At 42.2% G+C, this 144179-nt stretch overlaps 1 protein-coding gene across 2 annotated transcripts; it reads left to right on the top strand.

Annotated features, from left to right (window-relative positions):
- Window positions 1–60963: 60963 nt before the first annotated feature.
- Window positions 60964–137386, top strand: grik3 (glutamate ionotropic receptor kainate type subunit 3; the record flags this gene model as incomplete). 2 transcript variants are annotated; one of them, XM_083679717.1, is made up of 16 exons in its annotated part: window positions 60964–61078; window positions 102177–102350; window positions 102839–103096; window positions 103312–103493; window positions 105502–105555; window positions 109744–109914; window positions 110824–110967; window positions 112601–112708; window positions 115357–115470; window positions 118542–118745; window positions 124545–124768; window positions 128180–128298; window positions 133006–133223; window positions 135583–135808; window positions 136040–136290; window positions 136910–137386. In XM_083679717.1, the coding sequence occupies 16 exons, from the start codon at window positions 60964–60966 to the stop codon at window positions 137384–137386; spliced, it is 3039 nt and encodes a 1012-aa protein (XP_083535843.1). The 2 variants fall into 2 exon arrangements, with proteins under 2 accessions (XP_083535843.1, XP_083535844.1); XM_083679718.1 differs by having other exon boundaries at window positions 137019–137213.
- Window positions 137387–144179: the final 6793 nt, after the last annotated feature.

The following is a 144179-nucleotide window of genomic DNA, read 5'->3' as shown; positions in this document are numbered from 1 at the left end:
CTGGTGGAACTACAAATGATAAATATTTTTTAAGTTGAGAGTAGGTATTTAGAGCAGAGGAAGATTCAGCACAGGCCCTTATGGTCATGCTAATGTGCAGCACTGTGTTGACTGCTTAGTAATTCTTAGTGAAAAGGACTGTGAATAGATTCCATTTTATCCGGTTATTTATTATCTCTGGTGTGAAGACACTGGGCCTCATTCAGCAACATTCTCTTAAATGTCTCTTTTCTCTTCATTTTTCTGTTAAGACAAAAAATAAGAGAAGACAACTCCAGGTGCACTGTTCTTTACCATCCAAATCTCCTCGTACCCAGGTGTGCTGAATGATGAATCCCACTTGTTCATACATTGGAGGCGCGTGGCATGATTGTTTGTAATTAGCATAGGTAACGCCCCCTAAACACTATATAAGGGCAGGTGTGGAGGCACGGGATCGGTGTGTGTTTTGCCTAAGTTGTATCCAGAGTATTGCACAAATCTAAAAGCAGTGCTCTTGGCAATCTGAAACGGCTCAGCAGCCATTCATCCGTCTCAGCAAATAGATCTGTGCGATCTCTAAAAACGCGTTCTCTGCGTAAGGCCTGGATGGCCAAAGCATCTAAGAGCAGTATGTAAGCTATTCAGAAGCTGAACGCACACAATATCATCCAAGGGTTTTTATAGTCTTAATTGGGATCAATGGACCAATAGTATTTCTTTAGCCCACACATTTAATAATCCAATCATTATAATTACTCTAAAACATATGATAATCTAAATTTGATTATATGATATTCATGCGTTTTTTTATGTTGAACAAAAATAAGAGGAAATTTGTTCATACAGTTAGGTCCATATATATTTGGACTCTATTTGGATTTTTGTTATTTTGGCTGTTTATCAAAACATATTCAAATTACAGTTATATAATGAATATGGGCTTAAAGTGCAGACTCTCAGCTTCAATTTGAGGGTATTCACATCCAAATTGGTGGAAGGGTTTAGGAATTACAGCTCTTTAATATGTAGCCCCCTCTTTTTCAAGGGACCAAAAGCTGTTTCATGGACAGGTGTGGGCTATTCCTTTGTTATTTATTTATCAATTAAGCAGGTAAAAGGTCTGAGTTGATTCCAAGTGTGGCATTTGCATTTGGAAGCTGTTGCTGTGAACGCACAACATGCGGTCAAAGGAGCTCTCAGTGCAAGTGAAACAGGCCATCCTTAGCCTGAAAAAACAAAAAAATCCATCAGAGAGATAGTGGCAACATTAGGAGTGGCCAAATCAACAGCTTGGTACATTCTGAGAAAAAAAATAACACACTGGTGAGCTCGGCAACACAAAAAGGCCTGAAAGTCCACGGAAGACAACAGTGGTGGATGATCTCAGGATCCTTCACATGGTAAAGAAAAACCCCTTCACAACATTCAGCCAAGTGAAGAACACTCTCCAGGAGGTAGGCATATCATTATCCAAGTCTACCATAAATAGAAGACAGTAAAGGCCTGGCAAAGCATCACAAAGGAGGAAACCCAGCATTTGGTGATGTCCATGGAATCCTTTGCAGGCAGTCATTGCCTGCAAAGGATTCTCAACGAAGTATTAAAAATTAACACATTATTTATGATTATGTTAATTTGTCCAATTACATTTGAGCCCCTGAAAATAGGGGACTCTGTATAAAAATGGTTGCAATTCCTAAACGTTTCATACAATACTTTTGTTCAACCCCTTCAATTAAAGCTGAATGTCTGCACTTCAATTGAATCTCGATTGTTTAATTTCAAATCTATTGTGGTGGCGTACAGAGCCAAAATTATGAAAATTGTGTCACTGTCCAAATATTTACGGACCTAACTGTATATCGCTTCCTGCATTAGGCCCATTGTGTGATAAAGTTGTTTCAGGCCACTAACACATTGACAAAAAAAGTCCCTACACTGTTGACTGGTTCGAGAAAAAGGTTTTGGTGAACATTCAGAATATTCCAAAATCAAATGGATGTAATATAATTAAATCATATACTTTATACACACATGATCAGTTCACTCTGTCCTTTAGAAAGAGAGCATACTTTAAATCCCTGTTCATCCTATGATAGGTCTTCTTGGCATATCAAACATGTTATCAATCTTGGCTAATGGTTAGGGAAATGGACTGTCACCAAAGAGTGTTAAGTTTCAAGTCCCATAACGGGATGTACTGTACAGTGTTGCTGTCATCGCCTGCAGCTAGACACTTAACCTGAATATCTGAATAAAATAAAGAACAGGCCCTGAATAATTCCTTCACACTAGGTGAAGAATAGTCCTCTGTGCTTTTTTTCCCGGAAGTTCGTACTGCAAAAGGACTGTGAATAGATTCCATCTTTATCCAGTTATTTATAATCTCTGTTGTGAAGACATTGTGTGATAAAGTTGTTTCAGGTCACAGATAAATTGACAGAAAAGAAGGGCTTCCATATCCGTTCCCTGTGTGGCAGTTTGAACATAAAAGATGGCTGCTTCAGCTGTCACACCAGGTAATTCAATGTGAGACTAAGGAGTCCTTGGAAGGATGCTGATACGATAGAGGAACTAAAGTGGGGACTCAGACAGAGTAAATGACCCAGTGAAAGTTTATGAGCCGTCGCTGCATCCATAGCCATGGTAAACCAAAGAATCCCCCTGAAGAGAAATCACTCCTTAGGATACAGGAAGAGGAGTACATGGACTGGAAGCTATGATGGCCGCTTTAAGGCATGCTCAAACGATAATGGATGGATAAACCAGTGAGCAGCAAAGTGGAGGGGGGAAAGAATGAGACATCAGGCATTAGTGATAGAGATGTTGGTGACATGCTGCGATATGACTCCATTGTCCTCTAGTGAAATGTGCCATGGTTCGACGGAGATGTTGAAATGTATTTATATCTGCAATGTGATTGACTGTGACAGCAGATTCTTTGTCAAAACAATGCCAAGGAAATGTAGCCTATGGGTATGGGCTCATATACAGTTCATTTTTGGGATAGTTATGCAATTATTAACTTTTAGAGTTGGTTAAGTTTGCTTTGGCTGTGTCTTTCCAAGTTCTCGATTGGTATGTGTCTCAGTCTGCTCACCTATGCCACTGGGTTTGCTAGGAAATGCTGTGCAGGTGTGGTGATTGGAAATGCTGGACATCTGTACTAAGTAAGCTGGGCTGTGGTGCTGTCCCTGGCCAGCATAATGCTGCAGTGCACAGAGCTGTCCATGGTGCTGAATTGGGAGAGGAATCTGAGAAGACTCCATCACCTCTGTCCATGCCTGTGAACCTTCATCTCAGGGAACATACTATGCCTCACAAAATCAACCTGACTGAAATGGGCTGGATAGGAGATTGACAGAAGAAATTCTGTCTACAGTAACAGCAAAGTCAGAATTTGAGATGACCTTGCATAACTCTAGTTTCAAAAGTTACGTGAATAACAGAGCACACTTATTAAAAGGCTCTCCTGTTTAAAGCCTTGTATGCCTCTGGAATAAAGAGGAAGAACTGGAACAGGGGTAAACAGAATGGAATATACAGTACATTATCCTGGGAATTAGGATAGCTTTGCTCGTCGCTAAACTTTCATGTTGCGTTTCCCGCTCGTAGACTCTTCAAGTGGTGGGCGCCAGGCGGCACCTTTTTAAGTATTTATGAACTAGGCCCTTTGTCGCAAGCATAGGAAACCCCCTGGTGACTTTACTTTCTTGTTGTTCATTATGGACAGAGAGTAACACTTCCCCGGCAAACGCTAAACATCATATATTATTGTATTTTCACTTCGGTATATAATTGTCTACAACTGTGGAGGAAACAATGCTTTTGGCTGGCTAAGAGATTTTCACCTTTTTCAGGTGCAGGTAGAAATAAGCAATGAGCGAATGCGCGTTAAGTGCACACTTAAGAAGCTGTCAAATGCTTGAAGAGTTTTAAAGCAGTAAAAATGCAGCCATTTGGGGGAAATTGCTCTCATAATTGCTGGTGACATCAGTGATTTCACATTCAGCCTCTAATTGAGGCCTTGTGGGTTGCCGGAACTCTGTCAGCGAAATTTGGGGAGATCCTATTAACTGGATAATTGCAGCCTTACCTTAATATAATTGGTGCTTTATTTGGGTACTGTAATTTTATTGGTTAAGAGCAATGGTATAGAGTAAAAGAAAAGGCCTATATGTTGTTCTAAAGCTGAGCCAGCAAAATGCAACTTGTTTTGAAACGGTAGATATTTATAGATGTCTTAGATTTCCAGAATTAATACAATATGATAAGAGTTTTTTGATAACAGCAATATGATAACAGCTTTTCCATTGTTTCAGTTAGTATTTTTCTCCATTCTACCAAACTGTAGACATGTCTCTGTCCCATAGCAATGCATAACTGGACAGCAGTAGTCCAATAGTAGTCCCATGTGTAATCTCATGAATAACTTCAATATGAGAAAAAGGAGTGATACTGTTCTCAATTACAGCAGGCCTTCGCTAGCTTGGTCAGAGGCAGCAGGGAATGTGTTCTAGGCTTCCAGACAGCCGCGTTGCATGGCCCCCATTTCACAGGTGGTTTCTGCAACCGAGAGGGTCTGTTTGTTTTATTTGAACTCACCGTCAACCCGGTTCACCACAAATCATAGTGAAAGAGGGGGGGGGGGAGTGTAAAATGAACCTCCATCACGAGAGAGGAAAGTACCTTTTAAGATCCGTCAAAGCCTCTGCTAATAGGGGTTATCCATCCTGGGCTTTCAAAATGTCACTTTCTAGCCTCATTCATTTGCATAACCTCTAAAGCTCCCCGGCAAGCGGGAGTGCATTGATTTAGCCGATGTCTCGGGAGACGCTCCCCGTGTTGACACAGCCAACTCCGCGAGCGCCACGGCAGTCCTTAATCCACTAAACTGGGCCGACTAGCAGGTACTCCACGGCTGTTTTACAGCCCCATCATGAGCTCCACTCCACTCCTATACACTCAGCTATCTTAATCTGTTGCACTGCTCCAGAGAAAATATCATCAGGTGATCTTTGACAAGTTGTGCCTTCCCAAGGCCCCGGGAACATTCCGCCATTTTGGACATGCTGTGTATATTCCGAGGGTGATTCTTGTGTGAATGCCCTCTAGCTGGAGTTAATTTATACAGAATCAGACAGAAGACCATTAAGGCAAGATTCATCAGCACCTCCATCTCTCCAAGTTGTTAATCCCTTAGAGGTCAATGCTGCACTGCATTGTCTCACCAGATAGTGATCATTGTGTAACATCACTGACACAGGGGTCCGTCTAGAGGAAATTGCATGGGGTGTGATGGTGGTTAGTGACTATCACCCACTGCTGCTATTGAATGTACTGCAGTGTTATGGTTTACAGTTGGAATAATACAACTAGTTTGTCCTGAGACGTTCTGTACTGGCCGTGAGCTGACATGTCAGTATAGACTGTGGAGAGGAGAGAGTGAAGCTGTTTATAGACGTTGAGGCTGAGATTCCCCATGTTGGAGTTATATGCTTCTTCTAACTGTAACCTGGTGTAATGTCAATGTCACAAACTGATCTGTTAGCCAATCAAAATCTATCTTTTTTGTTGTCTTAGTTTCAGTGTTGAATATCAGGATCCCTGAGAACTTACTTTAAGAGTGTGCACATGAACATAGCTGAGAGTGTACACAACCTAAAACAATGCATTCTGTGAATCCAACTATGCAACACAACACAATATCTTAGCATGCATGCAGGCACTGTACTGTATTGAATAGTAAAAGTGCCCTGTTCTTCTTGTGCTCAGGGCATTGAATCGATTCAGTGCTGTAACATCACCCAGAGTGTGTGAGCGGAGCGGCACAGGGTGATTCATGGGGGGGTTTATGAACGATGATGAAAATCGATGTGGAATAATAAATGAGAAACAACTGAGCAGATTATGGAGGTTATTAAGGCATTTCAGTTAAGAAAAAAAAAAGACTGGCCTACTATATGGGTTTGCTGTGCTCAGGGGACAGAGAAGGAACCAGAGAAAAACATAGTTAGAATCCTGTCTAAGTAGAATATTGAAAAATGCAATACCTTTCTTGTGGGGAAAATGGAGCTAGAGGGGTTGTAAAGGAAGTTGAATACAGTGCTGGATAGTGGGAAATGCAATCACACATCCAAACAATGAGAGCAAATTAAACCCAAAACTTCATTTGCCTCTTTATCTGTAAGAAAACATACAGGAGCCAACTGACACTTTCTGCAGATTAATTAAAATGTAGCTATATTGGTTAGGCTGTGCCTGTGGTGAGACTTGCACAAATAAATAGAGACTTGGTGCCTTTCGAACGAGATCCTCCTGCTCAGACAAAAACACTGAGTTGTTCAACCGACAGGTGAAAACAGAGATAGGAGAAAGACTACTAATCTGCATTAGACAGACCATTTTAAAATGATGGAGTTGGACAGAGCCAACCAATATTCAGTGGATGAATTGTGAGAAGAATTATAATCTTCCAGTATCTGAAACTTTACTGTGATTTCCTTATTCCATCATGCCTTGTTTTCCTTGTAAGTGGCCCATTACAAACTCAAGATAGCTGCATGGCCACTAGAATTTATATAATTTCTCTATTTAATAGAGATTAAAAGTGTTGAAAGGTGTTGTTCAAACATTGACTTACTCAGTATTTTTTTGTTTGTATTGTGCACTCTTTTTGTTGCCTTGTTTTTATCGTCAAAGGAAGTAAGTCTCCCTAATATGAATATAACCCCCCGAAATTGCAGTTGTGTCGCACATTAGCTGTAGTTTTGCTGCATGTGTGAAGAGGAAGCCACCAGAGACAGAAAGGCAAAAATCGGTGAGTACACTCCCTTAGAACACCCCTGGCCAGTAACATGTTTGTATACAAACTGAGTGTCGGGTAGGACACTCCATTTTAGAAAGTGCTTTTCGGGACCAAAACAGCATTTCAACAGCAGTAAATTAAATATTACTTCCAAGGAATGTCATTCCGTGATAGCTACAGATTAAACATAGTCATTACAACCATTAGGAGGCTTTTAGAAAGCTTGAATGTTACATATTGCACCTTTAAGTGTGCCATTAGGTACATTACAACCACAAGATAGCTGCATCACGACTAAAATTGATAGTTCAGATGGATTTGACACATTGTGCACTTTTTTTTTATTTTATTTTTTTAAAGAAATCACTTTGCATGTCTCCAAAGTAAAATGTGTGCATCGTGCTGTATTTGAGAAATAAGTGACCAAATAAATGGATACCAACTGCCAATAATTTAGCATATGCACAGCACATTAGCTCAGTGAGTTCACTGAAAAGGGAACTTATGGATACTTTTGGACAAGTAAACTCTTGAACTAACAACCTTTTGTAGGTGAAGTAGGTGAAGTAAACTAGGGTTTAATATTTTCCTGTAATTTTACACATTTTCCATTCCGAGAATAAAACACTTTTGTCCTGGATAACGCGGTATTCCTGCCAAAACGGGAAGTGTCATCCTAAAGCATATGGAATTTGGAATTTCTGAGGAGTTTTGCCTGAGAGAGAGAGAGAGAGAGAGAGAGAGAGAGAGAGAGAGAGAGAGAGAGAGGGAGAGAGGGAGGGGGTAGTTTTTTTCTCCATCAGCTAATGAGAAGTGATGTTTTTTTACAAAGATTACACCATGTCACCTAGGTTGAAAATCACCAGCTTTCCAGCTAACTTTGTCCTATTGTTGCTCGCGAAAATGGGAAGTTTCTCTAGCGTAACTTCCTAACTGTCTAAACTTAATACAGAATCAGATATAGTGATACACTCATATAGTACTCATATACCACAATGCTCTCTGCTGAAGCCCTCTGCATTTGCCTCGCTGTTATTTTTCCTAATGTATTAACTGCATTTCACGGTCTTGCAGCTTTAGCATAAACAATGCGTGAATTCATGGCGACATTGCGTAAATAAATACAGTAGGCTATATGAACGCGCACAATCACACACACACTGAGCGTTGGTGATTGATCATGCAGATAGCATAGCAGAGAAGGCCATAGAGAAGCCATATTTACATTGCATATTTACCACATTGCATATAATTTAAAACGTTACATTTCATGTCAGGCTGTTCATAGAAATAATTTATTATAATTTACTGGTTTGCCGCAATTATTTATCTCAGGGGAATGGGCTTGGGCGGGAAATCTTGGGAAGTAGGTTTCTGCTATTCAACCCAAAAGTAAACCCCAGTTAAACAAATGGCGGCATCAATTAATTGCAGTGGGTTTTAGCTTTCACATACTGTACACATTTTGTTTGGTTTTTACAAAATGGAATGGAAATCTATCAAAAGCCCCCATGTAACTGAAGCTACAGGACTTGAGCCTTGTTGAATAAATCATTGGGTGGAGAAAACCGGTTGCCAATCAATCCCATGGAGAGGGCACTTCATCCAGAGGGTAGCAGAACTCATAACATTTAACGACATTCATTTCATTTAGTCCAATTACAGCCGCCGTATCCATGGGGACTGCCACCCAAGTGAACAAGCCACCATTTCTGCCTATCACTCAAATGTCCTCCCTTTTCATGGTGGCTATTGTACCACCCGAAAGTGGGTAACATGAATTCATGAAGCCCGGGTTGTCACAGGGATTATGGATTACGGCTGGACAATAAAACAACGGCCAATTGCTTTGATGGAATTGCCGGTGCCATGCACAGCTGGCTGTGTGGAGTTGAGGGAGGCTGCCGTTGCGGGGCCAGCACGGGGGGGGGACTCGGAGTGGACGGGAGACCTCCCCATTCGGAGTGCTCCATCTGTTCCCTCTGTCAAGTCTGATAGGCAGGAAGCCCCGTGCCAGGAGCCTGCTGGCTGCCTCTTCCTCAGGAGGCACCCCATGCCCCCCCCCCCACATGCGCACACATGCACGCACGCACACACACACACACACACACACACACAAAATCACACAAATCGAAGAGCAGACAGACAGTAGAACATACTGGTACAGAACCTTTACTTACAGTTACTTACTCATTCTTCTTCGGGACCCTGGGACCCTCCTCCCCTTCGTCAACTCAGCATCAATGTCTGGATTTTCAACAGGCCCGTCAGCATTTCAGTCATTAAACCTTGCATTGTTATGACACTGTACAGTCATTCAACGTCCTGCTTTATTTATCTAACTTGAAAGCAAGATATTTTATATACAAACCTGAGTTGAGCTCATTTGGAATAGCATTAAGAGCAACTAAAAAGTCTATTTGTTATGGCTTATCGAGAAAGCATCGGTTTAGCCTCTTTAGTGAATAAATGGATTCCAACCTGCAAGGTGCCTCTCTGTGTTAAATCACTGTCGACAACAGGGTTTCTCTCAGGATTACCTCTCGAGTTTCATTACGTTTGCTCCGATACCATCTCCCGTGGAGTTGAGAGAGTTCCTTATTATTTTACACACAAAATATTTCCCATACCTTCCATTTCCCACACCTTCCATTTCCGAGACTTAAAAGTTAAAAGGGACTCAGACTCTGCCAACTACCCCACGTTTCTTTTGAAGCTAAATGATAAAAAGTCTCCTTTGAACTTTTTGTCAATCGATAGCACTTCTCTGTACATTTGAGTTCTTGTTTTTCAAAGGCAGATGTCGTACGAGTTGATGTCTTTGTACGCATATTTGTGGGTATAAAATTCAAAGATATCCCATATCTAACCCCATTGCAGCTACAGAAGAATCAATTCTGCAGCTGCACGAGGACAGTACTGTCGCCATCTAGTTTGTGTGGGCTCTCACTTCTAATCAGTGAAAATATGGTTCTGTGCACAAGCGCTTTGAATGACAGAGGGAGAGAGATAAGATCTGTATTTGTGTGTGCGTGCGTGTGTGCGTGCGTTTCTCATGCACACACATGACAAAGTGTGATAGGAGTATCTGAGGGAAACAGAGTGAGAGTTAGAGGCAGGAACACACCGGACAGACAGACACAGACTGCTGGAGGAGGAGAGCTCTCTGCTGCACAGGCTGCATCCTCACAGTACAATACCTACAGTACTGTTTAATTGGCTCATACACTGTGTAATACAGGACAGAAGGTCCGGAGTGCAACAATCTCAGGGAATTGGGGATGTAAAAGAATGTTAATAAGTCGAGTGGACCGGACCCTTTTATCCACTTTGTGATTCGCAGACACAAATCTCATCCAGTGTGTGGGTCTTAATAGTGGGTTTATCCTCTCATAGCAGCTGTGTGTCTGGGAAATTGCCCGGCTCCCTCCAAACAACTGAACTTATGGTTGATGGTGCATTATCATCAGTGGGGAGATTAATAATTCATTAGGAGTGTGTAGCTTTGGCACGGCCCTTACAGGGTTTGGGGGGGGGGGGGGGGGTGGTATGTTATTTTCTGCCTTAGACCGATCAGTCTCTCCCAGGCAGACAGAGATGGATACAGGGCCTCTTATTATGATGGACAGGCCAGTGGCGCGAGGTGTTGAAGATGTATTCATTCCTAATAGGTAATGGGGGGGGGGATCATCACTGTCCTGGAGGTGGAGGAGGTGTTGGGCTGTAGGTATTCAATTAGCCATTAGATTTGACATATTGTAAACAATGTGTTATAGTTTAGTTAGTGTATTGTATGTGCTGGTGTTTTCTGTTCCACTGATCATCTACGTATGTATGTCGTTTCAAGGATTGTGAGACTGATGTTTACACACACAACGTCAAAGAGATGTTACAGTAAGTTCCTCAAATGTTTGACTTTATGATACAGTAGCTAACAAGCCTAGGCAAAAATCATAATGTTAAAAAAGGGATAAAAGATAAGTATATTCCATCCCTTTAAAGCGACTGTCTGATTTCTGACATCCTGCATAAAATTTTCAAAGATGACATGTTTAAACCTGGCCCTGTTTGAAATATCAAAGGGGTCGTAAACCAACGTTCTAAATGTCACCACAGGGGTTCTTGCAGTCTTTTGATTCTCGCTTTACGAGTAGCAGAAATGACAGGTCTGAAGGTAATTTAACACCGCTATCAGCACGAAAGTGTTGCTCTTATTGCCGTTTTTTTTTTTTATTCTTTTGAATTGTCACTTTGTCGATATTAAATATGAATCGTTACTCCTCCTCTACCCTTGACAGCCGGGTGGTCTTTTGAGAGACATAAAGTATGGGCTTACAGAATGATTTTAGTTGTCGTTTTTCCTGGATTGTCTCCCTCAGAGGTAGACACTGTTCATGTGGAACTTGCATTCAGAGGCTTGAATCTATGGAGTTTCCACCACATGGAAACAACACTGACTCATTACTACATTTGCAATACTTCAACCATAAAACATCGTTGGGAAATGGGAGTTTCTACACAATATCTCTGCTTATACAGATACTTTATCATGCAAAAATCCTGCCAATGATCATTTCAGGTAATGGAAGGTTGTGTAATCTACTACAGCAGAGGATATTTGGCATCTTTGATTCGGTCATGGTAGTCAGCTCATCAACTCACGGTTGGGGGTCACCCCAGGGTCACCCAAAAGGAACATACTGTACTAGTAATGATCTACCAGAGGTGCACTCATGAGATGGGTTCTCCAATATAACCAGGTCTTTGATGGCTGCCTCTCTCAATCTCACCTATTTTTGTTTTGTGACCCCCCCACCCCCCCCCCCCCCCCCAATAAGATATCGTAATTGAGAAGTAAGACATTGGGAAGACAATCTTGCTCTGTTTGTTACTCCTCCTCTTCATCAAACTCTCCCTCAATACTTCCCCCTTGTCTCTCCCTCAGTAATCTGAGTCTCTCCTCGCTCGCCCATGTCTATTCCCCCTTGTCTCTCCCTCAGTAATCTGAGTCTCTCCTCGCTCGCCCATGTCTCTCCCTCAGTAATCTGAGTCTCTCCTCCCTCAGTAATCTGAGTCTCTCCTCCCTCAGTAATCTGAGTCTCTCCTCCCTCAGTAATCTGAGTCTCTCCTCGCCCGCCCATGTCTGTTCCCCCTTGTCTCTCCCTCAGTAATCTGAGTCTCTCCTCGCTCGCCCATGTCTATTCCATACAGTGCTGATTTCCTTTGTCACTGTGCACCCGTGAGACTGTCTAATGGAGTTTAATTAAGTTGATCAAGGCCCCCCCCTCCCATCCCCCCTACTCCCCCCCCCCTCCCACACACACACACACACACACACACACACACACACACACACACACACACACACACACACACACACACATCCCCTCATTGCGTGTGATCAGAATGTGGAGGGCTCAAGATAATAAAAAATAAAAAAACGAAGGGGGGGCTGATTGTCATGCGCACAATGAACACAATGACTTCACGACCGGCTAATCAGCCCATCAATGGCTCTAATGAGCAGTAGCCGTGGTAATTTCTGGAGAGAGGGGGAAAAAAAAGCCCTCCTGTACCAGCGCAGGAAGCACAGAAGTCCTCACATATTCACAATCAGTGGTATGAGTGGGTGATCAGGAGAGGAGGAGGAGAGCAGCAGAGCAGCTGTCATGACCAAGAGAGACTGGGTCTCCTTAGGGAGCCAGTAAGGAAAAAGGGTTTGTTAGAGCATAGAAACAGAGCAGACGGAGTGTGGGAGATAACAGGTCTAATTCTAATTCTACTCCCGGTAACCGCTAACTTTTGATGTGCTTTCTTCTCTCTCTGCTACCTAGATTCTCTAGATTCTAGATTCTCAACCGTCTGATCAGGGTCCATTTTAGCTCCTGCCTTTTTTTGTGTGGAGAAAATCGGTCTGTGTGGTTTGTGGTTCTGCAGGGGAAAAAAGCCTAATGCATTTAGGTTATTACTCTTCATTATGTAGCATTGGCCTTGCTGTGCAATGTTGTCGACTGCTGCTTACTGTAGCTACATATTTCAGCCTCGGGAAAACTGACACACACACACACACACACACACACACACACAAACACACACACACACACACACACACACACACACACACACACACACACACAAGCAGATACACAAATGGACACAAATACAGTAGTCCTCACACACACACACACACACACACACACACACACACACACACACACACACACACACAGCCAAACAAACTCTAGAACTCATTTGCATGCACTATTGAAGCGAACCCAAAGGCAACGTGTAGGGGGCGAAAGTGCAATGTCTCCCGAATGGTTTGTGAAGAAAAGCACCTTGGGCGATGCTAATAAGATGCACTATAGGTGAGGCAGAGGGATTCTCATACTGCGTCTCTATGTAAGTTCACATCCTCCTCAAGTCCTCCCCCATGCAACATTAACCTGATCATTAACAAACCTCTCACACCGCAGGCATCTTTAGTTAGCTTATTAATTAGAGATAGTCTTTGAGTTGAATGGCAGGTAATTGCGAAACCAAGTACTGCCGCTAAAGCTTCAAGACCCAAAAACCGTTCTGTCATTCTCCAGGAAGTTTGCAGAAGTCTCAAACTTTAGGAGGCCTTATAAGGATATATTTTTGGGTTGTGTGTCGAAGGTACAGTCGGAGGAGAAAAAGAAGAAACTCTCAAACTCTCTGGGCATCTTAGAGGATGTTATGTGGAGCTGTGCTGTTGCCGAGAGTGGCCTCCAGCGTTTTTCCCCTCAGCTTGACATTCTGTATGGTTCCCCTCTGCTCTGGAACCCTGTGACCTCTTCATATCCCTCTCCCACACCTCCAAAGACTCACTGCAGTGACTCCGACCTTGAGTTCTTGGCTCTGAGGACTTCTAGAAGGAGAGCCCTGCAAAAAAGAAATACCCTGCCATCAATATTTCACAACCCAGGTGGGTACCCTGCGATTGTATGTGTTAGGCTTCCTAAAGGTATTTTACTTGTTCATTGTTTTTGTTTTGTATTTCAAACCTGTATCAACATACTGTGCCCCAAGGAGATTTTTGTTTTGTTTGCCTTTTTCTGTTTCTTTTGGGGTTGTTTTGGTTGCTGGATTGAGATCTTTCGGAAGAACAAAATCATGTCCGACATTGATTGTATGGCATGTCTTTGGCCTGTTCTTAAATGTACCACCAGTCAGAGTTTCTAAAACGCCTTCAGGGCTTTAGATGTGATTACCCATGCATTCTTGTTTCCATCCCCATTGCTCAGTGGCAAAGTTTTTCCACAGTATCCTCAGATTAATAGCCCTCCCCTAAGGGGAGTCCCCCCAAAACGCAGGAGGATTGGCATGTGGTGGTTTTTCGAAGGCGACTTTTTTCCAAGACAACCCTGCTCTTTACACTTATTATCCAAAAAACAGACATATTCCCATGGCGACTTTATAATACTTTCTCTGCGACTCTCTGGTATGGTTGATGTTATGGCTTCAAGAGGACCCTGTGAAGTCCCTCTTCTCAGAGCTGACGCAGCGGAGGGTTGGAGCCATCAAGGAACAAGGGACTCGGGGAGAGCCACCAGCTCCCATGACGGAGCAAGTTAAAAGTGGCACAGCTCCTTTCTAATGCTCAGAGGCCTGTTTTAGATATACTGTACTGCTTATTTTTGTATGTCTAATGCACACTGCTGTGCTCACACAAACCTTCTATGGTAAAAGCGGCCTTTCAAAGAAAACAACAAACACAGAATGTTCCATACTCTTCTTGGGGTACGCTGCCTTGTGCAACTGATGTAATTTATGATGTAATTTCAATGAAAGCCTAGAAACAGAATAAATATCCAAAAGGCACAGTAAGTTATTGTCCTAAAAACATAAAAATCACCAACACATTGGCACGCCATAGGCCACGTTCATTGTCATTACGCTATGGAAATGTAGTGCTGCGTGACAGTGACAGAATATACTGTATATTCAAAGATGTTGCCGTACTGTATGTTGGCAACAGTGAGGGTGGACTTGTCCTCCATTTTCCACATCGATAAACCATTGGCAGTGAGAGATCATGGCACGCTAGACAATACACTTTCTCCCGGCCTAGCAATGAGCGTTTGCTTTCGCATCACAGCTTCTAAGTGGTGAGAGATCCATACGTTTGCAATCAGCCGTACAGATCTGTGATGACAGAGGCACGGACTAGCAGAGCGATCTGTAGAGAGAGAGGAGAGAGAGAGAGACAGGGAGACAGAGTGGCCAGAAGAGGGCTCTGCCTGTCAGGGAACAGACGGGGTTCTGGGAAGAGTAAAGACTGAACCCTTTTGTATCACCTCGCCCATCGTCCCCATTATCATCATCATCATCATCATCATCATTTTCATCATCATTATCTTCATCCAGACCTCTGCAGACCTGGAGAACCCAGCATTAAAGTGCTGTCTCCAATAGACAGGATTCCAACATCCCTTAGTTAGCATAATTTAAATTACATGCCAAAATATCCTCAGAGAAACTTCAAACAATGGTCAAATTATTACATGTAGAAAACGTTCGTTTACAGCCCACATGAAACCTTGCCACAATGTTGTGTGATGACCATCACATGCTGATTTTCAGAAAACCTGTATTTTCAACCCATGAAAAACAATTTAACAACATTGGATGATGACCATCAAATGACAATCGTAAACCAACATGGTATGATAGTGTTACCGTGCAATGTTTGGTTTTAACGTTCTCACAGTTATTTCCCATCATCTCTCTCTGGTTGGCACAATGACAGTGAATCAACATCCTTTTACATAAGTTTATCCAATGTTTGGATTTGCTGCACCATACCATTTTCCATCATGACCGATATACAACCAAAAACCAATGTTAATACAACGTTTTTCTAAAATGCCCACAGGGATTCCTTTAATAAGGCAAGGCATGGGCTGCTTTTAAATATTTCAATATAGCCCTGCTTATCAGGCCACCCCTGTGACCTGTCAGAGAGCGAGAGAGAGAGAGAGAGAGAGAGAGAGAGAGAGAGAGAGGAGGATGAGGTATGGAATGGATACTGTGAGCTGATATATAAGTTAGGAACTGCCCGGAGGAGGGGAAGCACATGAATACCAGATCTCACTGCACTCTCATTTGTGTGGACCCCTAACTGATACTGAATTCACATTATATATTAATATAATCATTTTTTTTCTGTCTATTAGTCTATTATTTTTTAATTCCAGTCAAATAGTCAGGGGAATTAAATGCTGGGCAGTGTGCGTTTTTTTTTCATTATCTGGAAAGAGATGTTCTTGTATCCTCTTTTGGGTCTTCCGCAGATGTTTGATGTCCAGCTCCTAAAGCAGTTATTTGGTACTGTAGGTGTTAAGGGAGGGGAGTGACAGGTTCACTGGACAGATCAGTGCGCTTAGATCAGTTGAGGTTCACCTGCCCTCCAGATCTATCAGTTCAACACTTACATTCCCAGAACTGACACCTGAAAGGGTGAACTATTCGACTTAATGTGAATACCTTGGTCTGATGTCTGCTGCAGCGGACAAACCATTGAAAATGTCTTTAAATTATTCATTTTTTCCATGGCATAATTCACTTGTCAGTGGAACAACAAAACCGTTCTCTATTACAGCTTGGTCCTACAACACTGCCTTTCGTTTAGGCAGGGTTTCAGAATATACAATCACATCATAGAGCATGTTGTGGATGCTATGGAATCACCAGTGAATTACTGTTGAAACTGTATTGAACTGTACATGTCATCAAACAAGCCTGCCTACATGTCAATATGTATTACCATCAGAGAGGGGATTTCTTATATGTGGCCTGGCTTCATAAGCACAGGTAGACCCCGGTCTGTCCTTGACTTATGACTGGCATGCTTTCCCTTTCTGAATGCACAATGAGATGGGGGAATACACTGACCAGGTAATCCCATTTAAAGCCACCCCAACAGCCACAAGCTAGCTCATTGCTAACACATTTGACTGGATTCAGATGGTTAGCGATCTAGCAGCTATTCTGCTGTTGTCAGTCTATATAAAGTAACAAACAGCATGGATTAACACAGAGTACCAGGTTGTCAATCGGCGGATCAGAACCCACCCGTGGTGGTCTGAGAAGTGGGGTAGGAGGGCAGGGAGGCAGAGAGCCTCAACCAGGAGTCAGAGTGGAGGATAGCCACAGTCAGCTCACAGCGGAATGGGGGGGGTTACTGCTTGGGGTGGGATTTGACACCAGCCTGCAGAGAGAAGTTAAAGGATCATGGGGTGGCGAAGTGGGGGCGGAGTAGGGGGTATCAACCCTTGCCAGCCTCTAATTGGTTTCTCTTTCTGAAGCTTCCATTGCTCCCCCCCGCTCCGAGAAGAAGCCGTGCTCAGAAAGCCACGACTGAGAGCAGAGCAAAGCCTTTTGGATTTAAAGGGAGTATTTATCTTAAAGGAGCGCTAGTGTGCAGAGGAGGGGGGGTGGGGGGGTTACTACTACGTGGGAATCAATAATTGATAAGGCCTCTCCTGATTAGGGGTCTCCTGATGGCGCCGTGGGTGCTTACGCGGGGCTCGGTGTCGTATGAGAGGCTTCTTAGAGGGATACGCTGCGGAGGAATCCGCCGGCGCTCGATCGACACTACTGCACCACGCACTTTCACCCCTTTTCATACACATGCCTTTGTCTTTCATGATCACTTGCACATCTGAAACATTGGAACTCAAATCTGGTCCTCTTAGCATAACAATGAGAATGCCACATGGGGTTCTTGGCAGTACTTGCGTAGTCAAACCATGTTGTTTTGAAATCATACTATGTAGAAAAGTAAGAATAGCAATTTGAGTGTGTGAGTGTGTGTGTGTGTGTGTGTGTGTGTGTGTGTGCGTGTGTGTGGTGACTGATAACTACAGAGTGTGGACAGAGAAGCCAGCCCTCATCCCTGGACCTTGCTCATTAGAGCGCAGCTGCAGCACATTAAGAGGAGATGAATTACTCATTGGCCATGTGATGAGATCTAATCACGTCAAACCAGCTCCTCAAGTCTCTTTCTTTATCATCATCTCCCCCCTGGTTCCTTCTCACTTCTTGATTGGGTCTTAATCAAACAGTATAGCCAATCAACTGTGAAGTTCCTTTCCTGAGTAGAATTTGGAAATAGCATCCAGCCGTAAGGGTGGATAAAATCCTTGATATCTGAAGTCACTGTGGATATGATATTTTCATCAATGTGAATATAATTCTGTGTAATTTAAAATACATAACGGTTAGCCTAAAATCCACAAGGGATGCTATTAGAGGCCAATATTGTAGGCAATAATAGTACAGTGAATTCCACAAGTCGACATAATTCAGTTGAAATTGACTGCTACTGTGCAGGTAAGAGGTACTGCAAGAGCCATGATCTGAAACAGATAAACAGTAATTACAGTTACCGTGACAAATGGTAGATTAGGGCACCCTGTGAGCACTTTTACTTCCCATAGATCACAATTTGGAAGAGCCGTTCCGTATGCCGTAGTGTGGAGGACCATCTTTCTGCTCTTCATTTCATTGAATCAATACACTTTAATGTAGTCATATACAGCACAACATTAAAAAAAGTGGATGCGTAGCAGAAAATCGTGGTAGGGTCAATCTTTGTAAGTATATGGATGCACTACCTGTGGTGTGTAAACATGTCTTCTCTTCTGCAGAAGATGTCGGTACAGGAGTAAGATGATACTGCAGCCAGGCTAAATGTATACCTTCTTGTTTTCCCTCTATGACACAATCCGCTGCATTTAGCACTGTGGTAAAGCTATCTCTTATCACAGTGGCTGTTTTACAACAGTGTGTGAGTGTTTAATGCTGTACAGCATGTGTTTGCTTGGCATACACGGATCCACAAAACTTCACACACAACTGTTTGCGCACACATAATCATGGGAGGTTTGTGATGAAGCCATTGATTTCCCTCCGTTATTGTAGGTTCAATCAATGATATATTTCTGAGTCTATACAGTACACACTCGTAATTATGCCTAGAGATCAATATTCACACTTCTGCTACACAAAGTAACCACTGCAGCTGAAAATACACAACCACCAATCTAATCATGATAAGAAACTGTAGCCCACAAGAGGTCAAAAGTCAAATCATTAAGACAAAGCCCAAAGGTTGCCATGAATTATAATCTTTTTCATTAAGCCTAATGCTGATTGGCTGAGTAGATATGGTGAAATTAGAGACACACATTAACTATGATGATTATATTACATCTGACAGGGCCATAGGAAATGACAGAGCTCTCAAAACAATGTTGACGACTGCAGTATGGAGCTGTAGCCAATTAAGTTAATTAGCGTATGCTTTTAATGTTCCTGCTTTCAGAGACAATTTGTATGCCTTTTTGCATAGGTAACATTGGTCCATTCACAAACCACTGTGGCTCTGTGTTTGAAGCCAGAGGACTAGCAATAGAGAATAACAAATGGGTTTGACAAACTTTATGTTACTAACAAACCATTTATAAAGCCCTTCTGTACAATAGGCCTTAAACAGGGTTTATGCAGGCTACATAAAGTTGTACTTTGTTTAAAGTTTAACACACACAATTAACACAACACCAATTACAGTCAGAGTTTTATGTTGATTGTATTATACTGTAAAGCATATTGGGACACAGGACATTGTTTTAAAGGGACTCCTCACTGATTTTAAACATTCAAATCGTAGTCAAGATCAGCTTACGACCGTATGGGCATGTGAACAGCTTCCAAACTACATTCTGTAGATCGAAAGCTAGGTATCGCTAGTTTGAGGATTTGACCATGAGTTACGTATTTGGCGGTAATCACATTATTTTAGAAAACTACAAGGTGCTTTAGGGGGGAGAGAGGTTATCGTTTCAGAATTAGCGAATGCCTGGTTTGTTTACAACCATAAGCACCAAGCTAGCGTATAGTGTACATCTATCTCTTGTGTTCACTAACGTGCATCTTAGCTTAGACACACCTTTGTGACACTAAAGAGAAGTTCGACGTGCTATTTAGGGAATAAAGCATGACACGTATGACCAAAATGCATAATGCTCTGCATGAGCATGGAATCTGAAGTTTACAGAGGTACTGTATAGCCACATTAATTTTAATTGAATTGTGAATTCATGAAAACTGTGGTATTTGGACAGCTTAATAGCTTAACATCTAAGTGAAACCAAGTACTTCACCAAAATTGTCAAGGCTTTATCTTTTTGTTTTCCTAATGCCTTGTTTATTTTCTACAAGAAGCACATCATTTGTTGTTTAATAATTATTTAGTTTCGGCTGAAAAAAAATAATCTCACAAAAGACAGAGCCATTAGACTTGTTTACCATGGAAATTCATCAGACTTTGTTTATCGAGGAAAGAATGTCTTAATGCCTTATTCTCTTTGAAATAATGAACTGCAACCAGATGAAAACAAGTGAATATCTTAATCCATTCCCCGTTTCGCATTGGCCTATTACCCTTGAGTATTGTAATGTTTTTTGTTCTTCACTTTTTCAAAACAAAAATATTTTTGTCAATATGAATTGTTCCTATGCTTATTTTGGGCTTGTTATTAAGTACTCACGTCAATCAAAGAGACGATTGTCTTTGTTGACATAGAAAAAAAACCAGATTCTTCAGGCCGTGGGAGGCTTTAGTTGAATGTGGGACGTTGTGAGACTGTAATCCCATTTCCTCTAGCTACCTTCTCTCAGTGCTCATGTTCATTTACGGTTAATTCAAGCTTCTCTCCTATGTCAGCACTTTGGCTGGACTCTTGCCAGTCGCTGGAGCGGGTGTGCTGGACAGCCACGTGAAAGATTGCGCTCATTGTTCTCCACCCGAACAGGACAAAGTCCCTTCATAAAAACCTCATTGGCATTATCCTCTAAATTGTGTTTGGAGCTCTATGCCTGGAAGTCAGCCTTACATTAACCTCTATATCACTACTTTATGACTGGGCTGCGGTTAGCAAGCCACTGTAGGAATGTACAGTACTATGTAAGCAAAAAAACCTTGACCATAAAAAGGTGTTCAGACAGTTTAAATTAAAACATATTGGTGTTATTCACTTGTTGTGTTGTCAAGGCCCTTTTATATTTTGATCTCACTCCTTCTGGTTGAAGCCTGCTGCCTCATCTTCTCTCTGTCACCTGGTTGAGGTTTTCGGGTGATATAAATAGATCCACTTTCTGCAGCAGTGTGTTGTTAGTCAGTGTAGCTGTCAGAGGCTGTTTATACCACAAACAGCCTCTCCTCAGGTCCGCGGCCCTCATACTGTCATATGCGATCGGGCGTCTTGGGCTCGTTCCGTCAGTGGGGAGATGCGTTATGATAGCCCCGGGGTGCTGAGTGGTCACAGTCGGCTCTGGGGCTGACTTAGAGGCCAGGGAATCAGCGAAGGTAGCGAGGATTTAAAGATGACATGAGAATAATGTGTGGTGTGTGTGTGTGTGTGTGTGTGTGTGTGCGTGAGTGTGTGTGTGTATGTGTGTTGGGGGTGGAGAGCGTAGGTTACTGACATAATATGCTGTGGAATGGACTGTACATCACCGGTTATGACGATATAACATAACATAAAGGGAATGTCTTCTGAAACCCCCTCTGAAAAAACTATGATATAATAGAATCAGTAATAGATGCTCCAACAATGTGACACATTATTAAAGCATACTCTTCTGAACTGCATAAGTGTTTATATCAGTCTGAGGTTTTCATTAGCAGATCAGTCTATGATAATCTGCTCCATCATACAGTATCACAGCCCTCTCAGCGCCTTTAGCAACATCAACACTTGTAACAGTCAACAAACGAGCCTCGTTCCATTGGCAGTGGTTAAGCCTACAGTATATCGTGCTGTAAACGGAGTAATCCCTGTTCAGCAACAGTATTAGTCACATTCTAATCTCTCCTCTATGTGAATCAAAAAGGTGCTTATGTGCGTATTACTTTCAATCACCCTGCTCGTTATTCAAGTTTGTTGGAAAAACAGATACTTTAGATGCAAACATTCAAGACACACAATGCTGTTATTAATAGCTTGTGTGTCAACACATACTGTACAGTATCGTACCAAGTTAGAACAAGGCTGTTAAGTATGTCAGAGAGGGCAGGAAAGTGGCAGCGCACTTGAGAACGTCTACAAATAAGCATGGCCATTTGTCCTCACCTTCTAGCTCCACATTGGCAGCTACATAACGGAAAGCAAAACTTATCAGATGAAACCATGATTGATCACTCATAACGCTATGGATTTTTCCCTTGTCCAATCTGTGGAGGTAGTGTATTTGTCATACTATGTCAGAGAGCCCTCAATGGCCGCCACACAGGGTCACTGTTGGTAGGCCAGGCAGCTGTTAGTAGCCTAAGGGCGAGGTAAAGGTTTAGCTCCTCATCAATGACAATCCAGGGACCATGTGTACAGGTCACCTTGGTTCAACAACCCTCTCGGGATAATGACTTGACACGTACGTCACTGCATAGGAAATAATCTTGGCCTGAATATTATCAGTAAAGTCTGACAGTGTCCCTGATAGAGTGATTTCCATCATGTAAAAAACGGAAACCCCCCCCCCTCCCCTCCCTCAATTTGCCTGCTCTGCACACTCCCGTACCATAAAACGACCCATGCAGTCCAAACACATAAAAAGCCAATTCCATTTGAAGCGTGTTTTCCCGATAAACATATCGGCGAGGGGCCAAGCCAGATTAACCTTTAGCCCTTCCACTGAGAGCAAAGGGGAACAGTCGAATTTCCCGCAATGGTCAATAGTGAAATCTTTACCATATTGATTCCCTTTTCACAGTGAGTCCAACAGGAACAATTGAAACTTTTTCTGGACTTGAAACACAAACCTCCCCATGATTATTTGTATTATTTCTCGCAGTATTTTCTTATCCAGATGGGCGCGTTTCACTGATCCGTGGTCATTGCAGTGTCACTCCATGAATAGGAGCCTGATCAAGCAGAGGCTGTTGCCGTGGTGACGGGCAGGGGAAAACACAGGTAAGGGCATGGATGATTGCCTGAACTGAAGTGCACTTGATGAAAGGGACGAGGCCCACTGTACAATCACGGCCCAGATGAGCGTGGTAAAAAAAAACACGGTAGCGTTGTGGATGGAGCAGTGATTTCTACACAGATACATTTTGACAGTTATATTTGAAATCTCACAGAGCACAGGTGAAAGGCTCTGTAAAAGGTATGCATAACATACATCAACATTTGAAAACTTTTATAAGAATACTACATATGCAATCCATACATTCAACCTCCAAGTACAGTACCCTCACAACTAGCTGTTTTAGTCTCAAACAAGCAATTTAATTTCCTCCTCAGAACAGTATGACATTGAGTCCATATTCGAAAACAACTTGTACAGTGTTCTTATAGATGATCTGTGAATCACCTCTGAGGAGAATGCCTGATGTAAGATTACAGCCCTAATAGTCCCCTATCCATTATCGATTCTCATACTGAGCCAATAGTAAGCTTAATCTACCAAGCCAGTGGAGCAAAACTGACATCATCCACCCATATCCTCCCACAGCAACATGGCTCATGGAGATAAATGTCGTCCTAAACAAAGCAGCTTATTTTTAGGCCTCACCCCCTCCTCACTGACAGATTAATTGTGGCTAATAAAAAATCTGTAGCTTCATCCGATTGGCTGAGGGTGTACAAGGGGGGAAATTTGGAGGGCAAAAAAATAAATAACAAAAAATGTCATAGCCAAGGATAGGCTGTTATCTTATCACGCAGGGGCTGCGAGGGTTCTTCTGGCCGTGCTGTTGTGTCAGGTGCTGTCTGGTGCGGTAGGCACTCAAAGCCACTGGCAGGCTTGTGAGGAAGCTTGTCAATGGGAGAAGAGACAGGAAGAGGGCTGCGTTTGACATGGCATGTGAAAAGTGTTCAGTGCTCATAAGAGGAAAAGGAAATTGCCTGCCTTTTCATATGTAAACCCACGACTCATTAAAAACAGCATGTTTCGTATGTATGTATGCAGAGCCTTGAGGGGAGGGGGGTTGTTTTCTATATATACTTTTCCTAGAACGTTCTGTTTGTCTGCAATACACTTGCTGCTGAGGTAGAGATGGTTTATTGAAGACTACTCACCTCAGGGCCTGGCCAATTGTAGCTCATGAAAAAGAAAAAAGAATACATTGAAAATCCTAGGCTTTTGAAATTCTCATCACTTGAACACAGAGTGCACAGATTGTGCCTATTTCCATGATTTACTTCCGCTATAATTATGACAAGTACATTTAAATCCCTCGTCTGTAATTTTTGTCTTATTCATGCCTCATTTGGCAATCTGCATTTCCCCCTGTCCTTCAGTCACCTCCTTGATGTTTATGCATGTTGTGTTGTTTTCTGCTCATTATCCACAATGTGTTAATGGCCAATCATTTGCTTGTGTCATACCTGAATCCAAACATTATGCGAACCATACTTGTACATTTACCCTCATGAGTTTACCTCACAGATTTTATGGTATCTATTTCAGGAAACTGTACACTGGGACTATTCTACTCCTTGTTAAAAGTTTCAAAATCGATTAACTTTCTTGTAACCACCTTGTGAGGACATTTTATGTTGAGGTGGTCAGGTGGTCTCTCCTTTACATTATTGGCAAAACAATCAGCCAATGGAGTGTTGCATAAATGTTGCAGATTCAGTGTATACAGCCCATTGTCTGAAGCAGAACCACTTAAATGCAAACAAATGGGAGATTTAATTTAATATGTAAAATCCAGCGAATAACCGGAAGCCATTTAAATGGTCTGAACATTAGCTGTGGTTTCTATTTTAAGGCCAACCAATTCAATTATTCAACAAGCAAGCACATGCCAAGTTCTACATACAATGACAAATACATACATCCTGAGGTGCACATGCATATTCATGTCAGCCCACTGGGCACGCATTACTACTGCATATACTGCTCCCCATGTGACTCACAGTTTATTTTATTTTTTATTTTTATTCTATTCTATTGTCACTTTATTTAGTTGTTGTTGTTTGTGATGTGAGCTGCTTTAACGCCTTTATTTCCCCTCGGGGATCAATAAAGTATCTACCTACCTATCTATCTATCTATCTATCTATCTATCTATCTATCTATCTATCTATCTATCTATCTATCTATCTATCTATTTATCTATCTATCTATCTATCTATCTATCTATCTATCTATCTATCTATCTATCTATCTATCTATCTATTTATCTACCTATCTATCTATCTATCTATCTATCTATCTATCTATCTATCTATCTATCTATCTATCTATCTATTCTGCTACACAGATCTAGTCGTGGTAGCAGGGGGAGGACACTGCTCTCGGAGGGCGCTGTGCTAGTGGTGTGTTTACAGGAGTGGCTGTGCTAGTGGTGTGTTTACAGGAGTGGCTGTGCTAGTGGTGTGTTTACAGGAGTGGCTGTGCTAGTGGTGTGTTTACAGGAGTGGCTGTGCTAGTGGTGTGTTTACAGGAGTGGCTGTGCTAGTGGTGTGTTTACAGGAGTGTCTGTGGATCTGGAAATTGACTCGCAGTCATTTATTATCTTCTGTGACTCACGTTTTATGGAAGGCGTCCAGTTCCGCCCGAGCAGGCAGTCCCCGTCGGCCTCTTCTCTCCAGGCAGTCCCCGTCGGCCTCTTCTCTCCAGGCAGTCCCCGTCGGCCTCTTCTCTCCAGGCAGTCCCCGTCGGCCTCTTCTCTCCAGGCAGTCCCCGTCGGCCTCTTCTCTCCAGGCAGTCCCCGTCGGCCTCTTCTCTCCAGGCAGTCCCCGTCGGCCTCTTCTCTCCAGGCAGTCCCCGTCGGCCTCTTCTCTCCAGGCAGTCCCCGTCGGCCTCTTCTCTCCAGGCAGTCCCCGTCGGCCTCTTCTCTCCAGGCAGTCCCCGTCGGCCTCTTCTCTCCAGGCAGTCCCCGTCGGCCTCTTCTCTCCAGGCAGTCCCCGTCGGCCTCTTCTCTCCAGGCAGTCCCCGTCGGCCTCTTCTCTCCAGGCAGTCCCCGTCGGCCTCTTCTCTCCAGGCAGTCCCCGTCGGCCTCTTCTCTCCAGGCAGTCCCCGTCGGCCTCTTCTCTCCAGGCAGTCCCCGTCGGCCTCTTCTCTCCAGGCAGTCCCCGTCGGCCTCTTCTCTCCAGGCGAACCCCGAGGTGTGAGGCTTCATCCAGCCCCTTCCTGCCAGGAGGGAACTATTTAAGAGCGATAAAGGAGGAATTCCTGAAGGATCGCCGTGAGGCAGTCAGCAGACGGAAAATAGCGCTGTGACAAAAAACACATGAAGAATGTCCTGCAGCACACACACTGTATCTGACACACTGTATCTGACCTCTTTGTGGTTGTTATGTTTTTTTGTTTTTTTTTACGTGTGTTTTTTTCACAACGCACTTATCCGTCAATAATGCTAACCATTACTGTCCCCTATCCTATGGTTACATATTAAAAGGACTGTTTAATTCCTTTAACATAGGCACGGATTGATCGTTAGCTTCGGAATCGTTAATTAAGGCATGGGACATTTCCTCTGCGAGCTTCACATTGATGGAGAGCGAATCATTAGAGGCCCTTTGGGTCCTTTTAATATACTCTCTCGACAGCAGGCGATTCAGCAGTCACTTGGGAAGGCCTAAACCTGCAAATCAACCTGCTTGACCTGCAATTTGCACCAGGGGAGATCAGTGGTAGTAAAAACAGGAGACGCCCCCCTGTGTTCCCCTGCTATTGCTTTTCTATTATTCAGCCTTTATTGTCAGGCAGGAAGAGAAAGCTTCAAATACAGAGACGTGGTATTAAAAGTTTAATGACATAAGAAGTCATTCGGAATGTTAGAGATATACAGTGGCCTGATCAGATTAGCCGTAGTCGTTTCTATGTGGAATGCATTTGTGTGGAGATCTATACTCACCGAACACTTTATTAGGAACACTACTAATACTGGGTAGGGCCTCCCTTTGCTCTCAAAACAGCCTCAATTCTTAGTGGCGTTGATTCCACAAGATGTTGGAAACATTCCTTTGAGATTCTGGTCCATGATGACATGATTGCATCACGCAATTCCTGCAGAGGAAGGTGCACTTTCAAGCTGTGAATCTCCCGTTCTACCACATCCCAAAGGTGTTGTATTGGATTCAGATCCGGTGACTGGGAGGGCCACTGAAAAACACTGAATTCATTGTCATGTTCATGAAACCAGTTTGAGACGAATTTTGCTTTGTGACATGGTGCATTATCAGGCTGGAAGTAGCCATTAGAAGATGGGTAAATTGTGGCCATGAAGGGATGCACATGGTCAGCAACAATATGCAAATAGGCTGTGGCATTCAAGCGATGATTGATTGCTATTAACGGGCCCAAGTGTGCCAAGAAAACATTCCCCACACCATTACACCACCTCCACCATGAGAAGGTGTACAGGTGTTCCTAATAAAGTGTTATGTGAGTGTATACTGCCTGCATTCACAGTTCTCAGGGAGTCTAGCTGGCAGAAGTCTTTGAGTTTATTTGACCATTGTGAAAGGAGCTACGGTGTATACAATTTACTGCCATGCAGTTTCAACTGAATTGAGCCTAGAGGCATTTATTTTGTGTGTGTATGAATCATGCCCATTTGTTGTCACTTCTGTATCTCTTCATCTGTGCATATAGCTCTATGATTAATGCTTATCTATTACATCAAAATTAAAACTTGCACTGGGGGCCATGCTAGTTCAATAGAAATGATCACCTCTCCTGAAATCAATTAGGCCCTTATTTTTCCACTTGTAGGTATTGGCAGGTTGATAGATCTCCCACCTGGAGGCCATCACATGTAATTAGAGGGGCTGAGGAGGACCCCTGTGGGGGCGAGGCCTTGCATTCCAAATGACCTCCATCTGAGTGCCCCGCATTTTTGCACAACGTGAGAGAGAATAGGCACGATCGCGTTGATCTAACCTTGAGTGCATAAGAAGACAGGGTCGTAAGATTTCACATTAAGCTTGAGTTGTCCCACACATAACGCATCATAAAAGGGTGCTGACCTTTTACGAGGAGGAAGTGCTCATTGACTACCAACTCCGGATGACGGAAAAAATGACATGCCTTCAGAGAGCTCCATCCCCCTTTGTAAAAAAAAAAAAAAAACGTAGAATAAGAGAGAATCAATTGGTCCCCTATTCTCAATGGGTTTGCTTGCTCCACAGGCCAAACTTCGGGGGTTGGCATTTCGTCCCTTGAGGGCCGGAGACCTGACGAGCAGTGGCACCTCGGGTCACAAATCAAATGAACCGCTTGATTGCATCTTCAACCCACATTGATTTCTTGGGTCTGATTTCCAGGGTCTGAGGATGACCACAAGTCAATGTCCAGCCCCCTGATTAAACATCACCGTCTTCTTTGACAAAGCGGTGGAGGTTATCTGGACCCCCATCACCGCTGGGAATCTATGGTTGATGTTTAAGTGGTTGAGTTACAAGGTTCTGTATGGTTGGACAGAGGAATCCTGTTACAAGGCCTGTAAGGTAGAGAAGGGAGTCACACATCATCTAATGGAAACCTTTCCTAGCTGGTTTAAATCAAGGTCTTATGCTTTGAAATGATAGACCGGAGTCATTTGTGTACGCATCTAGAGCATCTGTATGATGTGTTGTCAATATCATACTGTGAAACAAGCAAGTGAAATGAAGTTAGCCCCAGTTTCACAGCAGTATACAAGCTTGAATAAAACAGCAATTTGTTTGTAAATCTCCAAACATTGTCGAATGTAATACATCATGTGGGATTTTAGAGAAAGCCATGGAATCAGATCACTATGTCACTATAACAACTAAACAATACAACACATAATACTACTTTTATTCATCAAAGAAGTTGGTCAATGCTGAACTCTGAGGGGTACTGACACAATGCAGTGTCCCCTCAAATAATGATAGGGTTAGGGTTAGGGTTAGGGTTAGGGTTAGGATTAGGATTATGTACAGTAGCTGGTCCGTGGTCCTGAATGGTGCTGGTGGTGCCGAATCAACAGCAACACCCTTTATACCGTGGAACAAACCTTCTCAGTCATCATACCCTTTCTAAAATAAATCAATTGAGAACTATTTCAGTCCGTGGGATGATTTGTGCCCATAAGTGTCAACAGTTACTGACAGGTATACTTTTACTATCCCGTTGCCAGCTTCTACCCTCCAGCTGCAGGCATGGTTTGACACAACAAGCGTTGAAATGTTGAGGCACATATTTCACTAATTACTTCATGGCATCAATTTGAAGTCATTCACTTTAGACGTTTTCCAGGGATGAAAAACTCACGGATGTGTTCTGCCATGAACGGGGGGGGGGGGGGGGGGGGCTCACCACCATTATATATTGTATGCACGGGGCGGCAGTGTCCAGTTATTTTCCGCCAAACCCATCAGAGAAAACCAAGTGAAAGTGTTGGAGGAAAGTGTTTCTCTGACTGACTTCTAGCTTCCAGAAGGATGTAAAAGGTTGGGGGGCTCTGGGGGAGAGGATTTGGGGAGCCGGCGGAGGCTGACTAATCAGCGGCTGCTTGGGAGAGCATTAAGACAGACGTGTGGAGGGGAAATGTGACACCTGGAAATTACACAATGTAATGGAATCAGCCAAGTGGTAAATGTAGCTTTTAAATAGGTTTTGTGTTCTCCATTAACTTCCCCGACACTGATTGGTTCTGACAGCGAGGAAAGTGTCGGTCAGCATGTTGCCCCCTCTCCCCACCACCACCACCACCACCACCACCACTCTGACACACACCTCCAATTTCCCACCCACCCCAGACATAAAGTTCTCTGTAGTTAGTAAGGTTGCTGGGGCCACATGACAATCCGGTTAGTGTTGAATGGTAAAGTGTGAGTGATCACACCAGGGCACTGTGGCTTGCAGTGATTCCCAATAGCAACATTTTGTGAAATCACTGAAATATGCGTTACGTTTTTGCAGCTCTGGCATGCACACTCTCGCATTGAGTTGATGATCTTCCTGTTGTGTTGCTGCTCCTGCAGAAGCATGTCAGTATCATTCGCATATGACTAAAATCAGGACTTGAGGATTGAGGACTCATTTTTATTAGTTTGTTGATTTCTTGGCTAGAAGATGTAAAAATGTGATGACCTCAAATTGCCGCAAGGCAGCGATACCAGCATGGGGTCCAAGAGTAAACACAAGTATGCTCTCTGATTCCTGGTGAATATAGGTCTTGGAGAGACCCGGCACAAATACCACATCATTATCTGTTTCATCAAATGTTTACTTTGTACAAAAACTGGAATAATGTTTTCGATCCAGCTTTGAGAGTGAACATCAAAACATGTTTTTGGTCCAAAGCGCTGATACATTTCATGTTATCGCTATAGCGGTATACATCTGATAAATGTACTTACCAATTAAAATACATAATTGCACATTTGTAGCTGTGCAACAATAGTGCAGTAAGCTGTGTGACTACTGTACCGCTTTTTCGGAAATATATAATAACACTGTGTCAATCATTATGATGTCTATTAGCTAGACCTCTCAGTGATTAAAAACAAAGCAAAACAAAAAAAAAAAAACAGCACATATAGCCATATGCGTGTAGGCATGGTTCCAAACCAGTATCATTCTTGGCAACTTAGAAATATATTATGGATATGTGTGTTTGGCATATACTGTACTTTAACTGTACTGTAGGTCAAGGGGGGCTGTTAGTACCATGGAACAAGCAAACCTCAGCCTTCACACTAACGCTTGCAGGCCTTTCGATGCAAATTAGAGGGGAGCCCAGTTGGGTGTGCATCAGCCTCCCATTTTTACATTTCAAATCAATAAATGATAAAAGCCCACTTTCAGCCAGTTACTGACTGTCTCTCTCTCTCTCTCTCTCTCTCTCTCTCTCTCTCTCTCTCTCTCTCTCTGTCAGACTCTGTCTCTCTTTCTGACTCTCTCTCTCTGACTCTCTCTACTCGCCACCGTAATAGCTCTCTTCAGGTCTCCATGGGAAAGATGCAAGCGTATAACAAACATTACTTTTTAAATCACAAATGTTGATGTGCTTTGCATAAGATACGAATGCTGCAACTTTACTGTGACATTCCCATTGCCCCTATGGTTATTCTCCCACTTGTGAAGCCGAGTGGCTTTCGCACAATATCGAACAATATATAAAAAAAACATTAATATTAACACTAATTTGACTTGTTGGTAAGCTGTTATGCTAGCAATGAATAGCACTGACCGCAGTGCCTGTGGTTCATGATTACCATAATGAGGACTAGCCTCCATATTAGCATCCCACGTAAATCAGCAGGGTCTCTCCAACTGAGCAAATCTACTCTAACCAGGCAGCCCACATTGAATTCCCAGAGACAGACGGGGAATCAGACTCTGTAGCATTGACTCTCTGCTCTTTAGCGTTAGACATCTGTAAAGGCTACAGCTGTGTGCACAGCACACGGCTGAAATAATGGGTCATTACTAGATAGATAGATAGATAGATAGATAGATAGATAGATAGATAGGTACTTTATTTATCCCAGAGGGGAAATTAAGGCATTACAGCAGCTCACATAACAAACAACAACTAAATAAAGTGACAATAGAATAATAGAATAAAATAGACACCTGAAACATTATAAGAACAGTAAAGTATGATTTAACATCCCCCCATTTAACATCCCCCACCCCGATCGAGCCGGCCGGAGGAGGAGTCGTACAGTCTTATCACTGCCTCTGTTGTTGGAGAATGTCGAAGCCCACATGTGATTGCTCAGTGTTAGAATGGTGGGAGGGTACCAGTCAAACTGTGCTTTGCCTCACGGTATCCAAGGGTGTAGAGGAGTGTACGTTTTAGTCAAACAGCAATTACTGTAGCCACTGAATTCTGGATAGTCCATAGCAAGAGTTTAAACTGCACCGCAGGTCCACCAGGTCTGGGGGTGACAGCTAACTCCCACAATCTCTTACCTTCTAATTATTTAAATGACGAAATTCATACAGTATATTTATCCATAGAATTGTATGTAATGTGCATACTGTATGGAATGTTAGAATATTGTAGGTTGTATTATATATGAAAGTGTTTTTGGCAGTCCAACAACGCTCAAGCTTGATAATTAGTGTATGTCTACATGTGATTATGCATTCAGTATCCCAGAGTTTAACACAGAGTGATGCAATGAAAACTTTCCATGTTTCCAACTCAAGATGTTTAATTTGGCCAAAGTCTGGTTTGAAAGCACAACAAAAAATCTGGGACAAATTCATTAATTATGAATCTGGCTTTATTTTCACTGCTTTCTCATTTGATTATGTGCTTTTTGAAATGTCTGTGCTCAATGCAGTTGCATTTTAATAATGCAGAGAGTATGCTGGCTCACAGACATGGATATTTGGACATTTTTGCTGTTTTGTAATAGCAATGGTTTGTTTCAGTCACGACGACTGCCTACTGTATCTGAATAAAAAAGATTGAGCTAACAAGGTGAGCGTAATATCATGAGGACCACATAACTTATGTGCTCAACAGCACTTTCGGGAAGATACAGTGCTGCTTGAAAGTATGTGAACCCCTTTTATAGAGGAAGGTGGTTCATAAGAAGGTCTTCTTATGAACCCCAATTATAGATTTTTGTTTTTACCATGAAATCTTTATTTAATCAGAACCAGTCTTTTTTATCTGACATAACAGGTTTATATTTACCAATTCCATATGTTGGTTTAAGAGGAAATCATACATGTAGTAGAAAGACTAAATTATAAAGAAATTAGTGCAGGTGCAAAATAAGTGAACCCCAAGTTGCAGTGGTTAAATCAAGTAGGTAAGTAGAATCAGGTGGGTAAATAATTGAGTACCAAATGAACCAATCAAAGGAGAGATCTTGAGGAAAGAGTTTGGGCGGGACTCTGATAAATAGAGATAAGAAACCTGGTCAGTTTTATGTTACCCATACAGAAGAAGGCAAAACATACCATGCCAAGAGGAAGGGAGATCTCAGAGGACATCAGGAAGAGGGTAGTGAGAGTACATCAGTCTGGGGAAGGCTATAAAATCATCTCAACAAGATTTGAGCTCCATCAGTCCACTGTGAGGCAAATCATTTTCAAATGGAGAGCATTTAACATGACAGCAACTCGTCGTAGAAGTGGACGGCCTTCCAAAATATCCCCAAGAGCCACAAGAAAAATAATAAATCAGGTAAAAGCCAAACATAACATCTAGAGATTTGCAGACCTCCCTTGCTGCATCTCAGGTAACTGTGCATGCTTCAACAATAAGAAGAACACTGAATCGAAATGGCATGGGAGGGTTGCTAGGAAGAAGCTTCTGCTGTCAAAAAAGAACCAAACAGCCCATCTTAACTTTGCCAGAGACCACCTGGACAAGCCTGAAGGTTTCTGGAAGTCCGTTCTCTGGACAGATGAGTCCAAAATTGACCTTTTTGGTCACAATCAAAACCACTATGTTTGGTGATAATCCACCACTGCCTACCACCAAAAGAACCTTATCCCAACAGTCAAGCATGGTGGTGGGAATGTCAAGATCTGGGGCTGCCTTTCCTCCTCTGGACTTGGAGGACTCCACATCATTAAGGGAACCATGAATTCTGAGGTATACCAGGAGATTCTTGAACAGAATGTCAAGCCATCAGTCAAGGAGCTAAAGGTGGGCTGAAAATGGGTCTTCCAACAAGACAACAACCCAAAGCATTCAAGCAAATCTACCAAAGAATGGCTCAGGAGAAAGAAGGTTTGTGTTGGATTGGATTGGCCAGGTCAAAGTTCTGACCTACATCCAATCGAGATGCTGTGGCAGGACCTGAAGCGGGCAGTTCATGCCAGACACCCCTCAAACCTTACCCAATTGGCTGAGTTCTGTAAGGAGGAGTGGGCAAAAATCCCTCAAAACAGATGTCAGAGACTGATTAGTGGCTATGTGAGACATTTAATTTTTGTTAAATAAACAATGAAAATATATCATATTTTTTTGTTTCTGTCCTTTATTTGGAATGTCTTTATTACGAATTGGGTTCACAAATTTCCAAGCAGGACTGTATATTACTATTCCATTAATAAACATTACCCTCATTTTAAAAAGTGACCCAAATATCATATTGACTGGAAAATGAAATGAAACCCAAAAGATGTTCCACATAAATCAAAACCTTGCTTTGCTTCTTTTTTTATTTTATTTTTTTAAATATTGATAAAAAGCTTCTTGCAACTTATTTTCAGCATCTCTGTCTTACCTCCCAGGCAGGAGCAGTCCGAACGAACAAGAACATGAGAGGAAAATGGTAGAGCCTTTTAAAAGACAGTCTCTACCCATTCTCCAGGTTTTAAACATAGTGGCAGTTCTTGTATTCTACCCTCAGATTGCTATGTGACTTGACATTCTATTAGGCTAAACATTTAACCAAATGTAATCTTTAATGGGATTGTTTCTAATTTTATTGCATTTCCCTTTTGGGAGCATCAGTTTAAATCAGGCATGTCTTGTGAAAATACAGAGGCCGCAGCACGAGACCAGTCTTATCAGCAAAGACAGATGGGATTGTCGATAGTTGACAGACATGCTGATAGCAGATTCCGTTTTTTTTTTTTTATCTTGAATCGCTTCATACGATGGTAATCCAGACAGGCTGCATCTTCAAAGACACAAAAGACCAGCCACGCATGCAGGCCCTGGCAGACAGAGAGGCTGTGTTTTTAATAACCTCAGTGCCACTGAGGCCTCAGGATGACTCCAGATACAGGGACACCAGCCGGGACACAACACCACTGCGCCTCGGCCCTCACATAGCAGGGGAGCCAACATGACAGGAGACCAGTGGCCTGAAACAGGTGATAACGTCTTTGCGTGACTCCAGTTCCACATGAGTAAAAAAGTCAACATGGAGAGTGAAAAGTGTCGGGATCTCGTGGGCTGTGGCATTTTGCTCCCTCTTTTCTCTCAGGAGTGTTTTTGATGTAAGCTCAGAAGTCGATTATGTGTCCTTAATGCCGATATAAATAGAGTAAGACTACCATGTGTTAGTTCTAAGGTTCAAGGTCCTTGAGGCTTTGAGTATCAAAGTTTAGTATTTGGTAGCAGTCAGTGTTCCTAGCTGAGTGATCTTGCATGCCAAAGCCCGGTCGTAAACCAATTCACCAAGAGAATGATATTATGCAAGCAAGGATGGTGGTTAAACATTTTCCAAATACCATTTCCAAATGCATATTGGTTAAAATGCATGGTTGATATTTTGGCAAGGTTAGCATATCCCCCAAAACATTTTGTGGTTCTGCTCCTTCTCTGCCTCTGTGGCTCGTTGTTGTGGGTCTGTAGTGTAAATCAAAAGAGAATTGGTAAGTGATTACTTGATGATTACTTGAATACTTGTTGAAAAGCAGTGCCTCACAACTGCCAAGACATAGTTTTCCCATCATGTCTCAAAAATACAGTATATCTCATGGCAAGAAACGACTAGCCATTGATGAATTATCCATAAGTACAATGCAATGAGAATTGCAGATTAGCTGTTATATATAGACTTGTTTTAAGTTAGACTTTTGTTATGCATTTCTCAGAGCATAAAAATTATATAATCAGCACTGCTATCTCAGAGCAATGATAATGTACATATAGCACAAACACAAGTTTTGACGTCAACTTTATTAACTTTATTAAGTCAATTAAATCAGCTGATTTTCCTCAGCTCAGAAGCCTCACGGCTGACTGGGTGTGTATCATTGGTAGTTGACTGACAGCCAATCTAGTCAATCATTGTTACAGTTACTACCAGGTTGCTAGCTACCTGGCGTATATTTTACAGATCATTTACACTACACTAAAATCGTCAACTATTACCCTAACTACCTGATATTGACTGGTAAATAGGGTATTCATATTCAGAGAGAATGTGGATTAAGGATTAAGATCTAACGACATCTACAGTAGCAGATGTTTATGCTAACGTTCGCTAGCTTAGCTTATTAGTAAGCTAACATGGCTGCACTGTATCTTGTCATGCCACTACTGGGGCACGCCGAAGACCGTTTATAATTGACAAGATACACATGTGGGCTCATTCTCAATGTCCAACAACATGGAAGGGTAGGCTTATGAATATTGATTGTATTCATGAGCGGGAGCCAGTCAGTGAGCAACAGAAGAGAGCAATATGAATATTCATTATCGGTTGACACAGTGCACATGTGCAAACGAGCACAACTGTACTTGCTATCTCATACCAGTACCTTCTTAACAACCAAGACAGTGTTAATGTCCATCTACAGTCTAAGAAAAAAGGGTTCCAATGGATTCTTGGCGGAGGGGTAGGGTTCTACCTAGAACCATTTGTATGGAAAAGGGTTCTACCTCAAATCCTTTTCACATGAAGAACCTTTTTTTTGGAAGAGAGGCTTCTTCGTAAAGCAAACAGGTTCTACATACAACCCTTTTCATCTGAATAACCCTTTTGGGTGGTTGGACCGGCACCCATTGGTATGAAGTGTATGCAAGTCTATAGGTCAGGTCTATTTTTGCCCCTGTAGGTAACCCATGTCCCTGTGGGTTCCATTAAGAACCCTCTGTGGAACGGGTTTTACATGTCTGGGGAGAAGCTGAAGAACCCTTTTTTCTAAGAGTGTATCTTGGCTAAGCCCAATGTTAATGAGGAACAGTACATATTTATGTTGATAACCACTGTACCATTGCCTTGCAGTCAAAAATCACACCATTGTCTGCTTAGCGTCACATTTTCACAATGCTATAAAATATAAATTATGGTGGCACATACAAGCATCAAAATCTTTCAGTGTCATAATTTCGTAGTCAACTTACTCTTTGCCAAGAATTACAATGAAAAAAGAGTTGGGGTATAACTATTAGCGGCAATTAATGATTTCCATTTCAGTCCGACTTAATTGGGAACCTTTGCTGGAAATGAACAGACAACATGATCTGTTTACTGTAATCACAAATAACACCTGAAGCTCTGACCAGGACACCAAGAAGAAAGAAAAAATAATGAATCTGTGCTCTCCTTCTGTTTTATAGACCACAGTATTTAAATTAGGAGCTGTTTGTAAGGAGAACCAATGAGACATCTTATCAATGCTATACTGATGACACCACAGCATTGACACCTTCCTGAGGGCTTGCAAATATCTGGCCCATCGGGGGAAGGGTCATTTGAAGAAAGCCGCACAAAACCACACATTTGACACGTTTGGGTAACACTTTACATTAAGGTACCCTTTGTAAATGGTTTATAAACCATTTACTAGAGGTACATTAATTAAGAGCAATTACACCTACAAATCTGTTGTAAAAAACCTCCCAACTGTGCAACCATTGAAAATAATGTTGCATGATTTCACATATTGGGTTTAGTTTTCGAAGCATTTATAAGTGCATTTATAAAGCATTAATAATGGGCTCCAGATTGCAAGCACTCTATTTGGCAAGCACCAAGTGAATATCGAACAATCTAAACTAATGAGTTATAAACAAAGTAAACAAATGTTTCAGTCAAAACAAATGCACAGCTGCTGCGGTGGGGTCCATCCCTAAAAATACGAGCAGACTGTTGAGTTACGGAGTACCCTTAGGCTCAATCTATGCACATCTGGCAGGTAAGCTTAGCAAAAGCACAGTACATTATTAATGATGCTCCCCTAGGAGAAAAGCTGTGGGCTAGTCCTAGAGATGACATCTGTCAAACAGAGGCACTTTTTTCTCTTGGTCGGAAAGTCATCCTGGACCTAAAGGGAAAAAAACCCTCAACAGCCCAGGAGCATCCCAGGTAAAAGGAAGCTGGAAGGGCTTTCGAAGGTAACACCCTGGTCACTGGTCCAGATATTTCCAATAATTGGTACTGTACTTTCTTATACTAGTTCCCCTTGCAATGCATCCAGTTTTATCAGGCAGAGCACTTGAGGGTATTTTGGAACTCATTAGTTTAATTGGCAATCAACTGCAATTATTTCTGCAGCTGGAAACTGCTTTACAGTACTACAAACATTGTTGGGAAAACGAATGAAAGAAAAGCAGACGCCAGCTTCAGTGGGTTTTTACTCCATCCTCCATGACTTTTAGGAGAGTTATAATTACTTACTGAGGGGCAGGCGAGTTCATCTTAAAAGTTACTTGGCACCACAAAGAGTCAATCTCTCTTTCCTGGTTTAATAGTCATACATTTGTGGGCCTGTTTATGACTCCTCATGACTCAATAAAAAATAGATGAATAAATAATATGCTCAATTTAAGGCACTTGCGATGTGTTCATGCACTCTGTCTTCCTCCCTTGCACACACAGCTCCCTATTCCCTGCCCCTATCCATAATTAATGCATTTATGGAATGCTAGTGTTGGTGTGGACACCTCACAGAGGAAGTGCATTATACCTAGAAATAACCTGGGAATATATAAAGTACTATAGAGTAAAAATACAATACACAGGATGTGTAAAAATAGCATTGTGACTGCCAATGGCACCTGGTCCTAGCATAAATGTTTGCTTATGATGACTGATGTACAGAAGATTCACTTACTTTAGACAAATGTACTTAGTCATGTAAGTCGCTTTGGATAAAGCGTCTGCTAAAGGACCTGTCAGCTTATGCACAAATAAGCCCTGGCGCTGTAGGAAGCCATTAGCCCAAACAATAGGTTCACAACTGTTAACCTCAAAGATGCGTATCTATCAAGATTTGTCAGACACACGGGAGGTTTCTAAGATTCCCCCACTTAGGCTTAACTTACCAATATATTTCTCTGCCATTGCCCCCCTACTGCCCCCCCCCATCCGATCATTTGGATTCTCACGTACTGTATATTTAGAGTCGCAGGCAGCGGATCACACAGCAGTCCTGCTGACATAGGTTTCCAGATGAATCGTGCCAAAAGCTTGCTCATTCCCAGCCAAATGGTGGCCACGGTGTTTTGCCCAACCACGTGGGTTTCGTTCCACATGTGTCTCAGGCTCTTGGGTCTAATGCCTTCATCGATTGTGGCAGTTCAGCTTGGCCTCCCCCACAATGGAGACTCGGTGTCATCACTCCATCTGGTCTCGTCACAGGCAAGAGCTTTGGAGACGCTACGGTGGAGCGGTTGTAGATCCGTTCACTTTGCAGGAAAATGTCCAATGCTTGTTATTTTTCACAATTACAGATCACTACGCCCTGTATCGGCCTGAGAGGCCTTGGAGGTCATAGATGGCCCAGCTACTCAGTGTCTTCCATTACGCAGGGTCAATTGTTCCACACTTGGTACGAACTGATGGACTTATGGGTTTGGCCCGTGAAAGGTCCAACCGAGTCTCGGAAGGCCTGCCCCTGAACACGGTTGCAATGATTCAGAGTGCTAGGATGCCATCCTCCAGAATTTAGTTTTTTTTTAGGTTTGGTGTGAGAGCCGCGAGGCAGTGGCTTTTCAGAGCTCTCTCTGTGATCCTCTCCTTCTGACAGGACCTGCTCAGTAAAGTCAAAGCTCTTCTAGGCAATCAGGTCCATTGTGCAAGAGTCCCATAGTGAGAGGTCGAACCAAGTCGACTGAAAGAGGTTACTTAGGTAACCTAGGTTTTCTGCAGGAGATGAGGGAAGCCCCTCACCTTGTTGGGCCTCTCGCACTGAGCTTGTGAAGGGTGGTTAGCAGAATAAATAGGTGCGCTATGCATGAGCCTTTATAGGCTGGGCACTAGGTGGGGCCAGGTGCCTGCAAGTGTCCTTAGCCTGTACCAGGCCTGATTTAACAGGGTTTCAGCGAACAGGTACCCAGAGTGCATGATGAACAGTGAGGGGTCGCCCTCGTCTCCTTCAGAAGACCTAGGTGACATACGTAACCCCTAGTTTTGCTGGGTTGGCATTGTCCTGCTGTGAGATTCCTATTCCCTTGAGCTCGATGTTATGGGTGTTGATGATAGAGGTCACAAGAGGTGGCAGGGACACCTATCCAACACCAGGGAGAGAGAGAGATGCATGTAGACTCAGACCCTTGTGTGACCTGCTCATGGACCCCTGTAGTTTAGTAAACACATTGAGCAGTAAGTGGTACAGTGAGGTTCAAGTGACGCAGCTGAGAGGCTGTCCAAACATATGTGTGTGAGAGAGCTCTGTGTATATAGGGTGAATGTCAGTATGTGTGTTTGTGTGTGTGTGTGTGTGTGTGCGTGTGCGTGTGCGTGTGCGTGTGCGTGTGCGTGTGCGTGCAAGCGTGCACACTTGTGTATTTGTATGTGTGAGTGTAGGTATGTATGTGTATGCCCTATGCATGTGTGAGTGTATCTCCCAGGCAATGAGACCTTGGACAGGAGAGTAATTGATTTAGAGAATCTTCAAATCAATTCCTGAACAGCTGGGGCCGGCGAGATTAGAAGTGAGGCGCAGACGGCCCGGAGTGCAGTCAGACAGGCCCTAGAGCAAACAGTAATCTCAGGATTATAGACCTGGGGGAGATGTACGTGTTTTCTCTCATTTCGTTCCCTCTCTCTCTCCCAGTGGTGACAGTCTATATTCACTAACCACTTTCCCCCCACCCCACCTCACCTCATTCCACCTGACCCCACTCTCTCTCCTCCGATGTCTTACAACAAGAGGAAATGCCCATGGCTGACGTCATCACAGTACTTAAGTATAGAGAGAAGGACTGTGGGAAAGTAGGAAAATAGGCGCATCAATTAGGCTGACCCTTAACCTTTGGAGTCTTCTTCTATAACGGAGAAAAAGGTCTCATTCAAAAGAAGCCAAGTCACAGGCGAGTGGGCATTCTCTTACTGTATAACTCAAAAGGGAACCACTTAACCTAATGAAGGAAATAAGGCAATGCGTTCAAAGGTCATTTGTATAATTGTTTTGCTCTTGACCGAGCATTCAAGAATGATGCAGACTGTTGTCCCATAGTTGGAATATATCTTGTGCCCTTTCCGATAGATTGGATTAAATCACAAAAGTAAATCTGTCAGCCTAATGGTGGAAAGATTGGCCTCAGAAGTAAGACTAAAGGGAAAGTGCATGAGAGAAGAGGTAAACGTGGAGTCATTTATGAAAGAGCTTCCGAACAGCCAGCACTAACAGGCTACAGTTGTCACAAAAATTTGCCACTTCGCCTCACGATTCCCCCACGTTTGCAGTTCCAGCTCTATCAGTTTTATTCTCCACAGCTCTGAGCTGACATGATAAAATACATTATAAAGGCCTAATTAAGTGGAGTTTGCCGGGTCTACTGCAAGCACTTATGTATACACACGCAGTGTGTCTTACAGAGAGAAGGAGGGGAGATTAAATGGTTTTACAAGTATTTTAGTTTTTAAAGTGTGTTGTTCAAAATAGGCTCTTTCAAATGAAAATGAAACGCCAAACTTGTTTTTCATTATCAAATGTAATACTTAATAAAACACAGGCTGTTAAAAATAAGAGGGTAACCTCTTGTTTTTGGGACCTACATTTCATTCCTCATCATCTTTAAACGAGGAGTTAACACATTTGACAGTAACTTATTGTACTGGCTAACTCAGGAGAATGCTGAATGCACACGCACAAGCTGATTTCCATTACATTACAACAACCCAAAAAATATAGAGATTACCGATTTGCAGGGAATGAGACACCATCACACGGCTCAAATTAAAACACAGTACCTTATGAGCACTCTCTGATTGTTTATTTTCCTCCGGGGACAAATGAGTCATGCAGTCTTGTCAGCCTGGCTGTTCAGCAAACTCCCAGCATTACAGTACCACTCCTCTCAGCACCATCTCCACATCAGAGACGCCCACAGCCAAACGTCAATGCCGCTTCTCTGCCTCCATCTCCAATTCACATCCTGGTCTCATAGACATTGGCAAAATCATGGCAAAGAATGAGATTTTTTTTCTTGGTGTAGCACAAAGCAGCTGACTCTGTGTATAGTGCTCTGGAGCACACAGCCTGGTACATCACAGCACATCGGTTGTGTTTGAATGTGATACAGAGCTAAAGAGACTGCATGGTCATGGATGATTATAGCTGGAGAATCTCATTGTTACCCATGCATACAGTATGTGTCTGAACTGATGATCATTTCAGCCCACTGGTTCAGAAGATTTGAACTCTTCTCCTCACGGGAGCTACATGAAGAGTCATGGGCATTTTTTTTTCATGAACATGTAGAGCATTAAAATATGTTGTGCGTAGGGCCGTTGGAATGATAAGTCCCACATACTGTGTCTCTACAGTACCTTTGCTTGAAATACTACATGAAGGAAGCCATAGCCCTGAGCCCTTTGAGAATTTTACTTGGCACATTCGGTGCTGTTCGCCACAGTCTCTCTGGAATACACAACGTCTAGAGTGGTCTGTGAGAGAGGAAGGACGAAAAGAAAGTCTCAGTCAGTGATGCTCTCAAAGCCTGTGCAGTGCAGCGTAGAAATGAGACGGGCCCCTCTAACTGGTCCCGACTCTTATCAGCTGTGGTGTCACATTAAAGAGAGCGGTGGCTCCCTGAACTTCTCGATCGGGTTCTACAGTAGCAGAGCCCTTCTTAGGATGAACCCTCTCTGATTAGCATTGTAGCAGTCAGCAGATTATTCATTATTTGAACGTAATGGGTGCGTCTCAGTTCATACTCGGGTTTCCCGTAATTTGACACATTTTCCATCCCAAGAATTAATCACTTTTGTCCCAGGTAACCCGGTATTCCCGCCAAAAAAGTGTCATGAAAGTGTCATTGTAAAGCATATAGAATTCAGAATATATGAGGAGTTTTGTCCCGGAGGCAGAATGCATGGAGAGAGAGAGAGAGAGCTTTTTTCTCCCTCAGCTGATGAGAGCAGAGGGGGAGGAGCTGGCCGTCTCACTCAAACCCACTCGCACCGGAGTAAAGGTTCACTATGGCTCACACACAGTTTCAGCTCAAACAATACGTGTGCTTTGAATTCATGGCAACTTTATGTTAGTAAATACAGTAGGCTACAACAGCAGGCGTGCCCACAGAGAGAGAAAGCATTGATTGATCATGCAGACAGCAAAGCAGAGAAGGCATAAGAGAAGACAGATTTAGACATGGAATATCATTTAACAGTTCCATTTCACATCACACTGTTCATAGAACAGAGGGCAGTAGCGACACAATACAGAGACTCAACACACAACACACTTACCACACAAAATACAGAGACTCAGGTCAAATCCAGGCTGTGCTTTATTTAACTTAAGGGCAGATCAAAAACTTCAACACAATCCATTCTCATCAGGTTAAGTACAATTTAACTGAAAAACATTTAGGACAATAATAAAAACACCTTTAGGATTTGAAAAGTGGAGAGAAAATGGGGGAGTGAAGAAAAAACTAATTACAAGAACACTTTGCTAAGCCAGCAACACAGTAATCTAAACAAATGCATAAGAAGCCTAGCCTTCGGCCTCCTGCCAAAGAACTCGCACCAAATTACACTGAGGCCATAGCTTACATAATGCCCTAATGAGTGAAGGGGCATCAGGTGTGTTGTGTCTTAATTGGCCATATCTGAGTCGAATTGGGTGTCCCCTATAAATGGTGGATGTGTCAATTGTTTTTGGAAGTCACCTGAGGCTGATGTGCTACCAGTTTGTTTGCTTTTCCAATTTGTTCAGAAATAAATATGTGTAGATGTTGTCAATTTGCTTTCGAACTGGGGAGGTCACACACAGAGTCTGACAACATCTGAGAATATAGATCACATATTCATAACTGAAAACTACATTTGGTCCGATTGTCAGTTTAATTCAGATTTGGTCTTTCTTTGGACCCATACAAACCAGACTAGATTTATTCAGATGGTCTGTATGTTTAATCTAATTTGGTTTTGATGAGTCTGTCAGTGTGCTACAGTCAGACTCTTGAAAACCAGATGAGTAGATTTCTCTGAATGGTCTGTGTATTTCTGAACACATTTATGGAAATCTACTCCTCTCATCTTGACTGGTTTTGATAAGTTTGACTGTGGCAAGCTGTAAAACTGCTAAAATCTGCATAAAATTGACAAACTGCAGCTTTCAGTTATGAATCTCAAAATGCTTCACTTCTGAGTGCCTGCACTAGTTTCTGTGGTTCCATAGTTCTTAGCCCAACTGACAAGATCGGAACTGTGTGTGGCCCAGGCATTAATGTTCACAAAATATGGCAAGCTTTATTTTTTGGGCATTTCTTAGCAAATCCCAAAAGTGACCAAGCAACTACAGTAATTTATTTGGGCGACATACCTCAAGCCAGAGTTGGCCAACTAGCAAACTGCCAATTCTCACCCAGTACTGGTCCCCTGTATTCAGACCAAAGAGGCCCAGTACCAACAGGAATGTATCAGGGCCACATTCCTCATACCAGAGCTGGCCCATGAGCAAAGTTCCAATTGTCACACAGTACTGGTCCCCCAGGTTTAGACCAAAACTGGACCAGTAATGACATAAAGGTATCAGGGCCAGATGTCATATCCCAGAGCTGGCCATTAGTAAAATACCAACTCTCATCCAGTGCTGGCCCCCTCCATTCAGATTGACGCCATATAATACATGCTGTTTCCGACACTCAGCCATATGTACCACCACAAGACCAGATCTGGCCCACAATGTTCTGCTGACTGGGTGACTTGGCATGGGTGGACATTTTTAAATCTGAACATTAAGCAACATGAAATAATTAAAATATCTACTCTAACACTGTTACTCATGTAATCATAGATTTGTCATTCCATTTATAATTTATAAAATGCTCAGAAAGATGCATGTCACAGTGAAGTGGTGGATTTCTTGGTATTGGCATTTTTCATGGGTGTTATGTTTGGAGAAGGGGAGGCTGGCACAATGGTAGTGGCTCAGGGAAGCATGGTCTTCTTCAGCAATCACATGGGGAAAAGGGGGTGAAGGAGGGTTGATAACAGGCAGGGGTGGGTGGGTGGTTGTGGAGGGGGCTATATGTGTGTACTGATCCGGAAGATGTGGGGATCAGATCACAGAGGGAGAGGGGAAGCTTCTCAGTGCCTCTACCAGCTCCCAGCCGGAAGCCTATGGTTCGGCAGGGCTGGGTAATTTATGCTTGTCAGAATGTGTACCAGATGCACAACATGTAAATTAGACTGACAAACAACCCAGCCATTGGGCAGTGATGAGGACTCTGATATAAGGCCACATTCCTAATGCATAGTATGCCTCTTGAAAAAAAAACAGATTTAATTAGGGTATTGTGGTTACAACCGGAGCACGCTATCTTTTTCTTTTTTTTTCTCCAAAATGATCAGGTGCTGAAATTCCTCCCCTTGCTTTTTTTTAGCATTGCCGATGGCAGTCAAGAAATCGATAACTCCAAAAAAAGGCTGCTGTACTGCTGAGTCCTCCATGTTTACTCCACCCCCACCGATAACTATTGTAAAGCCCTTCCTTATCCGAGCTGGCCTCAGACTGACCGATACACATCAAAATGACCCGCTCTCAATGTGCTCCCTCAGCACCTCAGGCCTACTATGTAGTATGTGCTTCATGACACTACAGGAATAACAGAATCAAAAAGGAGCGGCACGTACCGTTATCTACATGGCACCACACAGTACATACATTTCTCTTCCACCTTCATGATAACACGGTGTTACACAAATACAATGTACGTCGTCTTGGCCATTGTTAGCTGTGGCGGATTCTTTGGCTGACTTACAGTATTGCTTCCTTTATCGGGGGCCTAAAGCGATGCGATTGCCTGGTTTCGTCATAAGCCAGTTGAGTCGCGCAGGTTTTGAGGATTGGGCCGTGAGGGTGGGGTTTCTATCAGGCAGACAGACATATGCTGGCTGGCAATGCTGTCGCGCAGCAGGATTCTGGGGGGATTGTGCTGGCAAGGAGAGGTGGCAGGAGTTCAAAGGCTGTGGGCGAAAAATCCTCAGCACCTTTTTGATGATCAACACAACATCAAGTTATAGCACACAGCTTTAGCCTTCACAGAAAACAAGCTAGGTTGCAAGTACAACATGAAAGGTGTATAATGTATAGGGTTGCACAAAGCAAAAAAAAAGTGCATGTTTTTTTCGTGTGTTGGTCTTTGAAAGTTCCTCTCAGAAAGTTTACCCCCTTCACCTTTGCTCTACTCTGTGTAAAATCTGTGTGCTTCACAAACACATTTGATTTCATGAGCTCACACATCCATTCATGCAATCGACCAATTTAGGGAGAGGAATGCATTATAGTGATTAGCAGGTGGCCCAAAATGTTGATTAATGTGGTTTGATACAGGGAGATAACTCAGCCTGATGTCTATTTGGCTGATCCAAAAGACAATGGACATTAATTATCATCGTTACACATGCTCCTGGCATGAAATGTGCTCATTACCTATTCCCATCTAATTTACCACCAGGGAAGAGAGGAATGGGGGGATAAGAGAGAGGGGGGGGGGGGGGGGGGGCGGAGAGAGAGTTAGTCAATTTATTCAGTAAAATGTTCCAGGAATCATCTATGGAAATATGAAGCTAGACAAGAGTGAAAGAGCCCTTGTGCCTCAGTAACAGAGTGAGGACATCAGGAATCTTGATGGATTTAAGGTATCCACCATCTCAGATATCATGTACCCTGCCCCTTTGCCCTGCCCTACAAAGTACGGTCCTGGATGGTCTATTTCTATTTTTTATTTTTCATCAATACATATTTTTTCTATCGTCATCATTCACCATCACTAAAAAGAGGTCAGAGGTTCCTGAGTATACCCCTCCCCTAAAGGGTTGCGACCTCAACCAATCTCCAGAGAATATAACGTCACTCGCGCAGTTACCGTCTTTGATTGCGGTGTGAGATATGAGCGCACTTGGCTCCCGGACCGTTGGCGATGTCGGCCTGTTTTCGCCTTCTCGGAGGTATGCATAATGTATCACTCAATAAAACTCAACAGTAGCGAAATAGCAATCTCCACTCCACAAATGTAAATCCAGTTAAATCGAGTGCAATTGCCGACCTTGACATGCCCTCGACTCTAGGGCCTAGAGAGAATTGCATAGCGTAGTGTATACCCTAGGCCATCCAACGATCTATCAATTTAGTCGCCAAGTCACAAAGTGCACGCTGGAGCTAATATTCTGCTAAGACTCACCAATTTAAACACTTTTTTTTGGCAAAACCCCCCCCACAAAAAAACATAATGTAGAGAGCCAGCCACGCACACGCGCACTGATGGTGACAGTCATTGGCAAGGAAAATCGAGTCATTCCATCTATCTATCTATCTATCTATCTATCTATCTATCTATCTATCTATCTATCTATCTATCTATCTATCTATCTATCTATCTATGCACAGATAAGCACGATATACAGATAAGCACACTGCTTTAATCACTCAACCAACATAAGCTACCACCATCTCCTCTGGGTGGTTTATGCACATTTGTGTTTATGAAATTACAATCAATTGTTTCAATTACATGAGCGGTTGGACCATGGGATTGTCACCATTAGTCTGGTGCCTTGGACAAACCTTTTGATTCCATATACACTATGAAATGCACAGATTATGTGAGAAGCTGCAGTAGCCCCTTTTTCAAACATGGAGGTGTAGAATATGTGGCTTGATGATTTGATGAGTATGATTGCTTTCTAAAGTGCTATTGTTGCTATGTGATTGCTCACCAAAACACGTTTGATGCATTTTTGGGGCACTGTATTGTGTATATGCTGTATTGTGGTGCTAAAATAACATGGGAAATATGGCTTGAAGAGTTAGTTGTTACAAGTCGCTCTCCATGGTGCTGAAGATGTTGGTCGGTCAAACAGTAGAGTTGATTCCTAACACAACGATACGGCATGAGGAGAACAAGGACAGATAATGATCAATTCAATAGAATCATTCACAGTATAATACAAATCTATTTACAGAAGATAGAGAGCACGTTCTCTTTGTTTCTTCACCACACAAGGAATCTTCTCAGACTAATTACCAATGGTGCACCTGCATTTGATTATTGCATAGGTGACTGCTGGGATCATCAGCCAGTCAGTGGAGCCTGTCAAAGACAAAGACTTTCTGACAATTAATATAATTGGCCTGGCAATCAAGAGCAGTCCTCCTTAGTATTTGGTGGATGCTTCCAGAATGTGAAAGTAAATGTTGAAATAATTAAAAAACAACAAGCTTGATGTCTAAAAAGTTGTCATAGCGTGTCATGTATTAATGGTTGATATCAGACCTGGAGAAAAAACAATCCATTGCTTTGAAGACGTTATCTCCTGTAATTATCCCAAACAAGGACAGACAAATAGCCAGAAGACAGTGTAAATACAAATGGCTAACACTACATTACAGTAAGTTGCCCTAAAATGTATGTAACTACATAGTAATAATGTGTTATCAACATTGTACTTGTACTTGTAATTATGTAATTACAGCGGTATCAGTTGTTACACGAGGGGAATGCACTGGGATATTTGGCATCACCATTTTTAACATGTTAAATGGAGTTATACTGTTATCTATTGCCAGGGAGAGAGAGTTTTGACCTTGAGCAGACTCTGGCCAATCGTATAACCACTTTTATAAAACAGGTTCTGAGAAAATGTGATCTAATGCATTAATCTCTGACAGCCGGCTGGGCAGTTAACATATACAGTACATGCGCCAAAAAAAAGATCTTTATCAGAGTTGCCCTCTGCTTACAAAGATGAAACATCGTAAAAGGACATTCAGAATTTCAAACATACAATTAATTAATTACAAGTCAATTTACACAATATAATCAATTAAAACATGTACATTCCTGGGATGACAGATCCTTTATCAAGACAGGGATGGACATCCTACAGATTGATATAAGGTCCAGTGGTGAGTGTGAAACCCATCACCAGTTATAAAATGGATTGCACAATGGTACACTGAATCCAATATTTCAAATGTAGTGCCGCATGCATATAAGTGATATCTCTGTCGTCAAGAAGTGGTAAGAGCGTTTTTTTCTTCTTATCCTCAATACTAAAGCAAGCCAACATCTCTCGCCTCAAATTATGTTACCCCTGGTTACCACAAAACAACAATGTCAATATCTCAAATGTAAAGACAAATCATGACCACCTGTTCTGTAGCTACTTTTCATTCCCACAAAAGATTATTTCTATACTGTAAGTAAGAGAATGCAGCTGGATAACTAGTTATTGTAGGTAAATGGGAAATAGTAACAGTATCGCTATGCATATTAAACTTGTGATTTCAATTTTAGACACTTGAACGGGAGGGATCTGCACATCAAATGTGGCAAATGGATTCAAACAGCAAAGTTGCTCACAAAAAAACGATGGGATCTGTTTTTTATAAACAAATGAACGCACTCCAGGGTATGCATTAAGAGACGATATCTGCACGTTTTCCAGTTGTTAAAGGAATGTAACCTTCAGAAGTCCACTTACAGTATGTACACATAACGGCCCTATGTACATGTAATATATGCAATTTAACTGATGCTTTTATCCAAAGCGACTTACATTGCAGTGAGTGCATACATTTCCCAGTATATATGGTCCCAGGGGGAATCGAACCTACAACCTAAGTGTTGTTAGCGCCATGCTCCACCATACTGATACTCTCTACTTATGACTCCAAACGTTTGCTCCTCCTCCTCCTCCTCCTTCCACCCCCCTGTGCACCAAACCAGAAATGTTATTGTCTTTAATCCTTTGCAACAGAATGTTGCCCATGGTCTATCTGTCTGTAATAGTTGTGTTTGCCTCACTCTCTTTCCGTCAACATATCCCACAAAGCACCGCAGGGGTACTCGTGATGACAGCCTAATTTATTCAGTGTGGATAACACACGGATGATGTCCTGGGTTGAAAAGAGTTCATTGGATTGAGCGTGATTTAGAAACTTGGCAGTGGAGCCGTGTCATCGTAACTGGCATTTGTTTAGAGACACGCCAATGGGTTACATGTAGTGGATAACTCTCACTAACCAACATAGCCAAAGAGGAGGATGTGATAGTAGGCAAATATTGTCTTTCAAAATGGTGAAATGATATGCTTCTGTTTAAACAGATGCAAGTTAGCAGGGTGACAAAATGACTCTCCTACTGTTGTATTTTACCCTCTCTGTGTTGTAGAGGACTATTGTTGTATATCGATGGACAGTAATTCAATCTTATTTCAGCGAGGGTAAACAAAAACATTGAGAGAGATTGGCAAGATGCACTGTGCTTGTACAGTAGGTTGCACACATTAAGTTGTCTCCTCCCACTGTCTAGTTTCCCTTCTCCGGAGTGTCTGCAGATGACCCAGTAGGTCGTCTTGGAAAACGGTGATTGAAATTCCATTGACTTTACACAAATCCCTGCCCTCTAATCCTTATAAATCAAGCATATTGTATTGTCATTACCCACTCACTGGCTGGTAAATACAAATCCCCTCACCTTTCACATTGCAGTCCACGGATAATTGCTGTATTCTTTTCTCAGAGGGGGCCCATGGGGAAAACAAACGAGTGCTCGGAACACCAGCGCACTTGAGCTTGACACAGTAATGTGGAGTTCGTCTGCAAAGGCCCAGCACAAGTCTGCCATCCCTGACAGAGCAGACACAATGGCTAATTAGACCTTTGCAACCCCAAGGTGGTGAAACACTTAAATGCTTCTTTCTCAGCTCAAGCTCCAGTCTTTATAGCCAGTCCCTGGTAGGAGAGTGCGCTGCACTCCAGGCTTATTGATCAAACTGTGGGATGCTCACAAGCCGAGACCCTGACACTGGTGTCCTTACTGGTTGAGCAAGGATGTGGCGTATTTTGGTACATGGTGGCAAAAGTTTAAATTCACTGATTCAAATGGTCCAAACTGAGACCAGAAGTTTGAAACGGCATGGGGACTAATAGTAGGCCTTTTAAGACTATGGTTGTGAGAGACGTCAAGGTCTGGCTTTCCAAGGAAAACAAACTATTCAAGGAAGAACTGGAGAGGATGAACATGGATGGAGCTGTTTAATCACAGATTAAAAACGATAATTCATTGAAATGAAGAAGATTTTTAAGACACCGCCTCGGCCCATAAGGGAGGATGTTTAGTATATTTTGGGGATATGATCATATTGCTCACTGTTGTCTTCAAAAGAAGGTAACAAAACATTCTACATTTGCAAATACATGTATGCTTTCTTCAGCCCTTTTGGTGCCAAGTGTAACTCTTGGATGCTGGATGCCATGGTATACAATATAGGGTAATGCCTATGTGAGTTACAATGGTTCATAATGATCATCTTCAGAGACATTTACATAATAACAAACCCCAAACATATTAATGTGTGGCTGCTTTTACATCTTGAAATGAGACCAACTATCTTTCAAAAGTAAACTATGAAGTATTTTCCGAAGTCTTATGGGAAGGTTTCCACTTGATTTGAATTCTTCTTTTAGTCAGAGTCCTTTTGATGGCTATCACTGGAGGAAAACACAAACAGTGGGCCTGCAGCTACAAAAAAAATCAGACAAAACTGCATGTACTTGCAAGACTGTTACAAATGATGGTCTTGACTTTTCACAAAACAGTTGACACAACAGTTATGAGCAATTAAACCATTTGGAAATATCTGTCCTTCCAAATATTGTAGTTGATAATTTGATCAAATGTGTGCCCTCTTTGTCTATTTGTAACAAAAGAACCATGGATCCCCTCTATGACCCATCAGATCTTTACTATGAAACGCTAACACCCAGAGCAATTTGGATAAAACAGTTGCCGAAATTGTTTGCTGGTCCTTGACTGAAAAGAATCAAACATCAAACTCTGACCATTTTGAAGTGTGACAAATAGCTTGGCATTCATATCCCTTCTGATGTGTTCAGCCTCCTGCAGATAACATCAAAAACGGTGATCCGTCCGATAGTGTCTAAGTGAGACTGACTCCTGTAACTCAATATATGCAAATGTCACCCAGACAGGGTTCACTTGTAGTGATTATCCATGAACAAGATCTTTGATTAAGCCTGTGCAGTGCTGTGTGCATTGATTGAAAGAGCAAGTTTCTGAGTGACCCCTTTATCTTGCTCCATAATTTCGTTCTTTCTTTTTTAGATCTCAGACAGTGATAACTTCAATGAATGTGGTCCTCATTTTCCACTGTGTTTCAGATATAGAGGGAATCGGTCAAGCGCCAAATAGATGTTAAATACAGAAGCAAGAACAGACCATTTATCCTGAAACATATGCTAACAACTCAACAGTAGAATCTATGTTCAATGAATCTGAATCATATCTGCATGTTAAGTTTATATCTGCATTGATTAAAAACATGCATGACTTATATTGGATTGTCCCTCATACACTCACTGAACACTTTATTAGGAACACCTGTACACCTTCTCATGGTGGAGGTAAAGGAAAAGTTGTCTCAAACTGGTTTCATGAACATGACAATGAGTTCAGTGTTCTTCAGTGGCCTTCCTAGTCACCGGATCTGAATCCAATAGAACACCTTTGCGTGATGCAATCATGTCATCATGGACCAGAATCTCAAAGGAATGTTTCCAACATCTTGTGGAATCAATGGCATGAAGAATTGAGGCTGTTTTGAGAGCAAAGGGAGGCCCTACCCAGTATTAGTATAGTGTTCCTAAGAAAAGCGCTCGGCGAGTGTACTTTCTCTCCTAAAAGCATTAAAGTTATTTTTCACCCGCGTAAAATCTTTTTAAAATGAATATGAAATAATGTGTCTCCACTTTTAACGTTTTATTTGCAATTTCATCCCAGCCTGGTGTTCAGCATATGAGTTTCAGAATGAAATGGCTTTTTCAGACTGAGACAGTGCTGACTGCCGAGCTGGATCTGCCGTGTGAAATAGAATTGACTAAATGATTGTTGGTCTTGCTCATATGTAACATCAGAGACAAACACAAAGTCTAGAGCCTCCATCAAGAAAATGGTGCCTATCAGTAATCGGCGGGTTGCACATAATCACAGTTCAGTATGCTACTATTCAAAGCAGGGTGGTTGGCACAGTGCAATGTTTCAGGGGGAACACGTATATCTAACATCATGTCACACGGACAATGTACTGTGTCATCTCAACACTGAGGTGGAATCATAATAAAAAAGAGTTTATACTGTAAATGTACAATAAACTTGTCGAGTGAGAAGTACAAGAAAGTAGCAGCAACTACTATGAATCCACTCTATCATGATCAGTGACATACTGTAAAAGTAGCCCTCTCTGTGGGATTCCTATTTCCTGTGTATGATTCTGATCTTTTCATGTTTCTTCCATCTTTCTCATGACCTAAGCAGTTGTTTTCTGGCTGGGACACTGGTCTCGCAAAGTTTCATTTGGCTCATTCCATGTTTTCCACAAAAGCAATGCTTTGGACACATTTTTCAAATGGGTCAAGATGAGTGAGGAAGCAATTGCCCCTGCGGCTGCTCTTTGGAAGAAGTGTGACTAGCTACATCCAATGGGAAGCCTTGTCTGGCATAGGCTGTTTGTGACATGCTTGTTGTGTCCTTCACGGCACACTCATTCTGTTCCATGATGACAGACATGATATACACATTGATCTCCACAGGGACAGCAGTGTTAGTCATAACCTGTACAATAGTGGCAATAGCTATACATGTTCTACAGTGCCTGTTGAGCGGGAGTCCACTCTACCATGTTGTTTGACTACAGTGGCCATATTCCATCTTGAGAAAATGCACATTTAAATCTACAACTCATAGCTGCTGCATCTTATTGCACTGCTTACATTGCACTAATCCTACCCTTGGATCTGCAAATACCACAACCACAACATGTGCCCCAAGGTTCCAAGGAACCAACAAAAATACATATTTTCATAATTCAAAAGAGCAAGCAAGCCGTAGTACAATACACAAGTGAGTACAATAATGCAAGACTCTGGTATTAATGCAGACGAACAGTGCACTTTGTAACATAATTAAAAGGGGGTAGGGAATGCTGCAGGGTGCAATTACTCATAACTGCCAATGTGATAACATGAAAGTCAGGGGATCACTGTATTGTATAAATTCAAAAACATTTTAAATTACTGAGTTCTATTCAGAAGGGGACCTGATTTTCTTTTTTCATACAAGCATGCACACACACCCTCAAACACGTGGCATGTTGCCACACGTTTAGAGATGATTTTGAGCAGATATCTACTGAGATATGAGTAGCACCTTGAAAGGAAATCTTGTATAACCTCTCAACCATAGTGTCCATAGTGAGTGATACAATATTAACCCGTCTCCAAATGCCGGTCAGACCACGTGGCTACTGGTCTAATCGTTTTTGGGTCATCTCCAGTACCACACCATCAAACTCAGGATAACCTCATGCTGAAATCCACTCTTAAAAGATCAATGTTGTTTTACATGCATGCAGACCAATATAAGTCCTAAGTGACTTTTAAAGTCAGATGACTTCAACCCCAAAATGTTCCACTATGCTATCTTTTATGTGTGACTTAAATGGTAGGGTTAAGGGTAGGGGACCCATGTGAAAATAACTAAAGTATTTACACAAACATATCGTTAATATCTGTATTTCTGCTTAGACACAAAAGCAATCATTCCTGCTGGGACCATATACTGTACTAAAAAGCTATGCACTCACTGTAATATAATTCACTTTGGATAAAAGCGTCAACTAAATGGTAAACGTTATTGTATTATAAAACTCACAACCACCCGACCCTTCCTTCGGACACCTGCTGCCCATTTTTCATTGGGTGGATATTTTATTGGTCCAGTGATTTGGCAGGCACAAACGAAAACAAAGTGGAATTGCATTCTAAACCATTTATAAGGTACTTTTGAGCCCACTAAGCCTGTCTGGGATGGATGTTGCATATAATTAATTTCTCATTGTTTGTGTTAGACAGGGTCATTCAGGTTAATTGAGTCTTACTTTAAAATCCTGGCTTGGGGCCACACGTGCCGCCTTTACTGTATATCCATTTTAATGAATATAAGAAGAGTAGGCAGCACGTCTTGCCGAGCCTAATGATGGGCAAACACAGTGTAAACAACAACAAAGGCTGGCTTGTTCAACTCCACGAGTGATATTAGCAGACGCATTGGCCGATCGGAGAGTCGCTGTCATCGTCACTCCCTTTCGGTCACTGACAGATACTCGATTGAACTGAGTGGGGAATTAAGATAACCTCCAAAACAAAGCGGTTGTGTTTTTTTGACTGCCAGTGCATTAGCCAGGCATACCATGGTAGCTTCAGTTGGTGGTTACACTTTGAAATGTAGTTTACACCCCCTTGAGATAAAGTATTGCTCTGAAAATGTGTTTGACTGATGACATTTAAGTGAAGAGTAAAATGACGCCAAGCACTGTCAACGTCTACAGTATATGCTGATATTTAGCATTAGCTTAATAACACACTATCTCCCTGGGAAAGACAGTGGAGTAGGAAAATGAAATGGAACTTTCAGCCAAGTGAGATAAGCAAGAATAGTATACATCCATTCCCTGAGGTTTCACTTTCATTACAAGTGATTGGAGGGGGTTAGATTATGAGTGGTGGGGAGGCAGAAAGGTGCCACTTCACAGTCTGTTGCTGGGAGTGAGTGTGTCACAAGACAGTGCCGGTGACGACGGAATCTGCATGCTCGTTAAGTATGCAAATGAGATTCCATCAGCGCAGGTCAAACATAACATTCTATTAGTTCTGATTACATTCTGATGATGACCCGAGTGTAGGTCAGGACCATTGACCCCTCTGGGCATGTGCTCTCCCTGAAGTATACCAATGCTGGTGTCAGGGGTCAAGTATGTTTCTAGAGAGGGGAGTTCTGGGTGAAAATGAATCACTCCTTGATTAGTCTCTACAAGGTCGCTAACCAGCCCTCTCAAGTATCATTTTCAATGCTTCTCTTTGCACTTGCTGACCTCAAGGTCTCTTTGAAAGCACCAACCACTTGGCCATTGACCAAGCTTTAGATTGTTTGATTGAATGGAGGATTGGTTCTTATTTGAACTTGTGTCACTCCTTTACCATTGACCCTAAAGGTGACCCGAAACTACTGAATGATCTTGTAGGTCATTGATGTCACTGTTGAACAACATTATTTCCAGGAATTATTGGTAATGTTTCTGCTGCCAGTACACTTGAATTTGGAGAACTAAATTGTAGGCCAGGTTAAGAAAGGAGGTTATCATAAGTGAGACAAAAGGATTCTATTGTATAAACATATCATGTATTATGTTGGCACTAAATGATCTTTTATTACCTATTTACATTACAAACATACATAGAAAATGATTATTTGTCATTTCAAGTATAGAATGAGTAGATATCAGGTATGATTATAATGATATATATTTATTAAGAGAAATAACAGGAAACTATTATGTATGTGTCTCTTTCTCATCTATAAGCTCTATTGAACCCCCCCCCCCCCCCAGCAGTCATTTCCCATCTCCTAGACTGTCTGGATGACTGATCAGGCTTGTGATTGTCTGCCCTCTCCCGCACACACACACACGCACACACATGCATTTACACACACACACACACACACACACACACACACACACACACACACACACACACACACACACACACTAACACACTCTCAAACACACAGACACACAGACACAGACACAGACACACACACACACACACACACACACACACACACACACACACACACACACACTAACACACTCTCAAACACACAGACACACAGACACACACACACACACACACACAAGACATAGATCTTGAGCAGTCTCTAACTCCGAGCCATTGCCAGAATGGTCGGGAGCCATAGTAAACGTGGTGATCAGAGCCAGAATTGGGCCAATTCCTCATAACCTCGTCTGCACATGGCACTTTGCCTTGAATCATAGACTACGAGGCCAGGGCCAGCGTTCAATCTGTCAACAGTGGGCAAAGCAGCAATATTGCTCTAGAACAGTTGAAGTGAGTAAATCAGCATTTAATTATCTGTGTCTACCCGCTTAAAGGGGCAATCTGGGATTGGTAGAGTACATAATTTTTTTGAACTTTTAAATTAATGACATATAGCCATTGAAGAATATGACTTATGTATGCCATATGGGTAAAACAAAATGGAGACAGCTGTACTGTACTTCAGAAGACCTTCACATTGTAAAGATGTGTTGAATCGGTTTGGTGCCAGCTGAATCATCCCTACAAGTAAGGAATAACTATTTCCCACCTGTACAACCATTGCAATTAATGTTGTATGATTTCACATCAGGGTTATTTTTTATAAGCATGCAGGCATCCATAGCTCCATAGCTCCGTCTATGAATTTGAGGGTAACATTTCTCCAGCCCCATCCCTCATTCTTTTAAAAACAAAAAACTTTTTAGCTCCAAACTATTTCCTTGTTTGAAAAGTAGATTTTGTGGCCTTTGATGAAACCAATCACGAGATTGTGTTTTAAGAACCACTTCACAGGACCTCTTAAAAAAGATTTGTCATCAAATAAGTGGTTCCTTTCAAAAGAGAGGATTGAAAAACATGACACCCAATTCATAACCATATTAGTCTGAGCGCCAGGTTCCTATTCACCTTTTGTTGTTGGGAGACGTTCGATCTCCAACATTATTTTCAGCCTGGTTGTGAATTCTTTTATATTCTTCTTTAAAGAAAGGATGAACAGTGGGGAAAATGTTTTGAAGCTCAATAGCAGCACAGCAATTTCTCAAAAATAATTATGAACAATCTAACATCTCAGATTGCACATCTCCTCCTAGCCAATCACAGGGCTAGATTAGAAGTGGTGCCTGAATGGTGCCTTGTGAGCATTGATCGGCCTTTTCTGTTCTGTTACCATTGCTTGAAAACTAGACGAAATGTGCTGATCAATCCAGTCAATTTAGTGCAACACTTGTCAATGTTTCTAGTTTTACAATGGGGACTTTTCTGAACCATTGGCTATGACTGACTCGCCAGACAAGACATTGATCGCAAGGGTTTGTAAGCTTGTAAATGAAACAGCAATCATTTCACAGGGAAAAACCAGCGGCAACCCATGCATACATACGTCGTTGTATCTGAGAGTCTGCCTGCCTGAACAAGCGTAAGCTTGAATAACCTTTTGATTTACCCTGTGTAATGATTCTCCAGCACAGCCAATGCCCAGTCATGTAGAGGTGGTAGAGGTGCATCTCATAGCAATGCTTCTATTTTAGCCATCATTTTACCCTCAGTAATCAGGATCTGTCTCATAAGACCAAGTCCTAGGCCTATTTATAGTGTTACCAACAAATACAGGATTGAGAGAGGATTTCTTCACAAAGAGAGGCAATGTTGAAAGGATTTAGGATAAAGGATATTCAGCAGTGTGGTAACCTCTTGCAAACAGACGTCAGGATGCATTGAGTTGGCAAGCAAACCATTCATTGGTAAGGATTTATTAATACAGCTTTCTTCTGCTTATCACTGACAATGCCTCTGAGAGAGAGACAGAGAGAGAGAGACAGAGAGAGAGAGAGAGAGAGAGAGAGAGAGAGAGAGAGAGAGAGGGAGTTTCAGCAGGCGCCATCAGAATAGTGGTTATTAACACAGCATGCAATAATGTCTGCATTCACTGTTATAAATTCCCCCTCTTATTACTACCCCTGTGATATTTGAAAAACAATGCATTATCAGTATTTGCATTCATTTGGACAGATCACCTGTACCTATGTTTGCATACTGTACATCTCTACCACCCTGAGTTATAGAGAAGGCACTGTCCTGTATGTCTTGTCAGGGATGGAGTGGTGGGTGATTGTGATAGCTAGCATGTGTCCCACAGCCTCCCTTTAAGTCTTCTCTGATGCTACAGTAGACACCTGCCATAGGTCATTGATCAGTGTCATCGATCAGTAACATAGATCAGTCAGGGTGATTGAGAGCACAGTCACAAGTCCCTCTGTAGAGGGCACCCACAGACCTAGAATGTCTTGTTTGCTAAAGCTGTGTACATTTTGTATTTGAAAGAGCAGCAAGTCAATGAATCTTGATAATGTGAGAGCAGGGCCACATAACTCATGTTGATAGTCCTTACATTGTGCCAAGAGGCGATAAATCTGCTGCTGAAGACATGAATATGCAGTGGCAGTCAGTTCTACTTGTTCTCGCTTGCACGCCCTCTGACACGAGCAGTTTGTTTCTTTCTGTATTCAAAACAGGAAAATAGAAGCCAATGGGCCAGAGCACTCTCCCATCAGAGCATTCACACTCTCATTAGACTAGATCATTGTGGTTTCACCTTACTTAGAGTACAACATCTATTAAAAAATGTGTGCATATTGTATAAATATACTCAATCAATAATCTACAATGGATTTCCCTGTTTTCTCTGGGGTTTTTTTGGGACACAATTCAAATTCCATTCCTCAAAAGAGGCACAGTGATAGGCTCAAGATTTCACTGGAATATACTATTGTACCAAGGCAGTAATCTTGAAACCCAGGATCTAATCTTTGATTTAGTGAGACTACCATAGCAGTAACAAAGTCTGTGTGTCATTTTAAAAGATTAAATACACTTATGATGTGATTTAATAATTCCACGCAGTAAGTACAATGTAGCACAGTGTAAGTGGTGAAGTGGGAGTGTGCATGTGATGTCTCTCTCCCTCTATCTCTCTCTCTCTCTCCCTCTATCTCTCTCTCTCTCTCTCTCTCTCTCTCTCTCTCTCTCTCTGATTGCAATCATGTTTCAGCGGGCTTGCGACTGACGGCTCCACAAAGGATGAAAAATGGACGGACAGATAGGCACTAAGCAGTTATGGGAGCTTAATGTACTCATTGACACAGACAGAGTACTGAAAATAAAGACGATAAGCAGTCTGCTGTGTCAATGACTCACGCCTCAACTGCTCACTTTTAGTTTCCCCCATGTAAATAACTCAGCCGATTCACGTCATTTTCCACCTGCATTTGGTAAAATAACTGTCTTTATCTTTAAATATGCCGATTGGGTCTGAAGGAAGTAAAAACTATGACTAATCTTTTCACCATAGATGCACCGTAATTGGACCAGAGCATTCTTCTTGAGTCACTGAGAGGATGGATGCCATAACATATGTGTACTGTAGCCTACATCATTGTAATTCAGTTTATGCACAGGGAGCTCTCCATCCTAGATTCTTCTTGCACAAATGATATCCATGGGCAAGTGACTGATATTGAAATGTTGCATTTTGGTAGCAGCCAAAAACATAATTTAAGATTATTATCACAGAGATTTGAGAGATATTTGTGTGTGTGTGTGTGTGTGAGAGAGAGAGGGAGAGAGAGAGAGAGAGAGAGAGAGGGAAAGAGAGAGAGAGAGAGAGAGAGAGAGAGAGAGAGAGAGAGAGAGAGAGAGAGAGAGAGAGAGAGAGAGAGAGAGAGAGAGAGAGAGAGAGAGAGAGAGATTTTAAATGTGAGTAATTATGTGGGACCTAATCTCACGTGTCAAATGTTTCTTGGACATACAGTAGTCACCTATGCGGAACGGCTCATGCCTCTAGTGGGACCGAGGAAGAAAGCTCGTGGCGCGCACTACCCAAGCTCTCCTCCGCAACAAAAAGACCATTCGCGAATCGATAGTGTGTAAATTGAAAAGCATCATTCATTTAACAAAGCTTCTGGCAAGATTTTAGGTTTTACTTCAAACATCAGTTTAAAAGTTCTCATGCAATTTTCTCTCCGTGCGCAAGAGATACACAAGCAGCAACTGCATCGTGTTTGTTTCCTAATGAACATTCAATATTGCTCATACTGTTAATATGAGCATATGTCCAATTTGCCGCAACATTATCAGTTTGAGCAAATAAAAAAGACCGAAATATTTTAGATTGCACTATTTTGAATCTCTGAAATATGTCGGGAGAAGATTAACGTCCATTGGGTTCTCAGAGCAACGTTCGAGGCGACCTAAAGTACCGCAGGCGCAGTTCCCTTCCACATTTGTACGGGAATCCAGCCCGGTTGTTGTGGTGCTCGAGCCAGCAGACAGATAGCATCAACGGTAGGAGGGGATACAGAGACTCCTGCAGGCTAATTGTAGCAGTCAGCGTTCGCAGGTGTAACACTGATCCGCCTGTGTGAGGAACTGGGGCTTTATCTTGACGAACCGTTCTGAGACTTGAGAGTGAAAAAAACTGGGAGAATGTTGCACCAAGTACAATGAGCGCAAATTTGTCGCAGGCACACAAATCCACATATGACTCCGTCGAATTCAAGTTTGATGAGCAAATCTTCTGAAGCGTCTTTGGAATCTTAAAAAGTGGATCCCACGACTTTACAATCATGCGAAATACTTGGTTGTCTCCCCGGAGTTCGATTTTGGAATACTGGACAACGGTCATTCTATGCCTCTTTTGGATTCAGTACTCTTGCGGGATGCCTCATGTCATTCGAATAGGTAAGCATTGTTCATATTTATATAATCACAAGTTGTACAGATAAAGAGACTTAGATAAAGAGACTTTACTTGAAAGTTTAATCATATCAATTTAGGAGAGTGGGTCTCTGGGTTTGCAGCATCACTGTTTGTTGGAATAGGGGTCTGTCCTTCCTTTCATCTATTCCAATAATTTGTTTTCAAAGGTGGGGCATTCCATGAATCTGGATTTATCATATAATTTTGCTGAGAATAAACTGCATTTGTCGACGTTAGAATAACAAAGTACTGGGTGCTGCAAAACTATTGAGTCTTCTTGTCTGGGTGCTGCAATGTTATCATCTGATTATCTAACCCCTACCATGCTTGTTTCTCGACAATTTTAATATAATTATATCTGATATGTTTTACTTTCCCGAGCATCATCGGAAAACATGTCTATTGTTGATGAGATAGGCTACATCAGTAATTCAATTTTGAGCTGCTTTCCAGCTCTGAAAAGCAGGGAAAGTAAAAATAAATAAATAGAGCGTCTCACTTATCCTGTCACATTCTGATATAACAGCATATGACCACTACAATATTGCAGACTAATTAAGGGAGTTAGTAATGAAAATACATGTAACTACACATTTATTATGACTAGCCCAAAGTACAGTTGATGTACAGGTGGCGCGTTTTGGCTGGCCATACGACGTACCGTACATGGAAGCGGTAAAGTTTGTCAGCCCCCCGGCGCAGCTGTGTCTTACGGTTTCTACGGCCCTTTGCCACCTGCGTTACCGTATTGTGAGAAGAAAAGTGAGAGTGTGATGCTGTCTCTGTCTTTTGGAATCGCTCCGTGAACAACAATGTGAGAATTCTCATTCGGAGATGCAATGAAACATGTTGTGCCGCGAGTAGACAGGCGCAGAATGAAGATCAATACGTTTTTGGCTCGAGCCAAATCGTTTTTGACAAGTGGCTCGGTGCCATGCAGGACAATTACTCAAAATGGCATTAGCCGACATTAACATACCACTTCAAAGCTCAAAGTAAACGATGGAGAGATGTTAGGGCCTTGGAAAATGTGTTCAGTACTGGCTGCATGACTGGAAAGATAGACAGATCATTGTGGAAACAGTGGTCAAATATCCAAATACAAATTGACTGTGTATTTCATATCACAGTAGGCCCTACGTGTATATATTGTAATGCGTCTACAGTGTGAAACAAGTGTATCTGTTTCAATTAAGGACAAGACCTATGACAAACATACAGAAACTATATTTCATATAGTCCGTCACTGCATGTCATGAGCATCAACAAGCCAGTCTATTCTATGTCATATTATGTATTCTGAAGGCCAGTAATTCATTCATTAATTCAAGTTCATTCAACTGAGATTCATCTCATTTCTGCTGAATGTTCAGGTAACCTTGGCTGCTTGCTGTCCTTCATTGTGTATTCTGTTCCTCTAATGTTAGGGCTCATTAGAGAAATGTCATGAGGTAAACAAACCATGATGTCTCACACTCTAAAACAATGTGTGGCATTAAGCATCATAGATGTGGTTCCGTGTCACTGACACTGACAAGGCGTGTATGATTGACTGCATCGTGAAAGCTATGACTTCTGTGACATTGTTGTGGAGAGGTGTGATTTCTTAGACACCGTATATGTTATGAAGGCTGTGTTTTAGTGATGCAAACAGAACATTTTGTCAGAGGAGCCTTTTTTTGGTTTTGCTTTTTACTACAGCAGCACATTCAAAGGAAGCCGAAAAGACTCAGTGACAGGTTTTGTTTCTGAAATGCCACAGTGCCAAGACAAATTTACCTTGAAATCTGCTACAGCCGCATTATTGCTTTTTTTTTTTTTTGTAGTACAGGTGCTGTTAGATTTCTTGAGTTAGTCATTTGACAAAAGGCAGAAGAGAAGGACATGCAAAAGGAAGGTTGCTGAATTTGCTTTGTTGTCATGAACAAAAACATACTGAGAGAAAAAAATGCTTACTGAGAGAAAATGCTTGTAAATATGTTCTCTGTGTGCAGTACGTGTGTGTGTGTGTGTGTGTGTGTGTGCGTGTGCGTGTGTGTGTGTGTGTGTGTGTGTGTGTGTGTGTGTGTCTGTGTATGTAAGATAAAGAGAACGAGAGAAAGTATGTGGGCGCACACGTGTGTATCCATATTTTTGGGGGGTTGTGCGTAGGCCTACGTGTCTGTCAATTGTTTTTTCTCTGTGTTCATCTAGTTGTCAGTGTTTTGTGCATTCAGATGTCTGTCCGCAAAGTGTTTTGTGCATTCAAATATCTGTAACTTACCATGTAAGTTATGTGTTAAGTTGAGTGCGTATGTGTGTGTGTGTGTGTGTGCATGTTTGTTTGTGTAGGTGTGAGCAAATTTGTGCGTATGAGTGTGTGTGTGCGTGTTTGCTTGTTAGTGTATGTGTGCACGGTGTGAAAGACATTCATCTTGATACCACCAGGGGGCTCTGCTCTGGTTCATGCACTATAGCTTGCGTCAAACCTATGCACTACAGTACTGTAGCATCCTGAGGTTATGTTACCACAGCAGGAGCCACACTCATCGAAGTAGGTGGCGGAAAGTGGAGCGGGGCGCTCTGTCTGTGCGCTGTCTGCTCTTCGTTAGGTAGCCTAAGCTCTTCTACAAGTGTGCCATCTGGGTAATGGTGGGCATCCAAGGTGGTCTTGTTTCCATTGATTTTAGAGCTTTTACAGTGTATTGCTCCGCACTGAGGCCAGATGGTCGATCAGACTCATTCTGAAGGCCCGTAAATGTCTGAGGGAAGAAAAGACTCTTTCTACAGTACTGTGTCTCTTCTGCTGTTCTCTCACATTCAGCGTTTGGCCTTTTTGTGTGTCTTTTCTGTGTATAAAACAAGGCATACTCACAAACCCCATCTTGGCTCTAGTTCGGCAGTGGATGGTGTGTGTAGATGGTATAATGGTTGTGGTGGTACATTTTTGGTGAGTGTTCTGAGGTCTTCATGAAGCTCAGTCACACATTTGAATTGATGATGCTGGTGGAAACAAAGGTAACCTTAAACAGTGTAACACTGTCAGTAGCCATGAACACATTAACTCATGGGTTATCAGTCAAGGCTATACCAATGACCCTCTGCCTTTCACAGTTGCAGTCCAACTCCACAGGCCTACAGCCATAGTTGTCTCCTTCCCATATCTGTAGTAATGCCAACTCAATTGGATGCCAATGTTATGTGACATTGTTAGCCAACTAGCAAGCTGTGCATATGTTTGACATGATGTAGGCTCTTACACCTGTTGTACTGTATATAGACATTTCAATGCATAGAAGATGAATGTTTTACACTGGTGGAGGAGGACATTTTAGAGGGATGGTGCTGAAAACCATGTGGTGCAATTATTTGAATCCTTGAATGTTCAGCTGATGGAAATATGAATTTTTGGATTTAGAATTTGGATTTATGAATATTTAATTTGCAAAAATAGCATATTTTGGCCAAAAATAACACGGATTAGTCAATGTTAAGGCTGAGAAGTTTAATAAGTGAAAACCTATTAAAAGCATATAGGCTTATACAATCGATTGCTTGGAACAAAAAACATGATTTATTTACATACCTGTACTGTCCACAATTCAATAGCAAACACTAATAGTTATGCCTGTTTCATCTGTGGTGGAAGAAGAGGATTGATTAAACTAATTTATAGTCTCTTGTCTCTTTTATTTCTGAATGAGGGTATTCAGTGCCAGACAGAGATTTATTGAATAATCAATTACTTTACCTACCTAATACTTAAAGTGCTTCATCATTGCCAGTTAATCAATCTCCCTCATGATGTCGTGTCGCTTTCGTTTCCTTAGCGACTTTACCCCCCTCCCTGAAACAGCTGTTCACCACATTTTCATTTAGGCTCACGGAATATCATCAAGGCTTTGGGTAGAACACACCCTAAATACATTCACTGTGTGACATTGCAGTTAATGACAGTTTTAAATGTAGTTGCAGCTGTATGTATTGTGACCACACCGAAGTCAACACTTCTGTTTAGGAGAAGAATTAGCGCTGCGGTCGTTTGCTAGCTCTGTTCAAATCTCCAAAACACGAACCACTTCAGAGGGTCGTCCTTATCCCTCAACTAGATAATGTTCTTCATGTGATTAGCATCTGCATGCTAGGCTAGAAAGATACTGAAGCACTCTCTACTCACACAGTCTCTGAGATCCTCCTCACCGTGGTTCACGCAAAGTCCTCATTCTGAAACATTTCAAGAGGCTGCGAAACGGCAGAATAGTACTTTAGATGCTATTTATAATAACGTTGAACCCAATGCCGTGCACGAGAGACCTCGCCATGGAGGACGACGATGGAGAGAGAAGAAAAAGACATAGAGAACAAATCCTATGTTGGATTAAGAAAGGCAACAACTACAGGTGCAACATCAAAAGTTGTATCAAATTAAAGTAGCCATCAGTTGCTGATAAGAAATGAATATTTCATTTTGATGTACATTTAATCTCTCCCGAGACAGAAGGGAAAGCAGAGAATATTCTCTCCCCTGGCTGAGGCCGGGGCAGCCTTGGAGCTGTCGTGATGCATATGAACAAAGGCTGGGAGAGGTCACCGAAGAATTGGATCTAGTGAGAGGAGTCTTTGATGTGTGATTCAGTGGTCTCTCGTAGCAAAGCAGAGACAGAGGGAGAGACACAACAGTTGTTTTACCTGTACAAACACTCTCACTCATTCACACACACACACACACACGCACGCACGCACGCACACACACGCACGCACGCGCACGCACACGCACGTGCGCACACACGCACACACACACACACACACACACACACACACACACACACACACACACACGCACACGTATTCACAAACAAAAATGCTCTCTCTAAAACATATGCCTGGTCTCACAGGGGCTGTGGTGCGCACTCCAATCCCATTCTCTCCGTCAGCACACTTGCAGCCCGTCATTAGCTTCAATATAGCTGATGAGAAACGGCAGATGTTGCTTTCGTTAGGCAGAGGGCCTGTCTCTGAACGCCGTCTCCTGCTCTCACCTGCTCTCACCTGTCAGCAGGACACACTCTTTTGTTTATACCCTGATATGGAGAAAGCAAAGATGCCAAATACTCCAAGCACACCACATGGCAAACCTTGCCAAAGCATTGAATAGGTCATGTACAGGATATGTGTACACCTCAGTGGAGGCTGGTGGAGGTAGAAATCGGAGGACTGTACAAACACTGTCACGTATGGAGTGGAATGAGGAGTGGTGCCAAACATCATTCCTCACTCCATTCCATGCATTACAACAAGCCCCTCCTCCGATTTCTACCTCCACCAGCCTCCCCTGGTACACATGTTGTATGAGGTCATACAGAAGTATACTGTACCTGCTGTGTTTCAATCAAGGTGTCGCAGATGATACATGATGACGCTCATGGTAATAGCATGTCTATTACTTGCTTATTACTACAGTACGTAGTGTTGTTCCACAACCTTGTTTCAATTGCATAGTCACCCTGCACATGACGCCTAAACTGTTCTATTATACATGATAATCATCTTCTAATGAAAGTCACTGGGGAGAATGTAACGGATATCCCAACCAGTAAGGTAATCCTATGACACAGCAGGCCCTTCCACCCCGGCTAGCCTAGCAGTGTGTTCCTAGAGCAGATGGTGTTTTCATATCATACTCAAAAGTGTGTGCTCCACAGCGAAAGGTCTGCGGCAAGCATATGTTCCTGATAACTATTTAAATAAACAAAATGGAGGTATCCTTATGTTGGTGCTGTGTGTCTATCTCATTGAAGAAATGAAGTGAGAAATATGTCTTCGTTTGGAGTTTTACAGGGCAGAGATGCAGTGTTTACAGATATTGTTGTTTTCGTATTAGTCCTCAGTATGTAGATTCTAGTATAAACAAGTATTGAATTTCCCAGAGAAACAAAAGGCATGTTTCTATGCCATCTTGTTGCACAATGATGTCGCATCACGAAGGCACAACTGAGAAAGTCAGGGAAAATGGCAGCCTGATAGAATCGGTCCACCACCTCCCTGCTTTTCCCTGCCGTCTCCTGGGACCAAATGTCATTATAGCATGACGCGCGTGCTTTCCTGCATTTGACAGTGTTTTGAAATTCATGGCTTGTCAATGTTGGCTTTTTTTTTGTGAATGTTTCTCTACCAGCCCACTGAATCAAATTTCATGCTCTACCCATTTGTCTTTATTATGTGCCCTTGTCCTTTCTATTTGACTCCCTCTCACAGCGTCCTTTAGGCTCTGCTCGAAAAGTCAAATAAAATTAAAACGGGTAGAGAGGAAACCTTGATCACGAGCCATTTTGTTTTTGTGGACCATGCACTTATACTGTATAACATGGTTATATGAAATGTTGCTGTTGGCGGAAATGTGGCTAGCATTTGTTACATTTCAGCACAGGGAGCAATTTGTCTTCAAATTTGCAAAGACACGCACACACGTGCACACGCATGCACACACACTCACACACACACACAATTAAGGTGTCCCATGGATTTTCCTTGTTTGCAGTGTGTTTGTGTGTGTTTGAGAGAGAGAGTGTGCACATCCACAGAACAAGCTTGAAAGACTCTTATTTAGTTTGTTAATTAGCTTGAACCTTTTGATCCCAATTTTAAAACCCGCCACGTTGCTATGCTAGGCTTCTTTTGTGAGTTGCCCCAAGCAAGATAAAACAGAGCTTTTTTTCCATCGCCTTTCAAATAGCACGGCATTCAAGGGAGCTGTTCCCCCCATCCCCCTTCCCAAAGAACACGTCCTTATCCGTCCCCAGACGGACAGTCTGTGTAAACTCGTGTAACGGCGACGGGGCTCTGCGACAGTCTCGTTACACAGGCATTACAATAGCAAGACCTTTTCTTCTCCTCCCTTTATAGTAATCAGGATTTGACACTGAAAGGTATCAGTGGCCTGCACTGGTTTAAATCCTATTTAGCCAGGGCTTAGCACAATGTACAGAGAGTGTGGCACGATTTCATTTGCCCTTTTAATCAGGCCCCTCATTGTTATGGGTGAGCTGCAAATGTCAGGGCTGCTCGTGCGATTCCACCATATTGTGGTTCCATGACTGGGAGGCGGGGGGAGCGGGTAGGGTGGGTGTGGAGGAGGGAGGTACTGAATCCCTCCAGCAGGGAAACAGCTCAAGTTCCTAATCAACAGTGAGGGAGTGTACTAGGAAGGACTCACCCTTCATTCTCCCCCCTCGAGAGAGAGAGTAGGAACAGATAAGACAAACCTCTCCCGGGCAAATCCCTGCCGCAAATGAATGGATATCACTGTAAAACTCTGGGGGAAACAGAGATCCCCTCCACCAGATTCAGCCTCACACCTTCTTTCCCAGCGGCGACGACAACAACAACAACAATAACAACAACAACAGAGTGTATAAGAGATACTGTATACCTCTCAAGCCGCCACTGTGTTCATTTCTCCATTGACTGATAGCTAGGAGGTTGGATGCCACTGTCAATTTAACACAGTGAGGCCCCCTGAAGATTCCTATGTGTGTGCTGCTATAAGACAACCAGGGATCCTTCTCTGTCTAACTGGATGCTTTACTGTCTGCTGTTCTACTGCCCAGCCATCCCCAGGGTGCAACTGTGGTAAACCACAGAGTGTACGTAGTGAATCATTTAAGGACAGCCCGCCCGTATGTGCTGAGAGATGGAGATCTATGGGACACGAGATGGAGGATATAATTGACGGGGAGGAACGGGTGGGAAGGGGGATAGTGGGCGGCTTGGGATTGACGCAGCAATTCAGCTAAGCTATTAGTGATGCTTGCGTGAATGAGGCCTGTGCCGTACTACAAAAAGGTATTCCAGCCTTTCCTTCCACCATCTCAGTTGTTCTTTGTGAAGTCAGAGAACCTTGGAAGAGCTTTGATTGCTGTCATAGTAACAACGGCACACATGTCAGTGGGGATTTGTCAATCTGCGATGTGATTGGTGATGCCAACATTTGGCTGAAGTGTTTGATCTCAACATAATTTGAATTCTCCAAATTAATTTTCTATTAAGGAGAGTTAATGAAGAAGTGGATAGTGTTTACTCAAATCATGTTTTCGATAACACTTTCATATATAAGCGTATTCCTAATAATTATAATCAATAGCCTCGATATAACCAAGTTATGTCTTGGTACAATTAAACCACAACTTTAAAAACATTTGTGTGAATGTTTCTTGGCAGCTGTACGAGCTCCTCACCAGCTCACCAACACTGCTGTTGTCAGTAGCCTTTCACGCCGGGATCGGGTACTTCCGGTTTGGCAACTAATACAACAATAATAAAAATGAATTGCCATTTCTTCAGTGGTTTTGTGGGTTGACGATCAAACAATTTGCACTAAATGTCTACAAATGGCTTAGAAACCTTTATTGATGTTTATAAATGCTGAAAAGTTGCAACTTTAGATTAGGTACTGCCAAACATCTACACATGATTAATAAATGATTCATGAATGTATTTGGAAATTATTTGTAACACATGAGAAACACTTGGTTAAGCATTTAAGTTGTATTTGTAATGTTTATTAGCAAATCATTAATAAAATAAACTAAGTGTATCTAAACATCCATGAACATGTGTTCATGTTGTACAAATGATTTATAAGCAGTTAGAAAATCATTATAAAATGTTTAACAGATCATCTGAAAATCATTTGTAAATAGTTCTGAATATAGTTACTGATCATTTACTAAGCATTTAGTAACGTTTATAGCTGTAAGGATAATAATTTGTTAATAGTGAATTATTTATTAATGGTTTATAAAGGGCTTACTGTATAAATGAAAGTTATTATAAAGTGTTACCATGTTTTCATATCGTAGGCTCCTTGAATAATAACTTGTTTACTATATAACTGTTTCCAGTTACTCATCATTCTCAGTTTGGTTTGACAATATTAGATGTTATAGTTCTGTTGTAACTTGGTTTACTCTGGTTTGAGTGCGTTGGAGATAAGAATTGTTTTTCTACAGTATGATTTAGTACAGTAATGACATTATGATTGCCTTGCCCTCTCTCTGTCATAGCATGCATTTTGGTTGGTCAGTTAGAGGAAACCATTCAGAAACCTTGTGGTGCGACATGGCTACATAATGCATTTGAATACTTGTTATTAGCGTTCAAAATAGCTCATGGCTTCTTGAAATAGCCTTCAATACAGTAATGCACACATGCTATATCAAAGCATTCATAATGTGTTACAGGTGGCTCATAGAAAGTGTTACCACATCTGTCACTGTCTATTTGAGTCCCTTAGAAGTATGGTTTGCATATTGCGTTATCTCCAGAATATGAGGAAGGTCTGATATTACAAGCAATGTGGGGAAAATCTGGTGTGGGACTGCCGATACTGAGTTTGAAACTGATTAATTAGCTAAACTAAGAGCTGTGCTGCTAATTGCTTGACACAGAGGGTAAACTTGAGATCATGCAATTTGCATGAATAATAATAGTCTGTCATCAACATGTATTATTTGGTTTGATAGAAAGAATAAATTGAAGAGATGTCACAACAATCATGTGTAAATTCAATGAGACATCTGCTATGTATTAATTATTTGAATAAACAAAGTCCTATTTATCCATGATGTATGATAATCATGTTAGAGTTATAGCTTTTTCCAGTCCTTTTTGTAACAACATGTATCCTGATGATACAGCCACAGAAATGGACATGAACACATATTGAGCTGAATCAGAGAATTTGATGATATGGTGCAAAAGCAATTTTACAAACTGTTACCACATTTTCTCTTTACCAGCTATCCATGTAATCCCACACTACCACCACTACCGTACCATCTAACACATGACATTATAGTGTTGGCAAATGGTACCCGCTAGTGGGTATATTGCTCTGGAAATACAGGGAAATGTCAAAGGTAGTGTTGAGTCATTTTCTACCAAGGACCAGGAACATCGATGTGAAAGGTGCATCACTGAACTCTGGGACTGAAAATGAGCACAAGAAAACAGCAGCTTAGCAGCTGTCCTTTACAGCAACGCGCCGTCTAGACTGAAAAGTCTATTGTGGAAATGTAGAGTGGGTCATCACAGTTTAGAAATAACAATTTTCTGAATGTCTTAGGTGATCTATTGTAAATGTCAGAGACAGTAAGCTTAGAATGGAAGTAAACCTGATTTAAGTGGTAAATAAGGTAGACACATTGACAAATGCCACGAGTCCAACTGATAGCTCAAAATATTGTACCATGAACGAGAGACAGTGCATGTTTGAATTTCACCAAGTAGAACAAAAAAAAAAAAACAGGTTGAAATGATGCTGTTGTCTCTTTCTGATGACAAGTCACCAGGTACAGATAATCTTGATAGCAAACTAATTAGAATCCAACCATATACTCTAACCACCCCAATGTGTCATGTGCTTGATGTATGTGTGTATGTATGTGCCCAGAAATGTGGAGAGTCAAAGGTCATTCTACTACCTAAGGATAACAGATCTGCCTTCACTGGTCCTACCAGTCGTTTTATAAGCTTGTTGCCTGTAAATTATTGAAAAAATGGTATCTGTACAAATCCAGAATTGTTTCCCATGTAATGGTCTGATAATGGGTTCCCAGCATGCATACAGACAACATTCTACAAGTACCGCCTTAGCACCTATGACATATGATTGGACAAAGAGTATGGGTGACAGGAAGTTAGTGGATGCAGTGTTGTTAGACTTTGCTGCTGCTTTTGATGTAATTGATCATGAACTGTTGCTACTGTCGGAAAACTCAAATGTTACAGTTTAATGTCTGCCACTCAGAAAGTAATAATGTACACTGTGGTGTTCCTCGAAGTGGCTGCCTGGGCCAACTCCTCTACTCTACTGTGTATTTACTAATGATTTACCCTCAGCAATGAATAAAGCAAGAGTGGTTATGTATGCCGATGACTCTACAATGTATTGTGTTGCACCAGCATATAATGAGCAGATCACTGAGCAAAGAACTAATAATGGTGTCAGGGGGGTTAAACTGAAGAATTTGGTGTTTAATATTCCTAAAACAAAATGTATTGTATTAGGTCCAAAACATACCCTATGCTTGCTGGTGACTCTCAATGTAACTTGTCGATGGATGGGTTGCCTGGGGAACAGGTTGGACGCAGCTCTACCCTGGTCTGAACATAGAGACAACATTGTTGTCAAAGGGACAAAGGCATTGCTATAACAAGGACATGTTCTGAGTATGTAACATCCAGCGCTCTGAATCAAAATATTCAAACTTTGGTTCTGTTACACCTAAAGTACTGTCCAGTCATATGGTCATCGGCAGAAAATAAATGTCTTAAAAATCTCAAAACAGGGCTACCAGATTAGCGCTTCATTGCTCTGTTCATATGAATGTCAATAGAACGCAGCATAATCCCTCAAGGCTTCCCGTTGAACACAAATTAGTATCCATTCTTTAGATTTTCTTTAGAAACTTCATATTTTTCAAGAAAGCACATAATTCTTCTGACCAATTAGTGGATACTGGCAACTAACATAGCCACCACACTAGACAGGCTAGTTCTGGACATCTAACCCCCAAGACCAAAGACAAATCTCCTAAAATCCACAGTAATATATGTACAGAGCCTTCACTGAATGGAATTCTATACCACATCACATTTCTCAGGCAAAAACTGAATCCACCTTCGAGAAAACAATAAAAGAACATCTAATGCAATTAACCATATGATTGGACAGATACTAATCCCACTGAATGTTTAATGTAGTACTTGTTAGGTATTTTAATTGTCTAATGTCTACCTGTTAAATGTATTGTCTTAATGTAAATTGTCTGTTATGTATTTTTAGTTCTGTGTTGGACCCCAGGAAAATTAACTGGCGCTGTGACAAAGACAGAAATCAGTTATTTTTTTATGCCATTATACTTCACCCTCTAATACGACTGATACAACGGAACAGGCCATTGAGAATAAAACTAGGTTCATGTTTCCATCGTATTCCCAGGACTTTTTTCAGACACCTTTTTCACATTTCACATTTTCACAATAGTTCATCCTTAACTCAGTGCACATTTACATTTACATTTACCTTGTGGCATTCTGAAAATCATTGCCTATGGAAACAAGAGGCTGATTGTTGTAATGTATGATGTACAGAGAATGGACCACACTTAAAATGATTGGCATCGCTGTGGCGTTACACAATTAATGCTTTTTTAATGTCCTGCACTGACTCTATCTGATCTGTCCACATATGGATTGCCTGTCTGTCTGCTGGAGTAATTGACTTGCCCTGTAAATGTACAGGGCATACCCACTGTGTGGTGAGCAACATGCAATAACACACCAACTAAATGGTGTTATACTATAATATAGTATAATATCGTGTATAGTTTACAAAATACATATTTTCTATGGATAGTTTTGATTTGCCTACTCTCTGTAACAAGCTAGGATTTGACTACACAGTATGGCCTACCGGCCAGGAGAAATCAATACGCTAATACCATGGCCAATTGAAACATTGGTGGGGAGCTATTAATTTTAAACACTATTGCTCTGCAATCCCAGCAGATTTTTCAAGGCCATTATACAGTATGTTGTAGTCGAGTGAAAATGCAATGTGCAGCTCCTTTAAGCAAATTCATGAATAGGTTAAAAGTCTGAATCAGGTGATCAGGTGATTCAAAAGGCTTCACAACTGCCTATTGTTAGACTTGAGTAGCTGGTTTGGTTCACACTAGACTTGGTAAAAATCTCAGACTGAAATGCATGAGGTAATGGGGTGATTGCAACAAAAGGGAAAAAAGCTTTATTCTGACTCAAGGCCTTGTGGAGGCCAGGGGACAATCAGCGGGGCTTTGTGAGCTGTGTATCCAGCCGTTAGTGAAGGCTGGCACGAGCCAGGCCTAGATATCAGAGCCTGCACCGTCTATGTCAATATTCAGCGCAAGCTGTGGAGACCAAGGCACTATAGAGATGACAGGGCCAGCGCAGTGTGAGTGTGTGTGTGTGTGTGTGTGTGTGTGTGTGTGTGCACGTGCATGCGTGTGTTCATTCTCAGAGAGGAGCCTATTAGAGGAGCTTCTCCAGCCACTGTCAAACTTTAAAAGAGAGAGAAGATATTACCTCCAATTATGGGCTTAACCGTAACTGTGAAGGATGAGCTCTATCAAACTGTCGAGATGTCAAGACTTTTGTTCATTTATTAATTCATTTATCTGTCGTTTCATATTAGACAGGAAGATGATAGAAAGACGTCTCCTATCCCTACCTCTCCACACCCCCTCACCACCCTCCACTTTCCTTCCTTGAGTGGCGAAACAACTGCTCATTTTAAACCCTTGTTCCTTTCAGAGGAAAAGATTAGCTTTTGTTTGGGTTTCATTCAGTCTCCATTCCTCTCCCTGTCAGGCTGTAGATGCAATCCTGTTCAGCATGCGCTCATTGTAATCCTTGCATGGGGACAATGGAAAGTCCCCTGCCTCTCCTGTCCCCTGACCCATGGCCCCTTCCTCCTTGCATTGTATTATTACGGTTACATTTTCAATTTTCGAGACCAATTACAGGGTCTTTATAATTGAATCTTTTTTTTCCCCACATTCCCAATCCATTTATGCTCATTTAAGGATGGAATGAATTTCATGTATTCATTGAGCCCCCTTCCAGTACAGTGCCAGACAGGAAGTGATCAGACACATTAATCCTACTGAAGGCATTATACCAGATGGGTTTAACACCAACCATGGTGAAGTGAAGTTCCGTATCTTAGATTGATCAGGGAGTGTAGAATAGTTAGTAAACAAGTTTGACCTGACTCCAATTCATACATATGATAGATTGGCTCCCTACTTGCGTAACTAGCCGAATATAACGAGGAATTATTGTCGGAATACCCTTTAAACATTATGGCCATTAACGAGATCACCTCACAAGACTCTTTAAGTGTCTATTTCAGTCGGGAATCAATATGCAAATAACTAGTTTAAGTAATAGTAATTTCCTGTCATGCTATATGTACGTTGGACATGTCCCTCCTAATTATATTAGAAGATTCTAATTGCAGAAATCACAATCATGTAGGAGATCGGATAAGCTGACTCCTCGAACAAGAGTTCTGAAAACCTTTTATATCACCCCAGACCAAATGGAATTGCCTCGGAAAACATCAAAGGACCTTTTATCAAATGGAGAAGACCTTCTGACAAATTGTAAAACAACGATAGTATTCAATTCATAAACAGTGTTCTCCACAGGTCTTCAGCTGGATCCGGAGACAGAGGTGCGATACCATTTTCATTCAAATGACCCTTGCAATCAACTGATTGACCATCTGGCTGAAATCCTGTGGAGTGTTATCTAAGATACATGGCAGAATACTGGAAAGAAACATCACAAAATGATGAAAATAACTTCAAAATACTACTCGTAAAACACATGTTAAAATTAGATCAAATATGACTATACACACATCTATGAAACATTAAGGGCAGGTTTCACAGACAAGGCTTAAGCCTAATCCTAGACTAAAACGCATCCTCAGTGGCAATTTGCCATTGAAAGTGTGAATTAGTCCAGGACTAATTCAGGCTTAAGCCATGTCTGTGAAACCGGCCCTAAATGTCATCATAGAAATACCTAGGAAAAAGAGGGTGTGAAGAGGTCATGATGATTTAATCGCCAACAGGACATTGCCCAGGTGTGCCCACTCTTCTGTGACACAATGAATTTGAATTTGAATTTGAATTTGAAGCCTGTCTTCAAATCCATCTACAATGACACTTTTTTTGTTATATAATGTCTATCTTTCTCCCTACTCAAGCCCAGCCTCTACCCTGTTTCATCGTTATGTTTTTCCACACTTTTGATTGTACCCCATGCCCATGCATTCACAGCCATCTGTACCCCTTGATTTGTACAAGTTGATGCGAAAAGAAAAAAAAACATCTCATGGAAATGGGCTGGTGATTGCCTCCCCGTGTGGTGATGGAGGGTTTGAGTGATCTCCCTGCAGACGGAGCCCCTCCTTGGGGGTTGATTAGCTGTGGAGCCCTGGTGCTCTAGACTGACACGCTGGCAGAGCAGCCCCGCTCAGCCTGTCAGGGACCCATTGATTGCAGGGTGCTTCAAAATCACCCTCCGGTTCTGCCTCGGCATCTAGGGCTAACATGCTATCAGGTGGTCAAATGCACCGTGGGCGTGACATTTTCCCATATTCCCGATGAATATGTACATTTGAAGTGTCTCACATGGTTTGGGACATTGGAGGGGCAGTCAGAATTGTCAGGGAGGTTGACTAAATGCATACCATGCATACCATCATACAGCTATAACATGTCAACATGTAAACTCTTAGCGTTCTTCGGCTTGTCCCTGTAAGATAACCCTTTGAAGAACCCTTTGGTTCCATGTAGAACCCTTTCCACAGAGAGGATTCTACATGGAATCAAAAATAGTTCTTCAAAGGCTTCTCCTAAAGGGACAAGTTAAAGAGCCTTTTTTCAGTTATAGGTAGAACATTGGGTTCTAGGCAGCAAATCCTTTTCTAAGTAGCCCTCCCTTTGTAGCCTAAAATACACATTACAAGGCCCATGTTGTTATTTAGGGCAGAGGGGTTCTGCGTTGGTGGATTAAATCTTTGAGTGATATGCGGTAATGGAATACAGTGTATTGTGAGCACGGCGAGAAGGAATGAATTAGTTGTACTCAGTCGGGTGTCTGAGTTTGAGCAATGGATGTCAAACAAGACGGCTTCTCTCTCTGTCGCTGGTGCAGGCAGCTGCAAATGGGACTTGTGTAATGACTTTTTAGCAAGGGGATTCTCATAGAATATGTATAATGGCATTCACAATAATTTTGTCTGGCGACATGATTGAGCGTGAAAGGATTCGGAACTGAAAGTTCTGGCTCCGGTTATTGGTTCTGATGTTGCTCATTTATGTGAACTGCTCGAGGACTGCGTCATGATCATGGACTCATGGACTTTATTCAATGGCAGGTGGTGTTGTTAACTGCAAATCTATGGAGGAAATGTAACCATGTCAATTCTACTCCTACAACTCACATAGAGTACTGTAGATCCAATACTACAGGTGTACTTCTAACTTCACTGTAGAACCTAAATCATATGTTTTAGGACATTGAGGCCTACAAACACATGCATGTGTAAAGATACCATAGCTACAGTAGGCCTACATGCTACAGAGCACACACGAACACAGCCACAGTACCTGGCACGCTAACTATCCTCTCCCGTCGTCCTTCCTTCTGCCTCTAGTCAAGAGCCCAGCAGGCCTGCCTTGGCCACACACCACTATCAGGCTTGTCCACTCCCCAGGTGGCTGGGACTACCTCCAGTCGCTCAGTCCAGCAGCTGCTTTCACTCAGCCAGTATGGGACACACAAGATGACACAATCCTACTGTGTTTCCTACAGGCCTCCACTAGCCCAGAACACTGACTGGGGTCTGCAGCCAAATGTTCAACTGCAGAAATACGATGACCTTGATTTTCGCTGAATTACCGTGCCCCCTCTTGATGTGTGCAATTGCATTTTACTGGCTGCCAGCTTTTATCTTATTTTCTGCGAAGGAAGTGGTGACTGTGGCCACGGGCTCATTCATGTCCAGTCTCTTTATTCAGTAAACATTCAGTCTCTGCGCTATCACGCTGTGAATAAAACCACTCCCTTCCCAACCTTATATTTGGTTGTATCAGCGCCCTACATTTCCTTGTGCCGATTTAAATAGGAAATGCATGTTTTCCAATTGATTTGGTCTGATGCCAGTCTTTCTCACCGCTCCTGCTACTGTGTATAATTTTCTGTATCTATGTTGTCATTTCACCTTCTCCCCAGCGTGGAGCTCCCGCTATATGTTTACCAGCCATTCTGAGGTATTCTGTAACCGTGCTGTTGTGAGGCTGTTCCTTTGACAGAGATTATTGTGTCACAACACTTGACTGGAACAGGCCTCGCTGTGTCAGCCCTGTGTTGGTGATAGACTTGTGGCGGGCAAAAAAAAACAAAAACGTATTGAGAAATAAATCCGCAAGCATATTATTCTGCACAGCATTTGCATAAGAAGTGGAAAGGCAGTTGCAGACGAGTGGCTTGTAGTAACATTGCACTTTTGTTCAGCAAAGAATGAGAGAAGGTTGTTCAGTCTGCAAAGAAGGGAGGCAAGACATTGTCAAGGGCCCCTGATGAGTGTTGTAATCAGAAGGAAATCACATTGTGACACCCCAGCACACGTGTGTTTATGTGAACGTATGCCTACACAAATGTGTGTTAGCCCTCGTTTTTTGGAAGATCAGCTGTTGACTTTGAATACGAGGAATTCATTTGATTCCACGTTGGGCATTGATGTGGTGGTAGAGGGGGGAGGTGGCGGCATCCTGGTGGTGGTATTGCTTTTCATAGCCATTCTAAAACACACCACACACACACACGCACACACACACACACACACACACACACACACACACACACACACACACACACACACACACACACACACACACACACACACACACACACACACTCTCTATTTCTCTCCCTCTCGTTCTCCTCCTCTATCTCCCTCTCTCTTTTACTGCATGGCAGTATGTGTGTTTGTTGTTTTTAAATGAAAGGTTGTGGTGATAAGGGGACATACCCTTGATATGACCAGTCAGCCAAACTGAACCAAGCCTTTCAGTGTCACACTTTGTGCCGTGCTGACCAGAGTGGAAACAAAAAAAACATGGAACATTCTGCAGGTCCAGTACACACAGGAAGAGCAATGCAGCCTGCTGTAGTTTATCATGCTCAAGGGCAGTGGAGCAGCAATCATAAAGTCATACCACATCCAATAAGGTCACATCGCCCTCTGACCTGTGTAGGTGAAAAGACACCCAGAATGACTCCAGGAGGCTGAAGAGATGCCTCCCAGTATTGAAATAATAAGAAGCATACGCAGTGTTACTATTGTATGGTAGAAGCTGATTATGGCAACACGCAAGCACCTTTACCACACTTTTACCATCATTTTATGTAATGAGTCAACCACAGTATAATGTCCTGACCCTGGCTTTGCTAATGATGAGATATGAGGTGCGTGACTCCAGAGGCTACAACCAGGAACTTTTCCACCACCATTATCATCATGTTCTTTTCCTCTGAGGTGCATAATATACAGCATTTTGCAGCCTTGCACGCAGCCCCTGCAGGACACAGATACAGAGACCAATTCAAAGGCGCGCATATCATTTTGTTGACAAGGAGTCACTGTGTGTGCGTGTGAGCATGCGCGTTTGAAGAACACTGGTTAGGTTATATCATCGCCTCTGCATCCTAATGTGAAGAACATCCCTTGGCCACATGGACATCAGCAGGGGAGGCCTTCGACACATGAACACAGTGATTAACATGTCCAGGGGCTGGAGGAACTGCAATTAAGCTCTGAGTCCCTTCGAGGTCAAGGAGAAATATGGCAGCCATTTGTTTTGTTCCAAGAATCTGGAGCAGGAACACGTGTCTCTGTCTCAGTGTCATGGTTACCGAGAGATGGCTAATATTTGCATTGTAACATTTAATTGCCGAGCTGCGGTTTCTTTTTTCGTTTCGTGGTTGGCATTTGCTTTACTGACTATCCTTGTTGCAGTGTTTTTTCTTCTGCAGATGACACCTATTTGTATGAACTTTTACCAATGTTGACTGTTTGTCAAAATCTTATCTTCTCTTTAATCTGTTGGTCAGATTCAACCCACTGGCTTATATAACCATTCATCTAAGATTCTTCTCAGATGTAAACTGAAAATACTCATGCGTAGAACCTTATTCATACAGTAGTCTCTGCATTTCCCATCTTGCTTTATTCTTCTCGACAGTGTGTAATTGGAGAAGCAGATGCTCCTAGTTTTATTACCCAATTTCACAGCATCCTGCATGTTTTTGATGGAAAATTAAACTTGTCAAAGCAATCATACTGACAACAGATCGCATTGTGCATCAAAAGTATTAATGTGGGCCTTTTGGGCAATGTATGCAAACACCCAGCCAAATGACAAATATATTTGAGGCCCAACATTTATTTAAAGGCAGCAACAGCTATATTTTGCTCTTTGATCCACAGATCCACCTCCCCTTACAGAAAAACAAGCACATACACAAACAAATACACACGCGCACGCGCACACGCACACGCACACGCACACGCACACGCACACGCACACGCACACGCACACACACACACACACACACACACACACACACACACACACAGGAGGGGGTATACTGTGCTTCTCCACACTATGTTCTTTCCCACCAGGGGAGGGAGGTGAGTATGAAACAAATCGTCCATTATAAAAACCTGATTGGTTCTACTGCGCAAACATCGAGGCCACATTTAATCCCCCCCTCACCCCCACCCAACCCACCTCCTTCTGGCAGAGGCCACCCCCCCCCCCCCCCCCCCCACCCCCCTTCATAATTTTCTTGTCAAGCATAGCAGACAGCCTAATATGAGAGGGCAAGCACAGTGTAAAAAGTGGGCAGATTTGAGATGTATCACTGTAATGGAGTAATTACCCGGCAGTGGGGAGCTGCACAAGGGCGCTAACCAACACTCCGGCTCGGGAGAAGGGTCGACCTCTCTGAAGATCAAAAGGAATGTCCAAATATGGTATTTAATTTTTAATCACCTACCGCCTATGGCCCTCATCTTTTTGTTAAGCACCGCATAACCATGGGCAGATTTTTCCTCCTTGCTCCTTTCTTTCTATTGGAAAACCGGAGGCTGGGGAATGTGAAATCAGTAGCCTGCTCACAGTTGCAGTGGTGCTGCTGTATTGAAAACAAATTATTAGATTTAATGGTATGTAGGGGAGAGAAAAGCAATGAATAAATAAGAGGTTATACAGTAGCGGAATTCAAATCAGCCTCGGATTCAATTTGTCTCCGAAATGGTAATAGGGTGGGCTGGGAGAGGAGGCAGAGAACGGTGTGTGATTCTCTCCTCCCGCCAGCGTCACACCGTGCTAATTCATGTTTCATGCTCCGCAAATGCAGGCCAAACTGCTATTTTCTCCCTCCACCCTTGCCTGCCATTATGGTTCTCTTTTTTTTTTTCATTTTTTTTTTCAAAGGGATTTTTTCAAAGTGTTCCCCCTCTTTAAAAGCATTAACCGTGGATGACGGTCATTTTACGAGGAGTTCTAGAATAAATGCGTAGAGCTCAATGGCCCTTCGGCGAGTCGTTCTGCGAGGCCGTCCATTGGCTACAGTGATTCCCTTTTCATTGCTCCAGCGTACCGCACACCCTTGTGCCGTCTTCAAAGTACCACAGAGCTAGGTTGCACGAAAAGTGTGTGGATAAGAAAAGCAAAAAAGCAGAGTGTAAATGGCCCTCCTAATGACTCTCAGCAGGGCTACCCTTGTATCTTTTATGAAGCAGGAAGAAAGGCGTGCATCATTATACTGTGCACATTTGAAATCCACCAGCAGCATGATGCTCAACAAAGAGAATCCCCTCCTGGCAAATCGGGCGTAATGGGACACATTAGCGTATCGTTAGCCTGCTAGCGTGCCTGGAGGTCGGACACTGGCTTCGATGTTCCTGCTGGAGAACGCATGTCTCCAGATGGTGATGAATTCATTTCTCAACAGACAACACACAAGCACACTGGAATACATGTATTACATGTATGTCGAGCTCATAAGATTTTGCCGTTTCTATGCTTTGTTGAAGGGATTGTAAACATGCACTCATGTCTATGTTGACCCCAATGGAACCTCCTTCTAGTCAACTTGAGTTGCCATATCAATGTCAAACAATACTACAGTACCTGATTCAAAAGGTGATACTGTTCAATGACAGCTGCCTACTTGATATACACTATTCTATGCTCATGCGAAACCTAGCTTTTAACAATCACCTTGTTCCAAGTGGGCATGCCATGGCATTTCATAAGACAATGACATAAATCATTGCTATTCTCCCCAGCAACACTGGGGGCTATCATGAAAGGTTTGTGTGTGAAGAAAGCTCTGGGTCTTTAGTCTTTACACAGTCTCACCCAAGGTGTACAGGTGAACTCACGTATCGATCGCAAGCTCTCCGGTGGCCGTTGTGTTGAACCTTGAGTGAAGGCAGTGAAAGATTTTCTTTTTATGGAGGGATTTCTTTGAAGCTTTGCCCATTCTCAGACCTCCAAGTGGGCACACTTCTTAGAACCTCTCCCTCATCTTTCCATCTAAAGCTTACAAAATGGAGCAGCTAGTAATATATATATATATATATCTATATTGTGACACTCAGTGCCAAGCAACTACAGACTGCAGAGTATGTCGACAGAGGGAATTTAATGAAAGCAGCATCAATGAGTCAAGCACTGCTCCATTTTCCCGTTGAGTGTGTTTTGCTCTCTCTCTCAGTAACCAGGTTTAGCGGTGGACAAGTGTCACAACCGTGCCTTAAGAATATGGTTAAACAATAGAGGGGCATGATGAAGCTCTCGTTGTCAGCAAGAGGGATGTAGATGTAGAGGCGCCGAGACAGTGGGAGAGATAGATAGAGAGGGAAGATGGATCGTAAGCATGACAATGGCTGAGAGTGAAAAGACAGGTGGACAAAGTGAGAGATAGATGGTTTGGCGTCTTTAGAGAGGAGCATACAAAGAGCTGCTGCTGCTGCAGCTCCCTGGCTCCATCTGTCACTCACCCAGTTACTCTCTCATGATGATGTCGTGCCCCAAAATATCAATTGTGCCTGATTTCACTCACCTCCAAAGCGATATGGACCGGCAGAGGCATCACGCGCTACATTATGGCGAAATGACTTTTCAAAAAACAAAACTTATAGCCTTTCAATAACACCATTTCACGGAGAGTAGATATGGCTTGATGAGAGAGAATGATAACTGGAGGTCCAAGCGTTTCTGTTGGAAAGCAGGGGTGGAAGGTGCTGAATTGTCACGCTAACAAGTGTTGAGGGTAAGTTAGCGGATAATGGGACAGTCATCGGTGAGAGATGAGTATCAATTAAAGGCACTTAGGGCGCTAATGATCAGCACAGGGATCCTAATGAGAATATCTGAAGGTGGGATCACATCTCTGAGAGTGGCGTTTTAAGATCCCAGTAACAGCTATGGATACACACAGGTCCACACGCCCTGCCAAGGTCATCAGACAGCATCATGAACGTAACATTGTTCCAAGGTTGAACAAAGTCCCCAGTGAGACGGAAGAGCTGTGCTGCTGACCGTGGTTGGTCAGTTTTTCACTACAGTGGCCTGGTGATTTGATAGCTTCCATTGAGCTTCATTAACTGAGCATGACATACAGTGTCACTCATAGAGATGAATTCAGCAACTATTTGGAATGTTAGTAGTCTATGTTCCGTTATTCATTTCGAGAAATTGCTCAGTTGGAGATAGTGGATCAACAACTGCCCGGATAATGATTTTGACACACTGGAAAAATACCGATGGGAGATGCTGTATTCCCACCATACAAATATTTCTATTCTTTTTTACAGCGAGGATAAGTTATAGCCTGTGGGCTTTATGAAGAGAACATGTCTGGGCAGTAAAGAGCATGGTACCGCTGACACCCGCCACCTTCGTCTCACCACCTTCCCCTCCCCGCTGGGTGATTTGATTATCTCTGTGGCGACCTGCTCAGAGATGACCCCATTACCCATCTGGTACATAGGTCACCTCCACATTACGTCAAAGAAACACTTTCTGACAATCTCACACACAAGGCCACAAGACACATGGAAGCGCTGTGAGAACATGAGGGCTCTCGAGATTCAACAATGTGAGACAGTAGTGCTTCTTCTGATTATATATATATCCCTACTGCCGCACTCCACTCTGCTCTGCTCCATGGTGTTTTATTTAGTCTCTGTCTGTCACCAAATTGTGGATGGCAATGATTAAAGGATACATAACAATATGCCACTGGTAAATACGACTTTTCATTTCAAGGTCACACTGAGGTTTATTTAATACATCATGTTTTCTTGACATGCGAGGACATAGAAAAGATTAAAAAAACCCACACACATTTTTTATTTATGAACACATCTGAATAGCACCACTAAATCCATCACTAGATTGTCATATGATAGAGGATTTAAAGGCTGGTATTTTTTCTGCATCTTTTTGATCTGTAATAGAATGATAGATTTCATTTTGAGTCAATCACTTCTGTGATAGGACTGGCCCAGGACTAAAGAAATTCTTTATCATCCTATTTCTCTGGTAAATTTGTGGTACAATGCAGTTATTGTTGCTTCTCCATGCTATCAACTTCATGACAGGCAGACCTCAGACTGTCCATGATTGACTGAAACTAGCCAATAATACACCTTCTCTTAGTTCACATATGAGTCAGTCAGAGCTCCCATCGCATCCCATGGGGTTTCTCTTTGCAGTACTGAGAGAAATTGTTGTGCTCCAGATTCACATCCTACACTTCCTCCTGAGGTTGCTCTTTTTCCTGCAGCAATGTTAAGGGTCACACCAAGTGAGATGTGGGGCACGGTGTAATATGTGGGTTCCTCAGCAGTGACATGTTGCCTTGTTTCTGGACAGATCTGCGGCGGCTACCTCACACAGGGGTTAATTGCATCAACAAGGGGAAATGCCCTCCCCCATTACCTTCTCACTCGATATGGCTGCATGTGACAGGCCTCCTGTGTACCACAGAGGGAGAACATACACTCACTGAGCACTTTATTAGGAACACTATACGAATACTGGGTAGGGCCTCCCTTTGCTCTCAAAACAGCCTCAATTCTTCGTGGCATTGATTCCACAAGGTGTTGGAAACATTCCTTTGAGATTCTGGTCCATGATGACATGATTGCATCACGCAATTCTTGCAGATTTTTTCAGGTGCACTTTCAAGTTGTGAATCTCCCGTTTTACCACATCCCAAAGGTGTTCTATTGGATTCAGATCCGGTGACTGGGAAGGCTACTGAAGAACACTGAACTCATTGTCATGTTCATGAAACCAGTTTGAGACGACTTTTGCTTTGTGACATGGTGCATTATCATGCTGGAAGTAGCCATTAGAAGATGGGTAAATTGTGGCCATGAAGGGATGCATATGGTCAGCAACAATACTCAAATAGGCTGTGGCATTCAAGCGATGATTGATTGGTATTAACGGGCCCAAAGTGTGCCAAGAAAACATTCCCCACACCATTACACCACCTCCACCATGAGAAAGTGTACAGGTGTTCCTAATAAAGTGTTCAGTGAGTGTACGTCTAGTACTGAGAATAAGTTGAGATGGGTTAGCAGAAATACATAGTGCCCCCAGTTGGTCGGAGTAGTACAGGTTTGGGGACCAGGTCTCTTGGAAAAATAGATTTTATGTCAATGACACTAACCTGGGTAAATAAAGATTGCATGAAAAAGAAAAAAAAGAAAAAAGATTGCATCTAATAAATGAATATGTATAATCTAAATGGACAGCTTTTATAAAATCTATAGTGGACACTGAGGAGATTTCAAGCTCCTCATTTTAAAAGCTAATACCTCTTCCAATGAGAACAAGTCCCTTTGTGCCCTGGGGCTTTGCAATGTTGATGCATATTGATTTCATAATGTCTACATATATTTATTTTCTTCATGATTTTATGAGATGAATTCTCCTTCAGTTGAATACTGTAAGTATACAACTGTATCTCTGGTCCTTACCTTATTATTTTTCCGTTAGACTAAACAAGGTATAGTACGGTACTGGATTGGCCTCTAGATATTGTATCCTCAAAAAGTAATTGTATACTCTTGCTGAACTGAGTCTCCTCAAAAATATTCCTCCTGTGCCTGCATTTTTATATTCAAATAAATCAAACGGTCTTTATCGTGTGTGATGAGGTGATCTTCGTGAAATCTTGCATAATACGAAGACGAAAACCTCCCCCCATAGCTGACAGTTGCCTCATGCAATGAATGCAGTAGATCCTTGGAGTTACTAACAGCGGGTAGCAGCACCATGCTCCTCCTCACTCTGAACCCCAGCCCTGGCTCCTGCAGGCTCTGGAGGGATGCCCCCCAACACACCAACACACTCCCACACCTGGTAGACAGGCCTGCTGCCGCCTCCTTCTCCTCTTCCTCCTCACTCTGAACCCCAGCCCTGGCTCCTGCAGGCTCTGGAGGGATGCCCCCCAACACACCAACACACTCCCACACCTGGTAGACAGGCCTGCTGCCACCTCCTTCTCCTCTTCCTCCTCCCACTGGCAGCAGGGCGGGCGGTAATTAATTTCCACATTTAACCGGGAGGCAAAACGCTTGCGTCCTGGGACACGGGCATGTGCCACCAGCCTGCATCCTGTATTCCAGGGATTAGGATAATTAGCCCCCGGAAGAGCGTGCAGACAGATGGAGAGAGGAGATGGTGGCACCTCGTGGCCGTGGATGCTGATCCCTCCTGTTTTCCCCAGATTCTCAGGAATAGAGGAGGCTGTAACGGTAGCTTTTTACTTTGAGGAAAAAAAAAAAAACGAAATAGAAATGATGCCCAGCACAAACAGATCTCTGAGTGATTTGTGCCTCAGGATATTCTCCTCATGTGTTTTCAGATTTGTTCAGGGTGTTTTGGCTTGACGTATTGTGCAGATACATATGTACATTGTCTGTATGCTTTGATGTTTACATCTTCTGATGTGCATGACGTGTGGGTGTGTGTGCATGCGTGCATACATGTCTTGTGTCTCTCTGTGTGTGTGTGTGTTTGTATAAGTCAGCTCTCTTGTCTGTACAGAATCTGCATGGCTGTGCAGGCGCTGCATGTGCTCATATGTGAGATGGTAAGACAGGGCACTCTGACAGCGGCTTCACTCTCCTGTCCGCTGCCCGGTCTTCCAGACTCCCTCAGTCGGTTAATGAAAAAGAGAGTGGACTTGTTGCAAGCCGCCGATGCAGAAAACAGATTAACTCAGCTGGGCTGCACAGGCCCAACATCAGCAGCACCTCGGGTGGTTGGATGAGGTGAGAGAGAGAGAGAGAGAGAAAGAGGGAGAGAGAGAGAGAGGGTGGGTGGGGGTTAAGGCTGTGTAGATATTCTAGCCTTCGAGCCCCATTCCTTTGGCCCCTAACCCACCCCTAGTACTCCATGCCCGCATCACTGAAGACATTAATGTTACAAGCCTCCAAACATGTGTATGTCTTAACGATTTATAGCACTGGCTGACAGCTTCGGCCTTCGTCTTTCCACCCTGGGTGTTTCTGTTTTCTTTCCTTCTTCTTCTCACGAGTAGAACAGGGAAAAATAAGTGACAGTTAGCTCCAGAGACTCTAACGCAGTGGTGCGCAATACGTCTAAGGCTGGCATCTGACAAACCACAATAGGGGGCCTGCGATTTTGAATCAGCTTGACTGGGGGGGGGGGGGGGGGATTGGGTGTGGGGGGGGGAGCGAGAGTACAGAGAAGGGTTTTGACAGGAAGACAGCAGGTGTGAGTAAAAAAGGAGACGCATGTTCCCTGCACAAAATGATTGTTTCCGTCCTCATGTCTTCAGAGTGATATTAATGTCGTACCAGTTTCATATTTATCTACTGTATGTGTGCCAACTAAATTCAGATGGAGTGCAGTACCAGGCTCCAGTGCTGTGTTTTAGTCCTTTGTTTATTCTTTTTCGAAGATCATTACAGATCATAATCACCAAGTTTGAAGTTTCAAAGTTGTATTGTTTTATTTACCGAGATACAGGGGAGTGTAGGACAGTACAATTAAATTCTTGCTTGCAAGCTCTCCTCTTCGAAAACACAATAGAACACAGTGGTAGCACAGAATACAGTCATGAACACAATGATACAATAACATGCGCAGTAATAATGTTTGTAGTAAACCCTGCATTGGTGTCAAAGGAACTCAGAGAGGAAGGAAGAATACAGTTACACCAGTATGTACAGTATAAAGATCCACTAGCTACTGTAAGTGTTCAAGGCATTAGTACAGCTCTCAGGTAGTGAGCTGAAGGTCAAATTAGAGCACTGTCACAACCAAATGAACAACAGTACTGAGTTTATCAAATGCTTTTATCTCGCAAAATTCAATAACAATTTATCTATGACCAGTTTGTACATGTAGTGCTTTTAAGGTGTTAGATTTGGAGTTCTGTTGTTGAAGGGTGAGTTATATTTGAAAGGAAATAAAAAAAAAATATATATGTATATGACCTGATGTAAACAAAATAGCTCTGTATATCAATTGTCTTGAATTAAAATACTTGGAGTGCAGACAGATTTGGTGGTGCCAGCCATGTGATTTAAATGTGTTTAAATGTGGCTAAGACAAAGACAGTGATCGTCTGATCTTCCATTGTGAATGGTCATCAATGCCTCCTCTCCCAGCCTGGAACGCCTATTTACAGTTGAATGAGCATGCCTGGTGGAAGAAGAAACCGGCCTCTCTCACTTTTTGTTTGGAGGATATTTAAGGAAGATTAGAGACCGTTCATTATCTGAGTTTCTTGGGGTAGCCTATGGCCACTATGGTCGCCTGTGTTGTCCTTGACACACATAGAGTTAGACGTATGATTAAACGTCCATTTGTTTACTACAGTTTGTTTATTTTATATGTTCCTTTGATACTGTTAATTGGTTAATATGTTGATACTCTATTCTCATTCTTCCTATGTGCATTAATGTGATTTTGTGCGCTAGATAAAGGTTCTGTTAGAACAGCACGACATAATCGTGAGCAGGTTATTCCATTAATGTCTAATGTTCACATGCATCATTAACAACACAGAGTCGAGTCATCGGCTTCAGGTATTGGACCAATTGGAATCTGGGGATCCGATATGATTGAGTGTCTGTCATACGGGGATGAGCAAATCATTATCAATCATTATTAACCATAAAATGTTAATAATATTGTGTCCATAACTGTCTTGAATTAATGAATGCTTTATTGACTTCTTTGTTAGAGCGCATAACATCATTGACCCCATCATTGTCATCAATTCTTTTTAACTCAACTTTCATACAGATTAAGTTGACCTTCAACTTGCCTTTGGTTCTCAGGCAATTTTGTGTAGCTGTCACAACAGAAAAGAGCATACTTTTAGAGATTGTATTTGATTGATCTTATGAAGTAAAAGGCCTTGTTCAAATTAGTAACCTATGCTTTGCGCAACTGTTCTCATGTCAGGTTGCCTCTAATTAATAGATTTCTCACCCACTTTATACCGTACACACAGTTGGCATGTCAACGGAGGGTGCATTTGCTAAGTGTTGACAAAATGCTGTCTTGTGCATAATTATCTCCTTTATATGTTCTGAAAGAAAAGTCAAAGAATGCTGCAAGTATCTGTTTCCATGATGTAAGTTCACGACAGGTGTTTAGGGTGAATGTGGGTCACCCGAAGGAGGGCTCTGATCTTGCTGAGCAAGCTTAATTGCTTTTTACCTCTGTGAAACTGTGGAGTTGTAGAGTAATGGGATGAGAGATACTTGTACATTCTATGTAGAATAAGGTTTAATGGATTTCAATTTAAGCAACTCTTTATTCCATATCATTCCATTTGGGGAATACGTTCCAGCATGCTAATCCTGTAGTTACTCTGTAATGTACATTTAACATCAATCATTTTCCCACTATCCTTTTCTCATGTCTACCTAAAATTTGTTATTTTTTTTTAAAGTTTGAAAGAAACTTTTCCTGAACGGTCACACCTTGTTTTATAGCAGATATAAAAGCCACAGCTGGACTGAAAAAATAATGATGTCCAAATTACCTGGTAAGCAATCATTTCAACTGACAATTCTCCTTGTCACAATGAATAAGGATTAATTTGCAGGGAAATATTACAAGATGAATAATTGAATAGCTCATCTCCCATGCCAAATTAGTCTTGTGGATTGATAGTGTGGTCCTAACCTGTGATCTTGGTAGAATATCACACTACCCCGTTGGTGGCGTCCCTCTAGATCCAAGCATGCAGGCATCTTCCAACCAATCATGATTTGATCTCGGGTTCATTGTCCCAGTTGAATCCAGGTTAGTTAGATTAGATAAATATGGAACGTCACTACGGAGTGACCCGAAGTCACTCACTCAGCTTGTTAATTAAGTGTGTTAACAGGCAATGACAGGGCCTGAAACAGTACACATCACACATAATGAGCTGCGAGTGACTTTCCCATGATTCCACTCGACACCAAATGATTTAGTGCAGTGTCCTTTGGGTAATGACATTGAGGCTTGATGTTGAGGATCTGTGTGTCGCGCAAACATGATATTTGGACCATCATAATAAACAAACTGTTGAGGGGATGGGGTGACTGTTATGTGTGATTAATGTCTGGGCATGCATGTGAGTGTGGTAAAACTATGGATAGTGCCAAGTAAATGGTGGAGAATAAACCAAGTTCTTTTCTCTGTAGACTAACCGTTGTCGATGTTTCTACAGTAGTTACTGTAGTACTGTGGTTCACCAGCTCGCTGCCATCTGAGTGCCTGAGTTTCACTGTTGTTAGAGTGACTGTAGCTAAACCAGTGCAGTGAAAGTCCTTAAGGAGGCAAGTACACAATGTTTCTCCTCGCCCTGCCTCCCTCTCTCTCTCTCCCTCTCTCTCTCTCTCTCTGTGTGTCTCTCTCTCCCTCTCTCTCTCTGTGTGTCTCTCTCTCCCTCTCTCTCTCTCTCTCTCCCTCTCTCTCCCTCTCTCTCTCTCTCTCTCTCTCTCTCTCTGTGTCTCTCTCTCTCTCTCTCTCTCTCTCTCTCTCTCTCTGTCTCTCTCTCTCTCTCTCTCTCTGTGTGTCTCTCTCTCCCTCTCTCTCTCTCTCTCTCTCTGTGTCTCTCTCTCTCTCTCTCTGTGTGTGTCTCTCTCTCCCTCTCTCTCTCTCTCTCTCTCTCTCTCTCTCTCTCTCTCTCTCTCTCTCTCTCTCTCTCTCTCTCTCTCTCTCTCTCGACCCAGCGTCACGCTTGCCTTGGTCTCTTGATTCCACAAGCACCCTTGAGATTTGCCATGCGGATTTGAAAGTTGCCCTCCTGGCAGATGTCCTTCAATTAACTGTGTTAGATCGGTAGGGAAAACAATTACGCAGTCCAAGAGGCCCCCACCAGGGCAGGCCTTCACCAAACAGGGGGAGTCTCTGTTGCCTTCGTGCCCTGGCGCTCCGATACACACCTCCGCATGGGGCTCCCGCGGAGGTCCATCGGCTGCTCAATTTAGTTTTGGCTCTTATTCTTATTTAGGCATGCTACTGTAACTAAATATGCCCTAATGCTGCTTAATCAACACAAACTGCATTTTGGACTCATGTCCATACATCAAAATGCATTTTGCATGCATTGGGCATCCAATATCCCCCAAGCTAAATAATGTAACTAAAACTTTGTTGCCTTGATGTCCGACAGCTGCTATATTACAGCAAAGCTTGGTGTGGGTCGGGAACAAATTAGATTAAATTCAGTAACATATTCTCTGTTTGACACATATCCTCACGGTGGCCAGCAGAGAGTTGCAGACTGTGCAGTTATTGTAAAAAACCTTTACTAGTGAGCCTTTATAAAAAATGAAAAGCTCTCCACCAGCAAGGCATACAGCTTCCTGTGGTAATGAACTTGTCAGCTTTGAAGCTTTGGAGTATGGGGCCACGCCGTTCTTTTGTTATTATTCAATTCAATGCCGAGGCCGTTCTCCTCTCCCTCGACTGATTTCTCAAATGCCACACTTGGCTTCTTGTTTTGCACAAGGAACACATTTTACCCTCTCCCCCTGGACCTGAGGTATTGAATTGCCTCTCATTCAAAACAAATAATCTGCTCCCATAATGCCACCACTGTGTATTCCCACAAATGCTAAACAGCCAAGACACTGTTATAAGCAAGGGATTTTCTTTTCTTTTTCGGCTGTTCCATCAATAGTATTAGCGCTGGCCGATAAACGCATTAGAGACTTGACTGCACAAGAAGGTGAGTCTAGCGTGCAGTATGGATTCAGCTCAGTCAGAGTTTTTCTGCTCTCAGATTTTTTAGGCAAAAAAATGGTCATATGCACTAGAGTATAGATTGGTCTACGGTGGGGGAACTAATAGGCACTGTTGCGTGATTAGGGAATTGTACTGTATTCTGTGGACATTGCCAAATACACCAGATAAGAGAATTGTAGAAAGCTTTCACTATTTTTCAGATCTGTTCTCAGTCAGTTGAATTAATAACATAGAAGTTCCTAGGTATTGCGCCTGCCATGCTACAACAGTATAGTGGTTCAATAAGGCATAGCAAATGTTTAAGTGATTCATCATGGATGCAGCAGGAGGAATGGTATCTGTTTCACTAATATCATGTAATATCAGTGTGCCCCTTCTAATACATATGTATTGTATACATGTATTGTAGACAGGTATTATACAAGTAGCCCATTTTATCACACATATTTATTTTTCCCATGCTGTACAGTAACAGCCTCAGTTCATCAGACACACGGCTGTGATATGAAGGACATCCACAAGGTGCACTCCTTCTCCATGTTATTTTGTACACAAGGTGTTGCAGGTAGCTGTCTGAGAGAGAAAGGGTGTGTGTGTGTGTGTGTGTGTGTGTGTGTGTATGTGTATGTGTGCACCTTGCCCATGTCAGGGATCAGAGAAAACAGAGCACACAATTTATGCTGTGCAACAAGCATGACCATCCCCTCGGAGGAAAGGGTGGAAGAACTGACATGTAAAAACAAGCGGTTGCAGCCAGAGAGAGACATGTTTGCATGGCATGAAGACGGAAAGGCACGGCTGAGGTACAACCCCTCACGTTCACATCTAAATCTAATCTTTCCAATGAAGCATTCCTGTGAAATGGCCTATTTTTATCTTTTCTTATCAGGTGGCAATTTATTTTATTTTCAGTTACTGTATAGCAGATGAAGGCCAACGTCGTGAGATTCATGACGTTTATAAGTGGTATAGGAGCAAGCCGACGGTTGGAGGTGTTGCATTGCAATTCAATTCAGTGAAGAGAAACTGAATTGAACAGCACTGCACCACAATGTCATTCTTGGAACACTCACCAATGGAATCAAGGTCTTTGTTCACTCCTCTGTAGTATGCTTTATTATCCTGAACACTCCGTGGTATTTAAGTGTGATTAAATGCCTGCCTGGCACTTGGAATATTTGGATTTGACATCATAAACAGCATGGCTCCTTGTTTACATGCTGCAGGAACAGGCCCAGATAGGTGGTTGCGTACACATATTTGGGCTTATAGTGAGGTGGGTGCATGAATTAGGGTTTTGAAAGGTTAGCACTTTGAAAAGAGGTCAATGTTGAGATGGGGTTTTCATCTGTACAGAGAGGAAGTAGGGGCTAGGGTCAGGGTTTGAGTAAGACCTTGTGAAAAAAAACTAATTGGATTTTATAGTACACTCTGAGAACATTTTGAAAATATATCTTGATATTTATGAATGAAATATTTTTTCATGGCTTCAAGGGCGGAGTATTGGTTGACAATGTGACATGCTCGGATGCATTTAATAATGGGAAAACAAATAAAAAACGGAATTATTTTTCAGACAGCATTTGCCTTGGATCTTTAACAGCGATTGTGTAATGAAACTTACGCTCAAAGGATTTGTTCAAAGTGGTCTAATGGTATTCTTGGTTGGCGTCCAAGGATATTCAGAGGAATCATTTAGACATTTTATGTTGGACAGTGTATTTTTGTCAAGGGCACTGATCTCATTAGTATTATTCCCATACGACATTGAGTGGGGCATCTTTACAGCCGTCGCTTTGTTTCCCTCCCTTCTTTGATTGTGTTTCCTGTGAGCTCTGCAACGAGAGAGAGAGAGAGAGAGAGAGAGAGAGAGAGCTTGGCGCTATGAACAAAGATCAGTGATGAGACTCGATGCACCTGTCAGAGTTGACCAGATCAGGTAATGAGGAGAGTCCCTTAGGACGCCCTGGGAGCCATTAACCGCTCATGTGTGAAACTGCTAAGAAGCCGGGATGTTCAATCGTGGCAACCAAATTAAAATTCGGCGCACATGGCCCTGAAATGTAAATATCCTGCCTTTGCAACGATGAGCTGGCCTCCTTCTACACTCCCTAATCGGCTTTGAAAAGACGGTGCAAAGTGCTCAGAAATAATGGTTGTGTGCTGTGATAAAACAGCAGGCTTTTATTATAAACCTACAATAGTCAAGCTGTGTTTGAAAAGGGACTAAAATGTAAGCTCTGCGCATATTGTTCCACACGTCTTGGAATAAGTGGTTCTTATTCAGGACACAACTTATACCACTGCATGAATTCCACAGACAATGATGTGCGTGCGTGTGTGTGTGTGTCTGTGTGTGTTGCACATATTAATTCTCATGAAAACACAAATTATTTTCCTTGCTGAAAAGATTGTCGTATTGTGGGAATCATAATGTGTTGAAATTGTGGCAATGGTTGCACGTTTTAATTTGCAATTTTCGGAGAGAGGAAGAAGGCACAGTCAAGCCTCACCCTGCATGAATCATCAGTCTGGAAATTGGCATGACATTGTTTTCCCCTCAGTCCCCCTAACATATACTGTATAATGCAGCAGCAAAGCCCTGGTACTTAACAACTACAGTATGTGGACATACTTGTAAACCACTATTGTTGATTGTGGGGAGAGCTGACTAAATGTATGATTTCAGCTCATATTTGTCATGAGATGAATTATGTCCAGAAGGCCATTTCTAAGTGACACTTACCTTATAGGCAGGTTCACCACTGCTGGACAGATTCTTTTTTTTTTCTGAAGAGGTGCAGGTAACAATTCTGGGAATGTACTTTTCTACATGCCTTGAGGGAATCATTTCCAGTCTCATACCAGCAGAAAATGAGACGATGAAAATGTGTCTTGGACCTGAATTCAGATATTTTATGATTGGTCCTGTTCCAGGGGATGTGAAGGCACTCAGACAGAGCAAAGTTAATTTCCATTTTAGTGCCTCCTGTCCCAGAAACCAGCCAGAGGTGTCCCAAACGTTCTGCCCCGCACTTCCCCCTCATTTGTCTACATTAACTTTGCATGTGTGCGGTCCTTCCTGTAATAACTGGGCCAGTTTTATATTTAGCCCTGTCCGCAAGCACCTTGAAAAACAGGGTAACCTAGTCTTCTCCAACCCCGGTCATCCATTTGAGCATTCCTCCCTTCTCAAGTCGTGGATCTGGCTGAAATATGTTCATAACCCTAACCCTAACCCTAACCCTAACCCTAACCCATTAACCACCTTTGGATAATACCCTCTTGTTTTTTGTCTTCTGTTTTGCAGTAACACATTCAATGTTTCATACTTTCCAGTGTGTATTGCCTTTAAGAAAAGTAAAACGAGTTATCATAAAAAAGATACTTCCTATCTCTTATTGTCTTACCCCTTTGGCAAAAGAAACCAATTACAGTGGGGGTGGAGAGAGATAATAGCCTTGTCAGAGAGTTTGTGTCCCGTCATGGACAGAAACTTCTGTTCTAATTTAGTTAAGCAGTAAAAACAACATAACAGGCATCACAATTATCTGGTAATAATCTATTACTAACATAAACAAAGCCTCCCCTTCATTGTATAGAGTGTGAAGTGTTATCCACAGGCTAAACACAGCCTAGATATTAATTGCATCCTTAGTTGTAAAATCAATATCAATTACACCGCCCACAAGTCATTGCGACCTGCAGTAGTTATCTAACCTTGTGATCACTGTTTTAGAGCCCATTTTCAGCAGTGGTGAGTTAACCCCCGGGATATGTCAATGCCAGCAACAGGTTGGTGACACTGGGAATTAAAAGGCCCTCTCAAGTGCCAATAATGAAAATGACGCCCCTAAGCTATCAAATTGACCCATCGTATAGACTATGCACATAAAAATATACTGGTGCAGCGCTGCTGCTGAGAGCTATTACCTTCCACCTCCACATCGCAGCCTGTGTTTACACTGCTATTTCCCTGACCCTGTTCACTTGCCAGCCACTATAGTGTGTGGGATAATGATAATTAAGAAACGCATAGCAATTGTTTTTTATGACTACAATTAACTACTGCCCTACGGAATGTCTGCCCTACCAATGCCTATCTTTATTCTATCTTAGAGTGTTTATGTTTTAGTTTTTACCGCGCCTGACACGGCAGGGTTGTTTAGGGTGATGTTGGTGTGCAGGGGCTGAGGGGTTGAGGGGGAGGTGTTGTGCACTGGGAGGTAGAAAGTGATGTTTTGGCAGCGTGTTTTGTGTGGGGTAGAGTGTGGCATGTCACCCCGCTGCCTGCAGTGGCAGCTGGGATGTTTACCAAGCTCATTCTCCATGCTTGCATGGCTCATTTTACTCATGAAGGGACCTGCTCGCGCACCAAGATTCTATCTTTGAAGCCACCCTTTCCCCCTCCCCTTATTTTTCCTTCACTCTTTCTCTCTCACACTCTCTCTGTATTGCCGTTTATCGACTTGGGCGTAACAACTTTTTGAATAAGCCACTGCTGTGACTTGCCCATGATGCACGCTGTCCCTGTACAGAGAAAAGCAAGTGAGATTGGTGTCTCTTGTCCCCCATACATCTCTTATCTGTATTTTTCTATTTCCCCAGTGGGCACTCTAGGTACTACACGGTAAACACATTCGGCCAAGTAGCAAGTGATCACTTTTGCCCCATCGGACCTATCCTCTCAGTTTACGAACAAGTGTTAGAGTCACACTGTTGGCAGGATAATGCAGTTACAGAGTGTGCCATCATTAGATACAACTTTATTCATCCCCCAAGGGGGAAACTGGGATAACCCATGCCATTCTCTCTACTAAGATGGCATTGTTTTAACACCCAATTAATAGACACATAGAGGTATTCATCACCAGACACTGGTTAACATTCTCCCAGAGGAGGTTGTTTTCTGAGGAGAATGTCCCCTCTTTATCTATTGAGTTGTATTCCATTGAGAAAGGTATTCCTATTCCTGTATTCCATTGCTGAGCGTTAAACCAAACTCAAACTGCTGTTATGCAGCGTGAAAAGTGGATAGAAGGTCTGAATAATAAAAAAGCATGCTGCTTGTGCTGTCTGAGGAGAAGCAAAGCTAACGCTTTCCCCCACTACATCCTGTCCCTTTATTTAGTCGTGGGGCCCCTACTGTTGTGACAGATATTTAGCTGAAACTGATTCAATGTGTTTCTGAGAGCACCACCACAGCGAATGCATTTCTTCTCGTAAGTGCAACTGGAATGACTTCCTGCCTAATCTGAAGCATGAATGATAGTGTCTAAGGGGCACTCAGATGTATGAATGACAAGATGGCCTTTAAGATTGAGGAGGAATACAATCGGTGTATTTTGGTGATGCATTGTATGTATTGCTCTTAGACTTATGACTGGTATCCACAATGTTCTTTCCATATTATTATGCGGTTCGGATTGGAATGGTTTATGGTCATATTCATAGTTGATGAATCAGTTGCATTGTCTCCAGCTGCTGTTGATGCAGAGAGAAGGGCTTTGTCCTGCTGCAAGCCACCTTTGTGTCTAGCTGTGAAAAGATGCCAAGGCTGCAGGTCTGGTTCTCCTCTGCCACCTTATGTGGACAAAGGAGGGTGGTGATGGGTGGGTGTGTGTGTGGGGGGTGGGGGGTGGGGGGGGGGGGGATGTGCTGGCACCGCACTGGGCCCCTGTCCACCTGGCTTTACTTACCATTGTTCCTCTCTCTGGCACATAGTTTGATTGAACAGGCTGGGGGGGGTGAGGCTTTGGCACAGCGACCATTTACCTCTGTGTTAACAATGGGGCGTTAAATGGGGAGGGGGGTGTTCAGTACCACACATTGTAGTGGTGTATTGTCCATTTGAGGTGTGTTGAGCATTGTGTGGTGGTTCTGGCGGGAGGATTTGTGGTCTGTTGAAAGGGCATCTGTGTCCTTCTACAAGCACTGTTCTATGAATCAATTCCTACCCCTCTGGGTTATCCCAGAGCCCTCGTTATAAGGCGTATCCCATCCCTCAGACATTTGACCTGCGATGGCCTCTGCTGTTAAGCGACAGCAAGCTAATTTTTCAAATGTGGTGAGCGAGATACCGAATGCTCCTGGATTTTGCAAACAACCCAGGTATTTCTGCAGGCGTGTGTGTGTGTGTGTGTGTGTGTGTGTGTGTGTGTGTGTGGATGGCGAGCACAGCCCCAGGCCCCATAGTTAGAGCTGAGGTAACCTAGGCGATGCCGATCCTGCCCTGATAGATTATCAGGTTAGAATGTTTGAGAATGATAATGAGATCAAAACAGTACGGGAAGAGGGAAGAGGGAGAGTGGAGGAGGGAGGGAACGAAACGGAGGGAGAGGGGAGGAGAGAGGGAACGAAACGGAGGGAGAGGGGAGAGGGGAGAGTGATAGCTGCGATAAATTGCAGAAGCAGAACCACTTGAGCATAAAATTAGATTTTACAAATGTGTTGTAACCTGACAGTCCTCTGATGGAAGGAGATATAACAACTTTATAAGGCTGCATGAGTATTACTAATCGTATCAAATAAATAAGAACGGCTCTCAACATAGATAGAGTTAGATGTATATTCAATATAGACAGTGAGGTAGAGGGGGGCATAACTGAATTAAAACCCTGTTTCTCATTATGGACTGAAACATTATATGGCCAAATGTAATTTATATGATAATATTGTATATTTTGGTTTCTGGCGCAACCTTTTCCCATTACAACACATTCATTTGAGTGGTGTTTCACGAAGAGTATTCAGACATTGAGAAGTGACACAGGATTTAATCTTCTGAGTGAACAGGAGATTGTGTGAAAATTGCCAACAGGAGCCCCATAAGTCCCCTTATGACCGTATATTCTTTCAAAGACACACTGCCTTCCCTATATTCCTGGAAGTGTATCATTTAGTTTGGATCATATTGATTTCTACATTCAAAGTATCATTTTTATTACTGTAGTTGTGATTGGGAAATAGGAAATATTGGAAATAGTGTCATTATATTACTTTAACTTCATTTCACTGACAATCACCCACTTCACTAAAAGTAAAGTAACCCAACCAAAAGCCAATCAAAACTACAATACTGTGTGCCCATCAAGTGGTCCTTGCACCCCATGGTCAAAATGCTGCTTTGGGATTTCGATTTGTGCATTACAATGAAAATGTGGATCAACTCAGTAGCAGACGGGAACATATGTTGGTGTGTTAGTAGTGGTTAGGAGGGGTAGTTAATGTGTCATTAAGACATCAATCATGCTTGTGTTTGGATGAGGAATGGATGCTTCCGGAAAAAGGATCAGTTGTCAAATGTAGCCATAGCTGTGTCTATAGCAAAATAGAGTACAATCAATTATCACAGTTGGATAAAGTTATCAAAGTTGGATAAAAATTCATGAAATGTGCACTGTGTCGACAGTCTCTAAAAAGACACAATTCAATGAATTTGGACCTAATGCTTTACAACAGCAGCAGAACCCGTCCCTGGCTATTGAACATGTTGATTTGTGTTACATACTGTACAATTAAAGAGGAACATATTGCAGTATTGTGCAAGTGCTTTGTGCTGGTCATTGTTTGAGGCCAATTGTAAAGCAGAGTGCTTCTGCACATCCTGGGAGCAGGAAGGCTATTCACTGGCAGCCTGGGAATCCTCCCAGAGGCAACAAAAAAGAAGTGCACTCAAATTCAGTGGACTGGCATACATTTATCCAAGAGCATAATGATATTGGTTCATTGTTTAAGCTCTGACATGGCTCTGCTTGGCAGCAGGGAGTGTGTGACCAAGCACACTGTGTAGGACATTGGCGGTTTGAGTTTACAAAGGAACCACCATAGTGGAGATTCACGGCTGCCTTTCTCAGTTTTGCTCCAATAGGGATCATGACTTTGCTGAAGACAAGCTTCCAATTAGATCAGCAAATCCCCGGCACTGGCTTTTGTCGATGTGTTACCATTGTTACAAACTAACACACTGTACAGTACTTACTGTATGTACTAATAACTGGTCAATTTTTGTTAGATTCAGTGATAGAGAAAATATACCTCAACATAACTGATAAAGCGAGTTTATTTAAAAAGTGGGGGAGTAGGACACTACACACAGTTGGAATGTTCAGCGCAACTGTTTTCATTTTAACAAAGAAGCTGCAAAAAAAAGAAAAAAAAGAAAAAAACAGAAGCTCTTTGTGTGTTGAGCAGCGCTGTCAAGAGGCAGTGGTGTCCAGTTCAAATACAATACAATGAGCAATTGTTGTACTGAGTGAAATACAACAAGAATGTTATGAATGTTTTCCCTCATCACCACAGTATCAGAATGACTCATACAAAGTCAACAGTGTTTAGTGTTTTGCCTCAGATGCAAAAATGTGGACAAGCAGAATAACGAATGTAGTGTTTGTGAATTGTTCTTTAAAGGTCTGACATTGCGTCTCATGTTTTTTTTGGCTCAGTTTGTTGACCGTCCACACTTAATTTAACAGGAACAGGTTTAAAGTAGTAGAAAAAGTTGTATAATGTCAAACTTTTCCTCTCAAGATAAGGTTGGGTTGTTTAAGGTTTTTCAGATGTGCCTGTTAGTTTGTTTCATTGAGGCTGAACTATTCTTCTGTTTAAATGTAGCAGATACCAGTAAATGCTCACAGAGGGCCAAATTATGAAAAGCGGCAGCTGCAATTAGTGGCTGATTTTTGCATTGGGCTATGGCCCTAGAGATTAATTAAGGGCCTTCGTGATGAAGGCTAAGAATAGGAAACATGTTAATCCAAAGCCCATTCACTGAAGTTCATAAGAACAAATCCCAAATCGAAAGTTGTGTCTCAATTTATGTTTGCCCTTTGTAACGAATAATATGGTTTAGTTTCTAACAGAGTATTTATTTCTGTGGAACTAACCTTCAATGTGAATACCCTCTTGGTTTATTAGGGTGGATTTTGTGGTGCAAAAAGTGGAGGGCTTATACCTCATTATTTGATGGAGTCGGGATATTCCTAGCATATTAAGCCTAAGCATTGTGCTTATGGCAGGATTTTGAAAAGGGCGATGCAAATTATCCCTAGGATTTCCTCTCCTAAGGAGCAGGGTCTCCCTGTTTATTAAATTTGTTAAAGTGCTTCCGAGCAATGCACATTTTATCCTCTTAACAGTCAAATTAGTATATACTCCAGCAATTACTTAATGTACTCTAATGAGATTTCCCCATGAAATGGAAGGGATTCATTTATTTTAATGCGGCGTCTTCTACCAGGGAGTTTATGCATCACATCCTCCCACAATCCAGGGGAGGCAGGCTTGGAGTCATAAATAGTGAAATGCACTTGGCTTCCTGGGTTGCCACTCTGCACAGAGCAGCAGAGGTCTGTGATCCAGTTGACCACTAGCAGGGTCTCGTTGGGGGGTATCAGTGGGCCACAGGTGTTGCTACTGAGCTCCACACCGGGCTAGTGTGGGCCTACTGCAATGTCTCCAGGCAAACACTGAAATATTAATGGGGGAGATGTATTGATTTCAGCTGTCTCTTTTTTTTTTTGCTCAGTTGAAGATCCTATCATTTCATTTCTCTGAGCTCTCCTGTCTCATATTTTCATACGCGCCCCTCAGGTGTGATAAGATTCGAGCTACACTAGTAGGCCTTTTCAAATAAATAAAGCAACATGAAAAAAACGTGATAATGTCTGAAATGTAGAAAACATACAACATACATGTACGTAACTTGGGATGCTCATCATATACCTAACTGTGACGGTGCATCATCGCGTTCTCAACCTATGAGTGATTTAATTTGAAAAAAGATACCTGCCAACTGGAATTCCCTTCAATCCCAGCTATCTGCTACAGTCATGTTTTACTGTGAAATAAAATGACACCCTAATGGGTAGATGAGAGGCTAAGCTCTTGTTCTGATGGAGACATTTTCTTCTCCCACACTCTCCTCGGTTCCATTACTGCTCCAGACTTCAAAGCCGCTGTTGGTATTGACATAGCATTCCCTGAAAATGGAGTGGTACTCTCGCTGTTTGCTGAGCGGATCTAATGCCGGGTCTAATTCACACAATTCAGTCCACCGCTAGTCTTTAGTGAAAAAAAACGTTTACGTATTTTCGGAGAGGCAGACAACTGGGTTTGAGGCCATTTGGTCTGGTGCTGATGTAGCTGTCTCCTTTGTTTTTCAGGGGGGATTTTCGAACAAACAGAAGGACCTGTTCCGCTCGTCAGTGCTGAGGAGCTTGCCTTTAAATTTGCAGTCAATAACATCAACAGAAACAGGACTTTATTGCCAAACACAACATTAACATACGACATACAGAGGATTAATATCTACGATAGTTTTGAAGCATCAAGAAAAGGTGAGTGAAGTGCAAAGTGTTTGTCCAGGAACTGTTACAGCACCATGCTGTGGATGGAGGCAAGGGCAGTATCAGGCCAACAACACACTTAAAGCAACCTAAAGGCTTACTGCAAATCTCCTGAAGAGTCTCAAAGGGTTCATATTAATGCAGTATCACATACTGAATTTTAGTTTGTTTGTTTATTTTAGGTAATAGTTAATAATTAATTCCTAAACTTTAGTCTGAACGAGGATTTCTTCATCTGAATAAGTGGGATGTTTTACTGTACGCCTAGACCAAGTATTAATTAATATGACTGTTTACTACTTCAGTCCTAGCAAGTCTTTATCCAAGGTTCTACTGTTATTGTATGTCACTAAACACATTTTTCACTTTACCTAATCAAATTATTGCCGACATCTGCCACACTGTTAATTAAGGGATAATATGCTACAGCTCAGGATAATTCTTTGAGGTTACTTTTCTCTCTGTTCTTGCCGTTCTAGCTTGTGACCAACTGTCTTTAGGCGTAGTGGCCATATTTGGGCCATCACATAGCTCATCGTCAAATGCCGTCCAGTCCATCTGCAATGCATTGGAAGTGCCACACATCCAGGTCCGATGGAAACACCACCCTCTGGACAACAGGGACAGCTTTTACGCCAACCTTTACCCAGATTACTCCTCCCTAAGCTATGCCATTCTGGACCTAGTGCAATTCCTAAAGTGGAAAACAGCCACCGTTGTCTATGACGATAGCACAGGTGAGAGCGGCCATCTTGTATTTTCTTTAGTCAAGTATTTCCCCCATTGTGATTTACTCTCTAGAAGAAGATGAATTTGATTTCAATGAAAATGAGTAAATTACAATTCATAGGCAGCAACATATAGCATTTTATAAAACGTTATTGATATGTGTATTCACTGTTGAATAATGTTGCACATTGGTGTTAGCTTTTCTGCTGTTTGTTTCCTAAAGGTCTTATTAGACTACAGGAACTGATAATGGCCCCCTCCAGGTACAATATCAGACTAAAGATCCGCCAGCTCCCCATAGACTCCACCGACACCAGGCCTCTCCTCAAGGAGATGAAGAGAGGCCGGGAGTTCCGCATCATCTTTGACTGCAGCCACACTGCAGCTGCACAGATTCTCAAACAGGTAAGACACAAACACTTCATTGTATTGCCAGAGCTCCATCAGTGAAATGATGATTTTTTTTTATTAATTTCGCTTCTAATGGGGAGTGTTTATTTCTTTGTAACTAACCTTCAGTATGAATACTCCACTCGGTTTACGCAGGTGGATTTTGCAAAAAGTGGAGGGGAGGAGAACAGAGCTGTAGGCACAGGGTCAGCCATAGTCGGTGCCCCTGGAGCAGTTAGGGGTTAAGTGCCTTGCTCAAGGGCACAACGGCAGTGGTAGGCACCTTAGATATGATGCCAGCAACCCTCCAGTCATCGGCTCACATCCGGCTCCCTCCTGGGGCGGGGATCGAACCAGCGACCTACCAATTTACTGTATTTTTCCATGCCAAGGTACAGATGAAATATAGTTTGATGCTCTCTCACTCAACCACTTCCCTTCAACCAACACCCTGTGTTGATTTTGATGTATGCTGTATATCTAAGAACATAATGCAGGCCTACAATATGTGTGGCTTTCAAGAAATGTTGTGTGGTTTCTGCTTAGAATGCCAGAGCCTGTCTTTTGGTACAGTATGTCCTCTGCTCCAGTCTGCAGACAGCCGTGACAGGGCATAACAGCTAATAAACTGCCAAAGATGACCTGTGGGCCAACTCAGCTTTATTACTTCTGTACTAAGGAGACTACCTGAGGCAAGGAGTGGGAAGCTGAATCGTTTAATCCAAATGCATTTTGACTTTAGTGAGTTCAGTTGAAGCTTGTTGGTTTAAAAAGGTGGTGATAACTCAAATGTCACTGTACGAATATTAAAGTATACCTAGAGTATTTAGCCAGGAGTTTTTTCTGACTAAAAGGTTTAATTCTCCTTCTGCAATGCCCTGTTTGAACCTTGTTATGGAGTCTGATAGTTGTGGGCCTCTCAGTGAAGCCCTGTCTTCTGTTCTCTTTACACTGACAGCCTCAGCTGAATACAACCCCCCACCCCCCGTAAGTTCACACCTACTGTACCCTCCAGGTGGACGAGAGAAATTGGAAAACATGGCAGTTCAGAGAGACCTTCTGTCTGAAGTAGGCTGGGAGGCCTATCCCAGGTGTCTCTTAAAAGCGCTGACCCCCTTTATGATGGTTCCATCCCGGTGGCACTCTGTTACGTTTCTTTAAGTGGCTCTGCCGCCGAGGGACTGGGACAGATGGAGGGTTTGTGAAATGAGGTTGATGAAACGTAAAGGCAGGGAAATAAATGCTGGGATCCAAAACACAAATGTATGAGTGACCGTAAAAGTGTAGGGTCGTGGGTTGTATGCACCCAACAAGAACAGGAACATCATTATTGTTTAATTATTCTAATCAGCAACAGCAGTGGTCCTATATCTACTTTACGAGTGTCATCTCTTAGAAAATAGGGTCATCTATTTGGTTTGTGGTTGTTATATGGAGAAGCGACTTTGCCTTCCAAAAGTACTGCAACTTATTTACATAACCTTGGGTATTCTTCACAACAGATGGTACAATTAAACAGGAAATGCTGCCGCCATGGGGAAATCGAGCATTTGAATGTAGATTGAGTGAAACAAGTGCTGGTGATGGGGGGGGGCGTTGGGAAAGGAGGACAAGATTACCTCTCTTTTGATTGAAGGCCCCTTATCCCCGAGGAGAAAATCACGCGACACAAGCTATTTCAAACCGTTTAAATGCATGGCATAGATGTAGAATCTAGCGATGTGGAATCATCATTTGTTTTTACTTTAGTATTGTGGATTTTACAGCACGTGTTGCCGTAATTGCAATATCAACACCATAGACTTGGGAAAACTAACAAGCAGGGATGGTCAATATGCTCATTAAGACGTGGCTTTTTTTGTTCTTTTGGCTCCTGCAGGCCGTTCACGTGATTTTGTATTTGCCTGGGATTGTTTGTTTTGACTACAATATTGATTGCAAATTACCCCAGTGACCTTTTTCATTGTCTTGTCTCTCCATCCCACTTTCCTACCCCCGTCTCACCCCCCTCTCTCCCTCCCAGGCCCAGACCATGGGAATGATGACAGAGTACTACCACTACATCTTCACTACTCTGGTAATGTACAACGCGTGTTAATGCAAATCGACTCTCGTTTGTTCTCCTCGTCCTGCCATTTTGAGCTTTTGATGAATGGCGGTTAATTGCAGATGGGGTTTGGATCCGGTCCACAATATCAATTTTGTTTGACAAACTGCCGGCATAATCGAGCCTTCAGTATTCCGCTGTAAACACTTCCCTCCCTGTTAAAGTCAGCAGACGTCTTTCAAGAGGCAGTACAAAGGCAACAGATTGGGAGTCAATAGTGAATGTCACATATGAGTTTCAGAGAGGCAGAAACGCTCAGGCATATGACTTTTGCCTTGACTGGGAGTCATAGGAGTCCAGAGTGATCACTGTATATTATGTTGATGAAAAACACTAACAATTCCAAACCATTTTGAAATAATTCAATGGCACCTTCATTTCTATTATGATTTCACTGTACAGTATAAGCCTTGTGATCTAGCTTGTCATAATTCACCATTTTAGTGCAACCCTGAGTGTCATTGGTTGCTATAATGAAAGTGCATATTGCAGAGGTTATCTCAACAACATAACATTAGCCAGATCACAGGGAGCAGGGGAGACCCCTCAGGTGTGCTGTTGAGGTCTTTGTCACGTCTGTCTCCTGTTCCCAGCAGAGTACAGGGCTACAGTAGGTAGGCCAGATTTAATCTTACTGTCTGGTGAGAAAAGGAGAGGTGGAATTGGGTATACTGTCCCCATGGTGATGGTGTTGTGTGTGTTCCTATTGGATAGCTCTCTCTCTCTGTCTCACACTCTCTCTCTCTCTCTCACACACACACACACACACACACACACACACACCGACCCTGGCATGACAGACTTGGCCAGTCTGTTGTGATAATGCAATATGACATACAGGGCCATGCGTGACGTGTGTCATCTTTCATGCCCGGCAGCGTGGCAATGGCATTGTTCTGCCACGCGTCACTATTGGTTTACCACAGCCAAAGATTTAATGGTAAATCCCACAGCTCTCTTTACTGTTATATTGTACCGATGTGTCTCAACCATGACACCATGAAAGCAGATGGTTCCGTTATTAATTGTTGCCTATTTCTTGATAGAAAATACAGACACACAATATAGTTTAGCACTAACTTTTAGAATGATAATGCCTTTAGTTTGATGTACTGTATAGTGGTGCTGCAGCAGCACTTCCCCCTCCAAAAATGTAGAATACAGTGCATTCGGAGTATTCAGACCCCTTCACTTTTTCCACATTTTGTTATGTTCCAGCCTTATTCTAAAATGGATTCAATTCATTTTTTTCCTCGTAATCTACAAACAATACCCCATAATGACAAAGCGAAAACAGGTTTTTAGAAATGTTTGATTTAATTTAATTTAATTAAATTAAAAATAAAAAAATAAAATATCACATTTACATAAGTATTCAGACCCTTTGCTATGCCACTCATCTATATAAGGTAACACAGTTGACAGTGCATGTCAGAGCAAAAACCAGGCCATGAGGTAGAAGGAATTGTCCGTAGACCTCAGAGACAGGATTGTGTCAAGGCACAGATCTGGGGAAGGGTGCAAAAAGATGTTGGCAGTATTGAAGGTCCCCAAGAACACAGTAGCATCCATCATTCTTGAATGGAAGAAGTTTGGAACCACCAAGACTCTTCCTAGAGCTGGCCGCCCAGCCAAACTGAGCAATAGGGGGAGAAGGGCCATCGGCAAGGAGGTGACCAAGAACGCAATGGTCACTCTGACAGAGTGCCAGATTTCCTTTGTGGAGATGGGAGATCCTACCAGAAGGACAACCATTTCTGCAGCACTCCACCAATCAGGCCTTTTTGGTAGAGTGGCCTGACAGAAGCCACTCCTCATTAAAAAGCACATGACAGCCCGCTTGGAGTTTGCCAAAAACTAGGGCGAAGGTTCACCTTCTAACAGGGCAATGACCCTAAGCACACAGCCAAGACAACGCAGGAGTAGCTTCAGGACAAGTCTCTGAATGTCCTTGAGTGGCCAAGCCAGAGCCTGGACTTGAACACGATCAAATATCTCTGGAGAGACTTGAAAATAGCTGTGCACCGATGCTCCCCATCCAACCTGACAGAGCTTGAGAAGATGTGCAGAGAAGAATGGGAGAAACTCCCCAAATACAGGTGTGCCAAGCTTGTAGCGTCATACCCAAGTAATCGCTGCCAAAGGTGCTTCAACAAAGTACTGGGTAAAGGGTCTGAATACTTATGGAAATGTGATATTTCAGTTTTTTATTTTTTAATAAATTAGCAAACATTTCTAAAAACCTGTTTTTGCTTCGTCATTATGGGGTATTGTTTGTAGATTATGAGGAAAAAAATGAATTTAATCCATTTTAGAATAAGGCTGTAACATGACAAAATGTGGAAAAAACTAAGGGGTCTGAATACTTTCCGAATGCACTGTATCTTGCTGGGATCATACAGGACTGCTGGATCTGTCTCATGTTGATGGACGCACCATTAAGAAGATTACAGCTGGCGGCCTGATTTGATCTGAAATGATGAATACACGTTTGGCATATATGGCAACACAATTCCCCTTGATAATATTCAGTGATAATGTTCCTGTTTTATCATCTGGGGTGAGGGAAATGCCGACTTATCAGAGCGTGAAAAGGAAACAGCAGAGTGGTAGGGGTAATAGCAGCCTTGTCCTCTGAAATAAGTCTGTCATGGTGCCAGTTTTTCCACCCTACAAGGTGATCGCCAATAACCTGTGGTGAGAATTTTGTTATGTGATACTGTACCACCTTCCTCTACATGTATATCATTCCCTTTGAGGGGAAATATAAGGGATGCTGGGGCGGTTTCCCGGACACAGATTCATCCTCGTCCAGGACTAATAGATTCTCCATTGAGTATGTTTATTAGTCGAGCATTAGGTTTAGCTGTGTCTGTGAAACTGCCCCATAAGGAGGTATTTCACATTATTTTTAAGGGATATCAGGGAGTTCCTTACATCCACTCAGTGATATGGTGCATTCTGAGGGAGTCTCAATATTGCTGCTGTATAATGCAATGGAAGGTTAGGCCCACTGTTAAGCTAATTTTCTTTCGCAAACGGCTTTTCAGAGTTTTCCCAGTCCAGTACGGTACCGTCAATGAAAAAGTGATCTGAGGGATTAATGCAGCCCTCACAGTTGTTATTTTGTTAAACCTATGCAAGGCCTCTTATTTGCTTTACTGAAAAGCTGGAGTACATGTAACCTTGATTGAATTGTCTCCAAATTTGTGCAAATGGTAGTTAGTGCGGCAGGGACTTAGTCCGTCATGAAAATAGAGTGCTGTGTAAAGCCTGCAGTCCATGGTTGTGGAGAGAAAAGAAATAAACATTTTAGTATCTGGAGGCAAACGTTCTCCAGCGTGTGTCTTACACGCTCCCATTCCCCCAGCATCAACCCCACAGGGTGCTAATGAAATATCTATTATGTTCCTCCAAATGTCTTTTAGAGACCCCACGGCCCATTCCAACACAATATGTGTCGACATGTGACTTCATACTTTAGCCAGAAAAGGCTGCCCGAGCAATGACAGTCACTCAGATGAAATCTGTGTTTGCTTATAAGGTTGCGGAGGGACTGGAGCTGCTACATTATTAATTAGCTCTAGTGAATTAAGCGGTTTCCGGCTTTTTTGGCTGTGAACGTTGTCTGGCTCATTTACTCTGGGAACATTCAAGATGAGCAGCGGTAGGCCACACAAAGTTGTGTCATCATCTGTCACTGAAACAGAGACGCAACGCAGGCCATCAGATTGAATTACGTAGTTTCTACCGAATGCTATTTTAGGGCAAGCTATCTCGTTTTAAGATGTGAGTTAGACTGTAGTTGCAATGTACCTCAGAACCATACCAATACCAACAAACATATATGTGGATAGTGAAGGGATGACAACACAGGGAGAGACTAACACCAGGGGCTTGTGTTAGGATTCATTGACTGCGCTACACAGCCTGAAACACCCAACCTTATCCCCCTATGCCCAGACAGCTCAAAGCCTCAAACGATCCCCCTCACTCTTTTATTTGGTCTTAATGCATCTCCCTTTTACCACCCTCTCTATTCCCCTCTTTTTATGTGAGGACAAAGCAACCAGAGGATTCTCTTACAGCAACAATGAGGACCTATCCCAGTCGGCTAAATAAGATCCCCTCCCCTTTTTTATCTCCCCCTCTCTGAAGGACCTGATGGCCATCGACCTGGAGCCCTACCGATACTGTGGCGTCAACATGACCGGCTTCCGCATCCTCAATGTGGACAACCCTCAGGTGGCGTCCATCGTGGAGAAGTGGTCCAATGAGAGGCAGTTACCACACAAACCAGACTCTGGGCTGCTAGAGGGGATCATGACGGTATGTTTTATTTTTGTATCATTTAAATTTGATATTATTATGGAACTTGTAAATTGGGCAGATTGGGATTCTTTGTGGTTTCCAGGCCTGTGGGTTATTTATATGAATAGTAAGCATGTTGATATTTATGGTAATACTGAGTACTACTTTTTAAAATAATGATGATTCATGATCATTATAATAACTATACCATTAGGAGCTATTATAATCATAATATAGATAAGCACTTAGATTTCGACTTGTGTATTCAGGAGAGCTCATAATACTCAAATCCCATTGCTAGTTTAAAGTCCAATAATCACAAATCCAATCCCAGATATTCCAATAAAGCATCTCTTTATGCTCCACCTTAATATCAGCAGAGCTAATGGAGGATAATAAATATTCAATATGTTTCATTGTTGTAGTCTCTCTTTATTTGTTTATCTCTTAATGAGTTTAACTGTGGTTCAAATACTCCCACACAACTCTCTCCTAGGTCTCATTATTGTAGTCTAGAAAAGTAGTGTTTTTATGTAGAGAGTGCATTGCATCTTATGTAGTACGCACTATTAATTGCTCCCGGGACACTGTGAGATAGAATCTAGGTGACACGAGCATCAAGGTAGGCTGCCATTCATTTATTTTTACTTGACTAGAAAGCTGCATATCCGTATTTACAAAAGGCATCGAGTGCAGGTGGGAGCAGCATAAATTATTGAGCTAATTCTTGGGGCTCACTGTCATGAAAAGAACATTGCTCTGACTTTCTTTGTTCACCTAAACAGCTTTCTGTTGCATGGAGTTCCAAGGGAGTGGTCTACCACATATACACATGTACTGTATGTGTCTATGAATGTCTATGATGTTAGAGGTCTCCACCATGTCCACACAGTCATCAGCTGAAATAATGTCCTCCCTTTATTCCAGACAGATGCAGCTCTGACCTATGATGCGGTCCACATTGTGTCCGTCTCCTACCAGCACGCCCCACAGATGACTGTCAACTCACTGCAGTGCCACCGCCACAAACCCTGGAGATTTGGTGGCCGCTTTATGAGCTTCATCAAAGAGGTGATGAAAACCAAACTATTGTGGTCGGATGTTGGTGTTTGATACAGAGTAGGGATTAACATGGGTCACCGGAATCCTGGGATTGTCCTGGGAACATTTTTGACATTTCCCAGAAAAATTAAATGAGATCCGGGAAAACACAACATTTTTTCCCCCAATATCAGCACTGCATTTTAATTATCTTTAACAACATCAATTAGCTTTCACATTTCAGCTGCTGTGCTGTCACACCAATGTCTCACACTGAATTTCGCACTTTATTAGGAACACCTGTACACCTTCTCATGGTGGAGGTGGTGTAATGGTGTGGGGAGTGTTTTCTTGGCACACTTTGGGCCTGTTAATACCAATCAATCATCGCTTGAATGCCACAGCCTATTTGAGTATTGTTGCTGACCATGTGCATCCCTTCATGGCCACAATTTACCCATCTTCTAATGGCTACTTCCAGCATGATAATGCACCATGTCACAAAGCAAAAGTTGTCTCAAACTGGTTTCATGAACATGACAATGAGTTCAGTGTTCTTCAGTGGCCTTCCCAGTCACCGGATCTAAATCCAATAGAACACCTTTGGGATGTGTTAGAATGGGAGATAACTTGAAAGTGCACCTGAAAAATCTGCAGGTATTGCGTGATGCAATCATGTCATCATGGACCAGAATCTCAAAGGAATGTTTCCAAGAATTGAGGCTGTTTTGAGAGCAAAGGGAGGCCCTACCCAGTATTAGTATCGTGTTCCTAATAAAGTGTTTGGTGAGTGTACATTCCATCCAGCAATGTTATCCGAATACAGCTCTTCTCCGGCAACCAAGTTTTAATAGACTTGTCAAAGCACTGTTGTTGTCATCTTTCTGTATTCAGTATTCTCTGTATTCATAACCTATTTACAGATGGCAAGCTCACAGTGAGTCATTGTGTCCCATGTTTCTGAAAAGGGATACTGGTGCGCCCTTCTGCACAGTCTGTTCACAGTAAAACTGTTTGAAACCTCAAATCGCATAATCAGCTCTTATTTCATCTCACAAGAGAGCATCTGATGGTGACTCAGAAATGTCTGATTGGGGCTGTACAACATGGTGCCATGAAGGCCTAGTGTACCAAATATCGCAGGCAGTAGCACGAGGGAGGGTGCCCTGGAGTATCAGGGAGGGTAGGGGTGGTTCCATCTGTACCAGGAGTAACAGACACCTCTCTGTGAGCTGGAGGAGGGCTCTGGTAGGAGGGAGGTGGTGGTGGTGGTGGGGGGGGGAGGATCATTAGATCGTAATGGGGGGCAGTAATGTGTGTGTGTGTGTGTGTGTGTGTCTGTGTGTGTGTGTGTGTGTGTGTGTGTGTCCTCATGGGGAATCAGGCGAAGGAGATGGTCCTTAATTAACACTGTGGTCTGGAGGGAAAATGTGTCGGAGGCGTTGGGATGTAAAATGTAATTAAAAAGGAAATGCAGCCAGTGTGTGCACTGTGTGTGTTTTTGTTTGTGTGTCTAGGACTGTGTATGTGAGGTGTGTGTGTGTGTGTGTGTGTGTGTGTGTGTGTGTGTGTGTGTGTGTGTGTGTGTGTGTGTGTGTGTGTGTGTGTGTGTGTGTGTGTGTCGTATTGTGTATATTCATGTTTAAATACTATTCTCTTGCAGTCTCACTGGGAGGGCCTGACTGGGCGATTGTCGTTTAACCGGACCAGTGGTTTACGCACTGACTTTGACCTGGACATCATCAGCCTAAAAGAAGAAGGCCTGGAGAAGGTAACTCAATAGTAGATTTATGCTCAGAACAATGGATTCCATGGATATGAGCACAAATTCAATAAGCATGCTTTTCAGATAAAACAACCTTTGGTTCAGAACTGCAAGATCAACACATCTTTATTTAAAGTGAATAATCTTTAGGGATTATTGTACCTGCTAAAAATGTCTCTACTTATAACATTTGATAATGTACATGTTATTGTTATTATTATTATTATTATTAATAATATTAATATTAATATTAATATTATTATTATTATATAAAACTACCCCTGTAATATAATGTTAATTTAATATACTGTATACATACTGTATGTGCCTCTTGTAAACAGATCTGAGGGACATTCTGAAATAAATGTCATATTGTGTCCCTTTATGTAGAATAAAAAATGCACAATCCACATTTGACAGTATCATTTACCTACTAACAAGGAAGCCAATGGGCTGTTTAAACATAAGCATAAGTTAGTGGATCATAAAGCAAATTGGATTACAGTGCACGCATTAGGGTGTTAATTGCAGTTTCTCTTAATGGTAATTCGAGGTGATGCCCAAAATGCTGTGTGGTGGTAATGAGGTGTATAAATATGTGTTATCCACACACATACAAAAAAAAAAAAACTTCAAAAGTTGGTAATGCAGAACTTCCTGCATTACAGTATGTTGAAAGGGCGAGCGCCCAGTCCACTAACAGCTTTGTCTAGTATGGGTTTGTTAGACATTATGGATACATCATCTACAGTATCAACCTATTGTGTCCCTCTCAAGCCCCACTTTCACGTTCAATGTTCAGCAGTTTTCAATGGATTGTTGGATGTATTCTCTGTATATCAGTGGAATCGGCTTTAACAGTTTGAGCTGGTAAAGATAGGGACTTTTAGCCTAATCCCGCCTAATTGAATATTCGCCCAAGTTTAAGCTCATACTGGAATAAGGCAGGGGTTTCAGGGTGGCAAATTCACTTGATGCTGGCGTTATTCAAAAGAGAAGGGGAAAAAATAGAAAAAGCTGTCCCTGTTGTTGCACAAGTAAATAACTTTTGAATTAGTTCTTTGACTAATCATGTTTAATCAATTAATTTAGTTAATTGGGCACAATAAAAAAAATGGGCAGGCTTGCAAAGTGCAAGACATTTATGGATATTTTTAAAGCAGCTCCCTCCTAGAGTCTCTCTTTGGCTGTGTCACACAAGCCGTAACTAATATACTTTTCAAATGTGAGCATACTGCATGGTCCTCACAGGGCCGGTCAGGAGGACGTTAGTAGGTGGTGTTCCTTGCTGCGGCTGCTGTGTGTTTGTGTGCATTTATATGGACCCACTTCAATAGCCAGCCTCTGTGAATGTCAAATGGCAAGACGGGAGAAGAGTTTTGAAGAGAGCTCAACTTGCCAAAGTAGATCGTTACCGACAGCCACAGGACTATTTGTGGTAATGATATGTTCCAGGGTGTCTCCACAATATGGAGGGCTTTTGGCCTGAAGGCACCTCTCGTGTACAACTCCCTTCATTCTTCATATCTCTGGGTTTATCTTAGTGAGATTACTCAGAGCACAACTTTCGCATTATAATCCAGCCTTTCATTTCATTGCAGACAACCCCATGCTGCACTTCCTCTCGAAATTAGTCGTAGCCATTTTGTTTTTCTATATTCCTAAGGGCACAGAACTGCAAATATACCAGACTTAAAATAGCTATATGATAATCATGCAATCATGTTTATCTAGTTTGCTATTTTTAAAGCTTTGATTTCTCGATGCATTTTAGAAAGGAGAAAGGAAAAGATTCCAAATGGAAGACATTTTTCATGAAACTATATTGTTCTGTATATCCATGTGCATGCGTGCGCACACACACACACACACACACACACACACACACACACACACACACACACACACACACACACACTGACAATGCAACCCTTCATTTTTCTGCATTCACAAAAATGCTCCAATTACCTATTGTCTGCTATCAGAGCAGAAGCTGTGTTGCAAGTGGAAAGAATGTTGTTTGAGTGTAGGAGGGGAAGAGAGGCTGTGCTCTTGATTTCAACAATTCATGATGTATGATATTCATAAGGTATCTATATTTTTAGAACAAGGACAATGGAGGGTATGACAGATGACACATTCACATGTTTGGAACATCTTTTGATGAAGGAAAGTTACCAAACATAACACAATGTTTTACACACTTTTTAAACACTGAAATCTGTTTATTGAATTGTCTTTATGAAGTCAAATCTTGCTCTTTTGGAAACCAATAACAGTTAAACAAAATGCAAAATTAAATAAAATCTGACAACATTCAAGTGAAACATATCCATAATTATTTCATACTCTGCATCAAAAGAGCTTCTTAAAATTGTCCTTCCTTCAGTGTCAATTCAGTTAGAGGGCTCACATCTAACCACTTCCTCTTTGCATCAACTTCCAAACCTTGTGTCATAAAGGTGAATCAGCCAATCAGCTAATGCTGCTGGTGATGTGTCCCAGTGGGCGCTAATGCAGGAAAGAGGGTCTGGGGGGGGAGTCCGGGGGGGAGTCCGGGGGGAGTCCGGGGGGGAGTCCGGGGGGGAGTCCGGGGGGTCACAAGACACTGTCGGGAATGGAACACTTAGCGTCATGCTTTTCGTCTTCCGCAGGTGGGGAAGTGGAGTGCGTCCGGAGGTCTCAACATCACCGAGCTGCCCAAACGGAAAGGGATGAACATCACAGACTCGCTGGCCAACCGCTCCCTCATCATCACCACCATTCTGGTAGGTCATCCAGATCACCCTGTTGTGTTAATGACACCCCGCCCGATTTCTCTCTTCTGTTAACCTTGATTTCAATCAATTGAGAGGATGAAATCATGAGAAAAGTCAAGCTGACATTTAGCTTCTGACCCTCAAGTCTTTTTTTGTTATGTTGCTGTTCCTTGTTGCGGAAGGCATCATATTTCCCGGTCGAATAGTTAGTCTTGAAAGATTCTTGAAAAATGCCCATGTTAAATGATCCATCCTTACATTATTATATGAGAGTTTATGTATCATGTTCGTTGGATTATTTCAAGTTCAAATTGAAGTTAATTATATTTGATTCACATTGCAGATGTCATAGACTCTCTGCATTGCGTGATGAATATTTAGCCTGCCAGGGTTTGGGGTAACATTTCGCCTTATGATAGAATTTTCATCTAAAGTTTGCAAAAACCCTTGGATCTCAGTACTGGAGATTGAAACTTGGGTTGAAAAAGCATGTTTGGCCTTAAGTGTTCTCTCCTAGCAGGATTTAGACTTAAGAACCAGAGATATAATGTCAAATTCAATCCACAGTAGATGAGCTCAACCCCCGATGGAATTCACCCTTGCCAATATGAACCCAGGTTTGGATCATTATGTCACATTAACCTCACATGTCTGATGTGAAGAGAGCCCAGAGAATAGCAGCAGCTATTTATTAAGATAAAATATACTATAAGAGAAAATGCCAATTAACCAGTAATTATAAGGTAGGAAATAAACAAGTGTTCCCTCCTTTCAGCAGCTCCACATTAACTGTCAGATACTCTATTGTCTATATTTAAGCCTGTCGTAGGAAGGTTGAACAAGGGTCTTTTTGGAGCTATCAATGATCATGAGGCTGACAATGGACGTCTCCCATAGGCCCATTCTGGACAGACACAGAGGTTATCAACAATGCTAAACACTGTCATTATGTCTGGATCGAACCACAAGGCTGTAATTATGACCAAGTGAGGTCTAGGGATATAATCTGTGCCCTTTCTGGTGCCAACTATGGGGAGTAACAAGGTCTATCAAAAAGAAAAGAACTAAAACGATGAAAACAGGTGGTGGTGTTGCATAATTTTGAACAGCGACCAAAAATAAATGGGAGTACTATGGTTTCATGTCAACACGCCCTTTGGTGTGGTACACATTGAATAGTCCACCTGCATTTGGAGTCATTTTTTGGCATGCTCATTGATTTAGGAACACATGCTTATTGACTTATCCTGAATAAATGAACGGTTCAAGATGATCAAGCCTGGCAGACGTTGGCGTCGCTGGAGAAGACGACTTCTGCTCTAATATCAGTGTCTGTGTTTTCTCTGGGCTTAATGACATCGCATCAAACTGATCCCGGCGATGCATGAATACGACGTCTGACAGTTTTATGGTGATAACGTTTCGCGTTCCGAGAAGAGATTAAGATATTTAATGTGTTTTTCCCCCTTGCATTAATTGTTTGCACTTCATTGCTTATAACTGTTTCTGCACAGTCCTCCATTCCCCTTTCTCTTGTGTATACCCATGCTGCGACTGAGAGTGAGAAACTGGTTTAAACACTTTGATTTGAGCCCAAACCTTGGGGAATTTCAAGTATTTGGAAGGCTAGAAACAGATGGTAATGGGTTTTTTTTTTTCACAACAAGCAAACTCTTTGATCTAGTTAATTGGACAACTCGAACAAAGTTTGCCACTGAAACTCTCACTTTCTGTCTGAATCCGTTGTCATCAAGAATTCATTGCTTATATTTTATTTAAAAGGACGTCCTAATTGTAATGGCCACTTGGCTACATGTTAGCTTGGAAAGCAATTAAAAATGTTTATATTCTCCGCTAAGATGGTGTTTTTTGGTCCAAGTAAGGACACCTGTGATGTTGTGTCAGACTATGATGTGCTAAATAGGGGTGTTAGGAATGTGTGTTTGTTCTTCCAAGACATCCGTCCCTCCAAGGCATTTACCATCAACAACACAAGATTGGAATAAACAGTGTAATTGATTTCCATATTTTGCCACAGCATTCTTATATATCAATCTTTTCCTTCTTGGCCACAATAGGCATAGCTCATCCCCCATCCCCCACCCCCTCCCCCCCACCCCGCCCCCCTCACACACTCCCTGTGAAACATATATTTCTGAGAGTGTGGGAAATAGTGTTATGACTGGCTATTTTCTCCTCTTTAACTGTCTGGCAGCTTTGTGTCACATGAGACGTGGGCGTCTGGAATACAAAGCAGAGGTCACCTTGACGAGAGAATCAATTACTCTGCTTATGAACTGAGGTTATGAATTGTATGTCTGGCTATTGGAAGCAATACATTGTTAAAACAAGTGGGACACCAATCTTTTCAAATGCACAGCAGGGAATGTGTGTCTAACTGGCAGGCACACAGTGACAGATACTACATATAAGAACACACTGAGCTATCTGTTCTTTGAGCCTCTTAGCCACTCTCAGTGCAGGCATCAAGGTGGCTCTCCCTTGTAAAACCGGCGACAGCCTTCAAGACAACATTGCAGGCATGTTCCGTTTCATTGCAGCATTCTGTTCCTAATCAAGCTTTTATACGACCCAAATTATGAGCGGCAAGGGAGAATATTACAAGGCCGTAAAGGCTGTCAGCTCCCTGGTCATAAACAGCAACGACCTGTGCACTTGCTACCCAGTGAGGAGGGATGTCGGAGGGCTGTAGGAGTGGGTAGCCATTGCATGTCAAAACCAATACAGCATTTTGGTGTGCGTACCTTCACCATCTGTAGCAAGCACTTTTCTCATTGCTCGCTGTACAGCACATTTCGCAGATTGCACAGTGTGCACTAATATCAGTTTGATTTTCCTGTGGACAATTCTCTTAATAGGAAAAATACCTCAGCACTCGTACATATTTAAACACACTGTGTAGCCATACATTGGACTTGAGTCCCCTGTCGCTCCCTGTTAAATGCAACAGCGACTTATCAGCCCAGATCACTTTGCCTCAATTAGGTGCGTGTGCCGAGACTAAATTGAAAAGGCTGACCTCACCGCTGGTTCCCATTTGATGTTTTGTGTCTGCGCAGGAGGAGCCATATGTCATGCTTAAGAAGTCTGACAAGGCGCTGGTCGGCAACGACCGCTTCGAGGGCTTCTGCATCGACCTGCTCAAGGAGCTGGCCAACATCCTGGGCTTCTCCTATGAGATCCGCCTGGTGCCTGATGGGAAATACGGATCGCAGGACGACAAGGGCCAGTGGAACGGCATGATCAAGGAGCTGATGGAACATGTGAGTGGAACTGTCGACACAACTGCTATTACCTCTAATGCCTCCCTCCTCTATCGACATATAGCAACCATTGCTACATAGTAAAACACGCTGTATAACAACAGGTATGCAGAAGTGCTATAGAGTGCTCATCCCTGTGGAAAAAAAGAAGAATTGATGGCCTCAGGGAAAAATGCCATTGAAGTTCATGTTAAAATTAAACCATCAAAAGCAATAAAACAGGCTTTGCATTGACACCGAGGACAGTGCTCGGCTGGCATTTTTAAAGCGTCCCTCCCATCGCCCTCTCCCTGTCCTCAGCCCCTGCGGGTCAACGCTGTGCTCGACTGAAAAGTAGTAATAGCTTAAGTGGCATTTAGAGGAGGGAGTCATACGGTGAGAGTCAATGGATAGGTGGTGAAAGGGTTAGGGAAGGCGGGCTTCAAACACAGCACTTTATCTCTCTCTCTGTAAGCTTTTTGCCAGATTCAGGCTGATAACAGTGACCTTGAGGGGAACAAATGGACTATGGTGGGAAATACTGCCAATAGAAATGCAAGTGCTCTTCATAATAAACAGAAATTGTACACATGTGTGCTGTTGAATTTGACTCTGGATGAGAATATAGGAAGAGAGAGTTGAATTTGACCATTGGTCAGCAGTAGTGTCACTTCAAGACATTAAGATGTAGAGTACTTTTGCCTTTTTTATTTTATTTTATGTGTCATGTGTTTTATATATACTGCCTCAGTCTACTCCAACACATTTGCCGTAGGCTTTAAGGGCAAAAAGAAGCTGAACATAATACAGATGACTTCTAGGTCTTTGGTCCTCAATATTTCATTGTAAGCTCCGCTTTCACACCTAACAATTCCCCACAGTCACACATTTGGCTCAAGAGGGTCTCTGCACACAGCAAATCCTATGTTTATCTTTGGAAAAGATAAGGGTGCTATACAGTGCCTTCAGAAGTATTCAGACCCCTTCACTTTTTCCACATTTTGTTGTGTTACAGACTCAATTTAAAATGGATTAAATGAAAAGAATTTGCCATCAATCCACACACAATACCCCAGAATGACAAAGTGAAAACAGGTTTTTAGAAATTTCAGTAAATTTATTAAAATTGAAATACAGAAATACCTTATGTACATAAGTATTCAGGCAGTTTTCTATGACACTCTTAAAATTAGCTAAAATACAAAAATGTCATCAACAAATCACTCAGTAAGTTGAATTGAGTCCATCTTAATGCAAGGATAATAGTTTATGTAATTTTGGAATTAATATCTTTGTTTTTATAGGGTCTTTGATTTGCAAAGGAATCAATTACACACTGTGTGGTTCAGGTTGTCATTACAAACTAAGCAAATGGAGAGGAACAAAACGGAATAAATCAAAACCCGTTTTTGCTTTGTCATTCTGGGGTATTGTGTGTGGATTGATGGCAACTTCTTTTAATTTAATCCATTTTAAATTGAGTCTATAACACAACAAAATGTGGAAAAAGTGAAGGGGTCTGAATACTTTTCGAAGGCGCTGTATTTCTTACATCTCGGCTGTCCAGTACAAAGGCCATATTCACCTCCATGAGAGCAGTGTTAACTGATGGTATAGAAGAACCCCTAAGACTGATTAAATGGGCTATTTCACCATTTTATTACACTTCCTCATTAGTGCTCAATGCCCGTTTGTTGGAAGAAAATAAAAATAAAACAGTCTACCTTCTCAAGTCCCCATTTTGCTCTTCACTCTTAAGTACTGTTACTTTTAAGTACCACTGTTATTTACATCCAGATTCTACCCATTGACTTCATTATAGTTGTGTGGTGCTGTAGTGTAGGACTAGCCTTTCCTTTTGCATTTACTTACACACACTGTGGATTAGGTTAGCCAGTGATAGGCCGTGGCTCTCTCTGTGTCCCTGCTCCTTATCGAATGGCCTAGACTGCATCACTACTGCTTTGTGGATTCTTTGCCGGTTCTATTTTGTGGCTCAGCGCTTTTCTTCCTCCTGTCTATACAGATAAGCTGATCTTTAATCAGCGGACCTGAAAGGCAAACTTTGGAGCAAACTCGAGAGAACTGACCTGGGATTGCCACTAGAAGCTTGGGTGGCTATGTGTTTCCATATGAGTAAACCAACAACAAACCTTATCTTTAAGGATGGAATCGTGCTGTGTGGTGTTTTTTTCGGTTGATCCCAAACCAGTTGCCTTGTATCAGACAATTGACAAAGGTATAAGCTAAGATGGCCAGCAAACTATTATATTCAGTGTAGACAGAGAAGGAAGGAATTATAAATGGACACAAGTTATGTATCGATTTAATTTGTTTCCATCAATGATTTGTATTAACCCGTACAAATTGCCTTTACCTCCTCATTGCAGTGTGGATGAACAAGCTCCTGTACACATTACAAACAAACAGACACACACACACACACACACACACACACCTACTAGTGACAACTCTACCAAAGGGGTCACATAGTGAGATAGGGTCTAAAGAAGACAACAAGCAAACAGCCGCCATGTTTGTTTTTAGCTGATAAAGTGGTGTTAAATCACAGGCCCATGCATTCATGCTGTCACCCTGCATGCCCACATAAATCATAGTTTCATTACTGAATTACAAAAAGCCTTTGGCCCAGGACATCTATTTAACGGTGCTGTACTCGTGCAGGTTTATTAAAAGCAGTTATACCCCTTCATTCATCTTTGTAGGTCACCGAGCCCTGTCAAACATGGAAACATATGCAGAATGACAAAAATAAGTGAGGGTGTAGTGTCCGCTGTGTAGTGTTATGATGCAAATTTGTTTTGTTAGCATCCAATATGTTTTCAAACTGGCATGTGTGAGGTTTCTAATTTCAGTCCTTTTGGTTTAATCAATTTATTTTTTTGTCCGAAGCTAAGTAAGCCCTGCACGTGGTTAAGAGTTAAGTGTGCGTTTTTTACTGTTTGTCCAGAGTTATTAAAAGAGAAGCAGAAAAGCAACTACATTACATGAAATATACGAGTGTGTCTCAGTAATGTTCAGTGTTTGTTACTGTTTGTGTTTGTTACTGTGCATGTGTGTCTGTTGGTATTTGTTTTTACAGAAGTTGTCAATTGTCTGTAGAAATGGGAGAATTCTTGAATGGGAGAGTGTGGTGCGTGGTGTGGTTAATTAAATGTGAAAGGGCTTTTGAGCCATGTAGCATAACGGCCTTTTATTTCCCTCTGTGTAGTCACAAAGCCCACTACAAAGCCAAGGGGCATTATGGGAAGGCGCTAAATGATGCAACAGGCCTTGTTAAACTTGATTTAGTCACAATAGATGATCTCATTAATCATGCTGTGATGCCAGTATTAATAGCAGGCTTAACACATCATTTGTTTCTGTCATGGCGATTAATCTCTGCTCTGACAGATACACAGGAAGGTTGTGGCGAGCCACACTCTCGTTGTCTACATGTTGAGATAGCAGACTGGATTTGGACCTTGGAAGATATCGTAATGAAAAGCTGCTTTTATTTGCAGTCAGAGAGGCACGCACGTGTACGTGGTCCCCCTATCTATGGGGTTGCGGACCTGAGTGGTTTAACAGCAGAACGCAGGGAGCATTTGACTACCAGGGGCAGGATGTGGTCGGGGCTGTCAGTTTGACAGTGAGGCAGCGTGACTTTCTATACCATCAACAATCGAAGCAGCATTATGCTTTTAAATCAGACTGTGTTCGTGCTCTGAAACTCCTTGCACTGAATACATATGAGTCACATACTGTCTTATGTGCCATAATTGCCACACAGTGTTGTGCAATCCTGGGTCACAGGCAATGCTCTATCATCCAATGAATACCTATATTCATGTATGCAAATAGGAACAGTGATGGACAATGAGGCAGAGTGACTACAATATGTAAATATATGGAAGACAATCATCTCGTTAGGAGGAACAGAAATGCGGCGAACTGTGTCGTTTGTGAAGCAAGCGCTCTTGCCCTTCATTTTTGGAGACGCACCGAAACACAGGCAAGAGTGAATACTGCTGTCCGAACCACAAATGTAAAACCTATTAATGTCATGGGATTTAAAAATGGACAGATTTCCATAGTTCATCTCTGCTGGTGCTGGGCAGACTATATCTAGCTGCAATTGTACAGCATGACTCCTGCAGGATGTCATCAGGTGAGGCGGTTCAGAAGGTAGCTCTAATCTTGCCATTTGCCAGCCCAGATAACAGCAAGCCATGTGGCACCCAGCAGGGTACTATCAGGTTATATCCTGATAGCCTGGCATACATGTCTCAGCAGAAAATAGCCCGTGAGGGATGTACATTAGCCCACCATAGGGATGGCTGTGGTGGCCTGCTGGTAGATCTTCCGGTTGAGTGGCAGCTTGGTTTAGAAGCCGCGGTGGGCAGCAGAGAACAGAGGGAGCGGGTGTGTGTATGTTGTGAAATGTAAATAGTTAATAAGGGCACAGTGGATGCTCAGTAGGACAGCTTGGCTTCCTCTTCTCTTTCTCTCCTCGTAGTCCGTCCTGTGTTTAGCCACCGCAGCGTTGACCACAGGCGCAGGTAATCCACGCAGCCACACGCAGCCACACGGCACGGTGCACATGGTCATACTAATGCTACGTTTGGAAGGGTAAGAGTAGGCAATACTGAAGCTTCCCAAAGAACAAAGGCTCTGAACATGAACAAAATGTACATGAAGAGAGTTTTGCAAAAAAAAAGACCTTCATAATCTTTGGGGGGTTTTTGTGTGTGTGTGTTTTTTTTTTTTTACATAAATGCATAGGTTTCAGAACACCACAAATATCAACCCCTAAAATGATGCCAAGTTTTTGACATAAAGTAATTGTATGTCTTGTCCATGCAGCTGCAATAAGTGAAATGTGGAATGATTCACTCACACATTAAATGTAAAATTAAATGTATTAATGATTTAAAATGTAAAAATTGAATACTGATCAAATTATGAAATAAGAGATGAATACAGTTTGTGCATTTCTTGGAACACGTCAAGGTTTTTGGCCTTATGCCTCATAAGGAAATCATATAACAGTATTCAACAAGCCAGCAGCTGGATGGTGTATGTGGGCTTAGAGGATAATATTTCCCATACTTCTACATCAATATACAGTAGGACCTCATTGACTGACCTCCGTCAGGGACATGTTGTAAGAATGATTCCTATGCCTCCTACAGCTGAAAAGGGAGAAAAGGAGATTGGTTCAAACCCCCTTTGTGAGTTGCATCGTTTTTCGAGGAAGGAGGTATCCAAGCGTGAACCAAGCAGCTGGTTTCATTAACCTCCTGTCCAACCCTGACATGGGGGAGGTGTGGGGGGAGCCAATGTAAATGGTGACCTTCTGAATATGCAGCCAGACGCACATAATCGGAGACCACAACTTCCCCGTCAGACCCTGCCATAGGACATCTCGGAGCGCTATATTAGGGCACTCAGAAGCCCCGGGCTGTGGGTAGAACCTCCTGCCTGTGTACGTGTGAATGCACCTAATTTCTTGTAATTCATAGGGAAAATGCTTTTCTTCTCTTGTAGAGGAGGGATTTAGTGTCAGTGGTGCAAGCTGTGATATTTCCTCTACAAAGTCAAATGGCCTAAACTTCAACAGAACTTTTGGTAGCACTTTTAAGCACAGAATAATATGGCAATACCCATAATTACATATTTTTTTACCATACAATTGATGTGGGTATACACTGATTAAATATGAAAGAGCATGTTAACACCTAGTTACAAGGTACAAACTTAAGGTAACTTAAGGTAGAGGAATGAACATTGCCATCTCTGTGCGTTGTCTCCCTGTAGAGAGCAGACTTGGCTGTGGCTCCTCTGACGATCACCTACCAGCGTGAGAAAGTCATCGACTTCTCCAAGCCCTTCATGAGCATGGGCATCAGCATCCTGTACCGCAAGCCTAACACCACCAACAACGGCTTCTTCTCCTTCCTCAACCCCATGACCCCTGATATCTGGGTCTACATTCTACTGGCCTACCTGGGCGTCAGCTGTGTCCTCTTTGTCATTGCCAGGTGAGCACCATACATTTCTATGTCATACCCACAAACTTATGTTTATGCATGTTTCTATATTTGAGACTAGTTTAGTAAACTAGTTGCTGTTTATTTTGCTACTTCCATAGATTGTAATAGGAGTTAGGCTTATGATTGGAGCTAAGTAGACATGTTTTACACATTGAGGTTGTCCCAGTATTGATGACTTAGCAGAAATCAGTCGGTCAATGCAGGTCTGATGTGACATTTTGAGTCGGGGATAAGGAGAGCGCTGTGCACCATGGTAGTTCCACGTTCAAGCGGTCGAACTCCAAAATGGAGTGTAAGCTAGTGGGTAGTGATCAAGGCAGTTATGTCAGCATGGGCTCTCTACAGAGGAAGCATGAGCAAACCACCAACCGATCACATTCAATGTGGTGCCTGTATAATTTCTCTGCACTTGGCCCTATGAATGGCTCTATGAACAACCATCATCTCGCAGGCTTTGAAAGATAAATACCTGCCGATACCTGGAGTAAAACATAGACTGAATTCGAGAATCAATACAGCTCTCTATGTTCAAGTGTGCTTATTATACATTTTTGACATTAAGCATACCGAATTTGGAGCGAGAGCTTTTAGTTATGTTTGAAAATGATCATGGATTGAGTGACTTGGTAATGTATCACTGATTTTTTTTTAAATTTTGTTATGAGCGTAGCCTATGCTACGGGATGAATTGCATGAGAGAGAGAGAGAGCCAAAAAATCTGAAGTGCCACTTACAGGCTTCCTGCTAGCCTTGGGTGGGCCATTGTCACTGTTTCCTGGTCCCTCAAATGCAAAGTGGTGCTTGAAGAAGTTCAGAGAAAGTGAGTTTTTGAATGGGGCTCACAGTTTGAGAGGAGACAGCTGCATTCCTCAACCCTCCCACTTTGTCTTGAGACACAGATCATTTTGTAGCAGAGTCTCATAAGCAAAATCATCTCCATGTTTTTTCATCGTTCTCTGGAGACCAGCCTAGAAAGCTGAAGAGCTACGAGCCAAAATAAGGATCTCGAAATCGGGACACTCGACAGTAGAAACACACTTACTCTGGCAAAAGAGGACAATTTGTATGCTTGTATATACTGTAAGGTAGACACACTGATTGTTCTGTATATTGGATAAGGTAAAACATATACAAAAACATACAATTAAGATACAACTTGAACCCCTCAAAAGCTTTTCCAGACAATAATGATATGTGTAATTGGGCAGACACAAGAACAATGACTATTCTTCTCAAGCATTAAGCTCCTGTGTTTTGCCACTGCCATAGTTGAGTCCATGGCTGCAGGTCAATGATATGTGAAACCTACTTGAGCACTTACAGAAGCATGAAAAGAAAAAATAAATCATAGCCAACCATGCACAAAGGACAGAGAGAAGGACATATAGTGCCCTGCAATCACTTGTCTTATCAAATCCAGGGATCACTTTTAGGAGGTAAGGTACTGTAGGGGGGGTAGAAATCACTCAGAGCCTCACTACTTCGATACGCAGCCCAGGACCTGGAAAATATACAGTACATTTGAAATTTTTAAACGATAAAGTGGAATACCGATTAAAATGGAAAGGCTTCTATACCTTGCCGATGTGGATAAGGACTTACGCTCTAGCAAGTGTGTAATAATGGAGGGTTTTTTCCCCCCTTCGTCCTTATCTTCTCAAATACCAACACATCGGCCAAGTTTCAATTTTCTCTGAGTCGCTACTTCAGGTGCTTTTGCTATGTCTGCCTGCCGAGACAGAGGCAGATGCTTTTTGATTTTCATTACAGACTATTTAGATGTTGACATTTCTGAAGAGATTCGTGAATCATTAGATGGAGTGGGGGGGGTGTAGATTTCTTGAAAAACCCAAAATGTATTAATCAAATAGACGACACACAGACCTGTGGTGCTTTATTGATGCCATCTGTGGCCCTCACCTTGAACATGTACACTCAACAGTATGACTGATAAGCAATGATCAGGGGTGTCTGGCCTGGAGATTTTCTTTGAATCTCTCTTTTTTTTAAATAAACCATTGTTAGTGTCTCTTCCTTCCTGCATCGGCCAACTTTTCTAAAAGCAGCAGAGACGAAGAGAAGCAGCATTTTTTTAAGGAGATGTTATCAAGGACCAAAGCATCTAAGCCTCCTCTTCCTCTCCTGACAGCAAAAATACCCTGAATACATTTGAATAATCAGACTCCTATTCGGGAAACATTTTCAAAATTAATTTAAGGAAGGGAAAGCACTGACATTTAGTTTTATCTCTCCATCTGCCTTTAAAAGTGAGTGTTTCATCTGCGTTAAAGGATTTATAGTGCGTAGCACTTTGAAAAGATGTTACACTAAGTGGCAGAGGTATGTGGATCCGCGGGCTTTACGATTTTATGTGACTCTCTTTCAGATGTGCCTGCCTTGCCTTCTCACACAAATGACATTTCAATATCTGTCGTCCTAAAAGTGGTATTTTTGTATCAACTTAGCTGGCTTTGAGCATAGAGAAAGGAGAGATATCTACAGAGATATCTAAAGGTAAGCTGAACCAAAGGCTTTAGCTTGACTTTTAAACTTCAGATTTGAACAGTGTTGACAGACAGCTATTGTCAAGGACACATTTAAGAGCATGTTGTCAAAACAACAAGACAAATGTTATGTCAAATTCCCCCCAAAAGAGTCAAGTTGTACACTGAAACCAATGGAGGGACATTGTTTCAGATCGTCTTCTGTTTATACAGTGAGTACAATGTCCTACACAAATGTCTCCCTCTGCACCCCCATACATATAGTTTGTAGCCACAGTTGCACAGCTCTTTAGGGGCACTGTACAGGACGGTACATAGATGTTTTTGTCAGGTGAAATTCAGGTTAAGTGCAGTGCTCAAGGACACATCAGGAGTGCTCTATCCAGTGGAGAAGCCTTCGGTTCCCAGATCTAGAACCTATTATTAAGCACAGCTGCAGCTCAAGCTTATTGGAAACGATGTTGGATTAATTACTTTGGTTCAAGCCAAAAGCAACATGATTCCAGGCAAAAAGAGCAAGAGTCAGAAATACGTGTATCCATGCATAACAGATAGTAGTAGAGGAACAGATCCTTCAAATCTCTGTATCAATGTAGCCCTCATATCGTAACGTGAACACGGTGAAAACAACATGGATACAATGTGTCATTGATGATCATACTGGTTTAGCCTTGGCTTCATTTTTAGCTCCTTTTCTCATAGACCTGTTTCTCTTTCTTCTAGGGTATTTTGTGTATGCATACATTGGAACTCTGAGGATCCATTGTATTCTATATAAGTAATGATATACAGATAAAACATTACCGTTCAGAGACAAATAATGAAATGACGTCGGAGCCTTCATTCCTGTCATTTCCTGGCATACCTATTGTTGTTACTGTATGTCGCTCTCTAGGTTCAGTCCATATGAATGGTACGACGCCCATCCCTGTAACCCCGGATCCGATGTGGTGGAGAACAACTTCACCCTCCTCAACAGCTTCTGGTTCGGCGTTGGCTCCCTCATGCAGCAAGGTATGGTGGTGCAGTACATCCTTCCCCTCACCTGTCAAAAACAACAGTGCCCCCCACCCCACCACCACCCTCCCTCCCTCTCTCTACCTCTTTAACTGACAAGCTACCTGATTTCCATTCCGAGGCTGTTTTATAAGACACTTGCCTGTCAAGAACAACTGGAGCTCAGTCTAACATAACAAAAGGAAGCTGTTGTCACCTTCCTGCTGCTCCAAAAACATGGATTGGAGAGGAGAGTAGATGTCAGACACCTGTCAGAAACTGGCAGGTAAGGAAGGAAACATATCTGCGTGTTTCCCCATAACACAGTCAACTGCCCCCGTTCAAGAGCCGTTTGTGTGTTAGGACGAAAGGGTAAGTCAAAGAACATGTTTGACAAATGCCAGCTGTCAATCCTCACTGGCATTGGCTGGCGTGAGGTTGACATCACCGTGCTGCCCGCACCAAGGACCCATTGCGGCAGATCTATATCGCTCATGCTCAGATCTCCTCCAAATGCCATTTTGTTAAATGCCACTTTGGCCTTCTATAATGCGGATGAAGGATTTTGTCAATCGTTCTCCTATATTTACCATTGCATCACACAATGTACATTTTAAAGTCTTCCTATGCCTCCTCTGTGAGCAGACAGTACCCAACCCCTCACAAGCATGTTTGAATTATTTCACTGTCTGTTTAAGCTGACATAAATATGTTGAAGTGCATATCCCCTCACCTATGAATTTGGATTTGTGTCAGTGACATTCAGTGTTGTTGTTTGTACTTGTTAAAGCCAATAAAACAATGTTCACATGTGACAATCTTGAGGAAGGTTAGGGGAAGATTATAACGGGGACACAAAGACAGTGCAGTTGCCTCTAAACTCCTTTCAGGCATCCCTTAAGTAAATGGAGCCCCCGAAATTATTTGACATAATGAAGTCAGCCGGGAGAAGAGAAAAGACTAAGTAATAAAATGTTTAACCTCAGTGTAACAAGACAAATCAAGAAGCCTCAGTGAGCCTCGGTGGTGGATCTCTGCCCGCAAGGATAGCAAATGCGCTCAACAATTCATTTAGCACAAAAGCACGGCAGCGCTTCCGCGTAACTGCACAGTAGCTCTGCCAATCTGCAGAGGCTCGGAGTCTAACGGCAGCACAACATGAGGGAGAGGAAAGATAAAAAAAACAAGCAGAATGCGCAATAAACTGTAATACTAGTGTATTATTCTGCTTTAAATAGGCTTGATGTTCTTTTGTTTACTGTGCATCACCAAAGCTTACAGTGTTGTCAGTCATTTCCTAAGTTAAACATTGAGAACATTGCAAATTACATCCAATTGAATCATACCTCCCACAAGGCAATTTCAACAAATCGTTGAATTCTAGTTGACATGGAGCTTGTGATGTCTTGAACCAGTAGAAAAACAGCAATACCCACATCAATCAGTCAATCATCAACCAATCTTGATTACCCCAGAGAGAAAGTGGGTTTGAAGACAGGTGTTAGGGTAGCCTCGTTGAGACCAGGCTATCCTCGTTCATTTACTTTGTACTGTAGCAACGCTATGTTTTCAAAGGTGGTTTTGTGAATTATGGGGACATGACGAGTAACCTTGTTTGATCTGCAGACGAAGAAGGTAAATGAAGTGAAATGTGAAATATGATGATTTGATTCCACCTCCTTTACTTGACAAACATGGGTACCATGGATAGATACCTTCTAATCTTCTTCTTCCAGGACCTTTCTATGCACAGCAGCAAGTGTACCAAGCCTGCTGGCACACCTAAACAAACAATGTGTCTTTATTATAATGGACCAAGCATAATTTGTGTGGTCACATATGTGTTCTGTGCTGAGACAAATTTAGTCCAAATATTTATACTGATGTACTGTATGTTGTCAGTGTCATACATGTTGTCAGTGTCATACAAGCAGACACCCTACTGTATGCTCTGCTGCCAAACACTTTGACAGCAGCTGAGAGGGAATCTATTTCCTGTACATGTTTAAAATGCAAATGACAACGTTTGGGAGAAGAGGAGTATACAGCCAGAAAAAAACCACAAATCTGTCTGTAAGAGGGAGGTGTCATACACAACACAACGAATGTAAAAATGGAGAGGTGCAAAAGCACACACCTCATGTGCTTCAAAAGGGTTTGCCAGGGACAGTGGTAGGCTTTCGCTCACAACAAACATATGTCCAATCTGTGCAGAAAATGTGATATGTGACATGAAAACAGATTTGCGATTTTGTACTTGATAGTTACAATCTATACGTAGTTTGATATTACGATGGAACGTTGTTTTAACCTATCAGTACTGTACTTCTGAGATCCAGGGTAGGGTGTCTCTGTATGGAAAACATGTTTTTTGTTTTTATGGTTTCGGTATTAAAAGGACATTAATAAGCTTTACTAGCCTCTGGCACATAGATGGGTTTTCTTTTATGCGATGAGGCTGAGGAGGGAATGCTAAGTGCAGGTAATGATTCTCACGGGGAGATATTCCTCCCTGATGTTAATGTTGCGGCTTCGCCAGTGGGAAGAATAACATGGCAGGAAAAACCAGGGCATCATATTTAGTCAATTCAGTGCTACCGAATCCACAGAGAATCACTCAGATAAAGGCACTGATTCTTCTTTTCAGAATGTCGATGGAGCTAGCTAGATGCTACAGATTGTGTTCTGGGGGCACACCTAATGGAGCTCTGCCTATATTTTCTGTAGAGTATACCCTCTGGCTTAACGCTTACTGTATATACTTTAAAAAAAAAATTGTCTGCATGATGGCTTTAGTTTCAGTTCAATTGATACTATCACCATGCATTGTGCTCTACAATGCAAAATTCATGCATTTTACACCGGCGATTGATAGAAAGTTATTCTACGCTATTAAATGCATCCCTGAGCCACTTCTCATCACAATTCTGTAGTGTCTGCCTCCTCCTAGTCATATCCCACTGTGTAAGCACACTTTCCATTTGAATGTGTTGTTATACCGTTTGCAGTATATATGATGTCAGCACCTCGCTATTCTAGCTGCAGCAGCACTGCAGTCAGTGAGATGAATGTGGCGTTTTGTTGACTGGAATTGCATCATTATCTCCTACGCTGAAAGGACATTTATACTTCTTTGGGCTTACAAGACGTGAGTCCTTCTTCAAGGAGATGTATAGCACATTGACACAGTTTTATTTCCTCAGCACTATATGACCAATCCCTTTTTGTATTTATGAGAGTGTTTTGGCGCAGTGCTATATAGTGTTCCGGCTGACAACAGCAGGTTTTATTGCCTCGAATCCAATTGCGCTACCAGTTGTTCCGGTTCTGTACCAGTAAGACCTCCAAAGCTGCTTATTCCGATACTGAAGTGATAGTTTGTGTTACGGACTGCTACTGTACTGTCCTTGTTTGCCGTCATGTAAGGCTGTCAAATCACAAAGGACAAATCCAATCAAATTTGGTAGGGAAGGTTAAAAAGCTGACCACTCTACCTCCCCTCAGTGGGCTGGTTACTCTTCAGAATTGGCCTCATAAATCTCCTCAGTAAAGTAGTGGAGCGCACCAAACACAACCTCTTATGGGGAGGGCGTTTTAAAGGTTGTCAGGGACGAAATATAAAGTAACTTTAACTGTGAGTCAAAAAGCCATTGTAAACAAGATATGGCAATTTACCTGACAAAGTCATAGCAAATGCTGTGGTATGCAGTCTAGCCAGCTTAAATAATTCAGCGTGTTCGTCTTGACACTGATAAGTCAATCTTTACCCTGTCAAGAATACTGCACAGTACGTTGTCACAAATGGTTATGAATGAGGCAGACCAGCTTTGTGATACACTATTGTATCACATATAAAATAAAAATTGTGCATACTGTATATATATATAATACAGTAAGGACCAGCAGCTGGGGAATAACTCACATTTAGTGTTCACATTGTTACCATGTTAACCATACTGTGACAATGAAGGTGGAGCAATTCAAAGGCGGAGAGAGAGAACAACCGCATTTAGACGTGACCCCTTTGTCTTGGTGACATTCTTTTAATTGGAAGCAGACACGTTTGTCAAGTTATTTATGAGACCCCAAAGCGAAGAAAAAAAAAAAAACGCGTGTCACTTTATTATTTAAAAAAAAAACACCAAAATAGATTTACCAGGTTTTCTTTCTGCTTCTGTCATGCTTGGCTTGCACTAAGAATACTTCATTCAACCATTCACTGTGTTTTCTCTTGCTCGATGGAATCATCTCTCTTGCATTGTAAATGAAGGGAGAGACACACAAAAATGGTGTACTCTCAGTGTGAATATATGTCATGTCATTGTTTTCGAAGGGACTCCCCCCCAACCAGCCTGAAGGCATCCAGGAATGCCATTGTGCCATTAGAGTGTGGGAGCCGCCCCAAAAAGCTTTGCTGATCTGCCTCTTCCACAGTCAGCCAATTGAAGCCGAATTAAAATGTAATTTATTTTCAAAACAAAGGCATACTGCCAGGTACTTGGATATGCCTTGTATATTTTCCCCCCTCTGAGAATACAGTTTTGAGTAATAACCAACAAAGTGTGTATCAGTCATCATCTCCAGGAGAATAAAAGCAAGCACACTATGTGTTTGTTATTATCAGTGATGAAACACAGATTGTGTCACAGTGCGATGTCAAACACCACCATTGGGACCTGTGTTCAGTGACTGTTGTTGTTCTCCTTCGCCCCCGTCTACCTCCAGGCTCAGAGCTGATGCCCAAAGCCCTCTCCACCAGGATCATTGGAGGGATCTGGTGGTTCTTCACCCTCATCATCATCTCCTCCTACACGGCCAACCTGGCAGCCTTCCTCACCGTGGAGCGCATGGAGTCACCTGTGGACTCTGCTGATGACATCGCCAAGCAGACCAAGATCGAGTACGGCGTGGTCAAAGATGGGGCCACCATGTCTTTCTTCAGGGTACCGTATAAACCAGTTTGGAGTACTACAGTGTACCCCAATGTTTACTGTGTCTATGACTTAGTTGAATCTGGAATTTTGTTTTGTTTCTTGTTGAGTTTCATAAGCAGCACTCATCATAAGACGCACGCATGCGCTCACACACACACACACACACACACACACACACACACACACACACACACACACACACACATAAAACCTTGTCATAAAACCTGTGTGTGAAGAACGAAGGCAAGATGTTGAATCATAACTTTTTAGTCGACTTTTCAAAAAACTTTTTTGGTTATTTTAGTTTTTTTCTCTATACATGCTTCTCAAGAAAAAAAAAATCAATACCATTCCACAAAAGAAGAGATTTTTTTTCATTTTTTTTCCAGTAAGATCTTAATTCCCACTGCAAAAGCAAATGCTCCAGCTTCTACACTTCTCTACGTGTTTGATGTGTTCCTCCATAATGATTTTTTCATTCCAAAGTTTCAGCTTTTGCCTGCAGGGTTTTTGACTTTATTTTATTATTTTGAGTTTTGCCTCAGATGCTGCTGCTGTGGTGCTGAATAAGATATGTAAGAGAGATACTTTTTCTCTGTGTAAGAAATTGAAAACATTGCACATTTCCATTGAAAACGGTTTTTTTAAGGACTAAGGAAAAGTCCATACGTTTATGACATGCAATAGCTAGGAAAACACATGCTTATCCGGAGCCGTTGCCCCAGTTGTACACTTTACTAAGAAGTCTCAGATGAATAGTTCAGAAATACTACACATAATATTTTTTTAGTCTGCTACAGTAGGTAGTATTATTGCAGAATTTCCTCCCCTGATAATGTACAGTACTTACAGTACGAGCATATTGTGCTGACATCTCTCTGGACTTTTGCTCTCTAGGGTTGATTAACATCGGGTGCAATGGTGATGATTTAACATGATCCATGGAGTAACCAGAAGGTTACAGTACCCTTTGTCACCTTGGTTAAGTTGAGTTAAGATACGGCACTTGTCTATGAAAACAGATTTCATTGGATTCTCTTCTTAAACACAGACTATGCTTCGGACTGAAATCAAAATTAATGTTTGTCTTACTTTTACCACACAATGAATTACATGAACTCATTAACCTCATTATAAATCAAGGAGAGAGAGTCAATGAATAGTGTTTGATATTTTCCCTGCCAACGCTCAACTTCCTGCTGACACCAGCTGCCTACCTCGAACTATCTCGTTGACCTTCTCAAAGTAAAAGAGCAGTTTGGTTGAGGACTTCACTGTAAAAAGTGATTTCACTCCTTCATCGTGTTTACTTTTCCCTGATTGCTGGATATGATTGCGGCTGCATTATTAGGAAGAGGAGACACAGGTGTCTATAATTACCTCATCAGAGTTGCTCAGCTCAAGTGCCCTCAGTTCCTTCTCGTTATCACAGGGAGGGCTAACGAGCTTGACTCAAGCAGATGAGGGAGCTGATAAATACTGAAGAGGTTAGGGAGTAGCTGTAGATTTGTCAAATCACACTGTGAGGCGAGGGCATTGTTGGGCGAAGAAGAGCTGATGATGATGCTTTCGTCTAAATTTGTGGGGGATTTGTTTATACATATAATATACACATCACCTATTATGTATTTCACATTTCACCCACTGACCAAGATATAAAGGCTAACAGTAGAGCCCTTGTGTGCTTTTATGCTGCACTTCATGATTTGAAAGGCCTTGGTGTTGAGACAGTAATTATCTAAAATTAGCTATGGTATGAAATGTGACCCCCTTATAAAATAGCATGAAATATCACATAGCCAATCGCTAGGCTAATGGTGAGGGACTCAATTAATCCTGTCTTTCTTCCTATTTTTCCCTTGACAAGAATAGATATTCTGTAACTCTTTGTGCCTTTATACCAAGTTATTATATTATGTTCCGTGGCCCAAGTAGATTTGGATGATAAAGAAATAAACAAAAGATAGACTAGATGAAATGATACAAGTGACAAAGGAGATACTTGAAAACTGTGAATGTAGCCTGTCATTGTGTTGCGTATTCAGTCTCACGGAGCCCAAGGCTCCAATACATTCCTGTGTTCCCAAGTTAATACTCTTAGACACCAGGGCGATTGTGGGAGAAAAAGAAAAACAGGCAAGGTTAAAAGAGTATTTTCAACACCTGTATGCTGTGCCTCACAGAGGCTATCTTTGTAATGGGGTCAATACACCAGAGAAAAGGTGTTAATTTCAACATTTCTGAAGTGTTTGACTTCAGCAATGTTGTATCTCTCAGTTCCTTTATAACAAGGCAGGCTCAATGCATAATCTAAGACTCAATCAAAGACTGTAACTTGTAGCTATCATGTTATTTCTCTCCCGTACAGAAATCCAAGGTTTCCACTTTTGAGAAGATGTGGGCCTTTATGAGTAGTAAGCAGAGCACATCGCTGGTCAAGTCCATTGAGGATGGTATCCAGAGGGTTCTCAAATCGGACTACGCTCTTCTTATGGAGTCTACCACCATTGACTACATCACTCGGCGGAACTGCAACCTCACACAGGTCGGAGGTACCATTGACAGCAAAGGCTATGGAATTGGCACTCCCTTGGGTACGATTTATTTTCTTGATATATATATATATATTGATGGTTGCTGATCATACTTGATAGAAATCCTGATGTGCGTCTGATGTAGAGCATTTTTGGCTACACCATTATGGCAATGTACTCCATCACAACATAGGCGCTCAAGCCTTTACTCTCAAGTCTGATAGGAACCCATCTTCAAAGCCCAGCAGATGTTTCAACCAGATTGAAGCATGATCTCGTGTTTCTTTGCAGGCTCCCCATACAGGGACAAAATCACCATTGCCATCCTGAGCATCATGGAGGACGGGCGTCTGCACATGCTGAAGGAGAAGTGGTGGACTGGGAACAACTGCATTGATGAAGAGCGTCATGAGACGGGGCCCATGGGGATCCAGAACCTGGGTGGTATCTTCATCGTGCTGGCGTCGGGCCTGGTTCTCTCTGTGTTTGTGGCAATTGCCGAATTCGTATACAAGCTGAGGAAGACGGCAGTACGTGAACAGGTAGATATCCCCATGTATTAGATACAGATTTAATTCAATGATTGCCAATTGTAAATGCTATTGATTTAATGTTTAGTTTAAGTTCTTCAAGGTCTTCAAACTGTACTAATTTCAGACAATAGTCACCCTAAATACCCTAGCTGTACTGTATCCATGTATTTTAATACAAACACGCTTTAAATGGATTTGCATGCACTCTGCTAACCCCCCCATATGATTTGTCCATAAACAAGCAACATTTAGTTTATTTGAATAGCCATAATTACAAATTGGAGCATAGAAATTTAATCTGTTATTAGTCATTGCAGATGTCAGAATACCATGAAGCTCAACAGTTGTAAATAACTAATTTGAGTTATGCAACTAAGTGGGTTGTTGCTACAAGCATGCTTGTGTAGGTAATGGGGGAAGAATAGGCTCTGTGTAAAATCTATCTGACAGAGGAACAGTGAACAGTGCATGGATTGTATGTGGTTCAGCTTGACATTGCTGTCAGCCATGGAGAGGCACTCACACACACACACACACACACACACACACACACACACACACACACACACACACACACACACACACACACACATACAACATGAATGTTCTGTGTGTTTTGCACTCTTGGACTGTTGACACTCTTTGCTGTCAGACCCATTTAAAGCTAAGGCATTTACCCCCCCGGTCCCATTCCCCTCCCTTCTCTCTCCTCTCCCCTCCCCTCCCTTTTTGCCCAGAGGTCTTTCTGCAGTGCCATGGTGGACGAGATCAGACTGTCGTTCACCTGCGAGAGGCGAGTGAAACACAAGTCCCAGCCTCTGGTCATGGTGAAGACGGATGCAGTGATCAACATGCACACCTTCAACGACCGACGACTCCCAGGAAAGGACAACATGAGCTGCAACCCTGGGATGACCCCCGTCTTCCCATGACGGTGTGTGCCTCCCAGGGGAAGAGCCTCCTGAGCCACGTGGCCGGGGCCATGCCTGAGACTAGGGACAATGGGATCGAGGGGATCACCAGATTCACCATAAACCACAGCGACATAGGGACACTAACAAAACATGGGCATCTTAAAATGGCGGCATCAGCAACACAGGTATGACAATGTTCACCAATGTATTCCAACAGAGAGATGGGGGGAGGGAGGGAGAGAAAGAAAGGGAGAGAGAGAGAGAGAGAGAGAGAAAAAGAAAAAGAAAAAGAAAAAGTCAAAAGATTGCAAAGGAGCAATGCCATTCCTGGGAAAGGAAATAACATCTCCCAAAAAAATCTGTATTCAAGTCTGATGTTTACGTGCGCAACACAAAAACACACTCACCAAGGAATCTATCCAAGGAATCCTCAATCAACAACAAAGATACAACCTTTTTATTGGAAATATGGAATCAAGTCAGAGAAAAGGCTTTGTTGAGCATGGCAATAAATAGAACTACAGACAGATATGAGGGGAGTAGTTTTCATAGGCGATCAGTTCTGTCACATAGCACATCAAGATCATTCAAAGTCAAAGTTCGGACCATTTATTTTTTCTCTTATTTACGCAAAAGCCTGGATGTCCTTTGTCAGTTGAAAATGATGTTACCTCAAATATTGTCCAGACATAACATGCCTACTTGACATCAAGTCGTAGACTACTGTGTATGATGAGAGACATTTTTGAAGGCATGGCTTGGACCATGGGACATCAATATATCACTAGGAACTCCTACTTGGTACCTGCAGTTTTGACAGTGTTGGAACCCTAGAGAGGGAGAGTGTTGTTCATTCAGCTTGCAGATAATATTCAATTGACAAAATGAATGCACAAACAAGAGAGATGACATCACTGAAGCCAACAAGCTATCCTGAGGTTGAATGAGGAGACTTTTATTTATTGTTTACCTTAAAATGATTAATGTATCCACACGTTGTGCCATTTTGTTATTGTGATGAAACACAGTGTAGGGTCAGATTTGTTTGTGCTCTACACCACATAATTTGCGGGCTTATGTTTTGTGTACATTACAATAATTTTGTACGTGAAGAAATTAAGATCAGATGAACACGTCAATTGCCAAAGATCTGCCCGTTCAATGGAACTAAACATTGGGTATGGCTGCTCATGAAAGTGCTAGATGAGAGTGAAAGCTCCCGTCCTGTGTATATTAATTGGGGGAGGATATCAACTGTTCTTTCCACATTTGAAAATGTTTCCTTATTACACAGGGTAACGTGTTTCTATCAAATATAATGATTGACTTATATGATAATTGGCATTTTCGTAAACAAATAATTATCCAATATTCTTGGTAACGTGGACGCGTAATTACTCGCTTCAATGTGCTGTATTTGTTCAAATTGCAAGCTAACATGAGGTGTTTGCTTTAATTTGGCCACTAATGGTGGACGGACAAGAGCCTTGATGTCCTACATTGATGTCCTTTATAGAGTTAGTACTATCTCACGCCTTTTTTGTAACATATTAAAAGCATTAAACAATGTGAATATATATATATATACTTTGAGATTCAGAAATTTAGAGATGTGATCTTAAAAATGTCACACGAATATTATTATTTTTAAACCCTTCCATATCAGTCGAACAGTTGGTATTTTAAACATAAGACAGTGATTTTGCCAACCAATTAAAGTTGGTCCACTACTGGCAACAACTCATTTTGCGATATTAAAGGTCTTGCCACCCACACAAAGTTAAAATCTATTATTTACAACAAAGGTTGTACTGAAGATATACAGTACAGCTTGCAATAAAATTAACCAAGCTGGCACAGGCTTTCTGACAAAGGTGAATATCTCTACATTATTCAAAAACAAGTTTATGTTATGTAAAAGGCATGAGACCAGGTAACAATTAAAAGATTGAACATAAAAACATTTCTGCCTATATGCCCTAAATAAAAAAAAACTGTTCAATGAAGGGACTAGATTGCCCTTGAGTTGTTTTTGATAGACCAGATTCACATTGTATTCCCTTCTCAAACATGGTTCAGTGGTGCATTGGGCAGACGTCATTGGGTAAGGAACTGTGACCTTATGACTAAGGTACAAATGCTGTCATTGTGTCCTGTGCTCAGTGAGCTGTATTCTGGTCCTTGTTCGTGTGTTTAGCGTGTGGCAACAGTACCAGTGTATGTCCTTGGCACTTGCACACCGTTTAGCTTCTTCATTTCGCTGGCCCGATCTAAAAGCTTTGTGGCAGCGTTACTGCTTCTAGCTTATTGTATGTGAGCATTATGTAAATTGTGCCACGGTATTGGTCATGAACAAGAGACAAGGGGCTGACTCATTGTAGCCTAGCTCCGGGTGGCTGACAAGACCCTTGTTTTTAGCGCTTGAATTTCGTACTGTGCACTGAAATAGAGATTAACTGCATTAACTGAATCATTAATCTCCTAAGTCAATATGGTCATTAATAATGTTGAGATCAACAAACAGACAGGAATTCGCTAGTTGGGTTACTGTGTTTACTGAATGTTGACTTAACGCCTAAGAACTGTATATCCGCGATGAGTATCGAGCTGTATGATGCTAGGAGTCTGTATGAGCTACCGGAACAGGGAGCTGAAGAGACAGCATACCTCTGTGAGGTTTACAATATTGATAAATCAAAACAAATATCCTGGGTTCCTCTTTTTTCAATATCAACAATGTAAGATTCAAGGAAACTTTGATCTGTGTGACTTCTCATTGGTTTGGTAGAGATTCATTGTAGAAATGTTCTTCAACTCCCTTCTGCAAAGTAGAATATATGTAGATAAGATGAACAGGAGAAAATGTATTTTGCTAAATTTCTACTGGTGAATACATACATTTTTGTTCTCAGCCAAACATATGGTATAGATGTTTTCTTTGATTTCAAATGTCACTTTAACCTGAGCCCCCACTCCCATGCCCTCCAACCTCATATCGATTATTGGATAAAAATGGACTATATTATATTATATTGGATTATGATCTTCAAGAGCAGAAACCTATATGTAAATCTTTTATCACACCTGATATATTTATATGAGGTATATGTGTTGTTGAATTCTCCAAAACTGTAGAGGAAACTCCCTTAGAGTAGGATTTTCTATGATCTAGCTGGCCCTTTACTTCTCCTGAAAGCCAATTCATGCAATCAGGAATTAAGCCTGGTTGCTACAGTATCCGGTTAGACTGGCTTCCAGTTTTCTTCCTCTTTATCTGCAAACACAAGTTGTTCATTCAGAGATTTGAGGATATTTTGTAATATTCCACTTCCTTCCCCAGCTTCACAAGTAATGATGGTGAAGATGGACATCAGTGATCCATTACTACAGTATGACTAAATTACAGTACTACAGGCCTTTTAGTTCGGCTAATCCAATCTGTCCTAGTTACAAGGTATTAGCATCTTTTTTATAAGAATTGTGAATACTGTTATTTTACATGAACATGTTTGAAATGCAACAGAAAAGTAATGAAAATAGTAAGCTACACATACTGTATTCTGTGTTCCGTATGTGGTATGAGTTACATTTATTGAACAGTCACAGCTATACAGTAGGTCTTTATTTACATAATTCTTTCTTTTGAGTTGCACCTGCTTATATAATTTGGCAGAGAACCTCTCAAACAATACAATTAATATGTTGGTGCCGACCAGGGTTTTGTTTGTGGACATGCAGAATTTCTATGAATATCGGTTTTTGTAACGTTTTGTAACAACTTTTGTTTTCCTAGTAACTGTATGTGTTAAGAGAAGACCATTCTTAGATTAACTGACGTTCAAGTAAAACATGGGGAAATACAAAATATAGAGTAGCTATTGAATTATTTTCTTTTTAACACACTGTGAATAATTCAATTGTACAGTTTGCTGTAGGGGTTATATGATTTTAAAGTTTTAAATAAAAAATGTAAAACTATGTTGCTCTTGTTTGATTCTTAGAGCAAGACATGTCTGTATTTTTGATTGTCTCCAGCTGTTCCTCTGATAAGAATACGATTTGCTGATGGAGTAAGTAAGCAACAATGTAGGTAACAGTAATTAAGAATCGTTGATTGAAAGTTAGCAAATGCAATTGTGAACATCTACACTGTGATGTGAATAAGGATACACACAAACAATCCCTTTCCCCACAAGGTTGTTTTGAATGTGAAACAACAATTCAGTATGTCATGAATTAATGGAACACAACAGCGTATGACGATAATTGCTAAGCTACTGTATCCAGAGTGGTTTTCATGTCACACTGAACAATTGCAGTACATTATAGTCTCAGATTAACTCTCATCAAGACAATTTAATATGTTTTTTTCTCAGCTCAGGAAGGTAAAGTTGTTTGAACACTGCGGTACATCCAAACTCTCTGCAGAGCTGGCTAGAGGAGAACTTTGTTGCCATCTGCCGTACGAATTCATTCGCTCGAGGCAGAATTTCCCTTTGAAGTCGTGTTCAACCTGAGCTCATTGATACAGCAGCACAGCAGCACACAGTGAGTGCGCAGGGATTTAAAAAGACGGGAAGGATGCTATGGAGAAAAACATGTGCCTTTCTAAACCTGTTATTTACAAGGTGTGGAAGTAGAGAAAGAGGAGGAGGAGGCGTAATATGCCTCTTCTGTTATGCACATCCACTGTGGCTCGTTCACAGATGCACCCGTCAAGTTCAGAGGAGTGTGTGTTGGTGGGGTAAGTGACTGGCTAATGCATGGGGCACTTGTGCCATGTGGGAAGATGGATAAAGGCCTTCTGAAGACTCCATCTGCAACGACCGCATCTAAGGCTTCAAGGGGTACTTGCAGAGACACACTGAGGCGACGGTTCGTCTATTTCATGGGGATTTCTCAGTGCCGAGCGTGCGTGAGAGCAGAGGCGCCTTCGTACTCTTTTGCTTGTGTCTATCACAACACCGTTTTATATGATTAAATCAGAGGCCCATTTTGACCAGGAGCGTATCAATATGTTGAGCACTTTCTTGTCAAACAGGGAACACTTATGCTGACACTTATACTACCCTAGTTTCATCAGGTGCTTAAATCCACATTTTCTGAAGCAACATATACTGTAGTATATCAGTAGTATGGCCATTGAATTCTAACCCATCATATCTCAAAACAATACAGTCAACAAAGCAACAAACAACCGTCCTGGTCCACAGACTGTAAACAGCAGGCTGGTGTCTGTGTGCATCACGATGCGCCGCGCGCTAGCCAACACAGACTGCGACAGAGAGAGATTAACCTTGCTGGTACGAAGATGGCAGACGACGCCTCTGTTAAAAAAGCAGAGGGAACCCCGGGCCATGGCGCTGGGGAGCAGCAAGCACATAATGAGCAATGGGCAGGGGCCTCACTCCTAATGGGAAGATTTATTATCTCTCACTATCAATTAATCCCTGCAGACAGGCAGGGGCCAGGAGGAGAGCATCAGGAGTATGTAAAAGAGAGAGGGATAGAGGGAGGAGAGGAGCTGGCCAGATGAAGAGAGAGATGGGGAACGGAGACATGAAAGGTGGAGGGAAGAGGAGTGAGAGGTGGTGTGAAATTAAAAAGAGAGAGAGAGAGAGAGAGAGTGTATGAGCAGAGAATGGAGAGAATAAATGTAGGAGAATATACGATGGATAACAATGTCCATGATGAACTGAGAACGACGGAAAGGGCGGAGGAGAAGAATAACGGCAGGTCAGAGGTCAACCACGTGAAAGTGAACAACGGAATGATGAGTAACGTGTTGGGGACAGAAGAAGACAATGAATTAAATAGGAAGGAGAGGGGAAAGAGGTGAGAATGAGTGTCAACCAAAGAGAGGGATGGCACAGCGGTGAGAAATAAAGAGAAACCCCGAGTTCGGTGAGAGAATGAGCGACAGAATAAGGCAGAGCTACGGGTTAAGGAAGAATCGACAGCAAAAAAGGCTCTTAATGAAATACAACAAATCACAATGAATACGAGGATATTTATGTAAATATGGTTGGATTGTTTTAAACCTTCAGAATTAATGTGACATTCATTCAGATAACAATCACTCAGAAAGTAGGTCAGGGCATTTTACCAGTTTTAAGGGAGTATTATTCCAGTTTGATGGTTATTAATTTTGCCATTCACTTCATTGTAATGACATAAGTCACCCCACTCAAAGGAATATATTGTATGCCGGCAAATAGTTCAGTCTTTTTTTCCAGCGGTAGCTTTTATGCCAAGGCAATGTGTTTTAATAAATGGATTTGATGCTACCCTAATGTGTACTTGCCCTACTGTTAAACATAATCTATTCACCCAGAGTGGCTTTTACATCACTCCTACTTTGTGGTATGAATATAGCAGTAAATTACTGCACAACAATGGTAGTCCGCTCCATAGTGGTTTAATCTAAGCTGTGTATGCTTTATACATGTTTCTCTTTCGACTACTATATGAGCTACCTATTATTTTCTATAGATTGGGATACATAAATAACCATATTTGCCATTATTTACACTGATGTGCTCAACTGCTCATGTTGTTGTACTTGGTAGTGTTCTAGCTGTCATGGCAGACGTCCAGTGTTCCTCTTGATGACCTTGGCGGGGCTGTCCACGGGTGTCGTTCTGCCTGGCTCTCCAGGGTGAACTGCCGGAGGCCTGCAGCCATGCATCATCGACCCGTTTGAGGGTGAGAGGAGCTGCCACTGCCCCTGACCCTGGCCGTGCCCGTCTCTGTGGGCCCACAGGGTGAGAAGACCCATCTAAGCTGGAGCTGCACTGGGGGATTGCTTTGATAGGGAGGGACAGTGTGCACCGAACCTTAACATGGACTGTGACTGCACAGGAAACCGTGTTCCCTCGAGGAATACCAGGATGTAAACTTGAAGGGCATCGCTTAAGAGGAACCAAGGTAGCGCCAGCTTCCATGTTAAACACATAGTGCAAGGAGTAGCATTACAAATCGAGG

Source organism: Argentina silus (genome assembly GCF_951799395.1).
Source record: "Argentina silus genome assembly, chromosome: 10".
Classification (NCBI taxonomy): domain Eukaryota; kingdom Metazoa; phylum Chordata; class Actinopteri; order Argentiniformes; family Argentinidae; genus Argentina; species Argentina silus.
This window is presented reverse-complemented; position numbering and strand designations above follow the sequence as displayed.